At 33.7% G+C, this 143664-nt stretch overlaps 11 protein-coding genes and 1 pseudogene across 19 annotated transcripts in view; 6 read left to right on the plus strand and 6 right to left on the minus strand.

The window, feature by feature from the left end:
* Positions 1-10296: 10296 nt before the first annotated feature.
* Positions 10297-13246, minus strand: LOC130968675 (protein RTF1 homolog). Of its 2 annotated transcripts, none has more exons than XM_057894071.1 (2): positions 12934-13246; positions 10297-12515 (listed from the first exon to the last, which is right to left on the minus strand). In XM_057894071.1, the coding sequence occupies exon 2, from the start codon at positions 12484-12486 to the stop codon at positions 10534-10536; it is 1953 nt and encodes a 650-aa protein (XP_057750054.1). In that variant the 5' UTR covers positions 12487-12515; positions 12934-13246; the 3' UTR covers positions 10297-10533. The 2 variants fall into 2 exon arrangements, with proteins under 2 accessions (XP_057750054.1, XP_057750055.1); XM_057894072.1 differs by lacking the exon at positions 12934-13246 and adding an exon at positions 12835-12927.
* A 699-nt stretch (positions 13247-13945) lies between these two features.
* LOC130970788 (phosphatidylinositol N-acetylglucosaminyltransferase subunit A-like) lies at positions 13946-17453 on the minus strand. The gene is made up of 8 exons (XM_057896975.1): positions 17296-17453; positions 16131-16703; positions 15393-15547; positions 15000-15090; positions 14744-14860; positions 14558-14661; positions 14182-14272; positions 13946-14087 (listed from the first exon to the last, which is right to left on the minus strand). The coding sequence occupies exons 1-8, from the start codon at positions 17413-17415 to the stop codon at positions 13995-13997; spliced, it is 1344 nt and encodes a 447-aa protein (XP_057752958.1). The 5' UTR covers positions 17416-17453; the 3' UTR covers positions 13946-13994.
* A 468-nt stretch (positions 17454-17921) lies between these two features.
* On the plus strand, positions 17922-19990 carry LOC130969863 (uncharacterized). The gene is made up of 5 exons (XM_057895766.1): positions 17922-18089; positions 18190-18395; positions 18886-19053; positions 19149-19384; positions 19506-19990. The coding sequence occupies exons 1-5, from the start codon at positions 18020-18022 to the stop codon at positions 19753-19755; spliced, it is 930 nt and encodes a 309-aa protein (XP_057751749.1). The 5' UTR covers positions 17922-18019; the 3' UTR covers positions 19756-19990.
* Positions 19991-20602: 612 nt separating this feature from the next.
* LOC130970390 (cytochrome P450 736A117-like) lies at positions 20603-36762 on the minus strand. 3 transcript variants are annotated; one of them, XM_057896464.1, is made up of 3 exons: positions 36506-36762; positions 22452-22993; positions 20603-21428 (listed from the first exon to the last, which is right to left on the minus strand). In XM_057896464.1, the coding sequence occupies exons 1-3, from the start codon at positions 36561-36563 to the stop codon at positions 20823-20825; spliced, it is 1206 nt and encodes a 401-aa protein (XP_057752447.1). In that variant the 5' UTR covers positions 36564-36762; the 3' UTR covers positions 20603-20822. The 3 variants fall into 3 exon arrangements, with proteins under 3 accessions (XP_057752447.1, XP_057752449.1, XP_057752448.1); XM_057896466.1 differs by lacking the exon at positions 36506-36762 and adding an exon at positions 23556-23862; XM_057896465.1 differs by lacking the exon at positions 36506-36762 and adding an exon at positions 23135-23323.
* Positions 36763-37841: 1079 nt separating this feature from the next.
* LOC130968049 (cytochrome P450 736A117-like) lies at positions 37842-53510 on the minus strand. Its single transcript, XM_057893129.1, has 3 exons — positions 53053-53510; positions 46955-47502; positions 37842-38535 (listed from the first exon to the last, which is right to left on the minus strand). Exons 1-3 carry the CDS (start codon positions 53402-53404, stop codon positions 37930-37932), a joined length of 1506 nt encoding a protein of 501 aa, XP_057749112.1. The 5' UTR covers positions 53405-53510; the 3' UTR covers positions 37842-37929.
* Positions 53511-55299: 1789 nt separating this feature from the next.
* LOC130968608 (wings apart-like protein 1) lies at positions 55300-64302 on the minus strand. The gene is made up of 13 exons (XM_057893965.1): positions 63521-64302; positions 62424-62523; positions 61220-61559; positions 60541-60653; positions 60219-60350; positions 59948-60041; positions 59704-59814; positions 58390-58967; positions 57803-58062; positions 57007-57157; positions 56433-56530; positions 56242-56323; positions 55300-55806 (listed from the first exon to the last, which is right to left on the minus strand). Exons 1-13 carry the CDS (start codon positions 63994-63996, stop codon positions 55723-55725), a joined length of 2619 nt encoding a protein of 872 aa, XP_057749948.1. The 5' UTR covers positions 63997-64302; the 3' UTR covers positions 55300-55722.
* Positions 64303-91447: 27145 nt separating this feature from the next.
* Positions 91448-99593, plus strand: LOC130968294 (RNA polymerase II C-terminal domain phosphatase-like 1). 3 transcript variants are annotated; one of them, XR_009081577.1, is made up of 17 exons: positions 91448-91726; positions 92379-92852; positions 93184-93394; positions 93650-93807; positions 93906-93976; positions 94082-94187; positions 94329-94412; positions 94505-95095; positions 95194-95257; positions 95674-95801; positions 95886-95939; positions 96255-96351; positions 96733-96815; positions 96889-96965; positions 97052-97141; positions 97701-97766; positions 97875-97945. XR_009081577.1 is itself a non-coding variant. In XM_057893487.1 (17 exons), exons 1-17 carry the CDS (start codon positions 91448-91450, stop codon positions 98723-98725), a joined length of 2889 nt encoding a protein of 962 aa, XP_057749470.1. In that variant the 3' UTR covers positions 98726-99593. The 3 variants fall into 3 exon arrangements, 1 of the variants encoding a protein (XP_057749470.1); XR_009081578.1 differs by having other exon boundaries at positions 96733-96782; XM_057893487.1 differs by adding an exon at positions 98617-99593 and having other exon boundaries at positions 96733-96965; positions 97875-97948.
* Positions 99594-102686: 3093 nt separating this feature from the next.
* Positions 102687-106434, plus strand: LOC130968853 (pentatricopeptide repeat-containing protein At5g14770, mitochondrial-like; annotated as a pseudogene).
* An 840-nt stretch (positions 106435-107274) lies between these two features.
* Positions 107275-109557, plus strand: LOC130968854 (clathrin light chain 1-like). Its single transcript, XM_057894329.1, has 3 exons — positions 107275-107729; positions 108630-108783; positions 108865-109557. Exons 1-3 carry the CDS (start codon positions 107395-107397, stop codon positions 109297-109299), a joined length of 924 nt encoding a protein of 307 aa, XP_057750312.1. The 5' UTR covers positions 107275-107394; the 3' UTR covers positions 109300-109557.
* Positions 109558-110670: 1113 nt separating this feature from the next.
* Positions 110671-114960, minus strand: LOC130968320 (cold-responsive protein kinase 1-like). 3 transcript variants are annotated; one of them, XM_057893522.1, is made up of 7 exons: positions 114744-114960; positions 113806-113913; positions 113119-113231; positions 112260-112470; positions 111921-112158; positions 111412-111562; positions 110671-111250 (listed from the first exon to the last, which is right to left on the minus strand). In XM_057893522.1, exons 2-7 carry the CDS (start codon positions 113876-113878, stop codon positions 110936-110938), a joined length of 1101 nt encoding a protein of 366 aa, XP_057749505.1. In that variant the 5' UTR covers positions 113879-113913; positions 114744-114960; the 3' UTR covers positions 110671-110935. The 3 variants fall into 3 exon arrangements, with proteins under 3 accessions (XP_057749505.1, XP_057749506.1, XP_057749507.1); XM_057893523.1 differs by having other exon boundaries at positions 113119-113256; XM_057893524.1 differs by lacking the exon at positions 113119-113231.
* Positions 114961-130810: 15850 nt separating this feature from the next.
* On the plus strand, positions 130811-140489 carry LOC130968318 (mediator of RNA polymerase II transcription subunit 16-like). 2 transcript variants are annotated; one of them, XM_057893519.1, is made up of 16 exons: positions 130811-131169; positions 131583-131651; positions 131985-132073; positions 132448-132560; positions 133104-133205; positions 133857-133947; positions 134502-135095; positions 135644-136262; positions 136416-136495; positions 136667-136749; positions 137028-137264; positions 137436-137607; positions 137925-138439; positions 138588-138764; positions 139156-139530; positions 140028-140489. In XM_057893519.1, the coding sequence occupies exons 1-16, from the start codon at positions 130895-130897 to the stop codon at positions 140172-140174; spliced, it is 3738 nt and encodes a 1245-aa protein (XP_057749502.1). In that variant the 5' UTR covers positions 130811-130894; the 3' UTR covers positions 140175-140489. The 2 variants fall into 2 exon arrangements, with proteins under 2 accessions (XP_057749502.1, XP_057749503.1); XM_057893520.1 differs by lacking the exons at positions 130811-131169; positions 131583-131651; positions 131985-132073 and having other exon boundaries at positions 133862-133947.
* A 993-nt stretch (positions 140490-141482) lies between these two features.
* Positions 141483-143664, plus strand: part of LOC130968319 (uncharacterized) — a 4243-nt gene continuing 2061 nt past the window's right edge. Inside the window, exons 1-7 of the mRNA XM_057893521.1 lie at positions 141483-141933; positions 142019-142103; positions 142218-142348; positions 142441-142543; positions 142669-142683; positions 143260-143405; positions 143585-143664. The exon at positions 143585-143664 is cut by the window's right edge and continues 116 nt beyond it. Coding sequence (XP_057749504.1) covers positions 141650-141933; positions 142019-142103; positions 142218-142348; positions 142441-142543; positions 142669-142683; positions 143260-143405; positions 143585-143664 — 844 coding nt within the window. The 5' untranslated portion in view covers positions 141483-141649. The remainder of the gene's footprint in view (positions 141934-142018; positions 142104-142217; positions 142349-142440; positions 142544-142668; positions 142684-143259; positions 143406-143584) is intronic.

The raw sequence follows: 143664 nt of genomic DNA on the forward strand, positions 1-143664 counted from the left end.
AGCATTTGGATCTTTGATCGAGCTATACGTCGTTTAGGTATAAATATGTGGTTTTAATCTTGGCCTTCTGAAATACGGCGGCGAGAGTACCTGCACAAAACACTCCGACGCTCAAGTAAGTATGTGAGTTATAAGAGATGATAATAATAAAATCAGAGTGAGTTATGTGACCTGAACCTTTATGAGTTAGAGGGATTAGTTTTATAGACGTCTTGCGTTAGTGGTGGACCTCGTAGGTTCCGATTCCTCTGGTGAGTGCAGTTATCAGTATCTTTGACTTGTATAGAGTCGTGTTTGAGTAGTGTAGTCTGTTTGAGGATAACGGTTTTAGAAGATAACGTTGGCTTTATGATTAGTGACATGTGCTGTTTTATTTGTTTTCGTTCTTTGAGGTCGGTTCGTGAATGAGTTTGTTTGCCGATTATTATGGGGTACACGTCATAGCCCCCAAGGTTGTCTAGTGTTTTGTATAGAACGGTAGGCGAGCTTTAACGATGTTTTTGACTTTCATACGTGCCTAAATGTTGTTTTGTTGAAAAATTTTGAAAAAGTGTTGAATGGTTTTACCTTGTGTCTTCGCAAGTTGTGTCACCTTTATTGTGCTTTATTGTCTCTTGGGTTTTCCACGTTTCTTAGTGGGTGTGAATTAACTTACTCACTACAATAGTGGGCTTGCAATAATAGTTATCTTCTCTGTTTTGAAAATTACGCTTCATTGCTTTCTCTTCTCACCGTTTTATTCTTGCTATATCTTCGAAAGGTTAGTGTTTTTTCTATTTTCTTTTACTGTTGCTGTTCGTTTCCTTTTCATGATGGGAGAAAAGTTAAAAGAGAAATTGAAAGCTGTTGAGGTTAAGGAAGATGATCCATATCACTGGGTCCATGATGACGTTAGAACCCGTTCTTCTTCTTTTATCAGTGTCGAGTCCCTTTTTGAGTTGAGGGATTTGGACTTTGTTAGGGGTGGTTCTGGTGTTGTCGTTGAGTTTCAACCCTGTTCCAGTAGTGATAGGGTTTGTGAGAGAAGGGGTGATTGGGAGTATTTTTACATATATACTCCGTGTATGATTGAGCTTGGTGTGAAGTTTCCTTTTTCTTCTTTTGAGTGTGACGTCCTTACTCAACCCAATTGTGCGTCGTCGCAGTTGCACCCAAATTCCTGAGCGTTCCTCCATGCCTTCCAATGTTTGATGGATTTTCTTTCATTTCCTTGTTCATTGTCGTTGTTCTTTTTGGTTTTTCAGGCGAAGGGTGTTCGTAAGGGTTTGTGGGTCTGTCTTAGCAGTTTTCCGGGTCGGTCTCTCTTTCTTCTTTACAAGTCTTCTTTTAAGAATTTTAAGTCTCTCTTTGTTAAGGTTCGTTTAGCCGAGTCTGAGTATCCCTTTTATTTGGATGATGAGCTTAGTGAGAAATTTCTCCTATACTGGTGTTCTGAGTCGAGCCAAATCCTTGAGGCCTCCGAACGAAGTGGGGAGGAGGAGTTTGTGATGGACTTTCTTGTTGAGAGTGTTGCTGCTGGGGAGTGTATGTCCATTCCTGATATTTTGCGTTTATATGATTTGGGTGATAGTGAGGGTTTGAAGGCGTACATAGGTAATGTTTTTGGTTGTATGTTGTTTGTGTTGGTTTTTGTTGAGTTTTCTGATATTGATGGTTTCTTGTAGGTGGCCGAGTTCCTTTGTTGGATCCCAACAAGTTGCAGTCTTTTTTAAATAAGAAGAAAGAAAAGGGGGTTGGTGGCTCTGGTGATCGAAAAGATGCTGGAGAGCAAGCTTTCTCTTCTGTTGTCCATCCAACGTCTTCGCTCAAGAGGAAAAGGGACGATGTGTCCTTGGAGGTTATCTCTGAGGGTGGTCAGGAGGCTATGGGTGGTGGGGAACTTGCTTTTGATCGGCAGAAGAAGCTTCATGGCTTTATTACTGGATCTAGTTCTCATTCCCTTTGAAGCGAGCAGTTCAACTTTGCCGAGCTCTCTGATAGGGCGTCGCAGTATCCTGGTGATATGCTTATGACTCGTCGAATTGGTATGGAGGCGCTTGGCAAGTTCGTTCAGGTAGTTTTTGCTTTTGCTTTAGTTTCCTTTGCTTTTCTCAATCTTGTTTTTCACATCGGGAGAGTGTTTGTAGGTGTTGCTTCTCATTTACTCTACGTTGGCCGTACTGCCGAGCTCATTGGCACCGAGCAGCAGGAGGTAGTGGACAAAGTTGCTGATTTGGAGAAGTCGTATAAAGCAAGAATCGCCGAATTGGAGAAATCAGTGAAAGAGAAAGAGGATGTTGCTGTTAGTGCTGTTGCTAGGGCAAAGGAATCTGAGGAGAATGTGGCCCGCTTGAGGGATCAGATTCGTCTGTTGCAGGCCGAGGTGAAGGAAAATGATGTTGCTAAAAGTGAACTCACAGCCCGAGTCCATGAGTTGGAAGAAAATGGAATGGAGATGTTTTCTTACGGATTTGAGCGTGCTGTGAGCCAAATTGCTTTGTTGGCGCTGTAGTTTGATAAGGATCGGCTTGACATGACCAAGATAGTGGTCGGTGGTATATTAGTTGTAGATGGAACTATAGAGGAGCATGGCGAGAATGTCCCTCCCTCTTAGTTGTAATTTGATGTTTTTCTGTTTTGTGATTTGTTTTAAAACTTGTGTTTAGTTACTTGCAGTTGTTTGACTTGGCCGGTTTGATTTTGAACTTGTTGGATATTGCCGACCATTGCGTGGTCGGTTAGACTTTTATGTTAATATTGTTTGCTTTTGGAATTTGTATGTAAATTGAGATAGTAGTCGTAGCTTTCGTGTTTTGTTTATGTTGAGGAATTGTATGAGACCAAAAAATGATTGGTTAAAGATTTGAATTTTTGATATTGAGATTTGGTCAACTGTGCGTCCGGCCTCGTTAAAACCCACCTTAGGCAAAACCCTTTTTTTGGGAAAAAAGCTCTAAGGGGAAAAAAGAGTGCCTTCATTCGCTAATTTGTACAAGTTAAGATGTATACATCTTTAAAGAGGAAACGTTCCAATTTCTTGGGATTGGATTGCCTTGTAGTGTTTGAAGTTGGTAAGCCCCCATTCCGACTACTTTTGCTACTCGGAACGGTCCTTCCCAATTTGTGGCGAGCTTTCCGTGCGAAGGAGGTCATTTAGCTTCCTCTGTTCGTCTGAGTACTAGGACGCGTTCCATGAAGGTTCTCGGCACTACTCTCTTATTGTGCTTCCTTTCTGCTAGTTGTTTCTGGGCTCTTTGTCTGATGGCGGCGATTTCCCTATCTTCTTCGGCCAGGTCAAGCTCGGATTTTCTGGCGCTTATGTTATGTTGTTCGCTGTATAGCTCGGCTCTTAATGTCGGCACCCCGATTTCCACGGGGATTAATGCTTCTGAGCCATAGACTAACTTGAAGGGTGTTTCGCCCGTGGTGTTATGTACTGTGGTGTTATAGCTCCACAATATTTCCGGGATTAGCTTGGCCCATTCTCCCTTCGCATTATCGAGCTTTCTCTTTATTGCCTGCAATACAACTCGGTTAGCAGCTTTGGCCTGTCCATTAGTTTGTGGGTGTTCGACCGAGTTAAAATGATGTTGTATATTAAAATTTTTTAGAAATGAACCGAGCTTATTGTCTGTAAATTGTCTACTATTGTCTGATATTATTTTCTTTGATATTCCAAATAGGCATATTATGTTTTTCCATATAAAAGATCGTACCTTTTCGGCTGTTATCCTTGCTAAGGGTTGTGCTTCTATCCATTTTGAGAAGTAGTCTATTGATACTAAAAGGAATTTTACATGTCCTGGCGCTATTGGAAATGGGCTGAGGATATCGAGCCCCCATCTGTGGAAAGGCCAGCTTACCTCCATGCTATGCAACACCTCGGCCGGTTTTGTAGAGATGACTTCGTGTTTTTGGCATTTGTCACATGCCTTGACTTTTACTATGCAATCTCTCTTCATGGTCGGCCAGTAGTATCCTGTTCGGGATATCTTTGCGGCGAGAGCTCGTCCTCCTATGTGATTTTCACATACACCCTCGTGAATTTCGTCCATCACCTCTCTTGCTTCATCTTTGCTTAAGCATTTTAGCAATGGTTGTGAGAAATCGCGCCTGTACAGCTCTCCTGCTATCTTTGTATAGAAGCTCGCTTTACGTCTGAACTGTTGTGGGTTGAGCTCGTCCCTGGGTATGGTACCTGTATTTATGTACTCAAGAAAAGGTGTTCTCCAATCATAGAGGCGGTTAATGTTTTCTATGTATAATAGTTCAATGCTGGGTTTTGTAAGTGTAAGTTGTGATAATGCTGATGTTTGTGTATCTGCCCTAGTGGCGGCGAGTTTGGATAATATGTCTGCCCTAACATTTTGTTCTCTATGCACATGTAGTATAGTAAATGAGCTAAATTTTGAAATGAGATCCTTTGCTATGAGCCAGTATTATTCTAGCAAAGGATCTTTTACCTGGAATTCTCCTCGGATCTGTTGGACCACCAGGAGGGAGTCGCAATGTGTTGTCAGGCTTTGTACTTGGTGGCTTAGGGCGAGCTTGAGTCCTTCTATGAGGGCCTCATACTCGGCCTGGTTGTTGCTTGTCGAGAAGTGGAACTGGAGGGCTTGTTTGGCTACTACTTCGTCTCCTTCTTTCAGGATTATCCCGGCTCCACTTCCTTCTCGACTTGACGCTCCGTCCACACGTAACTCCCATGTTTTGTTGTGCTCGTCAGGTGTCAGTTCCGTGATGAAATCGGCGAGGATCTGTGCTTTGAGAGCCGATCTAGGCTGAAACTGAATGTCGAATTTTGAGAGCTCGATTGACCATTTGGTCAGGCGTCCGGCCAGTTCTGGTTTTGTCAATATTTGCCTTAATGGGTGGTTTGTCCTTACTATTATTGTGTGGCTTTGAAAATATTGCCTTAGTCTTCTTGCTGTGACCACGAGTGTTAGGGCTAGCTGCTCTATCCTTGGATACCTTTGTTCCGTTGGTTGCATGACTCTACTGACGAAGTATACTGGCTGTTGTGTCTTTCCTGTCTCAATGACAAGAGCTGAGCTTATAGAGTGATTAGAAATAGACAAATATAAATATAGGGGTTTACCAACTATAGATCTTTGCAACACGGGTGGTGATGATAAGATAGTTTTAAGCTCGTCAAACGCCTTCTCGCATTCTGTTGTCCATTGGAATTTTTTATTCTTTAAGATCGTATGGAAGAACAGGTATGATCGGCTTGATACTGCTGGCAAGAATCGAGAAAGTGCGGCTACCCTTCCTGCTAATTATTGTACCTCTTTCATCATTTTAGGGCTTGCCATGTTGAATATTGCTTCGCATTTTTCAGGGTTCGCTTCAATTCCTCGTGAGGTTAGCATAAATCCGAGGAATTTGCCTCCTTGAATTCCAAAGGCGCATTTTTCCGGGTTGAGTCTCATATTGTATGATCGGATCTGTTCGAATATTTCCTTGAGGTCGTCGCAGTGTGACCGCTCTTGGGTGGTCTTGGCTACCATATCGTCAACATAAATTTCTATGTTCCGACTTATTTGGTGCCGGAATACTTTGTCCATCAATCGTTGGTAGGTTGCACCTACATTCTTTAGACCAAATGGCATGACTCTATAACAGAAATTACCATGCTCAGTTATAAATGCTGTCTTGCTTTGGTCTTCTAGATGCATGAGGATCTGGTTGTAACCAGAGTATGCATCCATGAAGCTCAAGCTTTTGAAACCTGACGCATTGTCTACGAGTTTATCGATGCACGGCAAAGGGTAAGCATCTTTAGGGCATGCTTTGTTTAAATCTGTAAAGTCGACGCACATGCGCTATTTACCTGAGTTTTTTCTTACCATTACCACGTTTGAGAGCCACGTGGTGAACCGGATTTCTTTGATGAAGTTGGCTCTAAGGAGCTTCTTTGTCTCTTCTAAGGCTGCCCTTGATTTTTCTGTCCCGAGGCTTCTCTTCTTCTGAGCTATAGGTCGGCTTGTCCTGTTAGTGGCAGATTACATCTGGGCTTATGCCGGGCATGTCTGCCGGGGTCCAGGCGAATAGATCAGCATTGGCTTGTAATAATCTTATCAGCTCTGGCCTCTGTTGTCCCTGTAGTGCTTGACCGATGTATGTTACCTGTTCCGGTGTGTGGGTCAGTTGAATCTTCTGGAGCTCATCTGCTGGTTGAGGTCTTTCTTGGGTGTCCCCTCGAGGATCAAGCTCGGCCAGGGACAAGACTTCTGTGCCATGTATTGATTGGACTTCACGTTGTTTCGGGCTTGTGTCCGATCTTTTTAGGCTTGCATTATAGCATTGCCGAGCTTGTTGGCGGTCAGAATGTATTGTCACTATCTTGCCGCCTTTTGCCTGAAATTTAACACATAGATGATAAGTAGATATGACTGCTCTGAACATGTTCAAAGCAGGTCTTTCGAGAATAATATTGTAAGGACTAGGGCAGTCAACTATTAGGTACTGTATGTCTAAGGTTCTTGATAACATGTCATCTCCCATCGTGGTCCTTAGCCATATATAACCCTTGATCGGCACTCTTTCTCCAGAGAATCCTACTAATTCTCCGGATGAGGGTTGCATTAGTTTCTCAGATAGATTCATTTTTGAAAAAGTAGAGTAAGAGAGGACATCTGTACTACTACCTGGGTCCAAAAGGACCTTTCTTACCAAAAGGTTGCCTGTTTGGATAGAGATTACCACCGGATCGTCTGAGTGAGGGGCGGCCGAGCATATTTCAGTTTGGTTGAAAGTGATTTCTAGGTCCTGCGTATCTTTGTTGTTTGGTGGCGTTGTTCCTTCGATTGCTAGTATTGCGCGGTAGTTTCGCTTCCGTACCGAGGTTGTTTCGCCTCCTCCCGCGAATCCCCCGGATATGCAGTTTATAACCCCTTTAGGTGGGTTGTTGTTTGACCATTTGTTGGTATCTTTGCTTGCCGAGGTTTGCTGGCGTTCCTCTTTGTTCCTGTCGCTCTCTTTGTACTTCCGTCCTTCGATGTACTTATCTAGGAGGCCCTGCCGAGCTAATCTTTCTAGGAGATCTTTGGCTATCACGCACTCGTCAATTGTGTGACCATATTTTTGGTGGAAGGCACAGTGTTTACTTTTGTCGACGAATCGCTAATCTTGGTAGCTCCCAGCTCTTGCTGGTAGTTTTATAATCTTGGCGTTGAGTATCTCTTTGACTATCTTTTCCCTCTTCGTATTGAATCTGGTGTAGCTGTTGAATTTTGGGGAGAGCTTGAATGGTTTACCGAGGTCTTTAATGCTCCCCGATCTGGGTGTTCTGTCGTCTTCCCTTCTTGGTCTTCTTTTGGTTTTGTCGGCCTCACGGAGTTCTTCAATCTCCATTTGTCCTGCTGCCCTTTTTCAAAATTCTTCTAGTGTCTTTGGTTTTGTAACCGCGATTATTTCTCTGAACTTTCCGGGTCGGAGACCGGCTTTGAGGGCATGTAGGTGGACGGCAGGGTTGAGATCAGGTATTTCCATGGTGGCATCTGTGAATCTAGTCATATAATCCTTCAAGCTTTCTTGTGGACCCTGACGGATGGTGCTGAGATAGTCTGATCCGTGTACATAGATTCGTACCGCTGTAAAGTAGTCGATGAAAGACCTTGCTAGTTCCTCGAAAGAAGCAATTGATCCTGCAGGTAATTTCAAAAACCAAAGCAAAGCAGCTCCGTCAAGGTAAGTAGGGAAAGCTCTGCAAAGCACAAGATCGTTATTAGGTCCGTTAAAAAACATCATAGATTGAAATTTTTTAATGTGAGTCCGGGGGTCACCAATCCCCTTGTATGGCTCAAGAGAGGAAGGGAGTGTGAAATGTTTCGGCATTTGATAATTGGTGATCTCCTCAGAGAATGGGTTGTCCAAGGTCAGCTTCTCCTTGGGGGGGGGGGTTGACACCTATTAGATCGGTGCCGCCTTGGGTTGAGCCTTTGGAATTGCCCTCCTCTCGTTTGCTGTTCTGGGTTGATAACTCTGCTAGCCTCTTGACTTCTGCTTGCAGCTCAGCCATCTGGGTCATAAGTTTGGCCTGACTGAGTTGATGAACTCCATTGTCAGCCATGTCGGAGGGTTGACAAACCCTGCATAAAAGAAGAAAATAAAGTGTAATGTGGAAATAGAGTGGGGTTAGATATCGGGTCCCACGGTGGGCGCCAAATGTTCCGTCCTGAATGCGCTGAGGTCTGTAGCTTTCAGTCGAGCACCTGGATCCTTGATCGAGCTATACGTCGTCCAGGTACAAATATGTGGTTTTAACCTCGGCCTTTTGAAATACGGTGGCGGGAGCACCTGTACAAAGCACTCCGACGCTCAAGTAAGTATGTGAGTTATAAGAGATGATGATAATAAAATCAGAGTGAGTTATGTGACCTGAGCTTTTATGAGTTAGAGGGATTAGTTTTATAAATGTCTTGCGTTAGTGGTGGACCTCGTAGGTTCCGATAACAGTTTTAGAAGATAACGTTGGCCTTATAATTAGTGACATGTGCTGTTTTGTTTGTTTCCGTTTTTTGAGGTCGGTTCGTGAATGAATTTGTTTGCCTATTATTGTGGGGTACACGTCAAGAAGAAATAGAAGGAAACAAATCTTTATAAATTAATAGTGTCACTCAAATGAAATTATTTATTAGCATATTAAAATATTTAAAATAATCACACGTGACGTCTTGTGCTTAATTAGACTTAGTCCCATATTAGGCATTGTCTCCATGATTTCTTTAATTTTTCTCTTATTACATTCTTTTAGATTAGGAGCCCAACCCTTCTATAAACACTGCTTACGGTTTTATCATTTTCATCACATCATATCAGATATCCTATAACACGGTCTCTTACATCAAGAGATAGAAAAGAAGTCCATTATTGAAACTAAAACATGAAGGGGCATATGAGGGCAATGCAATCTTTGCATGTGTTTTTGCTTATGATTATCGTTATTGTAGAAGGACAGGTTCAATCTGCTGAACCTTGTTACAATGAATGTGTAAAAGAATGTGAAGCGAATCCGTACGGGCAAGATTTCTGTCAAGAAAAATGTTGTCCTCCTCATTCTCCCTTTGAAAAATGCACCCGTAATTGTGTACATATCTCACATGGTATACTTTCATACTCCCATAAACACTTCTACATGTATTTATACTTCTAGAAGCACTCTTGGAATACATTTGTTTACAAAAACTAATTATTGATTCTGTTGATAATATAATGATTCGATCTTGTAGATAAATTCCGTCCAATAAAATAAGATATAACTTTTTAAGGTCTAATTATGTTTTTTTATGTTACAGGTGGAGTTTATGGGAAGAGATCATGGGATCTTTGCCAGAAAAAGTGCAAGACACTGCTCAACTTGTAATAGATCATTGGTGGAATGTATTCCTCAATATGTGACTCAAATAAAATATATTTTTAAAATATATATTTTCCATTCAGAGCGTTAGTTATTATTATTATTATAGTTATCCTTATAAGCATATACTTTTTATGCCTCGGTAACATCTATTCATGAAATATGTGTAAGTGTGTAACCTCTCAACTTTGAATTATTTTTGCAAGCAGAAATAGTGACGTGCAAATCAATTACCGGATTCAACTTGCCAAAAAACGACACTAATCTAACCCTAATTTAACACATCTAAGCTGGAGTATTTGTAGAGAGAAGATTGGGCTATTAAATTTGTACTCAAATAACTATTTTTGTAATTATCAGTTGTGATCAAATCAGAATTAGTAAATAAACAATTTAATCTTGTTGGAATAAAGTTTGTTCCTTTCTCCAGAGATGCGATTCTGTTGTTTGGTCCATTGCAAGGGACATCGCTGTTCAGTCTGTATGCATGACCAAACTCTATTCGTATACTCATCATATTGATATTTTATTATTTGAGTAATGTTTATTATAAGAGAAGATAAATTATATTCATTTTTATCCCTAATATTAGACCTCATTTTAGTTTGGATTCATGTATAAAATACCCATATACGATCAATTAAGAGTTCATATTTGTATTGTATTAAATAATTTTGTTTTCTGCATGTTTTAGAAAGGTTAAAAGTAGTGCTATATGTTTCTATTCTGTTTTGGAAGTGCTACTTACTTAGACTCTTAAGAGTCTTCTTTTAATTTTTGTTTTATAAAGGTAGCATTCGAAATAATTTAGGTATGAATTGAACTCTATATATTTTGTATCAGTATGAGATCAAATATACTGATGTAGTTACTATATATTTGCATTGCCGCGAGTGCATCCTGCAACCACAATATCCTAAACAAGAAAACTGAGAGTAAGAAAATTTAAAAGATGGTTAACATTCAACAAACATATTTATTATTTTAAATTAACACTTTCTCACAAAACCTGATTTTTCTGTGCAATTCATCATTTAATGTGTCTTTAACTAAGAATTATCAAATTTCGTTTAGGCAGTTTCATGTGAAGTTCAATTAAAATAGTAAAGGCACAGCATTATTGGAGTCAATACAAACCATCCATGGCTTTATGGCACCGTGGAACTTACCTCACTGGCATAATACTTAAAAGGTCAAAGAAGTCCTCTCCTCCTTTTGTAATCGCTCACCGTCAGCGTTAGCGCATGCCTCCGGCCGTCATTTTCCAAGACTCGAAATCCAACGGTAGCTTCAATTCTTTGTTTTCTTGCCATGAATCCTGCCTGAGCTCCTTGAGCTCCACCAAACTTTTGAAGCAATGCTAAAGAGATTGGAAGCTCAAAATTGTGCAGCACATTCGACGATGTCCCTTGATCCACCGGAGCACTTGTATCCACCAACTTCCCTGCATCAGCAGCCGCTTCCAAGGCTGCGGCAGTAGCCACCATGCCCGCTGCTCCATTGCTACCTGCACCAGCCACTACGCCATTGGCACTATCATTTCCAGCCTCAGCCTTTTCGCCAGGTTTCGAAGCGTAGTAGTTCCTTGATCTAGTCCATCTCCTTGAGAACGGATCATAGCCTGCCTCCCCTGCTCTCAATCCTGTATTCACCGGCTTCAACTCGGAAGCATTCTTGAAATTCTCAAACCTGTTTTTTCTGTTCATCTCAGCCAGCCTCAGAGCCTTGGTATCCTTCACCTTTGATTTCCTGGATGCCTCTAATTCTTGCAGCCTTTTCTTGATCCTCTCCACTTCCGTTTCATCATTCTTACTTTGTGCTATTTCCATTTCCCTCCTCAGTCGGTCCTTCTCCGCCGCAACATTCAGTGGTCTTGCTGTGGCTGATTTTTTCTCCTGTAACATTTGCTTCACAGTAGCAGCTGAGTAGACAAATGTGAGGGCCTTTTGTATGGCTTGTTTTTTGTCCAAGATATCTTGTTTTGTTGGCATCCGGCCACCGCTTCGATCTACTTCCTTAACCCACTGTTTGAACTCCTCTTCAAGCGGACCAGAGTCACTAACCATAGCCATTTGCCACCTAGCAGCTGAACTTTCGTTCCCCCAAACAACATTCAAATACTTGTGTGTAATTTTGTTCTCCAATTTATAGTGTCTATCTGGTTCTGAAGCATCGACATTTTTCACCATGCAGAGCCTGTAGATAGGTCCAGTTTTTGATCTACCAATTCCAACTCTTACAAAGCAACCAACTATTAACTCCTCAAAGAAAGGCTCCATGAACCATCTTGCAAGTTTCGACCTGCGAATAGTTATTTCCTTTATATCCTGAAATGATAGCCCATCGGAACCTGCCAACGCCCTATCATCATCACTGTCACCGATTCCTCCATCACCAGTTGAACCTTCATCATCACTGTGAGACCTACTTTCACTATCACTATGGCTTGAACTGCTGAGACTTGCTGCAGTGAAAGCTTTGCGCTTTGGTGGAGTAAAATGCTGGGAGCCTGAAACTCTTGATGCCTCCCTCAATCTGCGGTGAGCTTCTGGATCTTGCTGCTTCAATCTCTTAGCACGCAATTCATTCAATGCATCATTCTTGGCTGCCCTGTCAGCAGATCTGGCTGCTGCTCGCATTCGCGATGACGACAACGGCGGAGATTGCTTTCTAGGAACTGTTATCTTTCCTTTAATATCACGCTTGGATGCTATCTTCCCCAATAAATTCTTGTCATCCTTTTTGGTGGCTCTATCTGACAAGATCATCTCTCTTTGAAGTTCAGTCATCTCAGAAAGCTTGCGTCTATCATCTTCATCCTTGTAGAGATCATCACCAATGTTGGATTCATCACTGCTTTCGCCCGGGCGATCACTGTGACCATCATCATCTTGTTCTTCTTGACTTCCCATATCTTCCTCTCTTTCTGCTGGATCCAATCTCTTCTTCAGAGGAACTTGTGATGCAGAGGGCTTTCTGTTGCCATAATTAAGCTCATCATCAGAATCATCTTCCCTCGAATCACTCCCTCCATCCGAATAAGAACCCTCTTGCGCCCTCCTCGACGATGGCAGAGAATGTCGGTTTCTCCCTGCATTACCAGTTCTTCCTGCAGCCTCCAATAGCAAATTTTCTAAATCCGCCATAATTTCACCAATCCAACTTCAAATGTATCCTGTATACATCACAAATTGTCTTTAACACAATCTAATTCCGCAGCTTCAAACAAAATCATAGACAAGTACACACACAATAAATTTCAGTGTTGCCTTGAAAATATAAGATTGATCAGGATAACAAATCCAGTTCTCAGAAAATTGAGAAAAACATCATAAACAAAATCAATAAGCATAAGCATAGAACTGTTCCCTGGTCTAAATTTTGTAAAGCAAATTCATTTCTTTCCTACTTCCTACAACAGTCAAATCATACACTCATCAAAAACATTCATGAGGAAGCTGCAAAATAATCAAATCCAGAAATCAAAGTCAAACCAGGGTTAGAGAGAGAGAAGCAGCAAGATCTGGGTAGGTACTGGAATCAATAATTTTTTTTTTTTTTTTTGGAATGAGTTGATAGATCAAGAAGCTTACTAGTAAGGAAGGATGCTAGGTGAGGCGAATTTGATACCAACTTTGGGGGTATGCAAGATGATGAAGTCAGCTCCAGAGTCAAAATTGAGGACTAGTAGCGTTGTTTGATTGATGATTGATGACAGTTAAAGGAAGATTACAAAGTTTGGGATCATGTGTTGTTACAATTGTTGTAATTATAATAATTAATAAGGAAACTTACTAGGAAGGAAAAACTATAATAATTCAAGCAGAGAGACAGAGAAAGAGAGTAGAGATAACAAAAGCTATTGGTTATGGCATCTGACGAGGAAACTACTATAGATTCTTCTATGCCAATAAATTTACCGCATCATATTTGACTATACATTTCATATATATAAATTCACTCTCTTACTTTCGTTCGGTGTTGGAAGCTTCCTCTCTAAGCGCCTCATTTCTTTTTTCTTTCTTACTTGTATCCTTTTTTTTTTGGGAGTCGCATCTTAAGTGAAACTGTGCAAGAGTGCTTTTTTAGTTTTTTTTTTTTTTCCAAAATTAAGAATGAGATTCGAATCCGCGACCTCTAGATGAGTATAGAGAGACTATGCCATTTGAGTTATAGCTAGTTGGAGAATGCTTTTTTAGTTTGGTTAAAGTAAAATTTGATGATGAATAATTCTCTCTTAAAATATTTACTACTGTATTAAATTGTAGGAGAATGATGAAAGAAAAAATATATATATAATTAACATATTAAAATGTGAGTAAAGAAAATGAATCTCTTTTTAATCTTCTTTTATTTTAAGTCACCAAAAAAAAACTTCTTTTATTTTAAGAATATTAAAAGTTTCTCAAATTTGTTAACAATGAAGGCCACTGAATAAGCAATAAGGCAATAACAAAATCTCTTTCTACACGAAATAGTTTGCTTTGATGAAAGTTTGTAGCAAAAAACATTGATTACTCCATTGATGTTTCCAATTCCAATAACCGTTCTAAGTTGCTAACATTTTTTCCTTTAACTATTCTTCTGATAGCTGAATTCAGATTAGTCAACAAACAAAAACTAAAGGATTCAACAAAATGATGTACCACGCTCCTCATAATCTGTCATTTTCTTTTTTCCCGCAAGATCTATCCATCATATTTGTATGGAAAATAACATCTGGAACCACCTCAATACCATCTGCTGGCTAATAATGATTAAAAATAAAAAATAAAAAGGTAAAGCAAAAAATAAATTGAATAAGGAGCATATGTTTGACATAGCAAATAACACTAGCCTACCTGCCATAGTTCTAGCAGATGCCATAGCAAAAAACTCAAGATCATAACCAAGCAAAAGAGCTTCCCTGCCCATGCTCCACATGAGAGGTGTCTAAAACAATACAGACAATCAACATTCAGCAGTCACTTGAAGTAACATTTGTGTCTTTAAGCTCCAAATTAATAAAGCAGAAAATCTATTAATGATGATGATACTCAAATGAAGATTCCAAAATACCTTGATTTAGTATAGCTAACTTATGTTACAAGCAAAAGAAAGAATTTTGTGCTCAAGTGATGATTAGGAAAATCACAACATTAAACTGAATGGATAAAGGAGTTCCTTTTACAACTATGTTGCCATTAAAGTTGAATTGAATCCTATGAAATTGTGTACCTTGAGAGATGCTCTAGGAGATCTTGATGGGGGCATTTTAAGGCACGACTGTATACAATTTCGGTCCTTCTCGCAACGTCGTGCCAGTTGTAGAGTTCCTTCATCTACAAGGGAAAAAAAGAGTTACTAGTTTCTCACTGAAAGCATTAGACGAAGGCTGCTTAAAATTTTGAACTTCCATCTTACTCGATTGTGCATGACTTGCGGATCAATTTTTGGTAGCATACTTATCGCCTTTTGGATTGCACGCACCATATCAGTGGGATTAGGTTCTGCCAAAACAATCATGTCATCTGGTAATACCTATATGAATCAACATTAACCTTCAAATTACATGATGGAATTGCAAAAGTTGTTGAATTGGTCTAAAAAAATAAAAAATAGAAGCTCATAAGAAAACTTAACCCCAAATAGGTATAGAAAGAATATCGATGATACCAACCTCAGGAACACCTCCCACACGTGTGCTAACTGTTAACAATCCACAACTAGCAGCCTCCAATATCGCGATACAAAAAGCTTCGGTTAAGGAACTGTGTTCAGCAGAATTTCAAACACAGAAAACATAGCAGCCACTTAATATGATTCAAAACTGAGTTAGTAACTTAATATATAAAAGATTCAACCTCTTAAAATGACTCAATTGAACCCTTTGCTTTTAGGCAAAAATTTATGGAAGATTTTATTTTATTTTTTTTATGTCCTGTTGTGCAGTTAAGTACCAACAACAGCTAACATACATTTAGAAAAATATGACCAGTCATTACAACTTAAGACAGAACTATAACTTCATCAACTGAAGAACTTAAGGAAAATGGAATTTAGGAAGCTATACCTGTTTAAGAAGATATGCCCAGATATTAGAACAGAACGGACTTGCGTATGTGGTACAGCTCCCAACATTTCAACTCGGTCTTGAAGAGAATGATGTTCTCTCATCTCTTCCAATAGCATACGTTTAGGTCCATCACCTCCAATAATGAAACGAACCTTCAAATGCATATATAAGTTAGGCCGTCGAAAGTCTACAACCAACTACAAATCTATAATTTCTAACTCACTGCAGCATCTGAATACATTGCTGATACATTATTTATGCAGCCTCTGAATATGGAACCAATAAAACAGTAACACTAATAGATGCCGAATCAACAATAATCACTTCAATCACTGTTAAACACAATGTCAGAAGGATACAAAAATAGTGTCTTGTCAAGTCTCTGGAAGAGGGAATTGTTTTCTCTTCTTAACATTAAAGATTGTAAGAGTATACCAGAAAAAAAAACATTACTTTTTAGCATCAATATCTATACTCCTAGAATTTATTTCAGAAATATTGAAAACATATGCTCTCTCTAATGTTGATGCCATTTGTTTGTAAAAATCAGGAGAAGAAAAAAGAGCAACTATTACATCACAGGAAGCACCAAAAGGAAAAGGTAACAACACTGTCCAAGAAGGGGGCCTTGGCTAAGTAGTGGCATCAACTTCATATCACACATAACTCTTGATCCGAATTTCCTAAACTGAGTTATGCAAGACAGACAAATAAACAGTCTTTTTATCAACTCACATTAGGACATAGCCGGCACAATTCTGGAATGACTTCAACAAGCAAATCCGCACCCTTCCGGTAAACTAATCGACTGATAACAACAATAACAACCTCTGATCTGCTGGGAGGTTCAAATGCCGGTTTGAACACTTCGGTGTCAACAGCATTGGGTATTACAAAAACCTTATCTGCTGACAAACCTGACCTCAAGACAGTGTTCTCCTTGCTTGTGTGGGAAACACATATAGCTTGACTCACATCTGCCAAGGTAAACTGCAACACCTTGTTCATGTGGATGCTTCCAGCATCACTAAAACCATTCAGCGAATGATCCGTAAACACAACCTTGTATCCCATGATTCTCGAATTCAGAAGGGCGTGATGAGAAAGTGTTGAAAAGGTTTGATGTCCATGAACTATAGTAATTCTCTCCCGAATAAGAATTGTTCTTATAATTGGCAGCATCCCTAACAAGGTGGGAAATGTACTTTGATTAAAGAATGGTTTCCATGGAATGTAATAGACTTTTAGACCACCAGTCATATATCTAACCCCAGAGCGGTTTCCATAGGCATGAGTTACAACCACCACCTGAATATTCATATACATGTTTTTCAGTTCAAAATATATGAAATCACACACAGAACAATCATTTCTCAGATAGGAGAGTATGTGAAACTCTTGCATGCTCTCGGAAAAAACAATTACAATCATTCATTTCATTCAAAATAATTAGAAGTTATGTGAAAAATCAAGAATGGTGACTGATTACTCAATCTTCATGCGAAAATGATAGTTGATGAGAATAGTCAGATGATCATATTCACTCAACTGTTATAATAGCTTTTCAATATCTAAATTATCAGTTCCAATGAAACATCGCCACCAAGAATGATCTAATTGCTTTCAAAAACACGTATTAAATATCCTTGAAAATAATATAATTTCTATCCTACTACATTCTAAGTGTTTTGCACGAGCAACAATAAGTGTATTTATTTTGCATGGTAGGCTAGCCAACTCACACCTCTAACATTATTAAATTAGGCGTTCGTGCATACATTGGTAACTCCGTAAGTGTCACTCAAGCATTTCTATATGAAAATCTATGCAAACGCTACCCTAAGTATAAATTGAAAGAGGTAAAGATAACATTTTTGATATAAAGGTGTGACCGGACGACCTTGTGGCCTAACTCGAGCAAGCATTGTGAGAGGTAGTAAACGTGATTCTCGACTCCACCAACGTTGGGATAGAAAAAATCCGACACCATCATGATTCGATGCCTTTGATGATCACCCATCTCAAGATTTAAGATACCACAGGAGCTGCAGCACAGAAGCACGGAAAATGAAACCAAAAACGAAATGGTGAAAGAGCAGAATGGTGAACAATAACAAGAGGGTCAAGCTGCGAAGAAATGAAAGCGAACGGTGGACAGTGTACTACTACTACTACTACTGATATTGACACGTGTCAGAATCAGCAGCAGAGAGTGAGAGAGGCAAACACGGAAGCGTAACACACTGTAGTCTCTCTCCGCGTCAATCCACTCTGCATTAATATTTGGTTTACATACAGACAGAGAGAAAGAGAGAGAACGTTGTTTAGCACTCAGATCAGAATATATAAAAATGAAATATAATGTATCAATTAATTTTTATTGTGTTATCCTAATAATTCATTAAATTAAATATGCTGCCTAATGCAGTAATGCTGTTGACACAGAAATAAAATTTTCAAAATTAACACAAAAATAAAAACTTTATAGTAGCGATCAAGAGAGTCAGTGATTGATTAGAATAAGAGGTGTTACGTTTCCAAGTAGAGAGTGTAGCGTTGACCGTTGAATTAAGCTGACTTGTTAAGAAACGAACAGAGCAGAAGAGAGAGTGTGAGCGAAAGTCATGGATGAAATCCAGCAAAAGTTCATCAAAGTTGACGGTCTCAACCTCCACATCGCTGAAATCGGAACAGGTCATAATCCACTGTACTCACATGCATGCCGTTTTCTTATGCTTCTGATTTCTTAACCCCTTCCCTTCTTCAAACTCTCTCTCTGGTTTCTTATTTTCAGGTCAAAACGTCGTCGTATTCCTGCACGGGTTCCCTGAGATATGGTACTCGTGGCGCCACCAGATGATTGCCCTCGCCAATGCAGGTTTCAAAGCCATCGCCCCCGATTTCAGAGGCTACGGTCTCTCTGATCCCTCGCCAAACGCCACGTTCTCTCATCTTCTCACTGACCTCCTTGCAATTCTTGATTCTCTTGCTATTCCCAAGGTACACCATTTTCTCTCCTGCTTTTTTAAGTTTCATATATATAATGCATCGTGATCTTAGTGCAAAGAACACTTTTCTTGATGAATATCGCAATGGAAACTTGCATAACTGAATTTTGACATTTACTTGAAGTTGAAATAACACCATTGGACTTCGATTGGAGTGTTTATCCCACTATGAAGTATGAAAGTGTAGCATTTCCCTATTATATAATAACTAGGGCCTGTCAAAGCCGCAATTTTATTGGTTATTTTTTATATAACACAATAAATACAATAGAATTATAGCTCTTAAGCAAATCAATGATTCACAGTCTCAAATGTGATGTTGATCTTTGATGCCTTCACTGGCTCACTCTGTTCTGTTGCAATGTTATTTGCCACATAGAAGGAATAAGCTTTAATTTAATACCCTAGCTGATTTGACCATATGCTTAATTAATCTGTTGCCTAATTGATTCAACTCCTCAATCTCAATGTACCTATATAAGGTTTTTCTTGTTGGGAAAGATTTTGGAGGCCGTCCTGCATATTTGTTTTCCATTTTACACCCGGAAAGGGTCCTGGGAGTTATCACATTGGGAGTTCCTTATGTTCCACCAGGCCCGTTACATTTCTCTAAGCTCCTTCCTGAAGGTTTCTACATTTCGAGATGGCAGGTAACCTCAAATTCTTTTGATTCTCATCCATAATTGCAGTCTTGCCAATGAAATAATAATAATAGTAATCGTGCCTTTGTTTCTGCCTATATCAGGAACCAGGGAGGGCTGAGGCCGATTTCGGACGCTTTGATGCAAAGACTGTTGTGCGGAAGATTTACACCCTCTTTTCAAGAAGTGAAATACCAATAGCTCAAGAAAACCAGGAGATCTTGGATTTGGTTGATTCATCTACTCCTCTTCCCCCTTGGTTCACAGAGGAAGATCTTGCAACATATGGGGCCTTGTATGAGAAATCTGGATTCCAAACTGCGTTGAAGGTTCCATATAGGTGCTGCTATTATTAACCTTCATTGCTTTTTTATTTCTTTTTATTTTAGTTTTGTTCAATGAAATAGCCTATCAGATTGAGTTCTTATTCATTGTGGATTTGTTTGCATTTTGTGTCGTAGATCCCTTGGTGAAAAAATTAACTTGCCATCAGAAGCTATAGTCAAAGTTCCAGCACTTCTGATAATGGGTGGGAAGGACTATACTCTGAAGTTTCCGGGGATTGAGGATTTGACAAAGGCTGAAAAGGCGAAAGAGCTTGTGCCGAATCAGGAGATAACATTCATCCCTGAGGGGACACATTTTGTTCAAGAACAATTCCCTGCAGAAGTCAATCAGCTTATCTTTGCCTTCCTTGCCAAGCACACTTGATCTTGGGAAGTTAGTCATGAATGGTGTATGAAGAGTTTAATCTTCAAAATAATTTCAGGGCATCCTCAAAAATATTGGCGTAACAATCGTGTCCCTTGTTAATGCATTAGTATTTAAAGAAAAACTTCTTGTTCAATAATATGGCTCTATAAATATTAGTAGTTTAGTACAAGTTCAAAAACTATACCCCTGTAAAGTATTGCGATTTGGCTAATTAGAGTATCATTTTGGTTAACATTTGAATTAAATTTGATGAATTAAAAAATAATATTTTTCATATCTTTTTCATTGATTTATAGCTATGAACATACTGCTTTGTGGCTAATGAATTATAACTCAAATGGCATAGTCTTTCCATATTCACCTAAGAGATCGCGAGTTTGAGTCTCTATATCTTTGATATAAAATAAAAAACACTGCGTTGTGATAACCCTGCACCTTACTTGTAGGTTATCAAATCAATTCGAGCAAATCCAATTTTAAATAAGACGGTGCTAGTTGGTATAGTGTGCGTCTCATAAAACGTGAGTGCAAAAGATATTACATTTTCTTGATAAGAAAAAATAAGAAAATAATTTCATTTAACATTGTACTTATCTCACTTTAAAATATCAATCAATTTAAAAATTTGATACATTCGTAATTTAATATATTAAAATTTGCAATTAAATACATTGAATTATCAATACATTAAGCATACTACTTGTGATAGATGTTCTAGAAGAGAGGAACTATATAACTTCATTCTCATTTTGTGAAATTTTAGAAGACTTGAAGTAATTCTGCAATATTCTACGGTAAGTAATACACACAAAGAAATACAAATATAAACGACACATCATTTCTTTTTACATTAGATACAGAAATGCTTATATAGGCAACCTCATACCAAGCCACACAATATACACGCTCAAGATTCTAAACCCAAATTACCACTAACAGAATTATAATGGCCACTTTATCCATTATCACTTAAGGACTTTTTTTTTAACTTATCTTTATCATTTACACATTGTTGCCCAAGATTTTCTTTCTCTCTTGTCATAACTTATTGAATTCAATTCAATTCATTCATAATAAGGGGTTGCTATAGCCAAGAGAGGTGATTTCAAATGCAGGGCTAGTCCATGAGTTTCAGACATGTCCACTTCCTTAGAAGCAGCAGACAAATCCCAATCAAAGTGATGAACAAGGGTAGCCAGCACAATCTCATCAACAGCAGTGGCAAACTGCACCCCAGGGCACCCTCTCCTCCCTGCACCAAAAGGAATAAACTGAAAATCACACCCTTTGAAATCCACCGAACTGTTTAAGAACCTCTCTGGCTTGAACTCAAGTGGCTGGTCCCAACACTTTGGGTCCGTTGCAACGGCCCATGCATTCACCAACACCTGTGTTCCAGCTTCAATGTCATACCCATTCAGCTTGATGCCTTTGGTGGATTCTCTAGGAACTAGAACTGGAAGTGAAGGGTGCAACCGAAGTGTTTCTTTGATCACAGCTTTCAAGTAGTTCATGTGAACCAAATCTTGTTCGGTTATGTTGCTTCTGTTTCCAACAACAGTTCTCACTTCATCTTGCAGTTTGTGCATAACCGCCGGCCGTTTTAACAGTTCCGCCATTGCCCATTCTAGCACAGTGTACGTAGTGTCCGTACCTGCCGCAAACATGTCCTGCATAAATAATTCACATTAAATATGTATTAATAATTTAAAATTTTACTTAATCAAAAGTTATAATAATTAACAATTATATTAACAAGTTTCAAGAAAATTGAAGTCAAAATTAATTAAGTTGGACGGCCATACTTGACGTGCAGACCATGAAAATTAAATGATCCTCTTAGAAAGTGTGTGCTATTTATAATACTCGGAGTAATTACCCAAAATCGGACATTTTAGTCCCCAAGAATACTTGAATTAGTCAATAATCAACTTGAAAGCTTCTAGGGTGGTTAAAGTATTTTTAAGGTCTTTAAAAGACCAGGATATGTTACAGAATTGTAAAAAATTTAGGGATCAGTCTGTAAATATGGCAATTTAGCATTAGCCTCCGTTATTGTTGATGTGGACCGAAAGACTGAAATATAACTGGAAAGGAAAACGTGCTTAATGGAGTCCTAGAAGAATTATATTGATGCCGATAAACTATACATGTGCTTCTCATCCACTCATATATGCATTTGAATTATATTGATGCCAACCAGCATTTTGTTGGTTAACTTTGGCACTATCTATGGGAAACAAATATTTCTAAAATAAAAAAGTCGATTTAAAAAAAAAAAAAAGAATTCTTTCCCCCCGAGAGGAGGGTCACGGGTCGCATACTAGGGTCACGGGTCGCATACCAGTAAGATACTAACAAAAAAAACAAACTTTTATTATATAATTAACAAAAGAGCAATCTTTTGTGTTTGGTAGTCATCAAATAGTCATTAATAATTATTTAATGGTGTGAGATTTCATCCAATGACTCACATTTTTTTACTAGTTACATGTTGGCCAAAATTCAATAAAATTGCTTATTCCCTAGACTTTTCCTTAACAAAATTTAAGAGTATGATAATTAACAAGATATATGATAACTATTCCTCATTTTGTAAAATAAATCTGAGTATCATCATTATTGTGAAAAATAATTTACTAAAGAATAAGATAGCAATTGCGTAAATGTTATCAAACTCAAATATTTCTTACCAGGAGTATTGCCTTCATTGTTATTGTGTCAAACTCAAATCCAACGGCGTTACTGGTGACAGAAAGCAAAACATCCACAAAATCATCAACATTATCAGTAAGTCCCTCTTGTTCTTTCCTTTTCCTAGAACCAACATGCTCCGCAATCACTTGATCCAAAAACTCATCGAGACGCTTGGCCACTCTTGATGCTCTTTTATAAGAACCATCAATCTTGTTCAACCAACTAAGCCATGGAATATAGTCCCCTATTGATATTGTACCCAACAACTCTCCAAACTCCAACAACAGCTCCTGAAACTTGTTGCACCCTTCTCCTCCTCCACGGTATCTCCTCCCTAGAGCAATTCTACACACTATGTCATTTGTAACACCGGAGAATATCTCAGACAAGTTTAACGGCACAGAAGAAGAAGCAAACTCTTTGATGGTTTCAACCATTCTTGCAGCTTCTTCTTCCCTAACACGACTGTACGATTGAACCCTTTTGTTGCTCAGAAGGTGCAACACGGCTAGGCTCCTCATCTGCCTCCAGTATTCACCTGCGTTACATAAAATACGAGAATAAGATATTTTAGAGGATAATAATTTTTTAAAAAATAGATGTATATAGAAATTAGTCACTAAATATTTATATTTATGTGTTATTTTGTATAACTTTAATGTATACTTCATATTTATACCGGTGGTTGATTAGTGATTATTTTTTCTCCATATAATGATGATAATGATATTATTAATGATGATAATGATTATGAGTCGGTGGCAATGGCAATGGCGAAGAAGAGAATTGGAGAGAGAGAGGAGTATAAGTGTAGTGGCAGTGGCGAAAAAGAAAGAAAGGAGAAAAAAAGAGTTTTAGAGAACGGAAATGATTGAAGAGTTCAGTAGACTATGTCTCTATTACGAAGAGAGGTTACTTGACATATCAGCATTAATCTATTATCAATTGGTTTTAAGGGTTGGATAGATTGAACGAAAATAAATGGAATCAATTTATATTTTTATAATTGTTGAGAGAAGTTAATCAAATAAATAATTTACGACCAAAAAAGACTTTTACTTTTATAATTATTAGACATGAACTTAGATAGCCACACTTACCATAAGCAGAGTTAGCTATGTCTTTAGAATCGTACAAGAGTATGTCACTCATCTTACGCCGTGGTCTGTTGGAGAACACCAAGTCGTGCGTCTTCATCACCTCTTCCGCCATGTCGGCCGAAGACACCACTAGCACTGGAACGTTTCCGAAGTGAAGGAGCATCAAGGGACCATGTTTCTCAGCCAAGTCTTTGAGTGACCGGTGCGGGAACAAACTAATTTGGTGGAGATTACCGACTATGGGTAGCTTTGGAGGTGAAGGCGGTAAATTTTTATTTGTGAGTTTGGAATATTGCCATTTTATGATAAGTAGAATAATGAACAAAGATAGTAATATGATGATGGTGAACAAATCCATAGTAGCAAAAACAACGAGTACTCAAGGGATGGCAAAAATAAGAAATACTAAGTTTTTAAGAAACCGCCAGAAGGTTTTCAAGTTATTATGGAGGGTGAGAAAGAATAGTAAACTTCATTTATATAAAATTTTTAGCCTAAAATAATGGATAAGTATTGCAAAGATTTTTATTTTATTTTAGATTTTAATTTTGGTGGGAGGGTATAAAGTTTTATATAATTATTTAATTATATTTTTATATCTTAAATATATTTTTAAATAATAAATTTAAAATAATTGTATAAATTTTTTTTAGTAGAAATTTAATTTTTTATTTTATTTCAAGAAGCTGATGATGGGATCATTTGTATGTACTCATATAAATAATATATTACATGTATTTTATAGATCATATAATTAGTTTATTCTTTATTTATCTAACGTGTATATTAATTAATCTTTAAGTTTAAGTTCACAATTCACGATATAGTTACAATTAGAGAACAGTAAATTTTTTTAAAATAATTTTAATTATTAGTTTAATTTTTTTAAAAACTATATCCCGTGTAAAGTAGGGTGATTTACAATTAGAATATTATTTTGGTTAACATTTGAATTAAATTTGATGAATTCAAAAATATTTTTTATTAATTTATAACTATGAACATGCTAATTTGTAATAATCCTGCACCTTATTTGTAGATTATCAATTCAATTTGGACAAATCCAATTTTAAATAAGACGACGATAGTTGGTACAGTGAGCGTAACAAATATCTACATTTTTTTAATAAAAAAAAATAAGAAAATAATTTCATTGAACATTATATATTACTGTTCTCACTTTAAAATATCAGTCGATTTAAAAATTTGATACATTTATAATTTAATAAATTATACAAAAAATTATTTTTCTTGAAAAAAATACTCTTATTTATATGTAACACCATTTTTAACATCTTACTTTTTAAATTGGAATTTTGGCGGTGCTGTCTCTCGCTATATAAATATTTATCTCTCTGCAAGAATTTTTTTCTAATTTTAAAAAAATAAAATACAAAATATTATCCTTAAAAAAGCTAACTAGAAGACTAAATTTTAAAGAATAAATAATATTTTTTATAATAATAAATTTTTAAAAATATTGATAAAGATTGAATTTTAAAAAATAAGTATTACTTTAGATACTATTTGTATTTTAAAATTCAGTTTTTAGTATTTTTTTAAAGAATTCATTATTACTTAATTAATTTGAATATCTATTTTTACTTATCAATAATTCAAAAGTTCAGAAAAAAAAATTTTTATTTTTTTTCTTCTAAAACTGAATAAAAAATAATAATTAAAATATATCTAGTTAGTAAGTCTTTGAGTAACCAGTATCAAAACAAACCAATTTGGTTGAGGTTTTCGAGTATGGGTAATTTTAGAGGTGAAGGCGGATGAATTTTTATTTGTGAGTTTAAATACTGTCATCTTACGATGAGTAGAATAATGAACAAAAATAGTAATACGATGACGGTGAACGAATTTATAGTAACAAAAATAAAGATTACTCAAGTGGTGGTAAAAACAGAGACTACTAAGTTTTTTGGAACCGTCAGAAGGTTTTCAAGCTGTTATGGAGGGTGAAAAAAAATGCTAAACTTTTTTTTTATGTAAGGTTTTTAGATCGAAATAATGGATAGGCTTTACAAAGATTTTTATTTTATTTTAGATTTTAATTTTGGTGGGAGGGTATAAAGTTTTGTATAATTATTTAATTATATTTTTATATCTTAAATACATTTTTAAATAATAAATTTAAAATAATTATTTAAAATTCTTTTAGTAGAAATTTAATTTTTTTTATTTTATTTCAAGAAGCTGATAATGGGATCATTTGTATGTACTCATATAAAGAATACATTACATATATTTTCATGAAGTGAAATAATATTACATATATTTTATAGACCATATAATTAGTTTATTCTTTATTTATCTAATGTGTATATTAATTAATCTTTAAGTTTAGGTTCACAATTCACAAGATATAGTTACAATTAGAGAACAGACAATTTTTTTAAAATATTTTTAATTATTAGTTTAATTTTTTTAAAAACTATACCCCGTGTAAAGTACTGTGATTTAGCAAATTAGAATATCATTTTGGTTAACATTTGAATTAAATTTGATGAATTCAAAAATAATATTTTTTATATTTCATATTTTTATTGATTTATAGTTATTAACATACTGCTTTGTGATAATCCTGCACATCTTATTTATAGATTATCAATTCAGTTCGAGCAAATTCAATTTCAAATAAGACGACCTAGTTGGTACAGTGAGCGCAACAAATATCTACATTTTCTTGATAAAAAAATAAAAAAATAATTCCATTAAATTTTGTATATTACTGTTCTCACTTTAAAATATCCGTCCATTTAAAAATATGATACATTCATAATTAAATAAATTATATAATAAATTAATATATTATATAACAAATTTTAATTATTAACTTTACTGAAAATTATTTATCTTGAAAAAAAATATTCCGTGTTTTATTTATTATGTAACACCATTTTCAACATCTTACTTTTTAAATTGGAATTTTAGCGATGCTGTCTCTCTCTACATAAATATTTATCTCTCTTTGCAGGATTTTTTTTTTAATTTTAAAAAAATAAAATACGAAATATCATCCTTAAAAAAAGCTAACTAAAAGACTAAATTTTAAAGAATAAATAGTATTTTTCATAATAATAAATTTTTAAAAATATTGATAAAGAGTAAATTTTAAAAAATAAGTATTATTTTTAAATATTATTTACTATTTATATTTTAAAATTCAGTTTTTAGTATTTTTTTTAAGAATTTAATATTATTTTTTAAATAATTTGAATATTTACTTTTACGTATCAATTATTCAAAAGTTAAGGAAAATTATATTTTTATTTTTACTTTCTTCTAAAACTGAATAAAAAATAATAATTAAAATATATATAGTTAACAAGCCTTTGAGTGATCGGTGCGGAAACAAACTAAATTAGTGGAGGTTTCTGAGTATGGATAATTTTGGAGGTGAAGGCGATGAATTTTTATTTGTGAGTGTGAAATACTATCATTTTATGATAAATAGAATAATAAACAAAGATGGTAACATGATGATGGTGAACAAATCTATAGTAGCAAAAATAAAGAATACTCAAGTCAAGGAAAAAACAGAAAATACTAAATTTTTAGGAACCGCCAGAAGATTTCTAAACTGTTATGGAGGGTGAAAAAGTATGCTAAATTTGTTTTATGTGAGGTTTTTAGCCCGAAATAATGGATAGACTTTGCAAAGATTTTTATTTTACTTTAGATTTTAATTTTGGTGGGAGGGAATAAAATTTTATATAATTATTTAATTGTATTTTTATATTTTAAATATATTTTTAAATAATAAATTTAAGATAATTGTATAAAATTCTTATAGTAGAAATTCAATTTGTTTATTTTATTTGAAGAATCTGATAATGGGTCATTTGTATGTATTCATATAAAGAATACATTACATGTATTTTTATGAAGTGAAATAATATTACATGTATTTTATAGACTATATAATTAGTTTATTCTTTATTTATCTGACGTGTATATTAATTAATCATTAAGTTTAGTTAACAATTCACGAAATATAGTTACAATTAGAGAACACTCAATTTTTTTAAATATCTTTAATTATTAGTTTAATTTTTTTAAAAACTATACCCTTTGCGTAAAGTACTGTGATTTAGCAAATTAGAATAACATTTTGATTAACACATTTGAATTAAATTTAATGAATTCAAAAATAATATTTTTTATATTTTTTATTGATTTATAGTTATGAACATATTGTTTTGTGATAATCTTGCACCTTATTCATAGATTATCAATTCAGTTCGAGCAAATCCAATTTCAAATAAGACGACATTAGTTGGTAAAATGAGCGCAACAAATATCTACATTTTCCTGATAAGAAAAAATAAAAAAATAATTTCATTGAACATTGTATATTACTGTTCTCACTTTAAAATATCCGTCAATTTAAAAATGTGATACTTTCATAATTTAATAAATTATATAATAAATTAATATATTATATAATAAATTTTAATTATTAATTTTACTGAAAATTATTTATCTTAAAAAAAAATACTCCACGTCTTATTTATCATGTAACACCATTTTCAACATCTAACTTTTTAAATTGGAATTTTGACGGTGCTGTCTCTCTCTCTCTATATAAATATTTATCTCTCCTTGCAGGAATTTTTTTTATTTAAAAAAATAAAATCCGAAATATTATTCTTAAAAAAAAGCTAACTAAATGACTAAAGTTTAAAGAATAAATAGTATTTCTCTTAATAATAAATTTTTAAAAATATTGATAAGGATTAAATTTTAAAAAATAAGTATTATTTTTAAATACTATTTACTATTTATATTTTAAAATTTAATTTTTAGTATTTTTTTAAGCATTTATTATTATTTAATTAATTTAAATATCTATTTTTATGTATCAATTATTCAAAAGTTCAGGAAAATTATTTTTTTATTTTTACTTTCTTCTAAAACTGAATAAAAAATAATAATTAAATATATCTAGTTAGCAAGCCTTTGAGTGACAGGTGCCGAAACAAATCAATTTGGTGGAGATTTTTTAGTATGGATAATTTTAGTAGCGCAGGCGGTGAATTTTTATTTGTGCGTGTGGAATACTGCCATTTTATGATGAGTTTGATAATGAACAAAGATGGTAACATGATGATGGTGAACAAATCCATAGCAGCAAAAACAAAGAATACTCAAGTCGTGAAAAAAACAGAAAATACTAGATATTTAGGAACCGCCAGAAGGTTTTCAAGCTGTTATAGAGAGTGAGAAAGAATGCTAAACTCTTTTTTTGTGAGGTTTTTAGCCCGAAATAATGGATAAGTTTTGCAAAAATTTTATTTTACTTTAGATTTTAATTTTGGTGGGAGGAAACAAAATTTTATATAATTATTTAATTGTATTTTTATATCTTAAATACATTTTCAAATAATAAATTTAAAATAATTGTATAAAATTCTTATAGTAAAAATTCAATTTTTTATTTTATTCGAAGAATCTGATAATGAGGCCATTTGTATGTACTCATATAAAAAATACATTACATGTATTTTTATGAAGTGAAATAATATTACATATATTTTATAGACTATATAATTAGTTTATTTTTTATTTATCTAACGTGTATATTTTTTATTTATCTAACGTGTTTATTTTTTATTAATTATTAATTTTACTAAAAATTATTTATCTTGAAAAAAAAAATACTCCATGTCTTATCTATTATGTAACACCATTTTCAACATCTCACTTTTTAAATTGGAATTTTGACAGTGCTATCTCTCTATATATAAATATTTATCTCTCTATGCAAAAAATTTTTTTATTTTAAAAAATAAAATCCGAAATATTATTCTTGAAAAAAGCTAACTAAATGACTAAAGTTTAAAGAATAAATAGTATTTCTCTTAATAATAAATTTTTAAAAAATATTGATAAAGATTAAATTTTAAAAAATAAGTATTATTTTTAATTACTATCTACTATTTATATTTTAAAATTCTGTTTTTAGTATTTTTTTAAAATTTATTATTATTTAATTAATTTGAATATTTATTTTTATGTATCAATTATTCAAAAGTTCAGAAAAATTATTTTTTATTTTTATTTTCTTCTAAAACTAAATAAAAAATAATAATTAAAATATATCTAGTTAGTAAGCCTTTGAGTGACAGGTGTCGAAACAAATCAACTTGGTGGAGATTTTCGAGTATGGATAATTTTGCTAGTGAAGGCGGTGAATTTTTATTTGTGGGCGTGGAGTAGAATACTGCCATTTTATGATGAGTAGGATAATGAACAAAGATGGTAACATGATGATGGTGAACAAATTCATAGCAGCAAAAACAAAGAATACTCAAGTCGTGGAAAAAACAGGAAATACTAGATTTTTAGGAACAAGGTTTTCAAGCTGTTATAGAGGGTGAGAAAGAATGTTAAACTCCTTTTATGTGAGGCTTTTAGCCAGAAATAATGGATAGATTTTGCAAAAATTTTTATTTTAGTGGGACGAAACAAAATTTTATATAATTATTTAATTATATTTTTATATCTTAAATACATTTTCAAATAATAAATTTAAAATAATTGTATAAAATTCTTATAGTAAAAATTCAATTTTTTTATTTTATTTGAAGAGTCTGATAAGGGGCCATTTGTATGTACTCATATAAAAAATACATTTCATGTATTTTCATGAAGTGAAATAATATTACATGTATTTTATAGACTATATAATTAGTTTATTCTTTATTTATCTAACGTGTATATTAATTAATCTTTAAGTTTAGGTTTACAATTCACGAGATATCGTTACAATTAGAGAACAGTCAATTTTTTTAAATACTTTTTATTATTAGTTTAATTTTTTTAAAAATTATATTCCTTGTAAAGTACTGTGTTTTAGCAAATTAGAATATCATTTTGGTTAACATTTTAATTAAATTTAATGAATTCAAAAATAACATTTTTTATATTTTTTATTGATTTATAGCTATGAACATATTTTTTTGTGATAACCTTGCATCTTATTCATAGATTACTAATTTAGTTCGAGCAAATTCAATTTTAAATAAGACGACGCTAGTTGGTATAGTGAGCGCAATAAATATCTACATTTTTTTTATAAGAAAAAATAAAAAATAATTTATTTTAAAAATTATATATTACTATTCTTACTTTAAACTATTCGTCAATTTAAAAATTTGATACATTCCTAATTTAATAAATTATATAATAAATTAATATATTATATAATGAATTTTAATTATTAATTTTACAAAAAATTATTTATCTTGAAAAAAAAAATTCCGTGTCTTATTTATCATGTAACACTATTTTCAACATTTCACTTTTTAAATTGAAATTTTTAACATCTCACTATACAAATATTTATCTCTTTATGCAGGATTTTTTTTTAATTTAAAAAAAATAAAATACAAAATATTATTCTTAAAAAAAGCTAACTAAAAGACTAAAGTTTAAAGAATAAATAGTATTTTTTATAATAATAAATTTTAAAAAATATTGATAAAGATTAAATTTTAAAAAATAAGTATTATTTTTAAATACTATATATATTTTGAAATTCAATTTTTAATATTTTTTTAATAATTTATTATTATTATTTAATTAATTTGAATATCTATTTTTACGTATCAATTATTCAAAAGTTCAGAATTTTTTTTATTTTCACTTTCTTCTAAAACTGAATAAAAAATAATAATTAAAATATATCTAGTAAGAAGGCCTTTGAGTGACCGATGTCGGAACAAACTAACTTGGTGGAGGTTTCCGAATATGGATATTGAAGGTGAAGGCGGTGAATTTTTATTTGTGGGTGTGAAATACTGCCATTTTATAATGAATAGGATAATGAACAAAAATGGTAACATGATAATGGTGAACAAATTCATAGTAGTAAAAACAAAGACTATCCAAGTCATGGAAAAAATAGGAAATACTAAATTTTTAGGAACCGCTGTTTTCAAGCTGTTATGAAGAGTGAGAAAGAATGCTAAATTCTTTCTATGTGGAGTTTTTAGCCCGAAATAATGGATAGGTTTTGTAAAGATTTTTATTTAACTTTAGATTTTAATTTTGGTAGGAAGGAATAAAGTTTTATATAATTATTTAATTGTATTTTTATATTTTAAATATATTTTTAAATAATAAATTTAAAATAATTGTACAAAATTCTTTTAGTAGAAATTCAATTTTTTTATTTTATTTGAAGAATCCGATAATGGGATCATTTATATGTACTCATATAAAGAATACATTACATGTATTTTCATGAAGTGAAATAATATTACATGTATTTTATAGACTATATAATTAGTTTATTCTTTATTTATCTAACGTGTATATTAATTAATCTTTAAGTTTATGTTTACAATTCACGAGATATAATTACAACCATAGAATAATCAATTTTTTAAATATTTTTTATTATTAGTTTAATTTTTTTAAAAACTATACCTCGTGTAGAGTACTGTAATTTAGCAAATTAGAATATCATTTTGGTTAACATTTAAATTAAATTTGATGAATTCAAAAATGATATTTTTTATTTTTTTATTGATTTATAGTTATGAACATACTGCTTTGTGATAATCCTGTACCTTATTTATAGATTATCAATTCAGTTCGAACAAATACAATTTCAAATAAGATGATGCTAGTTGGTACGGTGAGCGCAACAAATATCTACATTTTATTGATAAGAAAAAATAAAAAAATAATTTCATTGAACATTGTATATTACTGCTCTCACTTTAAAATATCAATCAATTTAAAAATTTGACACATTCATAATTTAATAAATTATATAATAAATTAGTATATTATATAATAAATTTTAATTATTAATTTTACTGAAAATTATTTATCTTAAAAACAAAATACTCTTTCTGTTATTTATCATGTAACATCATTTTCAACCTCTCATTTTTTAAATTAGAATTTTGGGTGCTGTCTTTCTCTATATAAATATTTATCTCTCTCTACAGGATTTTTTCTAATTTTAAAAAAATAAAATACGAAATATTATTCTTAAAAAAGCTAACTAAAAGACTAAATTTTAAAGAATAAATAATATTTTTCATAATAATAAATTTTTAAAAATATTGATAAAGATTAAATTTTAAAAAATAAGTATTATTTTTAAATATTATTTATATTTTAAAATTCAGTTTTTAGTATTTTTTAAGAATTTATTATTATTTAATTAATTTGAATATCTATTTTTACGTATCAATTTTTCAAAAGTTCAGAAAAATTATTTTTTTTATTTTCACTTTCTTCTGAAACCGAATAAAAAATAATAATTAAAATATATCTAGTTAGCAAGTCTTTGGGTGATCGGTGCCAGAACAAACCAACTTAGTGGAAGTTTTCGAGTATGGATAGTTTTAGAGGTATAGGCGGTGAGTTTTTCTTTATAGGTATGGAATACTGCCATTCTATGATGAGTAGGATAATAAACAAAGATGGTAATATAATGATGGTGAACAAATTCATAGTAGAAAAAACAAAGAGTACTCAAGTCGTGGAAAAAACAGAAAATACTAAGTTTTTAGGAACCGCCGTTTCCAATCTGTTATGGATAGTGAGAAAGAATACTAAACTCCTTTTATCTGAGGTTTTTAGCTAGAAATAATGAATAGGCTTTGCAAAAATTTTTATTTTACTTTAGATTTTAATTTTGGTGGGAGGGAATAAAGTTTTTTATAATTATTTAATTGTATTTTTATATCTTAAATACATTTTTAAATAATATATTTAAAATAATTGTATAAAATTCTTTTAGTAGAAATTCAATTTTTTATTTTATTTGAAAAATATGATAATTGGGTCATTTGTATGTACTCATATAAAAAATACGTTACATGTATTTTCATGAAGTGAAATAATATTACATGTATTTTATAGATTATATAATTAATTTATTCTTTATTTATCTAACGTGTATATTAATTAATTTTTAAGTTTAGGTTCACAATTCACGAGATATAGTTACAACTAGAGAATAGTTCATTTTTTAAAATATTTTTTATTATCAGTTTAATTTTTTTAAAAACTATACCCCATTTAAAGTACTGTGATTTAGCAAATTAGAATATCCTTTTTTGGTTAATATTTGAATTAAATTTGATGAATTCAAAAATAATATTTTTTATTTTTTTATTGATTTATAGCTATGAACATACTGTTTTGTGATAACCTGCACCTTATTTATAGATTATCAATTCAGTTCGTGCAAATGCAATTTCAAATAAGAGGACGCTAGTTGGTACAGTGAGCAGAACAAATATCTACATTTTATTGATAAGAAAAAAATAAAAAAAAAATTTCACTGAACATTGTATATTACTGATCTCACTTTAAAATGTCAATCAATTTAAAAATTTGACACATTCATAATTTAATAAATTATATAATAAATTAATATATTATATAATAAATTTTAATTATTAATTTTACTGAAAATTATTTATCTTGAAAAAAAATACTCTTTGTCTTATTTATCATGTAACACCAATTTTAACATCTCACTTTTTAAATTAGAATTTTGACGGTGCTATCTCTCTTTGTATAAATATTTATCTTTATCTGTAGGATTTTTTCTACTTTTAAAAAAATAAAATACGAAATATTATTCTTCAAAAAGCTAACTAAAAGATTAAAGTTTAAAGAATAAATAGTATTTTCATAATAATAAATTTTTTAAAATATTGATAAAGATTAAATTTTAAAAAATAAGTATTATTTTTAAATATTATTTATATTTAAAATCCAATTTAGTATTTTTTTAAAATTTATTATTATTTAATTAATTTGAATATTTATCTTTACCTATCAATTATTCAAAAGTTTCAGAAAATTTATTTTTTTATTTTCACTTTTTCTAAAATTAAATTAAAAATAATAATTAAAATATATCTAGTTAGTAAGCCTTCGAGTGACCGGTGCCGGAACAAATTAATTTGGTGGAGGTTTCTGAGTATGGATAGTTTTAGAGGTGAAGGCGATAAATTTTTATTCGTGGGTATGGAATACTGCTATCTTATGATGAGTAAGATAATAAACAAAGATAGTAACATGATGATGGTGAACAAATCCATAGCAGCAAAACTAAAGAGCACTCAAGTCATGGAAAAAACAGGAAATATTATATTTTAAGGAACCGCCGTTTTCAAGGTGTTATGAAAAGTGAGAAAGAAAGCTAAACTCCTTTTATGTGAGGTTTTTAGTCCGAAATAATGGATAGACTTTGCAAATATTTTTATTTTACTTTAGATTTTAATTTTAGCGAGAGAGAATAAAGTTTTATATAATTATTTAATTGTATTTTTATATCTTAAATATATTTTTAAATAATAAATTTAAAATAATTGTATAAAATTCTTTTAGTAAAAATTTAATTTTTTTATTTTATTTCAAAAATCTGATGGTTGGTCATTTGCATGTACTCATATAAAGAATACATTACATGTATTTTTATGAAGTGAAATAATATTACATGTATTTTATAGACTATATAATTAGTTTATTCTTTATTTATCTAACGTGTATATTAATTAATCTTTTAAGTTTAGGTTCACAATTCACGAAATATAGTTACAACTAGAAAACAGTCAATTTTTTTAAATATTTTTTATTGTTAATTTAATTTTTTTAATTACTATACACCGTGTAAAGTATCAAAGCTGCATTTGTTACTATTTTCCCATCAAAAGAGTTACAATATAGCCGCCTAGAAATACAGAAAACTTTGATTAAAAAAATTTAAAAAATCACAAAATTCAAATCCTTCCATCAATTTCTAACTCTTATGAGTAAAAGTACACTTCCGCATTATGATATATTTTTGGTGATTTAATATAGATGATCTGGGTTAATAAAATTATTTATTCTAACATAATCATTTACTTAATAGATATTATGTTTCTTAATAATTATAAAAACACAAATTGATTCCCATTTACTTTCGTATTTGTTTAATTTAGCCTAAGACCGGTTGACAGCAAATTAACACTAACGTATCAGATAATTATATCTACGTAGCTTTGTCTCCTTTATGAGACAGATAGTCCCCTTGAACTCTTCAACCATCTCTCTTTTGCTTCACCTGCGCTTTCTCTGCCATCACCTCTTCTCTCTCTCTCTCCGAAATTCTGTCTCCCTTCTCTTGTCCCTCTTCTTGATCGTCTCTCTCAACTCCAAAATTCTAACTCTCAACACCCTCAATCTGCCTCACCTCTTTCTTAAAATATTATCAAAATGATCATCACCGCAATCATAATCAAAATCACTGTATTCACTCCTCCTCATATTATCAATAGAATTTAAAAACAAAAAACATAATCACACTAAAAAAGTATACTAATTATTTGAAGGAAAAAAATTCATTTATTTTTTGAAAAAATTATAAAAAATAAAATTTGTGTGTTAAAATAAATTAAACTTACGATGTTGGTGTGACACTGGTGGTAATGAAAAATGATGAAGAAAAAAAATACAAAAAAATATAAAGAAAAAAAAATTTTGAAAAATATAAATTTTTTATTAATTATCGTGTATAAATAATGGTGAATGATATTATTAAAGACAATGATAATTGTGAGTCGTGTATAAATAATGATGATTGAGTTGTAGTAGTGATAGTGATAGTGGTAAAAGAGGATTGAAGAGAGAAAGAGGAGTGTGAGTGAGGTAGAAAAAAAGAGGGAGAGGAGGAAGAAAGATGGTTAAAGAATTCAATAGACTATTTGTCCCTACTATGAAAAGAAGTTGCCTGACATGTCAGCATTAATCTATTATCAATTGGTTTTAAGGGTTGAATCGAATAAATACAAAAATAAATAGATTTAGTTTGTATTTTTTTAATTGTTAAGAGACGTTAATCAAATAAATCATTAAGCACCGAAAGAGACTTTTACTTTTATAATTATTAGACATGAACTCAGTTAGATATCCCTACTTACCATAAGCAGATTTGGCTATGTCTTTCGAATCGTATAAGAGCATGCCACTCTCACTCATCTTGCGTCGTGGCCTGTTGGAGAACACCAATTCATCACCTCTTCCGCCGCCGTGTCGGCTGAAGACATCACCAGCACTGGAACGTTTCCGAAGTGAAGGAGCATCAAGGGGCTATGTTTCTCAGCCAAGCTTTTGAGTGATCGGCGCGGAAACAAACTTATTTGGTGGAGGTTTTCGAGTATGGGTAGTTTTGGAGGTGAATGGGTGAATTTTTATTTGTGGGTTTGGAATACGGCCATTTTATAATGAGTAAGATAATGAATAAAGATGGTAACATGATGATGGTAAACAGATTTATAGTGGCAAAAATAAAAAATACTCAAGTTGTGGCAAAACATAGAGAATACTTAAGTTTTTAGGAACTCTCAGAAGATTTTCAAGCTGTTATGGAAAGTGAGAAAGAATACTAAATTTCTTTTATATAAGATTTTTATCTTGAAATAATGGATAAGTTGTGTAAAAAAAAATTATTTTATTTTAAATTTTAATTTTAACAAGAGAATATAAATTTTTATATAATTATTTAATTATATTTTTATATCTTAAATAACAAATTTAAAATACTTGTATAAAATTCTTTTAGTACATAGAAATTCATTTTTTTTGTTTTATTTTAAGAAGTTGTTGATGGAGTTGTTTGTATGTACTCATATAAAGAGTATATATACATGTATCTTCGTGAAGTGAAATAATATCACATGTATTTTTTAGACCATATAATTAGTTTATTCTTCATTTATACAATATGTATATTAATTAATCTTTAAGTTTAGGTTCACAATTCACAACATATAGTTATAATTAGAGAACAGTGAAATTTATTTTTTTATTAATATTTTTAATTATTAGTTTAAGTTTTTAAAAGATTATACCATGTAAAGTATTGTGATTTAGCTAATTAGAATATCATTTTGGTTAACATTTGAATTAAATTTGATAAATTCAAAAATAATATTTTTTATATCTTTTATTGATTTATAGATATGAACATACTGTTTTGTGATAACTCTGCATTTTACTTATAGGTTATCAATGCAGTTCGAACAAATCTAATTTCAAATAAGACAGCACTAGTTGGTACAGCGAGTGCAACAAATATCTATATTTTTTTATAAAAAAAAATAAAAAAAAGATTTCATTGAACATTATACATTACTATTCTCTCTTTAAAATATTAGTCAATTTAAAAATTTAATACATTCATAATTTGATATATTAAAATTTGCAATTAAATACATTGAAGTATCATTACATTAAGCATACTATTTGTGATAGATGTTCTAGAAGAGAGGAAGTATATAATTTCATTGTCAATTTTGCACAAAATTTTCTTTCTCTCGTCATAACTTATTCAATTCAATACTATTCATTCATAATAAGGGGTTGGTATAGCCAAGAGAGGTGATTTCAAATGCAGGACTAGTCCATAAAATTTAGACAAGTCCAATTCCTTAGAACCAGCAGGCAAATCCCAATCAAAATGATAAACAAGGTTAGCCAGCACAGTTTCATCAAGAGCAGTGGCAAACTGCAGCCCAGGGCACCCTCTCCTTCCTGCACCAAAAGGAATAAACTGAAAATCACGCCCTTTGAAATCCACCGAACTGTTTAAGAACCTCTCTGGCTTGAACTCAAGTGGCTGGTCCCAACACTTTGGGTCCGTTGCAACGGCCCATGCATTCACCAACACCTGTGTTCCAGCTTCAATGTCATACCCATTCAGCTTGATGCCTTTGGTGGATTCTCTAGGAACTAGAACTGGAAGTGAAGGGTGCAACCGAAGTGTTTCTTTGATCACAGCTTTCAAGTAGTTCATGTGAACCAAATCTTGTTCGGTTATGTTGCTTCTGTTTCCAACAACAGTTCTCACTTCATCTTGAAGTTTGTGCATAACCGCTGGCCGTTTTAACAGTTCCGCCATTGCCCATTCTAGCACAGTGTACGTAGGGTCCGTACCTGCCGTAAACATGTCCTGCATAAATAATTCGCATTAAATATGTATTAATAATTTAAAATTTTACTTAATCAACAGTTACAATAATTAATAGTCATATTAACAAGTTTCAACAAAATTGAAGTCAAAATTAATTAAGTTGGAAAAAAGAATTGTCATCTACCATTAACGACAGAAGGAGTGCTTTGTGGGAAGGCTCTCTCATAGTTAGTAATCCATTCCAGTGGTACTATGGCCGCAAGCTCGTCTGGAGGAATCATCCTTGGGATGCTAACTATGGCTAGACCATGGCTTTTGTCCGTGAACATCAAAAGAGCATCATGGGTGTTATTTGGAAGGTTCAGATCCAAAGCGTGATCTTGGATTCTGTACAACACCTGGTGATGGAGTGTCGCCTGTTCAGCACTGGCATCTTGTGTAACACCAATCAACTGGATCTGTATCCGAATCCTTCGGGAAAGGGTCGGATCTGTAAGCCTGATGGTGAAATCTGGTGAGATTGTAAGAATCACACTCCCATTAGTGAGAGTGGATACAAGTGCTCCAATAAGCGCATGTTGGTAATCCTTGAAGGTGGTGTCTAAAAGTGCAATCTTTGCGGTGACAGGCAGCCCTTTTCTGCCATGTAAGGTCAGAATCATCCTTATAGCTCCAAGATGCAAATGAGTATATCCTTGTGACAAGTATTCACGAATGAGTTCTTGGGGGATCTCAATCGTAACATACTGTTCTGCAGAGGTGGCTTGAAGACCACACTGTTGTAGATAGGAAGTTTGGATCACTTCCTTAACAGGAGGTGATGATTCCCTTCTTATAAGGTGGCGAATACTAAACTGCTTTTTCCGGTGGTAGAAAGAGTATGGATTGATGAGAGGTTGTTGGGTAGCAGGGATCTTTGAGTCTTCTGGTACATGGGTGATTTCAACAAGGTTTTCTATTTTGTTGGATAGAGTTTTATGAACAGATGGTGGTAAACGATCAAGAGATAGTTCTGTATTATGAAAGATAGGTTGGCTAGATTCAGGGTTTGACATGAATATTTCAAAAATCAGGAACAGAAGGACGACCATCTTTTTCTAGACAGTCATCTTCCAGGAGAATCTATATGATCTCTCCTCTCACTGTTCAACATACCAGTGATCAAGATGATCCCCCAATTCACTACTATGAAGAAGGAAAGCCAGTTTATGTCTCACACGTCAATGGCCATTTCATATGGGATGTTGACCATAGTATGTGTGACTCAGATTGCGACTGCGATGCCTGGGGAGAATCAGAAGATGAAGACTACTACAGAAAGAAGAAGTCCAAGAAGAACAGGAAGCAGAGCTGTACTGCTCCTCCAAAGTTCTATCCACCAGATGAACCTGGAGAACCACCAAGGTTTTATCTAAGGAAGAAGAAAAAGGAGATCCTTAGGTCTCAATTTTCAGATCCTATTGCTGTACCATGTATAGCAACTCTCAAGCCTTATGAGCAAGAGTTTCCTCCTCTACAGGTTTCCACTGATAGTCAAAGGATTACTCGACGGCCATACATAGCCCCAAAAGGAGTAACTCCACAAGGAGTTCAGTCAACTTCACCTCAAGATGAGGTCCTGAATTGGCAAACGGAGAATGCTGTTAGCCAAAACAAAGTCCTGTTGAGAATCGATCACACTTTGGAAACACTCGTTGAAAAGACAGACAACCTGTCCTCACAAGTATACTCAGTTCAAACTCAAGTTGATGAGCTAAAACACAGACTGACCATACAAGCCCAAAAACTTGACCAAGATTTAAAGACTTACATCCAAACCCATTACTTTGGCCCAGATTTCCAAAAGAAAGACCAAGAGCTTACCCGTATTAAAGCCCAGATCAGACAAATCGAACAAGACCAAGCTAGACAACCCAAGCCACAAGCTTTGGCCACAGATCCACTAGCCTTATATCCACCACAGTATCCCATGTACACACCCACTTACATTCCTCCACAGCAGCCAAACATAAATGAACCTGACTATGATAACATCTTCAAAACCCATTATCACCTTGCCCGAAGACTACACACAAAGCCTAAGCCACACCCGGCCCAACCTACAGAACCTTCACAAAAAAGGACGCATAATCCTCCATGGTCAGAAAGAGAATTTCTCAGAGGAGAAACCTCTGGAGAAAGAACTGAGGCAATTTCCAAAGGAAAAGAAGAACAGGCACCAGAAAAGAGGACAATCGGAATGATTGATGAAGACATCACTTCAAGTGACTCGTTTGAAGAAGTAACGTCTGACTCATCAGACTTTTCGGTTGAAGAATCATCTGAGGAAGATCAAATTGCAGACCTTTCTGCAATAGCAATGGTTGATCAGGCCAACCCAACCTCAGAAGACGAAGGAGAAGGAATAGTTGTAGAAGAAGAAGATGATAATCCTTCACAGACCAAGTCCACTCAGACAAAAGCAGGCAACCATTATTTCACTTTCGATAACCTTCCTCCTCACAAGTACAGAGAAAGGTTGAATGATTTTGGAGCCTGGATTGATACTAAGATGACCAGCCCTAATGCAGATATCCAGCAAGTACTCTCTGAGTTTGTCACCAGGATGACCGGCAATCTTAGAGAATGGATAAACACACTAAGTGAGTATGAGCGAATGCAGCTCACTAGTGGAAGTGCTACTCAGTTTCTAGGAAGATTGCATAGAGAATTCCTAGGAGACATTGGGATTATCCAGCAGAGAAATTCCCAAGAATATTACGAGATGAAATGCTGTTCACTCAATAAGAAAGATCTGGAAAAGCATTTTAAAAGAATGCAGGCCAAATACTATCCTCTCGGAGGACAGAGCAATTCAACGCTCAAGGAAGTGTACCTTGCTTCACTTCCAAAAGAACTCCTACCAGAGATAAGAAGAACAATGGCCATCTATCAGAAGGATATTCCGACGATAACCTTCGGAGAAATCTATCAATTGGCTCTAGCAGCTCTTGATAAGCTCTGCAACCAGCAAGATCTGTTCAAACAATTCGCCAAGAATTCCTTCAAACTGAAGGGAGCATGCAACAAGTCTTATCTGCAGATCAAATGCAAGGATAAAAACTCGTGTGATTGCCACACAAAAAAGAAGCACCACTTCAGAAGAACCAGACGATCAGATTTCGATCAGAGTCATTCCAGCAGAAGAAGCAAGTTCAAAGGAAAGAAAAGGTTCTTCAGAAAAAAGACCTTCAAGGACAAGCGAACCAACAAATGTTTTCTTTGCGGACAAATTGGGCACTTTGCCAAGAAATGTCCCAATAAGAAACAGACGAGCAAAAGGGAAATAAAGATGCTTCAATCTTTACAAGACGCTGTCTTAACCCGAGAAGATGAAGATCTTGAATCCCTCCTTGAAGAACAGTCAGAAGTAGATGAATATACAAAGTATATGCTTCATGATCCTGAAGATAGTTCTTCTGATGATGACTACAGACCAATCCACTGTATGGCAACTGCTCCGCCTAAACAATGGATGACAGAGGAAGGATGTCTAGGAAGCTTAGGTTCCAAAAGAATTGATGGAATCCAACGACCCCACTTCAAAGTCAAACTTTTGGCGTCCAAATATGATGTGCCAAAAAAGGTCGTAGCACTACTTGATACAGGATCTTGTGCAACTGTTGTCAGGCCCAATCTGTTACCTGATGAGCTTTGGGCTCCTCATGACAAAATCTATACAACAGCCAGCCAAGGAAGATTTACTATTGATCATATTTCTAGAGGAAATATTGGACTACAAATATTTCCTGAAATGGTGATTTGGCTGAAGGTTCTGGGAAGCTATCTCCCTGAGAAAGATGTATTGTTTGGTTTTGATGCATATTACCAAACGCAGGGAATGTCAATATGGCCAGAAGGATTGAAATTCAAAAGGAAGTTCTTGCCATTTCTTGAAAACAGAGGCATCTATGAAATTAGCAAGGCTCCTTCAGACTATGAAGCCATCCAGAACAGGTTACTGAAAACTTGTTGTGACAGCCATGACAAGTTTGATCACCCTCTTCCTTTATGGAAGAATGAAGAGTTCTTCATTCAATTGCCCTTCAAAAAGAATGAGGACATCAATCCTACCAAGGCAACCCATTCGGGAATGAATCCTGAAGATCTGAAGTTAGCAAGGGAAGAATGCGCTTCGTTACTGAAGCAAGGTTTAATTGAACCAACAAATTCCAACTGGGCATGCCAAGCATTCTATGTGGAAAAAAGACCTGAACAGATCAGAGGAAAGAAGAGACTGGTGATTGATTACAAGCCTTTAAACCTCTTCTTACAAGATGACAAGTTTCCACTACCAAGGATTGACGCCATAACTCCTCGGCTTAGTGAAGCCAAACTTTTCAGTAAGTTTGACCTCAAAGCAGGATTTTGGCAACTGGGTATCCACCCCAAAGACAGATACAAGACGGGTTTTTGTATACCTGATGCACAGTACCAATGGACTGTCATGCCATTTGGACTAAAGGTAGCCCCACCATTATTCCAAAAAACTATGATCAGAATCTTTGAGCCCATACTCCACTCAGCTCTCATCTACATAGATGACATCCTACTGTTCTCAAGGGACGGCCCAACTCATCAGGCCCTTCTGATCCAGTTCACTGAAATCGTGGAAAGATATGGAATAATGCTATCCGAAAAAAAGAGCCTTATTGGTCAGGCCCAAATTGATTTTTTGGGAATGACTTTCAATAATGGTTTCTTCCAGCCTGGAGAGCACATCTCAAAAGAACTGTTAAACTTTCCTGATGACCACTTGACAACAAAGCAGGTCCAACAGTTCTTAGGCATCATCAATTACATCCGAGACTTTTTACCGGATGTGACGAGACACACAAGCCAGTTGTCAAAGTTACTAAAAAAGCAACCCCCACCTTGGGGCCCTGAACAGACGACAGCTGTCAAGCACTTGAAAGAAGTAGCACAGAAACCCCCACCATTGAAGATTCCTAGCAATGGACAACGCATTCTGCAAACTGATGCTAGTGATAACTACTGGGGAGCTGTTCTCCTTGAAGAGATTGATGGAACAAGACACTACTGTGCGCATGCTAGCGGACAGTTCAAGGAGTCAGAAAGACACTACCATGCTACATACAAGGAGATTCTTGCAGTCAAAAGAGGAATCGAGAAGTTCAGTTTTCACTTAAGTGCATATCATTTCATTGTGGAAATGGACAATACGTCTTTTCCATCCATGCTGGACACCAAAGGGAAGATACTACCAAATTCACAACTTCTAAGATGGAAAGATTGGTTTTCACGCTATAAATTCACAGTAAGACACATCAAAGGAAACCACAACACCATAGCTGACTACCTTTCCAGACCAACCAAAGAACTTCCACCCAAAGTTCTTCACATCCTAGCCATGAATAGAGCTTCACCGCCAACCTTCCCTCTTCCAGACTGCCCTCAAGACCACAAGTTCTATAGAAGAGAACCTGGACCGTTTCCTTTTTCCCTTCGACCTAGGACTGCTACTGAAGTCAAGAACCTAGCTGAAGAATGCCTGTTTTACTGGCTACACAGGCTCCTCCTTGTTACCCAAATCACAGCAAAACCTCAATATTTTCACCCAAAAACACCTTATCATATCATCCCTACCATCAAAGGAGAAATTCCTGAAGAAATGTTGTGGTTTATATGGGCGCTCTCTGTTCAGTATGATTGCGCTATCATAGTTCCTGGAGTTGCTATGTACAGACTCTTCTGTGACAAAAACTTCTCAGGAACAAATCTTGAGAAACTTCTCAAGATGTTTGCACCTATTCCATTTTGGAGAGGAAAACTCTTCAGTGCGCTAACAGACCATGATGTTTGGAACATTTCTGATAAGCTGAGACACAGGTTTTACTATGCCTTTGTCTTAAGAAGGCTATTTGTTTCCCGGCAAGGGATCCTATACACCAGAAACAACTTCAACATTGTTGGTTATTCAAAGATATGGCCAACAGATGAGAAACACTGTCTCAACAATCTGGCCAAACACCTCACCTTCTACAACAATCCTAATGTTGAAGTACTCACAGGAGCCATTGAAGGACTCTCACTTTCAACAGAAGAAGAAGCTTCTTCCTCCAGGACTGTACAGGAAGAATTAAGAGAATTCCAAGCCAATTTTCTTGCTTCATCTGTGATCTATCCTACACCATCACTCTACCAGGATGAACATCCATGGAATTCTCCTCTTGGAGATCAAACCACCTATGGCTATGGAAATATTGAAGATGAGAAACCAGGATCAAGGGTCTATCCAATACCGCCAAGCCCAACACATGTGGATGCTGGAATAGAAGAGGATACTGAAGATCAATACACAGAAGGACCACATAACCTTGTGGATGATATTGATGAACATGAGCCCATTACGAAATACAGTCCGTGAAGAATGGGACCCAGCAACAATCATAATGTTCAGAAGCAATTATGATATTTTGTCTTTTATAATCATGTAAAATATGGTGTGACATAAAGTAAGTTTGTCCTTTTATAATTATCGAGAGGAGTGATGTGAGATAAAGTTGTCATAATGTATCCGGAGATAAGATTCCTTCTTATCTCTTAGTAGTGCGGTCCACGTGTCTGTATTTAAGTAGCTTGCTTAAAGTTGTTTGTCCTGTTGTAATGATGGATAAGATTCCTTCTTATCCTCTACTACCCAAGAGCCTCTATATATAGAGGGCTCTCCCTTTGTAAAAATCAGAACTTAATCTTTCAAAATAACCATTGTAAGATATTCACCATGAATACTCTCTAAATCTCTCTCTCTCTGAAATCTTGAGTCTCCAATATGCTTATCTTTGCTTACTAGTTTCACGTATGCTCTAGGCTTGCCTCATTCTTGAGGATCCTGCCTATCAGAAATGAAACTGATCCGATCCATGAGAAGTTCCAGTATTGGAAAGAAAGAACATATCGGCATCCATGACGATCTTGTCATAAGGTCCCTTGAATCCCCAATTGAGATGAGTTTAGTGGGAAATCGGGATAGAGATGACAAGAGGTATTGGTCCCTTGGTATGTTCTTTCAGAAGTACGTCTGGATGCACCCCGTGGTATAAAAAATTTACTAAAATCTTTGTTAACTAAAGTATCAGAATTTTTTGTTGGTATCACTCTTTAACTTCCTCACAAAAAATTCAAACAGTAGCATTTGACACCAAAAAACACAATTTCAAAAGAAATTTAGGCTTCACATTCAGATTCAAATCTATCTGTCTTAGGTAATTCATAAAACACAAATTATTAAAATTAAATTATTCTCTTAAAATGTGTGTGGTATTTACAATAGTCAACATAGAATCAAATATTTTTAATCAGAAAAACTATAAATAAATAATTTTTAACTAGTCAACTTTAAATAATTACAATTAATAATTATTAATTTTGTATTTTTTTAAAATAAAATTTAAATAATCACTAATTAATAATAATTAATTAGTATGAAATATAATTTAAAAATACTTATTAACTTGTTATTGACTAAATTCCTATTAATTATCTCACGAAATTGAACAACAAATGACTCTTAATCTCTTATAGTACGCTTCCTCTACCTGCCGATTCTATTAGGAAAGGAGAGGGTTAAAAGAAGAAAAGAAAACATAATCCTTGATTTTCTATTAGGACTTTAAATACTTTAACCATCCTAAAAGCTTTCAAGTAAGAATAGAGTTGATTATTGACTAATTTAGCCTCCATTATTATTGATGTGGACCGAAAGACTGAAAAGTTTAAAATATAGCTGGGAAAGCAAGGCCGATCAACTTAATGGAGTTCTAAATCGTTAAGCACAAATCTATGTACATGTACGGTTTGCTTCTCATCCACTCATATCCTAGTTGCGTTGATTAACTAACTTTGGCACCATCTATGGGAGACAAATCTTTCTAAAATAAAAAAACTAAAAAAGTCGATTTTAAAAAAAAAAAGGCCTGATAATCTTTCTCATCTTAGAAGAATTCTTTTTTTTTTGTTCAAAAACCATTACTTTAAGAGGAGGGTCACGGGTCGCACACTAGTATACTAACAAAAAAAAAAAGAAAAAAAAAACACCTTTATTATGTAATTAACAAAATTTAAGAGTATGATAAGGAAGAGTGCTAGAGGATCAGGAGAATTTGTAATGTTTAACCATTAATTAGCCACTATTAATATTTTTAATAGTGTGAGATAATATCTAATGATGTAGGATTAATTATTTTTCTTTCGATAGTTAAGTACGGGCCAAATTTCAACAAAAGTGCTAATTTCCTAAACTTTTTAGTATGATAAATAATAAGGTATATGATAAGTTGATAACTATTCCTCATTTTGTAAAATAAATCTGAGTATCGTTATTGTGAAAAATAATTTACTAGAGAATAAGATAGCAATTGCCTAAATAACATATATATCAAACTCAAATATTTCTTACCACGAGTATTGCCTTCATTGTTGTTGTGTCAAACTCAAATCCAACAGCGTTACTGTTCTTGACAGAAAGCAAAACATCCACAAAATCATCAACATTATCAGTAAGTCCCTCTTGTTCTTTCCTTTTCCCAGAACTAACATGCTCCGCAATCACTTGATCCAAAAACTCATCGAGACGCTTGGCCACTCTTGACGCTCTTTTATAAGAACCATCAACCTTGTTCAACCAACTAAGCCATGGAATATAGTCCCCTATTGATGTTGTACCCAACAAGTCTCCAAACTCCAAAACCAGCTCCTGAAACTTGCACCCTTCTCCTCCTCCACGGTATCTCCTCCCTAGAGCACTTCTACACAATATGTCATTTGTAACACCGAAGAATATCTCAGACAAGTTTAATGGCATAGAAGAAGAAGAAGAAGCAAACTCTTTGATGGTTTCAACCATTCTTGCAGCTTCTTCCTCCCTAATAAGGCCGTACGATTGAACCCTTTTGTTGCTCAGAAGGTGCAACACGGCTAGGCTCCTTATCTGCCTCCAGTATTCACCTGCGTTACATAAAATACGAGAATGAGATATTTTAGAGGGTAATAACATAAAAACTTAGTAAAATTTTTATGATATATATCAAAAACGTTATTGCGCTAAAGTTAGGTCGTTGTCCAGAAACAACGCAGTGTATAGTTCGTGTACAGTGTCAAATGAGTAAGAGCCGCTGCATCGGTACCCGGATGTAGCCTTAAATGAGTAAGGGTTCCGGTGTTTTCGTGAACGAACGAAGATAAATAAGTTAGTTCACAAAGAAAAATATAAAGGTAAGGATCAGAGCGATAGAATGTTGAAACTTGAGACATGGAACATAAGCACTCTAACAAAAAAATCTATAGAGGTGGTGGATACCATGACAAGAAGGAAGATTAACATCATGTGCCTCCAAGAAACAAAATGGATCGACGCAAAAGTTAGAGAGTTGGATAATTTCGGGTTCAATCTTTAGTATACAGAAAATGTGAATAATAAGAATAGAGTAGGTATTATCGTGGATAAGCAATGGAAGAATGAGGTAGTGGATGTCAAGAGGGTGGACAATCGGATCATCTCTATCAAACTTATGGTGGAATGAGGTATTTTTCATGTGATTAGTGCATATGCACTACAAGTGGGTTCAGACGAGCAACACATAAGATAAGATTTTGGGATGGTTTAGAGAGTTTGGTCTAAGACATATCTTCGAGAGATAAGATTTTCTTACGAAGAGACTTAAACGGCCATGATGGAAGAGAAATGATAGGGTATAAAAGTATTCACGGAGGCCATAGTTTCAGGATGATCAATATCGATGGTTAAACTATTTTAGACTTTTCCTCAACCTTTGACCTCCTCATCATAAATATATATTTTAAAAAGAGAGACAAACATCTTATAATCTATAGGAGTGACATGATAAGCTCTTAAATCGACTTCTTGTTGAGGAGAGTCGACCAAAAATTTTGCATTAATTATAAAATTATTCTGGAAGAGAGTTTAACAACACAACATAAGATGTTTGTCATGAATTTTTGCGTTGAGTAAAAATTGAGAAAAAGACATCATATGAAGAACCCAAAAATGAGATGGTAGCGGAGGAATGGTGAGGAACAAAGAAGCTTCATAAGACGGGTAGGAGAAAAGGCAAAGTGAGAAGAGGATAAAAGCGCGGAGGAGATGTAGAGGGGGATAGTGGAAGTTATTAGAATAACAATAAAAGAAAATTTTGGTGAATTTAGAAAGATAGGGCCAAGAGACAAAGAGTTCTGGTGGTGGAATGCGAGAGTATAAGAAAAGATAAAGACAAAAAGAGAATGCTTTAAAGAGTGATCTTTGTGTCGCAATACAAATAATTGGGAAAAATATAAGATGGCTAAGAAAGAGATAAAAGTGGATGTAAGTGAAGTAATAATAAGAGCATATGAAGATCTCTACCAATCTTTAGGCACGAAGAAAGAAGAAAAATGTATATATAGAATCACAAAGAGCCTTAAAAGAATAACGAAAGACTTGTATCAGGTTAAGTGCATAAAGAATAAAGACAAAGAGGTTTTAGCTCAAGATGAGAAGATCAATGATAGGTGGAAGAGCTACTTCTACGAGTTATTTAATAAAGGACACAAAATTCTTCCGAGTCTTGGTCGGTTATGCACGAGGGAAGAATATCAAAACTTCAACTATTATCGAAAGGTTCGAGATTTTAAGGTAAAAGAGGTTCTAAAGTTGAAGAAAAATAGTAGGGCAGTAGGACCCGATAATTTTCCGAGTGAAGTTTGGAAGGGCCTTGGAGAGAAAGGCATAAGTTGGTTAACCAAGTTTTTTAATGAGATTTTAAAGTCAAAGAAGATGTCAGATGAGGGAAGAAAGAGCACCTTGGTACCTATCTACAAGAATAAAGGGGATATGCAGAGTTGCGAAAACTATAGAGGGATCAAGTTCATGAGTCATACCATGAAGTTATGGAAAATAATGATAAAATGGAGGCTGAGACAAGAGATATAAATAATAGAAAATCAATTTTATTTTATGCCAAACAGATCCACCATTGAAGTTACATACCTATTAAGAAGGATGATGGAGAGGTAACGTAATAATAAAAGGGATCTACATATAGTGTTTATTGATTTGGAAAAAGCGTACCCTAGGGTGCCAATAAAGATCTTATGGAAGATTTTGGAAAGAAAGAGAATAAGGATCGCATATATTCGTGCAATTAAACACATGTATGATGGGGCTACAAGTAGTGTGAAGACTCAAGGTGGCGTGACAGAGAAATTTTCTATTGGTATACGGTTACACTAGGGATCATCCTTAAGTCCATATATTTTCACATTAGTCTTAGAAGTGCTCACAGAGCATATCCAAGAGCCTGTGTCATGATGCATATTTTTTGTCGATGATAGGAGAGTTAAGGAAAGACCTAAATAAGAAGTTGGATTTATGGAGAGAATCTCTAAAAGTGTATAGTTTGCATATAAGTCGTAGCAAGACAGAATATATAGAATGTAAGTTTGACAGTCAAAGGAAAAATCCTAATGCAAATGTGAAGATTGGAGAAAACCAAGGTTGCGAGAACTGGACTGATCAATGAACTGGAAGAGTGACTGGTTCACTGGTTCAAAGGTTCGACCGAGGTTCAACCAGTTTAATTAAATATTAAATAAAATTATTAAAAATTAAACATACAATGAAACATGTACCATGACCTTTTTTGTTACCATAACAATATCTGGTAAGTAAACTAAAATCTGATCTCTTCTTATTCTTTTCAAAATTAAAATAAGAAAAATCTAAACCAACGTTTAATTTCCTAAATTTAGGGTAAAAGGAGAAATTAAAGAAAGAAATTGTTGTAGAATTAACAATGCTGAAATGGAAGGGAATAAAGATGAGGGCATGAGGGTGAAGATTTTATTCTGTTTCTAGGCATGTCTTTTGCAACCTTTCTGCTGGGTCTAACAAATTTGTATAAAGAAGCTGTAACACATGTATGTCCTCATATGCAGATCATATGCAGATCAATGTAAAACACCATGACAAAATTAATCATACCACCGCCAACTCTAATTCAGAACACAACAAACAGAAAAAAATATCAACTCACCCCAATTCAGATTCAGAACACAACAAACAAAAAAAGAAACAGCAACTCAAGAATCAGATCTCAGATTTCAGTAACTCAGTAAAATTAACAAAATACACGACCATAAATTGAAGCAAACAGAGTTGAATCTTTAAAAAATAGGACCTCAAAATCATAGAAATTAACAAAAGGAAAAAACTAAAGCAGAGCTATCGACGACAGAGGAACCAAACTGACGTGACGGAAGAACGAAACAGGCGGCAAGACTACCGACAAGGGAGGAACGGCGAGACAGACGGGATCGAGTAAACTCACCAACAATGGAGGAATCTAGCCGACCGCGCTTCGATATGCAAGTCCACACGACGAAGATGAAAACGATGTAGAGAAGACGAGGATGGACAACCAAAGGCGACAACGTGGAGGAGACGAGGAGGCGGTGACTACTGTTGGCTGAGAGAGAGAGTGGCTGCTGGCTGAGAGAGAGAGGGAAGTAACGCCGTAGTGGGTTAGGAATTTTGTGCCATTTTGGTGAGTGAGACTGATGAGAGTGAGGGAGAAGGGATTTGGGCATTTGGTGTCGGCGATGATGCGGTGGTCAAACCCGTCGCTGCTGTGGCTGCGGGATGCAATGGCGGTGCTAGATTGGTGGTGGTGGCTATGCGATGGTTCGCAGAGAAGAGAACAAAGATGAGTTGTTGTTGCTGCTGAGTACGATGGGTGATTTAGGGATTAGGGTTCAGCTTAGTTCGTTTAGCCTTTTTCTTTTTTTTTTTTTTCTTATAGGGACAAAACGACGCCATTCAGAGTTTTTTTTTTTAACCAAAAACTCGCTAAAAAACCAGACTGTTCTGCCGGTTCACCGGTTAACTGCCGGTTCAACTAATTTTTTTATCGATTTTTTGTCAAGCAGTTTCTGAGCTTACCCGGACCGGCTAAGTGACCAGTTCCTGATTAATCCAGTAAAACCGGCCGATCCAGTTCGGTTTTCAGCACCATGGAGAAAACATCCTACGAAATTTGTGATAAAAAAGTGCCTTTAAAATTTAAAAGTAAATTCTATCGTACTGCTATCAGACTGGTTATGCTTTATGATACAGAGTGTTGGGCGATCAACAGGGAGCACAAATATAAGTTAAGTGTGGCAGAAATGAAAATGTTGATATGGATGAGTGATCATATGCGATTGGATAGAATAAAGAACGAATATATAAGAGGAAGAGAGTTGGAGTAGCACCTATTGTGAAAAAGATGGTAGAATTGTGTCTCAAGTGGTTTGGATATGTGAGAAGAAGATCAACAGAAAGCCCAGTAAAGAGGGTAGATGAGATGGAAGATGGACAAGGGGTGAAAGATAGAGGACGATATAGGAAGACCATCCATGAGGTGGTCAAACAAAATCTACATATAAACGGTCTCTTTGTAGACATGATATATGATAGAATTCAATGGCATCATTTGATCCATGTAGTCGATCCCACCTAGTGGGACAAGACTTGAGCAATAAAAAAAAAGTTTGTATGTATTTAAGTTGTGTCAAATGATATAGTATTGAAGGATATTTATAGATACTAAGAGAATTAAAATATTAAATACGTAATATCCTATAATAAATATTCAGATATGTTAAATAATTTTAATGGAAACTAATTGATCATAATATATTCTAGGATCTCCCATCAATCTCAAATGACAACATGAGTTTGAAACTTATTTAAAACAACAAAATAAAAAGAAATGCATAAACTGATGGAACAGATGCAAACAAAACTGTCGCAAAAAAGCACAGACGAAACTGGCGGAAAAAAAACACAAACGGATTTGCCACAAGAAAAGCACAGACAGAACTGTCGGAAAGAAGCGCAAACGGAACTACCGCAAGAAAAGCACACACATCTGCCGCAAAAAAAAAGACGCAGACGAAACTGCTATAAGGGAAGCGCAAACGAAACTGTCGCAACGAAAGTACGAACGAAACTACCACAAAAAAGTACAAACAAAATTGTTGAAAAGATGGCAAACTGCTCGAAAATTACCGAAAACCCGAAAAGGTGACAAACTGTGAAGAGATGGTAAAATGTCGGAGGATGACGAACTGTGGGAAGGTGACGAAAAATATATAATTTATCCATAAGAATAAATAATCAGATGACAATGGTGTTTGATTTATTAGACTTAGAAAAACACAAGACGGAGAGAATAGGATAATCTGTGAGGTGAAAAAATATAAAAAAAAATGACAAAATAAAAAAAATGACATAAAAAAATGTAAAAAATACGATAATTTCATAAAAAAAATAACATAATCTCTTTAAGAAAAATACTATAATTTTAATATCGTGTTAGAGAGATAAGAGAGTACTAAAAAAAATTATATGTATTTAAATTTATAGATATTAAAAGAATAAAAGTAATAAATATTTAAATATATTAAATAATTTTAATAAAAAGTAATTCATGCTCGTATATTTTATCCAGCCCTACTCACCATAAGGAGAGGTGGCTATGTCCTTGGAATCATACAAGAGTATCTCACTCATCTTACGCGGTGGTCGGTTGGAGAACACCAAGTCGTGCGTCTTCATCACCTCTTCCGCCATGTCGGCCGAAGACACCACCAGCACCGGAACGTTCCCGAAGTGAAGGAGCATCAAGGGGCCATGTTTCTCAGCCAAGCTTTTGAGTGACTTGTGGGGGAACAAACCTACTTGGTGCAAGTTTCCGAGTATGGGTAATTTTGGAGGTGAAGGAGGTGAGTTTTTGTCTGTGTGTTTGGAATATTTCATAATGAGTAGGATAATGAACAAAGATAGTAATATGATGGTGGTGAACAGATCCATGGTGGCATAAACAGAGAGTGCTCAAGTTTCTAGTACTTGTGAAAAGGTTTCAAACTGTTGTGAAAGGTGAGAAAGAATGCTAAACCAATGATCCAATGTTTGAACTATTAATTTTTTCCCTCGAGTTTCTGTATTCGTTTTACACCAAATTTAAAACTTAAAACAGCATCACTATTATCAATTCTTTGTTTTGTGGACTCAAAAAGTCAATATGCCCAACCACATGTTCACATGTGTTGAGCTTGTCGTAAGGAGTTTTGAATAGTTATGATAGTTTATTTGAGTTTAAACTTTAAATAATATAAAATATTTTACACAGTTATATAATTATATTAGTTCTTTTTTATGATTATTTATATAATTAATATAAAAAATAATTATTTTTATTGATATATTATTATATAATTAGATATATGTATAGAACTATTTTATACTGATAATGCATCAAAATTAAATTCTTTATTTTATTTGAAGTTTCAAACTAAAAAGCAGGCACCACGTTTGCATTATTTACTGCTCTGAATCTTACAAGCTGAAAGGACCCGGGTAATTACAACTTGAAAAATTAAAGCATTAAAATTACAACTTTACCCACCATGGACAAGAGAAGAAGAAGTTTAAATACATAGTAAAATATAAATAAAAGAAGTTTTTATATATAATATTTATGATTTGGTATGAAAATTGACTGGACCGGAAGATCCAAATGATTTTTGTCATAATTTCTTTATTTATATATTAATGTAATTCTTTTTCTTTTTAACAATATACGAAATCTTGAGGTAAAAGAAAGAAAAAGTCTTTCTCATAAGTTAAAAAGGAGAAATTTATTATCCTATTATAATCTCGTGTTGAATAAGTAAAAAATATTTGAAAATTGTCGTTAGAAAGAAAAACCAAATTTTTGTAATATAGAAGTTATAGGAGTTATACTTACTTTGTCCCACATTAGGACAAAAAATAAATCATCTGTTTTTAGTCCACTATATATTTAAATGTAATGTAATGGACTTGAGAGCCAGTCTGGTATATATATTTTTTTAAAGAGAAATGGTAGGAACTAATAAGTTTTGTGATTTGTAACTATTAATTATTTACTATTAGTGTTTTTAATGGTGTGAGATTACATCTAATAGTGTGGAATTTCTCACTTTTTTTTTACCGGTTAAGTGCTGGCCGAATTTTAACAAAAGTGTTAATTTCTTAGACTTTCTCTTTTTTAAATGTCTTTTATTATATATATATATATATATATTATTTCTAAAATTTAAACCATTAATTAATTAAAATGTAATGCACATTCCATAATGACTAATACCATAATAATTATTTTTCGCATTTAATAAATAAATTGCATAACTGTGAAAACTGGTTCAGCCGCCACAGTTTTAAAAATTAATTTTCCTTCTCTTCTTTGAGTAGTTTAGAAGTTTAGATAATAATAGAAATAAATAAATAATATATTGCTTCCGCCGTTGCGCATTGACTTGATCCAAATTGTAATAAGATATTCATCATGAAGGTTCATCTGCTATTTCATCTTCTAATCCAAATTTCTAATATATATTTTCAGGTTTCATCCATTTCATTGGCATGTTAGTAATAATGTACGGCACTTCCAAACTAACAGGCTTACGCTTTCATGTAACCTGATCATCTTTCATAATGTTGTAAACACATCATGCTGAATTCCTCTATATTCTTTCTGTTCTTGGCTTATTAATTTATCAGAGTTAATACGCGAAAGTTTCGGTTATGCATCAAACGAAATCATCTTGTGCCCATGTAGGTTTAAAACCAATATTTGATTACAGAACATAAGGAGCAACGATCAATGAAATACTAATTGGAAAGAACCCAAAATCATTTGTGTTTGTAAAATGTAAACTGACATATGATTAATGCACAGATATCTACTTAAATATTATGATTATTTAACACTGATTCAATCTCGGCTTATGTCAAGTTGCCGAAAATATGAAGAAAAAGGACGCGGCTATTCTACATGAGCATTTATAACAAAATATATAAGCTTCTGATACACGAAAAATGAATGAATAAACAAAAATATTGAAAAAATTACTACCATTGATTACACACACAACTATGCTAATAATAATGCAACCCACTATTAATTTTCTGTATACATCATCACCAGCATGGTGATACAAATATAGGACATGGTATAGCATTCATAAAGTATATGTAACTTGGTCAGACTCTGTAATGAACTAAGCTGCAGCAGTCCCATTTTGTGTGGAGTAACAAAAACCTAACTTACGCTGTGGCTGTACAGAGTTTTCCGATGTGCTGGGCTTTCATCGAATTCTGCACGATTCAATGACTTCACTAACTGCTTTATGAGTCTCTGGTGAAATCATGTTCAATGACAGATGAAATTCCTGCAGAAAGAGATATCATCATGAGCTAAGAAAAGTATCAAAGGTGCAACGTCCGATTTTTGTTTTAAGTGGTAAAGTCGCAAGCCCTAGGCATAAGATGTAGGCATCTCCATTGAAGCATATATTTCAAAAGATCCTCACGAGGTTGGCTCAATCATAGAAATCTGATGACTTCTGGTCAAAAAGCATTCTAGCAACTAAGTTTTAGAAAGTATTCCTTCTGAGATCTGATATGCAGCAAGCTCAAACTAGACTTTTGAAGATTATATTCTCATTTTATGCAAACTCCAAACTAAATATGATAGTTGGCCCACTCATATTAAAGTTCCCAAACTAAAACCAAACTCTAGTTACCCTTCCCAAAAAAAAAGGATAATAAATTATACTATTTCTCACTAGTTTTCCAATTTTATCTCAATGGTTATAGCAACATACCACAAATCTGTCCAACACAGGCACAAGAATAGATAAGTTGTGATCTGGGAGATGGTCAGCAATTGCCGCTCGGATGCTCTTACTGTAGACCAAAAAGGAAATTGCAAGCCTTGATGTAAGCAAGAGCAGTTAAAGAGTAAATAGAGGGAGGGGGGTGGGGGGTGGTGAATTAAAATTGATTAGTTATGGACCTTTCAGTAGAAAGAAACGCTAGAAGCAGGGCAGAATAAGCTTCCACAATCATTTTCTCAGCTTCTTTTTCACCCTGGAGAACAACTTCTTCAGCATCCTGCAAGATGAAACACAAGATTATTGATGCTACATCATACGCAATCAAATTTCACATCCTTTCACACCCTACGTTGAGCTGGTCCTACTAAACAGGTTGAATTGGCTACACATCAGATAAGACCTAGATGAAAAGATCAATATCTTAGGAGTTTTAAGTCCTCATCCAGTTATTTACTTATTTATGTATGTCAGAATTCAATGAGGTCAAGAAAGACTCCAACCATTCTTTTAGTCTTTCCCGTTCATCTGAAATAACTAATTTACCCTTAACCGTGGCCTCATAATTGCACCACAAAATTGACTTTTCCTTTTTTTGGGGGGGGGGGGGGGGTTGGGGGGGTGTTGTTTAAGCACAATACAAACCAAGAAATTAGAAAGATTAGGAAATTTCTGGAATTCCACTTTAAAAGTATAATATGCCAATCCAAAACAATAATCCACTCTCTTAAGAGGAAACAAGAATATGCAACCTACCAGTGCCGAATGTTTATCTTCCCCATCTCCCTCAATTCCACCCTGGTTAGCCAAGAAAATAGAGCATAATAATTGAATAACATCCCCCCGAGCCTCATGATCCAAGCCCCGTGATGAAGGAAGCAGAACACTGGCAGCTGCAAGGCGTGATCTGCAAAAAAACCAGCAACAAAATTAAAAGGTCTCAAAAGACATTAATGAAATACATCACACATGATAACACTAAACCAATTTTAGACATCTAGTTTCTCCTTATCAAGTTGTCAATTGTAGTTTATTTGAACAAAAAACAAAATACAATGATATTAGAATTGGTGAGAAGTTAGTTTATTATATTCTTTTTCTTTAGATAAAACAAAAATAAATCACATTGATTAAAAAATGGGTAGTTTTTCAACTTCTATTCTTAATTAAGTGGTTTGCTATATAAATCAAATGACGATATTAGTGTTTCATCATAAAATAATCTTTTAAAAATGTTAGCTATGTCACTACAATATGTGTCATATGTTGCAACAAAAGAATGGTCTTTATGCTACATTATAATTCTGAAGATATGAGCAATGCATTTAGAAACAAGCCAAGACTTAATTAGCAAATTCCTAAGAGTGAACGATGAAAATAGACAAATGCATCATTACAATAGCATAGTATGAAAATACTACAAAATAACATGACGAGGCATGTGTAACAATTCAACCATGTATGCATCGAAATCATTCTTTCTCATGGTAAATTGTTCAAATTTAAAACTTAAAATAGTAGAACATAAAACATAAAGCAGTAGAACACTTACCTGTTGTGGTCATCCTTCTCTACCAAGTTTACAAGCAAGCCCAGAATGGCCACAAGAAAATCTAATTCATGATCAGTGAGATGCTTATCATATTGCTGGTCTTCAGCACTTGAAGTATTTTCTTTCATCTGACCAAAGGACATCGAAGAGCTGAAGCAAGGGAAATGACCAGCAATCAGCTTAGACATAGTTTCCAGTCCTCCATAGGCCGCAATTTGCTGACAGCCAACAGGATTGTCATTAGTCAAATTCATCAACACCTACAGTAGCAAGACAACCTTAGTTAGTGCACAAGCCTTAAGTGACATATCGGGTGCTGTAAGACATAAACCCAGATAGGAGTTCTTGCTTAAAATAAAATAAAAAGAGATATCAAGTGAATAACAGAGACATAGGCCTACTGGAGTATATATAAAACAAAGAAAGAATTGTATTCAACTGACATTTAAAGCACAAATTAAATGTAAGTAACTGCCAAATGATCTGATTCTGGCAGGTAAAAACCCTTGATTCAGTCATCCAAATCCAAATTCCAGACTATGAAATGAATATGAATGATATCCGGAAAGAGCAAATGCTGGAAATACCTTAACAGCAGTTAGAAGGCAATCACTTAGAAGGATGGAACCTTCTTCATCACCAACAACAGAACTGGAACAATTGATGTCAACATCATTCAATTCTTGTTGGATCTCTATCTCTTTAGTCTGAGATTGACATACATACTCAAATTCTCTGCTTGGCACCTCATATTTTCTTTTAGAATGAGATTTCTTCTGTTTCCCTGATAATATGTCCCACTTAGTGGGTGCAAAGTCATCCTCATCAAATGCAAAAGGATCTTGGCTATCATCCGAGATTACAATTGGGCTATTTTCAGTAAACCGTACATTCTTCCTTGAACTATTATGGATTGTGGATGCTTTATAGCCTGAACTCTTTGATGCACCACTGCAAGATTCAGATGTTGAAGAACTAACTCTCATCTTTAGCGAATAAATATCACTAGTTGAAGTGCTGGGTGTTTCAGAAATGGATTGTGAACATTCCATCTGACTACATGTCAAAAGTCGGCTGCTCCGTGTAACATCAGAATTCTTAGCAGAAGAAGCTCTATTCATACCAAACAACTTGCCGATAGAACTTTTGAATAAAGGTTCATTCTCTGAAATTCAAATGAAAGCATTCAAAAATTTTAAGACAAACTTATTTCAACATTAGTAAGCAACAACAACAACAACAACAAAGTCTTGTCCCACTAGGTGGGGTCGGCTAAATGAATCAAACGACGCCATGGAACTCTATCATGTATCATGCAAACAAACAAATTGGTTACCACCGAATTATCTTGCAGAACATGACAACAACAAAGCAGAAATAAAATACCAACTAAAATCAATGGCTTTTCTCACTTTTCTTTCAGATTAAAACAATTTTTTTATCCACAGTTCAGAAAACATCATCTAATTAAGGATTAAGGATCCTTTCAGGTAATGATCACACAAAGGCATAAATTCCTGCTTCTGTTCATTTTTTCATTCTTTTCACTCAACATATTAGTTTTCATTTCTAATGGTTGGTGCCTTTTCTTCTCTCCCCTAATTCATGCCAATGTTCCCTTTTGTCAGTAAAAAAACAGAGAAACAGATAATTGGTATTGATATATCCTCTAACAAGAGGGGAAACAGTTCAAGCAATATTTCCTGTCTAGAGAAAACGAATGATTGTATAATGGTTTGATTATAACAATTTGGCAGCTCTTCATACATAGTCCAGCATATATAACTATAATCAATAAACATGAAAATAGCAACAACAAAATAGCAATATAGTACTTTTTTCTTCTATCCCCATATCACACACACCCCCCCCCCCCAAAAAAAAAAAAAAAAACATAGTACCTTTATGGTCTCTGAACAGATCTGGTTCAGAATCATCACTGACCATAGAGAGCAAACCATAAGCCTTTTTCTCATTGGATGCAGCAGAGGCACTTCGACATAAACATATGTCTAGAAGAATATTGGCAAGAATTAGGGGAGAGAAGAAAAAGCATCAACCATTAGAAATGAAAACTAATATGTTGAGTGAAAAGAATGAAAAAATGAACAGAAGCAGGAATTTATGCCTTTGTGTGATCATTACCTGAAAGGATCCTTATAACAGTTATGATCAGCTCCGTAAAAGAAAAAGAAGTTGCCTGAGGATTTAATCTTCCTTTCAATTCAAGCAAATGAGTCTATTATGGCAAAGTAAATGTAAGTTAGATAAATTAGAAAGGTAGTCAAGCAAAAAAGCAACAAATCTTGCAGTATCCATCATGTAAGACAAATGGGAAGTGACACAAGCAAAACTCAAAACAATAAAACATAGCAATCAACATTTACAATAAAACAGGCAAAGTGCATATGTTCACCTGATTATCTGTGCTTAGAAAAGTAGCATTCTCCATTATCTTCAGGCATTTGAGAAGTAGGGTTAGATTCTTCAGATGTTTGTTATTTCTCAGATCCTTAGTAGAGAGAGAACTATCATCCTCCACCCATTTCTGAAAGACAAAGTCACGGTTCAAGGTAATAATTACCACAAATTGAATTCATCTACACTCCTATTGCTAGAGCATTTGTAAAATAGAAATCAACAAAAACAAGTAATCAAAATGTAAAGCCCAATACATCACATGGAAACTGCACTCATTACATAAGGCATACATACTGAACTAACATACAAGCTCACACCTCCAAATCTAAATGACAATTCATGGTGACTTCAAAGACCGCATCAAGTCCTCCATACTCCCTTAGTTTCTCCTTAAAATTTCCACCAGCCTTCCGTACAGCACCAGTGGTTTCTGGACAGACATAGTCATCATATGTGTCAGTACAACGGGTAATAATTAATTCCATGAAGAAGTATGTCGATACTCAGTGGGACCACATACAGCTACACATTCTGTTTAGTTCAGCATTAAATACAAGATAATCACGTTTTACATGTGACACCTGTCAACTATTTATTAATTTGGAATAGAAAGACACATGGCAAAAGCACTAACACCCGTATATCACAATAATATAGTAATTTGTAGGTAATGTTGGCATCTTCCAACAAATTCAGTACCACTGAACTGAAAAGTGAAAAATAATCAGTTTGTAGCTACATATAAATATGCAATTTTCGGAAATTGAAAGAATAAAGCTAGTCACAGAAAGATTGGCAAAATAAACCATTCATGTCTTCATTAAGTTCTAAACAGTAAACATTATTACAGATGAACAGATTCAATGATCTATTGGTATGTTTGCATAAGAAAATCATCATCAGGAATTAAAGAATCAAACAGTCAAATCTATAACAATGAAAGGAACACCTTCAGACAATAATACAAAATGTGGAAGTTGATATTCTTTACGATACCATCAAGAGAAATGGCAGATAAACAAGCCTTCTCCATGGTCAACAATGCTAACCATTTCGGGCATAACTCTGGCCTCTCCACCACACTGTCATTCTGACAAGATGTTTTTAGTCCTTTGCAATTTACTAGAACTTCTTGAACTCTAGAAAAAACTGTGACCAAACTGGAATCCATTCTTCCCATTGAAGTTTTGAACATGTCATCATTCTGACGCAAGGATAGAAGCTTAGAACCAAGTTTTGGTGCCTTGTCTGCGATAGATGTTGAGACAATTGGTCTCAACAACTTTATAAGAAATTGAATACAACCAGATGATTCAAGTAGATTATCATCTTGACCCTGAAGCAAAAGCATATTATAGATAATTAGAGAACACCTTGATTTACAGTCCAAACTATCAGAATGGAAGTATAGGTCACTGAATAATCACTGCTGTCCATATAAGATGGGACTCAAAGCCATTGCATGTGAAGCTTCCTTTATTGATTATAAAACAAATACTGAAAAATCTGTCATAAATGAGGTGCCAAGTTCACATTGCACAGGCATATTCTTAAGCCAAGTCATGAAAGATATTTGATGACATGCCTTCCAAATAAGGGGGAAATATTGTTTCTAATGGATATGTACAGAACTAGAAAAGGTAAACAATATAATATAGCAAAGTGCCAAATATGTAATGATGGAAGGTGCCTAAATACATTAGTTGGGCTTAGTTTTCTTTGTTAAGTCTGGAATGAACTACAAAGGAAACATATAGAGTTCCACAAAGGAAACATATAGAGTTCCACATCTAGAGGTTATTTGTAAACATCATGCCAAAGAAAATGTTTCCATTGCTCAAATAGTAATGCCAACACATAGAAGCCTCTATTGGATTTCTTCTTTTCTTCCAACTTAGAACAAAAATGGGAATACACACACGTGCTTAGCATTTCCTTTTGGTATTAAAGATCTATTTGAAAGTGCGATCAAATAATTAACAACAGGAATTGAGCTCTAATAAAATCTTACTATGTAGAAAATAGTGCATTTACAGCAGCATCACAAGAGAGTTCTATCTTTCCACCAATAGCAGCTTATAAGAACTTTGGCAACGGAATAAATTTCTCATACATAACATTAATGACTTTATGTTTATAAGCCCAAAGTTTCCTCCATAATTAACTACAACTGCAAATTCTAAAACAAAAGAAGACTTACATCACAGGTTAAAACGTATAGAAGAGTTGCAGCTGCAAGATTGCTGGGAGAATCATCGAGACTGAGGCCCAAAATAGCTTCAGTTATGGTCTTTGCCATCCTATAGAGTATAAAAATCAGGGACTAATCAGCTAAACATTCATACTGGTGTATTTTTCGATGTGACAATGAGTTCAATTCATATACTCAGTTTAAAATTCCAAACTAAATCTTAATAATGTCAATTGGGTAAAAGTAAACTTAACACGCCTTTTCTAGGGAAATTAAGTAATAGTGCAAACGGTAAATCGATATTATGAATCTATTTAACTGTGAAATCTAGTATTGAACCATAGCTATCATTCGCATCCTGTTGAATGGCAAGAAAGTGACCAAGGGGTGAATCAAACTAAAATCTAGCTTGCGCTAAGTGGTTAAATGTATTCTTCAATCTGCATATCATAGGTTCAAGTTCAAGACAAAGCACCTATTTGCCTATAGGCTGTGGGAAGGGGCGGCCCATACAGACTTACAGCCTGAGCAAGGATTCTCACACCCACCAGATGTGAACAAACTTTTTGTAAGACTTAAAAAAGTGAAAAATTAAATAAACCACCAGCAATAGACTTCATTAAACGATATAGTATAAACACATATCTAAGCTCCCATTAACGTCACATTTCTACGTGGAAAATAACCATAGAGACCATAGAGATCTACCAGTTGAATCTAACTAACTCTAATGGGAATTGCATATCAGACTCATAAATGGATTAAAACACTAATAAGCCCTTTTGTTCTACTTCTCCTCCTCGTGAAGCACTCCCAAATATTCGTATCCAAGAACAAGATTTATATCACAACCCAACTTCAAAATTTTTTAAGATAATCCAAAGACCTGGCCAATAAATACAAAAACCACATCTCAAACCACATCAAAATCAACCCAAGACTCCATCCACTCCAATTTCGAAACTTTGAACTATCTCCTCACAAACAAAACGTAATAGTGACAATAACAATAACAATTTCCAATATCTGCAATAGATATATTTCAGATTCAAATCCTACATTGAGTTTTCAGGAAATTAAAAATAAAAAATAAAAAATTTGCATACCCCTGACTCCTGAGAAGCCTCCGCTGCTGCGTGGTGCCACAAATACCCAACAGTGACACCAAGCTCGCTCTCCTGATCCGCAAAGGCTGTCCCTTGCGGAGGCCATCGAGAGCGAAATTCACCTCATCAACATGCTCCATCATCTCCCCAAACTCCTGCGCCTCCATAAGCGTCGATGTCGTAGGTATCGCCACGTGGCAACTCCCGTTAGCTGCCGCCGCCTTCTTCTCCCCCTTCCTCGCCCTCTTCGGCTCCCTGCAGCCGCCGCCGAAATCGTCTACTAAATTAGGATCCGAATCGAAGAGGGACCAATGCGAGGACGAATCCTGGGACGAGTACGCAAATCCGTAGATGTTGTTGTCGTGGTTCTGTGAACTCTCCTGCGATAGTGGGTCCAAAACGTCGTCGTTGAGAGAAGAAGCTGAGCAGGTCCTCGAGAGGGGTCTGTTTCGGCGACCGTATGTGCGAACGATCATCTTACTTCACTGGTGGACCAGATCGACGGAATTTCGTAACGGTGGTGGTTGGTGGCGGCGGCTATTTGGTCATTTTGTGAGGTTGAAAGGGCTTTTTTGGAAGAACAGGGTCTAAAGAATTGTCTGTGTGAATGAATTAGGGGAGAATTGAAGACGGAGAAAGGTGAGGTTTTTATGAATTTTCAGGTTGGGTGAGCTGAATTAGAAGAAGAAGACACCGATGGAGTGGACTGAGAGAAGAAGGAGGAGGAGGATGAAGGGAATTGAATTAAGGTTTTTGAATTTTTGTGTGTATGTGGTTTTTTTTTTTTTTTCTTAATTGGATTATTAAATTCCGTGCGATTTTGAATTCAATGGGCCAGTGTAACTTTATCTTATGTTATCTTATTAATTTTGCATTCCCCGAGTGAATATCAGGAGAGGCTAATTTGGTAATTTTATTTGCGTATTTCTGTTTCCCAATAATACAAATATATTTTTTTTTTATGCAAAACGGGGCAACAGCCATAAGAAAATTACACAGAAATATAGGACTTGCATTGTTGCGGGGAAAAAAAGATAATTCTCAGGGGGAGGGGTGTTTTCCACAAAATGGTCATTTTTTCAATTTTGTAATTTTTTATCTTTAAAAAATAAAATTTCTGTTCACGATCTTACTTTTAAGTTTTTTTTTTTTTAATAAAAATTACTACCAACGACTCACGATTTTGCTTATTTTATATTTTAAAAATAAAAATCATTACCAATAATTTCATCTTATCTTCATATTTCGACAAAACCCAAAAATCCTAATATTTTTGTATTTTATTTTTAAAAAAATTAGCATTTAAGATTAAAATTTAGATTTAAATTTTAAAATAAAAGATCATTTTAAAAATAACAGATGATATTAGTTGAAAAAAGTTAATTTCTTAATTCAATTTTTTAAAATATAATATTATTATCCCAATAAAATTGGTGAAAAAAATGGACTTTAATTAAGAAGAACCAAGTTGAACTACTTATAAAATATCTGAGTCTATGTAACTATTCGAATTATCATTTTAAAGAATACATGATTTTGGAATTTAAAGCTTTTTCTCTTTTCAAAATAGTTTCTATAAGCTCGCCCAAAATTTACTATATTTCTACTTCCACTAAACTAATTTTTTGGTCCTATAAATATAATTTTTAAAATATAAAAATGGGAGAGAAAATACGTCAGAGATAAAGTTTTCATAATATATTTAGAGTTTATTTTTAAACGGATAATTTTGTTAGGTTGAGTTTTTTTTATCTTTAAAATTTTGAATGAAAATCAAAATTGTTTTCAAATTTTTTTTATCATCATTCTCACCACTAATTACTCCTTGTTATCATCTGATCAGTATCACTGTTATCACTTTGCGTTCTCTCTTTTTCTCTTTTTCTCTCTCTCTTTTTAGTTTTTTTGGCAACTAAATTTAACTAAATTGATCCAAACCCAATAAAAATCAGATTCATTAGCGAGAGTGTAAATGCACACTTGAAGGTTGTAGAAGGCTTAGAGAATGAAGGGTTGAATCTATGACCTTCTTTTACCTTAATAAAATAACTCTTTTAAAACAAACTTTCAATATGAATTTGTTTGAACTCAGCAGTCGAAAATTTATGAGACAATTTAACTTTGTCTCATAAATATCATAAAACAGAACAGAGCATGGAAGAGAGAAGCTGACACCATCATATATCATAGTTCAGTTGCCTTATGCAATGCAACCTACATCCAGTCTCCACTACAACAGTAGTGAAATTTTCATTATAGTTAAAGAAGTATTACATACACCAATTCCACAGGACTGACACAATCCTTTCACTCTCAAGTTCTAACCTAACTTAACTTTGTTATGCTAATACCTAACTCTTCATTCTTAGTGCTAACCCAACTAAGAAAGGGATATCTCACTGGTACAAGATACAAGACACATATTCAACTTAAAAAAAATCTGAAATAACTCTAGGCTTTTCACTCATGTGTATCTCTCTGCCTCTTTCCACTCTTAGGCTCTTTCAATGACTCTCTCATTCAGCCTTTTATCTCAAGAAATTATAGAAAGATAAACATTAAAAAGAAAATTACAATCTGTAAAACATAAAGGAGATCGATGCTTAAATAGCCTCTTTGCTATGTGATAAACCAAATTTGCTCGCCTCTTATTTAGTTCCTCATTCTGGCGGAATGCTTCTTTGACTAGGAGTCACTGTCCAAGTTGATGAACTTCTTCAGAGAACTCTTCTCATAACATAAACCTCAAAACAATGGTTATCTCTCCTTGGCTTCTGAATTATCAAAAATCTTCTTTTGTATCTCCTTGCATGTTGTTGAGTTGCTCTCTCCTAGGTCAACCATCGAGCTGTGTGCTACACTAACTCGCCATCTCATTTTTCCAGTTAATCCTCAAAATAGAAACTTTGGTTCTGACCCTTCTTTGTTAACCGAAAGCCATGGAATAGCAGAAACAAATATTTTCAATGGTAAACCCATATCTTAGCTATTGAAACACTACTTGGACCCTAAGACACACTTTTGACCGTAGATACACAGCAGTGTTGAACAGAGATCATCTTTCCCAGATAACCCAATTTGGAGTGACAGAGAGTTGACGATGAAGAGAAGAAAATGAGATACATGTATAAGGAAATAAATCACCGTTAGCTTCTGACTTCTCTTGAAACAGTTTGATGTGGGTGATTAGACTTCAACCTTTTTGCTAAATCTTCTCTTTCTTGATTCTTTGGTGAACAGCTTAGGAGCTAAGCTTTCTCTCTCTCTTTCTCTGAGTTCTGACCAAGAGGGAAAAAGGTGAATGTTGCTTTTGGTGAAAGCAAATTGGAGGAATTTGAATGAGAGATGCAATCGGGGTTGGATCAGTTATCATTCATGCAACCCGTTTGATTTCTTTGACCCATCTGATTTCATTTACTTTGATTCCTTTGGGCTTCCTTTGTTTGTACAGCCCATCAAATTTGATTTTCTTGTCTATTTTAGGGCTGCTGCAATAAGAAATTTTGGCCAACAACACTCAACCAAAAAATCAAAAAATTCAAAACTAATTGGGTAATTAGCCCAATAATCTAATGTCTGTGATCATCAATTATGTTAGTTAATTTCTTAACTCAACAATCTCCCCCTTGATGACAAACATAATTAAACATTAACTAAAAGAAATTGAATTTGAATTGAGTTGAGAAACTTCCCTTTAATTTATGTTACTTGCTTTAGTGTTGCTCCCCCTTTCTTTTTCAAAGGTAGCTCCCCTTAGATTTATGCTCTTTTCTTCCTTCCTGTTTATTATACTTGTAGAGGACAAAATAAAGAGATATTTACAATACAACTTGACTAAGGGATATTACATAACCAGCAACACAAATCCAGCTGATACGTAAAAAATTAAAATTTCACGTAATAACTAACGGCAAGTATACCGGGTCGTATCAAGTAATAAAACTCACAAGAGTGAGGTCGATCCCACGAGAATTAAAGTATTATGCAATCAATAGTTAATTGATTATTCTAGTTAGGCAATTATATTGGAATGATAAACAACAAGGAATGTAAATGACTAAAAATTAAATGGAAAGTAATAAAATGTAGAGAAAGTAAATGACATGAATATAAAGAGCTGGAAAGTAAAATTGCAAGGAAATAAATTACTAGGAAGTAAATTTCAAGAAAGTAAAATACTGGAAAGTAAATTACAGAAAGCAAAGATGGAAAACATAAGGGATTGGAGATGTTGATTCCTCTTGAATCAATGGGTCTCACTCCTTCTCAATCATGTAAGATAGATCCATGGCAGATTGTAGATAATTGGGTCCCAATCTCTTGGCGACTCAATTTTTCTCAACACAATTAATTGTCACTCTCGTGATCTAATTGTCCATGAGAAGAGGTGAAGTTCAATTTCTAATATAAAGGCCACACAACCCTCAAGACCTCAATTCAAAGTGGTTACATCTCACATACCAACCAAGAATGTATTGATCAAGAAGATTATGAGAGAAGAGCCTCAAACTGAATTCCATGATCCCTTTCTCAAGGCTCACATGTAATTCAAGTAGATCCAATCTCCTTCTTGGTAGTAATTGGATCTATGAAGTACAAAGACTCTCTCTTAGATAAACCAGCATAATTTCTAATCACATACTACATAAATTCAAAGACCCAATATTAGAATGGTTATATGTCACGTACCAACTCTAAATCAAGAATCAATTTCATTATGCCAACAGAGCTCAAACTAAACCCTATGATCCTTCTCTCGAATTCACAATAGGATTCTAATAGATTCAAGGATTCTTGAAGAACAAAACTATCTTTTAATGATTCTAAAAGATATCCAAGTATGAAATAGAATGAATAAGAGAAGAAGAAATAAACATCAATTCAATCAAAATTGAAACAGAGCTCTCTTCCCAAATGCAGAGGGAATTAAATGGTTATTGCATGAAATTAGAGTGCATTTAAATAAAGAGTGAGAATTCAAAACAGAAGTTGAAAATTCAAGAATTCAAAAATGAAAATTACAAATTAAACTAAACCACTACAAAGGAAGAAGAGAAGAGAGAGGGAAGAAGAGTGTATGAAGGGGAGGGGTCCGAAGACCCACTCCTAATGGAGTGTGCCAATTCACAGAATTCCAAATTGGTCTCCTCCCTATCCAGCCTCCTTAATTCTATGAAACTAATGCCTTTATATAGGCTTTCCTAAATTACAAATTAAAATGAAATTAAAAACAAATTACAATCAAATGAAAATTAACTATTCTAGATGATTATTGTGGTCTTGATTGATTGAGATTTATGGGCTTTGCTTGCTTGAGGTTGGATGGACCTTGAAGTAATTTAATTGAACCAAAACCAAGCTCCAGGGGGTCACATGGGCGTTATTGGCACCAACGCCTTCACAAGCCCAAGTTACCAACGTCTTCATATTTTCCCAGGGGCTGGCGTTGCTAACTTGAATTCCCAAGTTGGCAACGCCCTTGTGTTTTTTTTTTTACTTAAAGTTGCCTATTATTTTGAGCTTCAATTTCATGCCCACTATGGACTATTATACATCATTAGAAAGCTCTAAATGTCAGCTTTCCAACGCAACTGAAAGCACTTCAATTGGATATCTATAGCTCAAGTTATGCTCCATTGAAGGGGGTAAGGTCAGCCTGCAGGGTCGCAGGCGTTATTGGTGAACACGCCTTTGTATTTTGGCGTTACCAACGCCTTCAGTTTCTGAGGCTCCAAATGAAGCCAGCTTTTGAAGCTCCAAAAGAATGTCAAACTCATACTATGATATATCGTTGGAAAGCTCTAGATGTCTACTTTCCAATTCCATTGAGAGTACATCATTTGAAGCTCTAAAACTCAAGATATACTCCATGGAAGGTGAAGAGGTCAGCTGGCCTTACTACATGTTGATACCATGTTCATCTATGCACTTTCGGGGAAAGTTTTCTCCCTCAAATTTAGTATCCACCATGTAGTACCATATATGCTTGGAAAGCTCTTGCTTCCTATTTTCTAATGCCACTAGAATCACCTCATTTGGAGTTTTATAGCTCAAGTTATTCTTGTTTGAAGAAGACAAGGTCAGGTTGCCAAGAAATCCAAAAAGTGGCGTTGCTAACTTAAGTTGCCAACGCCTTCATACTTGTTTACCATTCTTCATGCTGAAAGATAGAGGGCGTTGCTAACTTGAAATGTCAAGTTGGCAACGTGCTCATGGTTAACTTGGTGAAGGAATGGTAATGCAAAAGGAGAAGGATGTTGGCAACTTGAGTTAGCAACTTGCTCAATACTTGGGATGGAGAGGACGTTGGCAACTTGAGTTAGCAACTTGCTCAATGCTTGGGATGGAAAGGGTGTTGGCAATGACCTGTTGGAGTTAGCAACGCATTCACTTCCTTCATTCTAGCTCCAGGGCTTCCTTGCTTCATGAGTTGCACACATTAGTGTTGGCAATGCCATTCTGAAGTTGGCAGCGCACTCAATGGTCTTCTTTTTTGCTCCAGGGCTTTCTTGTTTCATCACCTATCATTAACCAAACAAAATGCATCAAAGTATTGCCATAATCACAAGATAATGCATCATTCATAGCATCAAACAATTCTTTGCATAAATCTCATGAAAATGCACAAAATTAACAATGTTTGATTGAATCAAGACAAGCATGAATTTTCATCCAAGTACTTACTTATTGCTTAAAAAATGCATGAAAACCAAGTAAAAATAAATTAAAAAGGCTTGTAAAACTAGCCTAAGATGACTTGTCATCACCAGCCCAGTATTTAACATATCATGTCAGCATCAAAACAGAGCATCAAGTTTAACAAGGACAAACCAGCAACATATCATATAAAGCAAGTTCCAGTTTTTTTGCCAAAAAAAAAAAAACACAGCAGTAGCAAAAGTTGCAAATCAAATTTTCATGCCAAAACCATTGTAGTAGCAGCAATAAAAAATCACAATAAAATCCACAAAAATTCAGTAGCAGCAATCAAATTTACCATAAAAATTCACACATATCCATGCTATTACTCCCCCTTTTGTCATTAAGGGTAGAGCATAGTCAAAATCAAGTAAAATCCGCACCTTAAAACCTACAAGAAAGTGTTAATGCACAGTCTAAAACTACAAATTAATTTAAAGTAAATGCAACAGTAGTTAAAGTGTTACAGTCATCCGAAATGCTCAAAATAACAAGTTAGAAACATGCCATAAGGAAGGGCTTTGTCTTTCTCACTTCTAACAGAGTCAAACATGTATCTAACTATCAAATAAGCAAAAGAAATTTATGTTTTAGTGAGCAAGGCATACAAAACAAGAGTGTCAGTATAAGATACCCTTTGATATAAACCGCTCTGAGGAAGTATGATTTAATTTACAATGTGGTACAACTGAGCACGTTCATAACCCAGGGCCTTATGAGTAGGGATGATGCCATCAATAAGAGAAACATGTTCACAAATATGAGCCAAAGTAACATTGAAAGAGATACCAACTCCTTCATCCCACTTAACAGAAGTATAAGCACAAGCCCCAACATCAGTGTATTTCAATGAATCACTCATTGTTTCATTGTTTACCATAATGTCTCTGCTCTTAACATAAGAATGAACACTGCCCTCGTGATATGTCATGTTGGCATAAAACTCTTTGAATAACAGTGGGTAAACAGGCTTTTTGATGTTAAAAAAGTGATTCCAGTTTAAAAATTTTAAATTTTCAACAAATGAAAAACCTTTCTTTTTTCAGATTTGGCAAATCAGCAAGAAAAGAGGGACACATGGTACGGTACTTAATAACACCTTCACAAAAGTCATTATTCATGGCAGACTTAAATCTGTAAGGGTTATAATTGGAGTGGGATGTCATGAAGTGGGATTTATGTGCAAAAGGATCAATGTCTGGTTCTCTAACTGATTTAAGAGGGAGTTGAGGTTTGCCTCTCTGAGAGCGCAAGGGAACATACCTTGTCTTAGGTTGAGTGGGCTCAGAGGAGGTTCGGCAACTGGGCGTTTCCCTTTCAAAGAGCTTGGCTTCGACGAACCAGGTTTAGAAGAAGGTCCTTCGATGGTGGTGTCTGCTTGGCTAAAGGAGAAAACCTTGAGGGGTTCTTAGTGTATGCCATGGGATCAGACCGAGGAGGTGAGGTAGGAGGAGAGGGAGATGGAGTGAAGGTTCGGTCTTGAGAGCGAGTGGAAGGTTTTTGCTTTGCAGGAAGCTTGAAGATCTTTTCACGAGGGGGCTTTTGTGAAACAGTTTGGTTTCTGGTTTTGAACAAAGAGAAGCAATAAAGGTAGTGCAGAAAACTGAAGAGTTTGAGGAGGAGTTATGGAGGGAGAGGAAGGAGTATTGGTAACTGTACCCAAAAGAAATTTTCTTAAACCATGCAACTGCATCACCTCTAATTTGACTTGAAAGGACTTGACATAATAAAGAGAAAGATTTGATTTTATTAAAAATTAAAAAGAAAATTAATTTTTAAAATTTAAAACCCTTTTGGACTTAAAGACAAAAAGAAATAAACTGAAACACACAAGCCAATAAAAACAAAAAAATTATGTAGCATTCATATTGGGTCCAGAGGTGGTTTGGTTTAAGGAAACATATTGGACCACCCATGTTCAGATTTTTTAGGTTGGCCCAGGTGATTCTGTTCGTGCAACAAAGGCCAAAGAATGCTATTTAGAGAGAAGGTTCTTCATTTGCCCAGAATTGTCTCATACCAGTTTATGAGACAAAAAAACTCCAACAAACACATCAGCAGCTTTCAAACAATGAATCATAGCTTAAAATCTCTAGACTAGTCCTAAGCATACAAAATCTGTCCTCAGCTAGTGGTTTAGTAAAAATATCAGCTAATTGCTCCTCTGATTTAACAAATTGAATGCTAATATATTCTTTTTGAACATGTTCTCTTATTGAGTGAAATCTCACTTCAATATGTTTAGTCCTAGAGTGCAAAACTATATTTTTTTGAAATATTAATGGTACTCATATTATCACACAAGAAGGGAATATTTTCTGCATTTAATTTATAATCAGCAAGCTATGTTTTTAACCAAATAAGCTGAGAACAACAAGAAGAAGCAGATATATACTCAGCCTATGCAATAGATAAAGCCACTGTTGGCTACTTTTTACTTGACCAAATATTCAAGGACTTTCCAAGGAAGCAACATAAGCCCGATGTGCTCCTTCTATCAATTCTATCACTGGCAAAATCTGCATCACAATAACCAACTGCAGAAAAATCATCGATCTTAGGATACCAAAGACCAAAATTGGATGTGCCATGAATATATCAATTGATCCTCTTAACTGCAGAAAGATGAGACCCTTTTGGTTTAGATTGAAATCTTGAGCACATTCCAATACTTTGTACAATATCAGGTCTAGAGAAAATTAAGTACATAAGAGAGCCAATTATTCCTCTATACCTAATCTCATATACATCTTTCTCAATTTCTCCCTTGTCTAATTTTGAATTAGGGTGCATGGGAGTTCCCATGGATTTGGCATTTTCCATACCAAATTTCTTAACTAGTTCCTTGGCATACTTCTCTTGATGAATGAAAATACCATTTTTAGTTTGTTTAATTTGTAGCCCAAGAAAAAAATTAAGTTCACCCATCATACTCATGTCAAATTCACTTGTCATGAGTTTTCCAAATTTAGTATAAAGGGATTCATTGGCTGATCCAAAAATAATATCATCAACATATATTTGGACTAGAATAAAAGAATCATTAGAGTTCTTGATAAATAAAGTCGTGTCTGTGGTGCCTCTTTGAAAACTATTTTTCAAAAGAAAAGAGCTAAGTCTCTCATACCAAGCTCTAGGAGCTTGTCTTAAATCATAGAGAGCTTTTGATAATTTAAAAACATGGCTAGGACATTCTTTATTTTCAAAACCAGGTGGCTGCTCCACATACACTTCTCTATTTATCACACCATTTAAGAATGCACATTTCACATCCATTTGGTATAACTTAAAACCACAAAAAGCAGCATAAGCTAAAAGAAGTCTTATGGCTTCCATTCGGACAACCAGGGCAAAGGATTCATCAAAGTCTATTCCTTCTTCTTTGTCATATCCTTGTGCCACTAGCCTTGCTTTGTTTCTTGCAATGCTACCATCCTCTCCTAGCTTGTTCCGAAATATCCACTTGGTGCCGGTCACTTTCTTTCCATTCGGCCTTGGAACCAATGTCCAAACTTGGTTCTTCTCAAACTCATAAAACTCAACCTCCATTGCCTTTACCCAAGAAGGGTTATCAATGGCTTCCTTGACATTTTGAAGCTCCATTTGAGAGAGAAGAGCAATGCTTGATTCTTCACTTGCCTTTCTAGTTGAAGACTGAATTTTAACACCATGAGAGATGTCCCCAATGACAAATTCCTCAGGATAATTCTTCAAGAATTTTCATTTACAAGGTCTGGTGGACTTGGAGGCAGATACAATCACCAAGGGATTCAGGGAGCTACTGGCTTTAGGATTTCCTTCAGATTCATGAGACAAAATGGAATTGTCTCTTGTTGGATTTTTTGCAGTTGTAGTTTCTGGTTCAGCTTGTCCATAATTTTTATTTTCATGATTTGTGCAATTTCATCATCCTTTTGAGCTTTATTCCAAAACACTTTGCACCAAGTTAGTATCACAAAATGTAATATGTATGGACTCATCTATTATTCTAGCATCTTAATGGTAAAATCTATATGCTTTACTAGTTGTGAAATATTCTACAAATAAACACTCATACGCCGTTGGATAAATTTCCCCAAATTATCTTTGTTATTAAGAACAAAATATTTGCATCCAAAAATGTGCAAGTAGTCCAAGTTTGGAGGGTAACCTTTCCAAAGTTCATAAGGGATTTTCTTAAAAAATTTCCTTATGATAGTTCTATTCAAAATGTGGCAAGCTGTGTTAACCGCTTTAGCCCAAAAAAATTTTGGAACATTGCTCTCACAAAGCATAGCTCTTGTCATTTCTTGAATGCTTCTATTTCTTCTTTCCACAACACCATTTTGTTGTGGTGTCCTTGGACAAGAGAAGTTGTGAGATATTCCAAATTCCTCACAAAAGAATTCAAATAGATGGTTTTCAAATTCATTTGCATGATCACTTCTTATAGAAGAGATCTTTAAATCATTTTCATTTTGAATTTCTTGCTAAAAGCTTCAAAGGCCGAAAAGGCTTCATTTTTGTGTGCAAGAAATAAAACCCAACCAAACCTAGAATAGTCATCCACAATAACTAAACCATAATGTTTACCACCTACGCTTTGAGTTCTTATTGGACCAACTAAATCAATATGTAGCAATTCAAGTAGTTTTTTAGTAGATATGTCTTCCTTTGATTTAAATGAACTTTTTGTTTGTTTTCCCATTTAGCGAGCATCACAAGTGATGTCTTTGTCAAACCTTATCAAAGGAAGACCTCTTACTAAACCTTTATTGACAAGTTTGTTTATTTGAAAGATACTTTTATGACCCAATCTCTTGTGCCATAGCCACTTTTCAGATTTTTTAGAATGAAAACAAGCTACATTTTGATCATTTAGTTTATCAAGGGTACGTCCAAACACATTATTACAATGTTTAGCAACAAAAAGCACTTCATTGGTCTTTTCATTCAACACACAGCATTCAAGTCTTTTGAAAGTCACTAAATATCCTATATCACAAGGTTGACTTATATTCAAAAGATTGTGTCTCAAGCCATTTACCAAAAAGACATCATCAATAAAAGTAAAGTGTTTATTACCTACTTTTTTAATAGCAACTATTTTACCTTTTCTATCATCTTCAAAGGTCACAAAACATCCATCATACTTGTTTAATTTGATGAAGAAAGTTGACCTTCCAATCATGTGCCTTGAGCATCCACTATCCAAGTACCACATGTCCCTTTTGCTCTTGGATGATAGGCAAATCTGCATGAAAAACTTCAAGTAACCTTAGGTATCCAAATTAATTTGGATAATTTGAAGTTAATCCATCTTGGTTGCCCAAGTGCATTGAAATCACACACAACATTTAAATTTGGTTACCTACAATTCTTTTCTCAATGAAGCATTGTAGATATAAGTGACCAAATTTCTTCCAATTAAAACAGTGATTTTCTGATGCGTATTGTTGAAATTTAGTTGATTTATTATGCTGGATATGATTAAGGGACTAAAATTTTCTGGTTTTTGAAAAAGTTGCATTTCTTTTGACAAACTGATTTTTGTTATAATTGTTCCTCTTTGCAAAAGCACTTCCACTAGAATTTTTGAAAACTTTAGGACTTTTCGAATATGAGGTTTTGTTGTAAAATGGTAGATTTTTTAAAGCAACCTCCTTATTCAAAATATATCCCAGATCTGACCTATTTGATGTAGGTTTGGTTCTTGACAGTGGCTCAATTTTACTTGTGTAAACTTCATCAAATTTCTACTCATATGTGGGAACATATCCAAGACCCAGTTTGTTGGGAGTGGATTTGGTTTTTTATGAAGAGGCCACAAATTTCATAGAGGAATCATTAAAAATTGCACTCTCTTTGGTTACATAACCTAAACCAGATTTTTCAAACAAAGATCTTTGACTTGCAAGTAGTTTGTCCAAGTTACTAGAACTTTGAGCAAATTTTGCTAAGTCACTATTCAACCTTTTAATCATTTCATTTAGTCTTTCATTTTCAACAATAAGCTCTTGAGAAGGATCCACAATGTGCTTTCCTTTTAATTTTTCAAGTTCAGATTTTAGAAATCTATTTTCTCCAATAATATCCAAAGCACATTCAGTTTCCTTCACATTTTCTCTCAAAAACATATCTTTTTCAGATTTGCATTTAGTGTACTTATCCAACAGTTTTAAGGAATTTAGTGTAAGATCATCAATTATAGCATGTAAATCATCCATGGACAAGTCATAATAACTTACCTCATTAAGATGATCATTACCAGCCATGAAACAGATTTTATCTTTACCTTCAGAATCTTTTTCCTCATTCGAGTCATTCTCAAGTTCCTCCCAAGATGCCATGAGCACTCTCTTCTTTTCTTTCTTCCCTTTGTCCTCTTTCTTGAGCTTTGGACAGTTGAACTTAAAATGTCCAGTCTCCTTGCAATGATGACAAGTCACCTTGCTCAAGTCCTTCTTGTAATCCTTTGAACTTAAACCCTTATATTTGCCTTTGTTCTTCATTATGCTTCTAAGTCTCCCAACAAAAAACATAAGTTCATCATCTGAAATATCCTCACTAGACTCACTCTCTTTTGATTCTATTTTTTACTTGAGGGTTATTCCCTTTTTCTTTGAGTCCGGGTTTGTGTGTGTGGCTTCATAGGCAAGGAGTTTTCCTCTCAGCTCATCATAGGTTATAGGGCTTAGGTTATTGCTCTCGGCTAGGATAGTGGCAGTAGTTTTCCATTCCTTTGTGAGGCTTCTAAGGAGTTTTCTCACTAGTGTTTGTTCTGAGTAGGTTGTTCCCATAGCATCAAGGTCGTTGATTATGATTGAGAATCTTTCAAACCCTTCATTAATGCTTTCTCCATCCTTCATATTGAACATCTCGTACTCTTTTCGCAGCATATCAATCCTCATTTCTTTGACTTGTTTAATGCCTTCGTGTGTAACCTGGAGTTTCTCCCAGATTTCTTTGGCTGTCTTGCATCTAGACACCTTTTAGTACTCTTCAAAGTTGATAGCACAGTGAAGAAGGTTGATGGCTTTAGCATTCAACTCTATCTTCTTCTTGTCGTCATCATTCCATTCAGCTTCTTCTTTTGGAGTCACCATTCCATCAGCACTTGTTTTTGTTAGAATCTTGGGACCACTTACAACAATCTTTCATATGTTGTAGTTAATGGATTAGATGAAGAACCTCATCCTCTCTTTCCAGTAGGCATAGTTCTTCCTGTTGAAGAAGGGAGGCCTATTGTTTGACTGGCCTTCGGTTAGAGTATAGGCAACTGTGGTTGTGCCCAAGTTGTTCGCCATTGGACTTTTGCTCCAAGCGATAAAGATTGATTCTTGAGACCTTAGCACCTGATACCAATTAAAGGTTGTAGAAGGCTTAGAGAAAGGGTGTTGAATCTATGACCTTCTTTTACCTTAATGAAATAACCCTTTTAAAACAAACTTTCAATCTAAATCTGTTTGAACTCAGCAGCCGAAAATTTATGAGATAATTTATTTTTGTCTCATGAATATCAGAAAACAGAACAGAGCAGGGAAGAGAGAAGCTGACACCATCATGTATCCTGGTTCAGTTGCCTTGTGCAATGCAACCTACATCCAGTCTCTACCACAACAGTGGTGGAATTTTCACTATAGTTAAAGTATTACATACACCAATTCTATAGGATTGACACAATCCTTTCACTCTCAAATTCTAACCTAACTTGACTTAGTTATGCTAATACCTAACTCTTCACTCTTAGTGCTAACCCAACTAAGAAATGGATATCTCACTGGTACAAGATACAAGACACAGATTCAACCTAAAAAAATCTGAAATAACTCTAGGCTTTTCACTCATGTGTATCTCTCTGCCTCTTTCCACTCTTAGGCTCTTTCAATGACTCTCTCATTCAGCCTTTTACCTCAAAAAATTATAGAAAGATAAATATTAAAAAGAAAATTAGAATCTGTAAAACATGAAGGAGATTGATGCTTCAACAGCCTCTTTGCTATGTGATAAACCAGATTTTTTTGCCTCTGATTTAGTTCCTCGTTCTGGCAGAATGCTTATTTGACTAGGAAGCACTGTCCAAGTTGATGAACTTCTTCAAAGAATTCTTCTTAGAACATAAATCTCAAAACACTGGTTATCTTTCCTTGGCTTTTGAATGATCAAAAATCTTCTTTTGTATCTCCTTACATGTTGCTAAGTTGCTCTCTCCTAGGTCAAACCTCAAGCTGTGTGCTTTACCAACTCACCATCTCATTTTTCCAGTTAATCCTCAAAATAGGAACTTTGGTTCTGACCATTCTTTGTTAACTGAAAGTCATAGGACAACAGAAACAAATATTTTCAATGGTAAATCCATATCTTAGCCATTGAAACACTACTTGGTCCCCAAGACACACTTTTGACCGTAGATACACAGCAGTGTTGAACTGAGATCATCTTTCCCAGGTAACCTAATTTGGAGTGACAGAGAGTTGAAGATGAAGAGAAGAAAATGAGATGCATGTAGAAGAAAATAAATCACCTGTAGCTTCTGACTTCTCTTGATACGGTTTGATGTGGGTGATTAGACTTCAACCTTTTTGCTAAACCTTCTCTTTCTTGCTTCTTTGGTGAACAGCTTAGGAGCTAAGCTTTCTCTCTCTTTCTCCGAGTTCTGACCATGAGGGAAAAAGGTGAACGTTGCTTTTAGAAAAAGCAAATTGGAGGGATTTGAATGAGAGATGCAATTGGGCTTGGATCGGTTATCATTCATGCAACCCGTTTGATTTCTTTGGCCCATCTGATTTCATTTACTTTGATTCCTTTGGGCTTCCTTTGTTTGTACAGCCCATCAACTTTGATTTTCTTGTCTATTTTACTGGGCTACTACAACAAGGAATTTTGGCCTACAACACTCAACCAAAATAATCAAAAATAATTGAGTAATTAGCTAAATAATCTAATATTTGTCATCATCAATTATGTTAGTTAATTTCTTAACTCAATAACACTCCGACTATCGTGAATGTTCGTATCCTGCATTTCTTCTTCTTTTTGACGTTCCTTCTTCTTTTTCGTGTTTCCTCTTTATTGTCGTTTTTTTATTGATACTATTATTGCTACGCTTTTTCTATTCATCCTCCTCTCTCCAGTGATTTTGCAACATTATGTATTTTTTTCTTTATTTTATTTTTTTCTTGTTTTTATTTTTATTAAAAGGGTAAAATAAGAAGAATTATGAGAAGGTAAAATAAGAAGGAGAATACAAACAAGAAAAAAAAGAAAAAGATGATGATGATGATAATGAAGAGGAGGAGGAGAAATTTTGAGTTATGCAGAATTTATCAAGAAATAATACTGAAATTTTTAATCGTGACACAAAAAATTTTCAATTTTAACACCAAGATTTCTTAACCGTTATACAAGTTCTTGTTAAGAGAATGAAACAAGAATTACGAGTAACATATTGATGATTCTTTTAGATTTAAATTTTACATGCACGTATTTTTTGTGGATGATTGAGAATTGCTTGTGTGCTTATTCTGAATCGAATTCGTGTGTCGTAATTATTAATTACTTTCAATGTCATTCTGAGTTAAATGTGCTATGCAGCTTGTTGTCATCAATTTATATTTGATATAATTAGGTCATATAAAGTAGTTGCAGTGATTCTAGTGTCAATTATGTCATATCATGATTTTTTTTTATCTATATTGATTTGGATGTATTTTTGTGGCTGATTGATTATTTTGTGTGCTTGTTTTAAATTAGTTTGTGTGTCATCATCAATAAATAATTTCGGTGTCATTTTGAGTTAAATAAGGTGCACTTGATCTTATTGACATGGATTTGATATAATTAGGTCATACAATAAAGTTGTAGTGGTTTCCAATGTCATTTAAACCATATTCATGATTTTTTTATCCAAATTTGATTTAGAGCTTGTTTGGGTGAATTTTTAAAAAAATATATTTTTTCGAGTTATCTTTTTTTAAAAGATCTTATGAAAAAGTAAAAGTAATTTTATGTTTGGATATCTCATACAAAAAGATCTTTTTATCTATCAATTATGTTTGGGTATAACGATATAAAAGTATTATTTATTTATTTATTTATTACATGAAAAATATTTTTTTAAGGAAAAAAGATCTTTTAAAAAACGATGTAAATCACATCTTTTCAAAAAAGATTTTTTTATTTTTCTAGTACTTTTACTTTTACTACTAGAAATTTGCCAAACACGCTAAAAAATAAAAAAAAATATTTTTTATTGAAAAAATGATCTTTTTTTTATCAAAATAATAATACCCAAACAAGCACTTAAATGTGTTTTTGTGGTTGATTGAATCTTGTTTGTGTGCTTGTTTTGAATTGAATTTGGATGTCTTCACTATTAAGTAATTTTAGTATCATTCTTATTTAACTTATATTTGATATAATTAGATCATACAGAAAAGTTATAGTGGTTCTGGTATCATTTAGGGCATATTCATTACTTTTTCTTAATTTGATTTCTCTTTTTATTTGTGTTCCTTATTTTAGTAGAAAAATATGCGCGTTTAGAGTAATCTTTGTATAAATTTTTAACTTCTTCAATGTGTAGAAATTCATTATAATTTTTGGCACAAATTACTCATCAACATCACATAAAAACAACAAAAATACAGGAAAGCTATAAGCATGACACCATTATAAACTAACAACAGCAAAATTATTCATATTTATAATCAAAAGAATTTTATCACTTCATTGCTAAATAGAAATGGCATAAAAATAAAAAAAACACAATAATTAATTTATATTTAGTACCAAACGTATAATATAAGAACGAACAACATCAATCACAAAATCATATATCAAAATAGTCACAACAAAATACACAACACCAAAATTAATTTTAATTTGCATCAAATTATGTTTTAAACAACTCCAAAACTATTATGAAACGTAACAACAATAGATTAATCGAAAAAATAATTCAAACATTCTAGATTCCATTCAAATCCAAATTCTTAATCATCAGTACCAATTTTTACAAAGAAAAAAAAATTATTCAACTTATATACAAAACTATTACGTGAGTATCAACTACTCATGAACTACATTAATCAAAGAAACGAATCAAACTTTGTCGAGTTGATTCGATCCATAACAACGATCCGATTTACTTTGGTTCAACTGATCAAATCTTGCATCATAAATTGTTTTCAAAATTCAATTTGCTATACGTATGACGATAACGATAATGATAATGATGATGGAGAAGGAGAATGAGGAGGAAAAAGAAGGAGAAAAAGAAATTCAAATAAAAAAATAAAAAGAAGAAAAAAATTCAAATGATAAAATAAAAAAGAAGAGCAGAAAGATAAAATAAAAAAAGGGAGAAAAAGAAGTCAACCGTGCGAATGATGTAAAAAATAGTTTGGTTGAATTTGATTAAATATCTTATTTGGTTATAAAACTTTATTCTTAGCTTAAATTGTTTTATATATATGTATAAATTTTTAGTAAATCGTGTTTAAAATGATCTATTATGATCCTATATTTTAATCGTTTTAATTCATATCAATTTATATGAAAATATTTATGAAACAAAAGTCAAAATAGGATAATCTAATAATATTAAAATAAAAACAATTTAAAAACAATGATTTATCCTAAAAAAATTAGCCATTATATTTTAACTTGTATCGCATATCATATCTTAGGATTTTTTATTTTAATAAATAAATTAATTATAATAATTATTGAAATAAATAATTTAAAAATTATTTAACGAAATAAATATTTCTCTATTTTTACATGAGTGTAAATCGTTTATATTTGTAAATAAAATAAGGTAGGTGGACGCGATACATGTATGTTCCATTTACACAATAAACAAAATATAAGTATTTGTAAATATAAAAATATTTTTTCTAAAAATAATAAAAAATATCAATATTATTGATAATATCTATAATCCAAATTTTTAACATGCAATTAGTATTTATAAAAATTGGTAGAAAGAGATTAAAATGGATATATTTGATCAACTAGTACAAAAAAAAGAACATAAAAAATTTTAGATTAAATTATCATCCAATTGGATTGATTTAAATTTAAAAAATAAAAAATTTATACATGTTTAAATTTCATGATAAGAATAAATACGGTAATTGTGTCAACTCCAAAAAAATGAAAGATAGAAAACATGAAGTTGATGCACCATAAATAAAACAGAAAAAGAAGGAGAGTGTGGGAGATAACCGTTTGCCAATTGTTAGATGAGGTTGATGGGATAAATAAAATAGAGTAAGAGTGGGATTGACGGGGATAAATATAACGGTTATCTCCCACTGCACGATAGATGTTGATGGGATAAACTTGTTAACATGCTTATTTTAAATGATACTCCAACTTTTTTATTATTTAAAATGAATTGTTTATCTTCTATATTATTTGAAATCGTTCATCTTTTCTATTATTTAAAACATTCTATTTTTAAAAGTTTGATCCAATTTAAATTATTAATATTTTTATTATTTTTAAAATAATATTTAATATTATACAGTGTAAATGAGATACGTAAAAATCAAAAAATTACACATATTTCGTTTACACAATAAACAAAATACGCGCAAAATTATCTCATTTACAATATAAATGAAATAAAAAATAGATATTTATTTCGACAAATATTTTTTAAATTATTTATTTAAGTAATTATTATAATTAATTTATTTATTAAAATAAAAAATCCTCATATCATATGGTATATTATATATTATATTATTATTATTATTATATTACATCTTTCATAGATATAAATCTAAGAAAATTATATGGTACAGATCTAAATCTGTACAGATTTACAGATTTAATGATCTAAACCACACATCCTAAAGCTACACTTTTCACTCAAAACCGTAACTCTTCACAAAGAAAAGCGTCACCTAATGGAAAAAAGTAAATTAGAAGATTTAAGAGAAGAAATAATTAAGTTATCAAAATTAATAGATCAAAAATTAATGATTTTAACTAATGTTAATTGTAATGACACCGAATTCTTAAAATCAATACAAAATGATTTTTCTCAAAATCTTTATTTTACTATAAGTTTTATTGAAGGACTTCAAAAACCTGAAAAAACTTATTTTTCACACGAAATTTCTAAAAAATGTTACCATGGAAATGATTCTCCACATCTTTATCATACCTTCAACCCACAATTAAATTCTATAGTAGATATGCTCGAAGAAATATTAGTATGTATAAAATTTCAAAGGGATAAGGAAAAAGAGAATCCTAAAGAAGAAAAATTTCAAAATATAATCAACATAACAGATCTAAAAGTAAAACCACCATTAAAATTATGAATATTGAAGAAAAATTAGAAGAAGTTACAATACTTTTTAAACAATTAAAAATGGCTCAAGAAAATAATATTATGGAACATGGTTTTCAAATAGAAGAAGAGTTAGTTAATTCTGAAAATATAGAAAATGAAGAACACATTCTAGATTATTCAAGTGACGAAGAACCAGCAATTCCAATACAAGTAAAAAATGAAGCTGGAACATCTAAGGATAATCAATCTCAATTTAAATGGGAAACAGGTTTTGATAATTATGCTTTTAAAAAAGGGTTTATAAATAAAGATTCAAAATATACAAAAATACCATCAAAATACGTTCCTAAAATCCAGGAAATGGAAGGAGAAAGAATGCTCGATTTAGACTGCAAAAAGAACGAAAAAGAAATTTTCGAAAACTGCTAAATTCCTTCTTATTAGAAGCCTTTACTAATCTAAAACTTAGTGAATTATCTGGAAGAGACATTTGGAATTACATAGGGTTTCATACTAAAGGAACTATAAGAGATTATATGACATCAATAGAAAACCAAATAATAGAAGAATTAGAAACAAAAACAACAGCTTATGATAAGATATTATATATAATGATGATTCTATATAAAGAATTTTTTGGAAAAAATATTATAGATCATAGACAAGAAGTCCATAATAAAGAATATCAAGAAGCAAAAAACCATTTAGCTAATATTCAGATATATGATTTATGTAATGTGGAATCTTATATATGTGAATATAGAATACATTATTACAAATTAAAAGAAGAAGATAAAAATCATTATCTTAGTATGTACATAACAAAACTTCCATATCCTGCTAATGAATTTATAAAGGGAAGATTTATAAGAGAAATAAATAGAGGAATAATTGAAAATAATTTTGGTGGAGCAACCTCTGCAATAACAGAGGAAATAAAAGAACGTTGTATGCAAGAAGCAACTCAAAAAAGATTTACAAATATAATCAGAATTTGCTGTCAGGATAATAAAGAGATACCTCAAAAATTGGTCTTAATAAAAATTTTCAAAGAAAAAGAAAATATCAATGTAGAAAAAGAAAATACTATCCAAACTGGAGAAAAAAGAGATATTTTAGAAAAGAAAATAACAATAAAAACAAAAGACAAAGAAATAACTATTGCCCGAATAAAAAAGAAAATTGTAAATGTTGCTATTGCCAAGAAGAAGGACACTACGCAAATGAATGCCCGAAAAAGAAGGATAAAAAGGATCTTACTAAACAAATAGAAATTGCTAAGTCTTGTTTCATGGAACCATTAGAAGAATCTAATGATAACTTAGACTATATTTTTGAATATGTCTCGGAAACAGACTCAGAGACTGAGTAATAATGCTACATTTATTACTATAAAAATAACAGAAAAGTTTATAAATGCTTTCATAGATTCTGGGGCAACACAATGCTTTGCTAGTTCAAATATAAAACTTGATTGAAAAAAATTAAAGAAACCTTTAAGAGTTAGAATAGCTGACAAATCAATACATAAAATTGACCAAAAAGTAGAGATGGTTGAAATTTTTATTCAAAATTATAGGTTCATTGTTCCATCTATATATATGTTAGATTCTGGAATGGATTTTATCATAGGAAATAACTTTTTAAAGCTATATCATCCATTCATTCAAGAATTAACATATATAGTTTTAAAAGCCCCACACGATTCTTCAATAAATCAAAAATCAAAACGTATAAAAATACCAACTACTACTATAGATAAGATCTTAAAATTTAAAATATTTTCTATATTAGAAACATGTTATTTAAATTTATACTTTCAGATAAATATTCCAAAAAAATAATCTTGAAATAAAGATAGAAGAACTTTTGGATGAAATTTGTGCTGAAAATCCTTTAGATATTAGAAATACAAATAACGAATTAGTAAGCATTAAATTAAAAGATCCCACAAAAGAGATAAATGTTCCAAATAAAATTCCTTATTCCGCAAGAGATAGAGAAGAGTTCTCATTAGAATGTAAAGATCTTTTAGAAAAAGGAATTATAAGATTAAGTAAAAGTCTTCATGCGGCTCCAGCTTTTTACGTAGAAAACAATAATGAAATTAAAAGGGGAAAACGAAGAATGGTAATAAACTATAAGAAAATGAATGAAGCAACTATTGGTGATGCTCATAAACTTCCAAGAAAAGATTCTATTTTAGAAAAAATCAAGGGAGCAACTTGGTTTTCATCTCTTGATGCAAAATCAGGATATTGGCAACTTCGCTTAGACGAAGAAACAAAGAAATTAACTGCTTTTACTTGCCCAACAAAAGAATCAACAAGTGTGTTGCTTTATGAATGGAATGTGTTACCATTCGGATTAAAGCAAGCCCCAGGTATTTATCAAAGATTTATGGAAGAAAATCTAAAAGAATTAAATGAATTTGTTTTAGTATACATTGATGATATATTAATTTTTACAAAACAGGATAAAGAAGATCATCTTAAAAAATTATTAATAGTTTTAGAAAGATGTAAACAGAAAGGATTAGTTCTTAGCAAAAAGAAAGCAAGAATAGCAAAACAAGAAATAGAGTTTCTTGGATTAATTCTATCTACTCAAGGTAAGCTAAAACTTCAACCAAATGTTCTAGAAAAGGTAAATTTATTTCCTAATAAAATAGAAGATAGAAAACAATTACAAAGATTTTTAGGGTGTATAAATTATATTTCCGATCAAGGATTTTTAAAGAATATAACAGAATACACTAAAAGCTTATTTCCAAAAATAAGTACTAAAAAAGAATGGAAATGGGATAAAAAAGATAGTATGCAAATTCAAAGAATTAAAGAACTTTGTGAAAAACTTCCAGAACTTTATATTCCAGAAGAAAATGACTACTTAATAGTAGAAACAGATGCTTCAGACATAACCTGGTCAGGATGTCTAAAAGCTAAGAAAGCTATAAAAAGTTTGGAACAAGAAAAAGAATCACTAGATTCTAAATATTCCCTAAAGGAATTACTTTGCAGGTATATTTCAGGGACTTTTACTCTAACAGAACAGAGATATACCACTCATGAAAAGGAAACTCTAGCAGCAATTAAATCTCTTAAGAAATGGAAAATTGATTTACTACCCAGAGAATTTACATTAAGGACAGATTCAAGTTACCTAACAGGTTTCATACGATATAATTTAAAAGTTGATTATAATCATGGACGATTGGTAAGATGGCAATTATTTTTGTTACAATATCCAATAAAAATTGAATATATTAAGGGTGACAAAAATGTTATTGCAGATACATTAACAAGAGAATGGAGTTCGTCTACAACGCATTAGATCAAGAAATCCAGAAATACGAACAAGAACTCGAAAAATGCAAGCATTGCCAGCAAATAAGGACACAGATCCAATCCCTCAAGAAGGCCATCGAAGCAATGAAATCAACACAACAACCAAAACTATCAGAGTTCAGCCAGCTAAGCGTGGTGGACAAATCAGGTGAAGAAAAAATTCCATAAAATAAAATAATTGCTGAAATTATCAAAAAATCCACCCAAGATAAAAAATATTATGTAATTTATAATGGCCCCATGAAAGGAGTATATGATGCCTGGGAAAAAGCAGCACCATTTACACATCAATCAAGGATAATTCATAAAGGAGGGTTTTTAACACTGGAAGAAGCAAAGGAATCTTTCAGGGAATATGAAGCTCTTCATCCAGAGCAAACCCTAAAAAGAGCAGATAAAGCTCCAATTCAAACCCAGAGAACAGGAATAATAAGAAACATTCCTACAAGGGTTGAAATCAAGGAAAAGAAAAGGGTCTGTAGATCAAATCTTAGAGAAACCCTTAACATAGTCCTGAATTAGACTGAAGAAAAAAGGACAATCTTGGGATATTATCCTATTGCCAAATAACAGCTAACAAAGCTGGTTATATTTCCAGATGCTTCCCCATCTGACACCTATCAGTTTTTCCAGTATGGATTAATTGATACAATTTTAATTTTTAATGATTTGAAAATTATTAGTGAGTTTCCTGCAGGATTCATTGATGCAGTAAAGAGATTTAAAAATATGATTGACAACGTAAATCAAAGGGATATATCCCTAAAATTTACGAATAGTCAACCTATTTTTAATGAAGAAGAAGAATGCTTGGTTCCAGCACATCAAGTAATCTTCATGTCCGTCTTCCCAGGAAATTTTCAACCAATTGATCAAGTTCAAGATTTAACAATTTACAGTCATGAAGGAAGACTAGCCAGCACACTAGCAAGGGTCTTCGAAAGAACTCAAAAGATAACAAGGGAATCTCACACAAGAATCAATTATAAAAGCAGAAATACTTTGCTTGTGTCCAGTAAAAGGAATGAAATTGAAGAAAGAGAGATGAGACTCTTAGTGGAATTTGAATCAGCATTCTACAACTTATCTGGATTCTTAGAAAAGCTCCCCGAAGGGATAAAGAGGAATCTCTGCTATTTGATAAAAGACAGAGAAGACCACAAGTGCCAGCTATGTGTCTCAGAGTTATCTGAAGAAAGCAATAATGAAACGGAATCAACCCACATGATAAAGGAAGAAGACAACGCATCTGAAGGTCACATAATGAAAGAGGAGGATAGCACATCTGAAGCATCTCTCAACATTATTGCATAGTGACGTAAGCGCTTAGGTCATAGAGCACCAACAATGTAGCTGGTGCAAGATAATAAACAATGACGTAAGCAATGACGTCATAAGAAGGGTAAGGATGGGAATTGTCCATCAGACCCAACCATTATAAATAGGTTGCTTAGGCAATTGTAGAAGGCATCAGACAATAGAAAGCAGGAGGCTAAGAGTACTCATATGCTAGGAGAGCAAGGAGGAAGTTGCCAAGGCGATTCTATAGTCTGAAGAAGAATTCCCTTAGGAAAAACCAATTCTAAACTCCCCTCTGGAGTTAGTATCTACAATCTTCCCTCTGGAGATAAAAAACATCTTATGTAAATATTCTAAATAAAGGAAGTTTTTCTCCAGAAAGGTACGCCTTTATCCTAATCTCATAGTTATGAATTATTTAGAAAGTTTAGAATTAACGGAAGAATCTGATTATTATAGATTATCTGCCTTACTAGATAATGAAAAACAGGCTGTTCTAAAAACAGAATTAAATCTCAAATCAAATGAAAATTTTAATAAACAAAATCTTTTAAAAGAAGTTTTTAATAGAAAAAATATAATATATTATGGAAAAATTCAACTTGAAGCCCCTATAAAGATAAAATCCGCCAATGAAGAACTTGAAATAGCTTTGATAAATGATGAAGAATTGAGTAAACAGATTGAGAAAATTAAGGATCAACAAAAAAGATCTAAAATTGGATGGATTCATATTAGTACTATACAAGTCTTAATCAAATCTACATATATGAAAGGAATTAATTCACCAATAAGCTTAGCAATCTGTGACAAAAGAATTACTGATGACCCAATAGATCAAATAATTGGAATTGTTCATGGAAACTTGGCAAACGTAAATGTTAAATTCAATGCCCATCTTGGATATGCTATACCTTTATCAACTGAAAATCTTGGAAGATCTATAAGTTTGGCTTATAAATTTCACAGAAAGAATCTAATGGAACAAGACGATGAACCATTTTCAATTACATATGCAATAAATTATGCTTTAACAAATAGCCATCATAGTATAATATTTAAAAATAGAGAAAGAATTTATGTCGATGAATTATTTCAGAAAATTGTAAAGACAGAAATACCAAAATATAAAGCTATTGAAAACCCAGTTCTTTTACTAAAAGAACCATCAGGAAAATTAGTTTCATCAAATTTTCAAATAAGAGAATCCAAAATTAATAGCCCGTTAAGTTTATCTAAGTTAAAGATCAAAGAAGAAAATTTTGAAATAAAAGAATTAACAAAAAAGGTCGAAAAATTAAATGAAACCCTAAACACTAAGTTATGGCAATAAATAAAGAAAAAATATATGTAACCTATCAAGACAAGAAACAAGAGCTCTTTGAAAGAGAAAATCGGTTGAATTATTTACAGTTTTCTAAAATAAATCAAAGAGCATTTAAAGCTCTAAAAATAATCTATGACAAATTGAAAGGAGAAGTTGAAGAGTTAGAAAAATTAATAGAATCTCTAGAAAATAGTGATGAATCGATGATAGAATTTGCAGAAATTCTAAGATAAATAATGAAGTATACAAAGATTGAAAGACCAGAAAACAAAATAAAAGAAAAAGGGCGAAAAAATTAAAAAGTAAAATAAAGGGGTATAAAAGAGAATTAAATAATCTTCAGTTCGAAATTAATGACCTTATAATAAAAAGGATAGAAATAAGAATAAATATAAACAAGTTGGAACTAAACTTAAAAAAATTATAAATGCCTGGAAAACCATACTATGACTTAAAAGAATTAAAGCTGTTGAAAGAAAAAATGGAGAATGAAGTTGAAAAATTAAAAAGATATTTAGAAACAACAGAAAGTGTAGAAATAAAAGAGGTTTTTGAAGATTTGAAAAATTATATTAAAGAAAAAGACAAACAGATAAAAAATTTTATATACAATAATCCATGCAAAAAAGAATATTATAAATTAAAATAAGATTGAAAAACTATAAAAATGAAATCAGAATTAGTAATAGTAGAAATTGTCAATACTTTTTATGAAATTATAAACTATAAAGTACCACCAACCAAATCTATACAAATTATAAACTTATTCGAAGTAAAATATAAAGAGTTAATAGAAATTTTGAAAAAGAAATTACATTTAAAAATTGGTATCAGAGCCAAGTTAACGATTAAGGGTAACACTTTCTCTTTAAACAACACTTTTAGTGACACGCTTTTAAATCAATAAAAGACAAAAATCTATAAATCTATACAAAAGTACATCTGTACAGTAGATAGACCCATAAATCTATTACGTAAAGAGTTACATAATAACCAACAGTACCTAAAGATGCGTTGACTTGGGATATTGATATTTTTTGTTTCGTGGAATAGATACAAGATATTGCTAAAATGTAATTAATAATTAATAAACTAACAATTTCTAATATATATATATATATTAATATAAAAAATAATACGAACGTTTTGGAGAAAATAAAGCCACCACGAAAAAGTTGGAAGAAAAGAAAAACACTAATGACTCCGTCTCCGTGTCAAAGTAAAAAAGAAGAAGAATAATTTAAAGCAGCTAAATATATCAATAAATCATGTTTAATTAACTGTTTTACTGCATAAGCGTAAATCTTCACATAATTAATCCGAGGAAAAAGGTACGATATTTAGGTTTCCGCCCAATTGACCTTGTGAAATTATAAAATAGACCCATCTCTTTTATTTATTTTTTCTTTATTTATTTGGGAGCGGCTTACGCAATTGGAAGTAGTAGTACTATTTTTTGACCTTTCGTTTTCTGGATCTAGGGTTTCTCTTTCTGACGACTCCGCTTCCTCAATTTTCATCATCATCATCAACAACAACAAAATCTTCAAATATCCCCCAAAATTATCAAACCCTAGCTAGCGCCACCAACAAATCTGAACACGCGAAACAAGAACCGTTCACGATCGGGGAGAGATTCGCGATCATCGACTGCTGTTAGGGTTCTTGGAAAAAAAAAACATTGATTTTTTTTCTTTTTCTCCCAGTCACCGTCGTCATCATCACCACCACCTTCAATCACGGATCTAAGACTTTACCCTGTGGAACAAAAAAAGTGGCCTTAATTATGATTTATTTTTTGTCATACATATCTCAGTTGCTGATAATGCGAAAATTCAGATGAATCTTAAAGCATTCTTGACGAGAAAACACTTTTTTGCCCCCTTTTACTTACACGGAATCTTGATGAAATTCCAAAGAATCTTGCTTGAGATTTGAAGGGAACGAAAAAAGAAAAAACAGAAATGTATAAATCGGTGGTGTACAAGGGGGATGTGGTGTTGGGTGAGGTTGATTTATACCCAGAAGAGAACAACAACAACTACTTGAAGCACAAGAACATCGATGTGAGAGAAATCAGAATAACTCACTTCTCGCAACCCAGTGAGAGGTGCCCACCACTTGCAGTGCTTCACACCGTCACATCTTGCGGTGTTTGCTTCAAAATGGAGTCAAAGAACTTGCAGACACAACAACAGGACGCGCTCTCACACTTGCACTCCTTGTGTATAAAGGAGAATAAGGTATATATTAACTAAACATGAACACTTGGTAAAAAGTTAAAAGCAGCAACACTAAAATCCCACCATGTTACAGAACAATTTGACTCTGGACAGAATCTGACAGGACTGCCACTGGAATCTTTGGATAATAAAACCAGTTGTGTTATTAATCTTTCAAGGGTTTTGTAATAATTTGCCTGAACTTACTAAATCTGCTGTTTTGAACCCAGATGCTGAAGGGGATTGGCTAATTAGTCAGTTAACACAAGACAACCTGTATTCAATGTTCCTTTTTAAACTGAACCGGGTTTCATGATGTTCAATGAGCCTATTTGATGAGGACTGTGTTTCTTGTTGATCTTGTACTGATGTTTGCAAGGGCTTGGTTGTTATGTGGAGAAGTATGAGATGATAGTGTAGTTTGGATCCTCTGGCTGACTGAATATTAAACTCAAGATATATTGAGAGATTTGGTTTCAGTAAAAAATGCACTAAATGTTTCTCTAACTTGAACTGATTGTTGAATTTGACGAGCTTGTGTCATCATGCAAATGATATGATTGAATAAAATATTTATGTGTGCCATTTACTTTGTATATTTTATTTCAGATTACTTGAATTTTACACATGATAATCTTTTCTTTTTTACTTTTTTTTTTTTTGGTCTCTGCAGACTGCTGTGATGCCACTAGGGGGAGGAGAAGAAATACATTTGGTTGCAATGTATTCGCGGCATAACGACAGGCCATGTTTTTGGGGATTCATTGTTGCCTCTGGACTCTATGATTCATGCCTTGTGATGTTAAACCTTAGATGTTTGGGTATAGTGTTTGATCTGGATGAAACACTTATAGTAGCAAATACAATGCGTTCATTTGAGGATAGAATTGAGGCACTCCAAAGGAAAATAAACTCCGAGGTAGATCTGCAACGAATTTCAGGCATGCAGGCTGAGGTCAAGCGCTACCTAGATGACAAGAATATATTAAAGCAATACGTTGAAAATGATCAAGTTGTTGATAATGGGAAAGTAATAAAAGTTCAATCTGAGATTGTTCCAGCATTATCTGACAGTCATCTACCTATAGTTCGACCTCTGATACGGTTACCAGAAAAGAACATTATTCTTACACGAATAAATCCGCAGGTATATAGTGTTCTATTATGAAATAAGTTAGTTATACCTGCTTTAACATTTCCGGATTGTGTGCTACCTGTTTTCAAATGATTTTCTAGTTACATGCTTATTTCTTTGTTGAGTCAAGTAAAAACTTGACACCTGACTTCTGCATCATACTATTGTTTGGATGACAAAGCAATGTGGTTTTTACTTTGAAGTGTTTTAAACTGTTCTTTGCTGCAATGCTTGATCTGATGATGTAAAGAAGAATAGAGATTATGTGAACTTATCTATGTTACTGACATATAGCATTATATTTGACCAAATCATTAGTCTAACAAAACTTGTGTTTGAAAAGATTCGTGATACAAGTGTCCTTGTGAGGCTGAGACCTGCGTGGGAAGATCTTCGTGGTTACCTGACAGCAAGAGGGCGCAAGCGTTTTGAGGTTTATGTTTGCACAATGGCTGAAAGGGATTATGCTCTAGAAATGTGGAGACTTCTTGATCCAGATCTGAATCTGATAAATTCTAAAGAACTATTAGATCGTATTGTGTGTGTTAAAGCTGGTAAGCAGCAAGCATGATTTTCTGTTCTGTTAGTTCTGTTTTTTACTTGTAACTTGTATAAAATTAAATGAAGCACCTAGGAAAAGTAAATCTTAAGGATTTAGACAGATAGCCTATCTTTTAAGTTCTCCCATCTACATTTGATGTGGAGATGTGCTTATTTATGCTTCGTTATTATACTATACTGTGTGTACTGCTCCTGCTGCTGTATCATTTATTTGAGATGTTGTTTTTGTTTTGGTAATATGATAATAGGTTTGAAAAAGTCATTATTCAACGTCTTCCAAGATGGTTTTTGCCATCCGAAGATGGCATTGGTCATTGATGATCGCTTGAAAGTTTGGGATGAGAAAGATCAACCACGGGTGCATGTTGTCCCTGCCTTTGCTCCATACTATGCCCCTCAAGCTGAAGTAAATTTGCTTTCTCATATCATTGGAAACTTGGTTGCATATATTAATTTTCATCTGTTCTTGGTTTTATGAACTAAATTAATCTACTTTTCATGTAGGCAAATAACGCTGTACCTGTCTTGTGTGTTGCAAGAAATGTAGCTTGCAATGTTAGGGGTGGCTTCTTTAAGTAAGAGTTGAACCTTTTAAAATTGATTTGTTCAGTTATTTTCACACCTGAAGTAAATGACAGGGGTAAGCAGGATTCAAGTACCTGACTGAAATATTGTGACAGGGACTTTGATGACGGTCTTTTACAAAAGGTTCCTCAAATTGCCTACGAAGATGATATAAAAGATATACCTTCTGCTCCTGATGTGAGCAATTATCTTGTTGCAGAGGTTAGTTTAGCTTTATATATAAGTATACTTGTGCTACTACCTCTAATATTCAGGGTTTATACTGTTCAGATTTAATTTTAACCAGAACTTGTATCATTAATTTTTTGTTATATGACATATTCATGTAATTTTGTTACTCAGGATGATGCATCTGCTCTTAATGGAAACAGAGATCCACTTTCATTTGATGGGATGGCAGATGCTGAGGTAGAAAGAAGATTAAAGGTATCAACCAGAGTTCTGAATGATCTTATGAGACTAGTTATATATGAAGCATTGCACCTGAAAAGTGTCTTATGTTTCTTTCTTGTTGTTAGGATGCAATATCTGCTGTGTCAGCCATTCCGGCAATAACTGCTAATCTCGATCCCAGGCTTACTACTTCTCTTCAGTACACAATGGCATCTTCTGGTTCAGGTCCGCTCCCAGCAGCACAAGCATCTATGATGCAATTTCCCAGTGTACAGTACCCTCAACAAGCAACACTAGTAAAGCCAATGGTTCAAACTGCCCCTTCAGAACCAAGTTTGCATGGTTCTCCTGCTAGAGAAGAAGGTGAAGTACCTGAATCAGAATTAGACCCAGACACAAGGCGTAGGCTTCTCATATTACAACATGGACAAGATACAAGGGAACACACACCTAGTGAGCCTTCTTTTCCCGTTAGACAGCCCGTGCAAGTTTCTGCCCCGCCACGTGTGCCACCACGTGGGGGATGGTTTCCTGTAGAAGAGGAGATTGGTCCCCAGCAGCTAAACAGGGTAGTACCTAGAGAATTCCCTGTAGATACCGAACCCTTGCGTATTGAGAAGCACCGACCGCCTCATCCGCCCTTTTTCCCTAAGGTTGATAATTCTGTTTCCCCCGATAGAGTTCTCCATGAGAGCCACCAAAGATTGCCAAAGGAGGTAATGATTATGTTTAAGTCTATAGCTTATAGTCTGAGGTTATGAAGTAGGGTCAGACTTATTAGTGGTACTCTGACATGGTGAACATTTTGTTGCAGATGTATCATAGAGATGATCGCACAAGATTAAGCCAAGCACCCTCTAGTTATCATTCTTTCTCCGGTAAGCTATATCACCTGGTACTGTGTTTGGTTGTTTCTCCAGCATTTTCACATTTGTTCCCCTTTTTTTTAAATATGCATTGGTGGTTTTTGGCTGCAGTTTTTTGGCTTTTATAACCTAATTTGAGTGGAATTTTGTTTTTGTTGGTATTGTCAATTAAGATGATTGCTTAAAAAAAAAAGTTCAGGTTGCTTTAGCATTTCTAATTAAGTTTGGTTTTTCAGTTAACTTGTGCTGTCACAGATTTATTTATGTATAATTTGCAACTATATCCATTTTTTTTAGTTGTTTCTTCAGATAATTCCTGTTGTTTTTCTTTATCCACATCTTCATGGGTCGTAAAACATTAAAGAAAAATTATATAAACCCAAAAATCTTTCCTATTCATATGACATTTTGTTGTGGTTGTTATGAAGGTGATGATAACTCCTTGAGTAGGTCATCTTCCAGCCACAAGGATCTTGAATCTGAAAGTCATTCTCCATTGTCCGCGGATACTCCAGTTGGTGTATTGCAGGAAATAGCACTGAAGTGTGGAACTAAGGTGAGCCAGTGTATTTATCTGTCAAAAAGTTAGATATTGTGATACTAATGTACTATTTAACATTTATTTCTTTTATGTGATCAGGTGGAATTTAAGTCATGTTTGGTTGCCAGCACAGAACTGCAGTTCTCCATTGAGGTATCTTTGATCCTGATAAGCAAAATTTTCTTATCACTTGTTGGCTACTTTGCTCAAATTTTCTTCATTTTTAGTTTTTGTTGTAACAAATTATGGTTACTTACAATTTTTTTTAAAATATAATATTAGGATTAATTTTCTTCTTTCTTGAATCTCTGAATTTGTCTGATATTTATTTCTACCTATGACTAATTTACCGGTAGAAATTGATTTTGTCTTACATATTGGACACTGTATTACTTAGTTGAGGTTGGGCGTCACAATGAATATATTTAGTTCAGAGTGTTGTCACTTGATGATATTGTTCAATTGCAGGCATGGTTTTCTGGAAGAAAAGTTGGTGAAGGATTTGGAAGATCTAGAAAGGAAGCCCAGCATAGAGCTGCTGAGCATTCTATTAAACAGTTGGCTGGTATGATATATTTTAGTTCTTGAAACGTAACTTGCTACGTCAATTTTGTGGAATATGTTTTTTCCAGTTAAGTAATATGATTAGGGAAAATGACTTGATTCCAAGGTAGGGTAAATATATTATTAGAGTTAAATGATAAGAATATAATTTACAAATTGAAATTCCAATAAGACACTAAACATCTTAAATATGTCATGTATGACCCTAGTACCTAGCAGTGGATGATAAAGGCCAATAATGATTAAACAATGTTATTTAAATGGCACATGTTGCTTGCTAACGTTTCTTGATGATTGTGTTCTTATATGAGCCTGCCCCTCCATAGGATGGAAAGATATGTTGGTAATTAATGTGGCTTGATAATTTTGGATGTGTTTGTAGATATATATTTGTCTCGTGCTAAGGCTGAAACTGGTTCTACATATGGAGATGTGAGTGGGTTTCAAGCAAATGACAACGGTTATGTGGGTAATATTAATTCTATTGGTAATCAGCCATTGTCTAAAGAAGAATCCTTCTCATTTTCAACTGCATCAGATCCATCAAGGGTTCTAGATCCAAGGTTGGAAGTTTCTAAGAGGTCAATGGGTTCTGTCTCTGCCCTCAAAGAATTGGTAAGATTTTAGTACATCAACCTCCAATTTGATCCCATAATATTTGTCGTTTGTGTTAACCATAACATCTGCATAAATTTCATCAGTGCATGATGGAGGGTCTTGGTGTCAGTTTTCAATCTCCGCCTGCTCCAGTTTCATTGAATCCAATTCAGAAAGATGAAATACATGCCCAGGTTAGTAAATGAATATGATTCAGTGATTGGAGCAAATCGTTTTTTTTTTAAATTAATTTTTTATAAAAGAAGAAATATTATTTAAGTATTAAGAAGGAAAGGTTATTAAAAGGCATGTTGGAGTAGAGACCCTGGATTTACAAAGGATTAGGATAGACAAAAAAATTACAACCCTGCTAATTTCGCAGGATAGTTATATCTCTTCCTAGCTGGTAGTTGTTTATATATGTGTTCTATTCATTTTCCTTTGTGGGGAATGTGAAGACTGTCATTTGCTGATCCCATGAAATATCAGAACTATTATTTTTATGATTCTTGCATTATTTGAAGAGTGACTGTTGGATGGAGCTTCTTTTTACTTTTTGGACTCTGGTCTCATGTAGGGAGGGGTAATGGTCTTTTTTATAACATACTTGTAGACTGTAGGGATTATAAACTGATAAGCAAGCCTTCTCTGCCTTCTACAATGTAATCCGCATTTGATGATATTGTTTAATTCAACTTTTTGTTGACAAAAAAAGGTAACAACCTTGTGGCATTTTTTTACACATGATTTCAGGTCGAAATAGATGGCCAAGTGTTTGGTGAAGGGATTGGATTAACATGGGATGAGGCTAAAATGCAGGTATCTTGTTTTATATAGTTACAAGATATTTTATTTTTTATGTGAGTTTTTTCTTTGCATTTGGGTAACTTTTTACATATGGAGCGCTAAGCTGCATTCTTTCTTCAGGCTGCCGAGAAGGCACTTGGAAGTCTAAGAACAATGCTTGGTCAAAGCATTCCGAAACGGCAGGGTTCTCCCAGGTATGCCGCTTTGACTACAGATCACGTATATTTAGTTCTTGCATACTTTCTGCTGCATATTGAGGTATTTACTCCGTGTATGTATATTAGTTTCCTGTGTTGTGTTTACTAGGTCCCTAGCATGTTGTTTGCACCTAGTGTAATTTAGTAGTCCATCTTCATAAAGCTGGTAGCAATATAGACCTGCTTGCAATCTATATGATATACTCTTGCAACCCATAACTTGAAATTGAAGTTTGTATGGTGGAGTAAATGGTACTTAGGCTGCTGCTGGCAGATAATCATCAAAGAAAATTTACTGGACAAACTGATATACAGATAAAATTGGTTTTAGTAGTGGGCTGTTTGTTTTTTTAATTAAAAAAAAAACTCACTATTATTATTAGTGTATTGAACTCAGGCTCTCCTTCTGAGGTTTAGTAAAACTCAGCCTGACTCCCCTTTATTTCTGATAATATACATTGGTCTTCTCTGAAATTTGGTAATATTACACTAGATTCTTTTGTAAACAGAACACTTACCTCCGCTAAAGTGAGGTCAGAATCCATTTCCCCAAATTTTCCAGAGGGGTCAATGTAATTATTATTCCTGGGCAATTCTACAACGATGTCCTTTAGTGATATTTCTTTAAAATCTCTCATGGTTTATAATTATTCTTGTGTGAATAGGCCAGTGCATGGTTTGCCAAATAAACGTTTGAAGCATGACTATCCCCGGACTCTCCAACGAATTCCTTCTTCTGCGAGATTTCCCAGGAATGCTCCTCCAGTTCCTTGATAAGAGTGACATGCTTTTCGTCTAACCTGTTGGTGTGGCCGTCGTTGGGGCATGTATATGTTAATGATTCGACATTTCTATCAGACGGCTGCTGCCTAAGTGGATGCTCTTGCCCTCGGTCTTTTTTTGTAACCGAGGCCAAAGCCAACAAGTAAAACACCCACTTTTTGTATCAATGTAAAGATTCTCACTGATCTTGGGTGAGATGGAAGATACTCCAAAGATGTTTGTAAGATATGCACACGTCGATCTACTACCAAGGCAAAACACATTCATATTTGGCTTTTGTGTGTATCTGGAAATGCTGGGGCCAGTTCACAAGACCAAGACCAAGATACATGAGACAAGCCCCTGTCTTACATCACATGCATTTCTGTGATTTGTATACTTGTTGGTGCAGCATATCAGAGTTTAGGCTTTATTGGAATTGAGAGCATTGATTCAGCATTTAATGGTACAAGCCATTCGGTACAGTACAGGTCTCTGATTAATGGAGTAGGTTTTCACGAATCTAACCGGTTAATAGGTTTTTCATCCAACTAATTTTACCATCATCCACCTCTCTTGAAGATACTGACAGAGTTTGAGGTTGGTGAATTTGGATTAGGACTTTAAGGGAGTGTTTCTAGTCCGTTTTATTCTTTTTTCTTTTGTCCCGGGTGGGAGGTGGGGGAAAGAAATCAATCAATCCAAATAATGGGATTGATTTTGAATTGACTCGATTGATTGCTTTATATCTAAAATTTTTGTAAAATACAAATTAATAACTCGGAAATTCATGTACCACAAAAAATTGCTTTAGAGGTTATTAAAGTGAACTTAAATTGTTTTATGCCAAAAAAAATGCTATACAGTATAATCAACGTAAAGATTTTGGTGATTTCACTTGAAGTGATATTTATCAGCAAATGCTCAAATCTGTACTCCAAATTTCATGGCTGGGTCAAACTGAGTCAGAATAGTTCTTTAGATTTCAATCTAATCAAATTCTAAACTAGATAATGTGCACCATGTTGGTTTCTAATTTGATGAAATATTGTGCTATTCACCCAGATTATTTGAGGAGAATTTAAAGTTATGTTTCTTAAACGTAACCATTTAAAAAAATGAATAAAAATATACGCTAAAGACTATAGATGAGACAAAAGTAAACCAAGAAAATTTTAAAATATCTTGATATGGCTCAAAGATTGAATCGGCTATTTTTTTTTTAGAGATGAAGGAATATTGTGTGTAATCTAGTGTAATAGTTTATTACTGAGTTTTTTCTAGGTGAATCTAATATGGATTTTAATTTTTTGTTTAAATTTTAATTAACAAGTTGGAGTCAAGGGATAATAAAATGGATTTAAATTTTTTGTTTAAATTTTAATTAACAAGTTGGAGTCTCAAATTTGAGAAATAATAAAATTTGTAAAGAAATTTGATAATTAGATTTTACGGTGTACAAATCAAAAAATCCCTTAAAATAATCTTTAATATTAGATTAATTTAAATGTAACTCTAGTCAATTAATTTAATTTTTTATTTTTTTTATTTGGTTAGTCATAAAAAAAATAAGAGGATCCAAATAACACATAAAAAATTTAAAATAAAAATAACAAATCAAATCCTCAAATTTATATATTAAAATAAAAATTAAAAATAACAAATTTGAGACTCATATTTGTAGTCATCACATAAAAAAAAAAAAAACTCGCCAAATTTTAACATTGCTAAAAAACATCGTTGGAAGGCCAACATTAAAATTAAAAAGCAGATTGTATCAGCAAGTCAAAATTGTCCTTTTCTTATCTAATATTTTGTTGTTTTGTCATAAAGTGACAGCCATACAACTTGTAATCTCTCAAATTCCGATACAACAGTTAAAAAATTATTTTCAGTTTGTTTTAGAGTTTAATTTTAGAATTATTCTGCATAGAAGTATTTTTTTATACAAATTTTTATAAGTCCGTTTTATATTGTTAGTGCACGTTCTTTTTCTTCTTCGTTATTTTTCTATTTTGTTATCATTGTCATCAACACCACCTCTTCTTCCTCCTCCTCCTCTCCTTTTCTTTTTTCATTAGAATTTCTTCTCCTCTTTTTTTTTCTCTTTCTCCTCCATCTTCAGTTATCTTGTTGTTGAAGATAATGAATAATTCAGACTCAGATTGTCAATTGAATCAGAACGAAATTGATTATTATTTTAAATCCAATCAAATGACTAAGATGTGGTTCAATTCAAAAGAAAAAAATGTAGTATTAGAGGAAATATTTTTCTGTATTTGCAGCAAATTTGGATACAACACGAAGATATTTGAGTGTATTTTTATTCTTATAAGTTTTGCATAATTCAAAATTTTTCTTCTTCCTCCTTCTCATCTTTTGCTGCTTTTTTCTTATTTATCTTTTTCTTTTTGTTTTACCTTTAGAAGTTTTTTCTTGTTTTAATCTTTTAACAAGAAAAAAAAAACAAACAAAGAAGAAAAAGAAACACATAATGCTACAAAATTACTTGAAAGATGATGAACTTACATTTATTTAACTAAAAGAAAGAAAGAAAAAACTAAAAAAAGAAGAAGAAAAAATACAGCATTAGATGAAACATTTTTTTCTATTTGTAGCAAATTTAGGTATAACACGAAGATATTTGGGTGTATTTTAAGAATTTTGGGTATATTTTTATTCTAATAAGTTATACATAATTCAAAACTCTTCCTCCTCCTTCTCCTCATCTTCTGTTACTTCTTCTTCTTGTTTTTCATCATCATCATCACCATCTTTTTTTTCTTATTCATCTTTTCCTTTTTGTTTTACCTTCTCAAGTTTCTTCTTGTTTTACTCTCTTAACAAGAATAAAAACAAAAAATCAAACAAAGAAGAAGAAAAAACACATAATGCTGTAAAATTACTTGAAAGATGATGAATTTACATTCATTTAACTAAAAGAAAGAAAGAAATAAGAAAAAAAAGGAAAAAAATGCAATATTGGAGAAATTTTTTTCTGTATTTGCACCAAATTTAGGTGTAACACGAAGATATTTGAGTGTATTTTTATTCTGATAAGTTCTGCATAATTCAAAACTCTTCCTCTTCTTTCTTCTCATCTTCTACTGCTTTTTCTTTATATTCTCATAATTTTTTTTGAGAGAAAAAAAATACATAATGTTGCAAAATAAATAGAAAGAAAAGAAGGAAAAAAATATAGCAATAACAATAGTAAAAAAATATATTAAAGATGAAACACGTGAAAAAAAAAGGAAAAAAACGCAAAAAAGAAGGAGAAAAAGAAGGAAGAGGAAGAAGAGGAGGAAAAGCGCGAAGCGCGCTATAGAAACCATCTAGTAGCGCGCATGTTGACACGCTCGTATAGATGAGCGTCATTTTTATTGAGTTTGACCCAACTTGTATGACTTGTAATATGTAACACTTCTCTTAATTTTAATATATTGACGATATAAAATGTTTTATACAATTGTTCAATCACATTCATTTTTTTATATCACTATTTATGTAATTAATATAAAAAAATAATTATTTTGATTAATATAAAACTATTTTACGCTACCAGCACAACAAAATTAAACTTTTGCTTCTATTTCTGAATCCATCAAAGTAATTTTGACTTGCAAAAACAATTTTGGGATGTATTGCACTATTTTAAATTTTTAATCCCTTCTGTACTTTTGTGTGTGTGCTTTTTTTTGGGTAAGTGAATTGGACAACCCCAATCCTAAGTATCTCAATGAATTGGACAACCCCAATCCTAGGTACACAATACACACCCACACACTCCTCACATACATGGGCCTGATATATTGGTCTGTGACTGACTTCTATCTGAAAAGCCCAAATGAACAAATTAAGGAGAAAAAATCCAAGTCCAAAAAAAAAAGGAGGAAAAATAAAAGAAACAGGAGGAGGAGAAAGACATGCTGAACAGAACAGAGTATCCAACTTCCAGTGTTTAGTGCTCGCTGCCGTGTTCCTCTTCCACCATAGCAGTGCACAACACCACTTCAGAAACCGTTTCCTTCGATGTTTGAATGAATTCTTCACCAAAAATGAGGCTTCTCAACAACCTGCTAACAAAGACACTTGTGTGTTTTGTCTCTTCCACCGCCGCAACCTCACACTCTCCAGCTCCCACTTTCTCCCGAACTTCCCCTCCCATCAAAATATTCTCCTCATTTTCCCATGAAGGTTCGATTTTGATCCCACCCACGAAGACCCATCTCTATGCTTCCTTCTTCTGCACCCACGTTCGCCTCTACGTGGCCTGTGGCAGGTTCTGCAAAGCCTCTCGGGCTTTATCTTCCATGCGTGGACTTGGTTTTGATGGAGAACGGACGGAGGGGTGGCATCAGGCCGGATATTGTTACCTACAATACTTTGCTCAAAGCTTTTTGTAAGATGGGCAACCTTGTGAGGGCCGAGTCTCTTCTCAGTGAGATTTTGGGGTTTCAGAATGATGAAGAAACTGGTCAATTGGAAAACCGTCTTGTCGAAACTAAGGCTGAGATAAGAGACTTGCAGCCAACACCTTCTACGTACACAACAGTAATTGATGCATATGCTAAGCATAGTGGAATTGAAGAATCCCTTTCTCTCTATGAGCGAATGATTATGATTTATGAATGGGATCATGCCTGATGTGGTTACTTGTAGTTCAATTATTTATGGACTTTGCAGGCATGGCAAATTGGATGAAGCGGCAATGCTACTGAGAGAGATGTACATAATGGGTTTAGAGTTTAGACCCTAATCATGTCTCGTACTCTACAGTTTTCAATTCCTTGTTCAAATCGGGGAGGATAATGGAAGCTTTTAATCTTCAAGGCCAAATGGTTGTTCGGGGCTTATCTTTTGATATAGTTATGTACACAATTGTGATGGATGGGCTTTTTAAGGTTGGAACTGAGGATATGTTTCAAACAATTTTAATGTTCAATCTTGTCCCAAACTGTGTTGCTTATTCAGCATTGCTCGATGGCTATTGCAAGGTAGGAGACATGGAACGTGCAGAGTTAGTGTTACAAAACATGGACAAGGAACACGTTCTTCCAAATGTTGTTACTTTTTCTTCTATTATGAATGGTTGATGTGTTAGGGAAGATGATTGAAGGGAACATTGTGCCTAATACTTTTGTTTATGCAATTTTAATCGATAGCTATTTTAAGGCAGGCTAACAGGAAGCTGCTGCTCGCTTTTATAAGGAAATGAAATCACAGGGATTAGAGGAAAACAATGTAATATTTGATATCTTGCTTAAAAACTTGAAAAGAGTTGGAAGAATGGAGGAAGCTGAGTCATTAATTAAAGATATGTGTTCTTGGGGTCTTTGCCCAGATATTGTTAACTACACTTCTCTGATAGATGGCTACTTTAATGATGGGAATGAATCAGCTGCAGTCTCCATAATCCAGGAAATGACAGAGAAAAGCACAGAGTTTGATGTTGTTGCATATAATGCTTTGATTAAGGGGCTTTTGAAGCTTGGGAAATATGATCCGCAGTCTGTGTTTTCAAAAATGATAGAGTTGGGTTTAGCTCCAGATTGTACTACATATAATACTCTACTTAACACACACTGCATAAAAGGGAACACTGAAGGCGCTCTGGGTCTCTTGACTGAGATGAAGAGCAACGGGGTAATGCCAAATGCAGTCACTTTTAACATTCTGATTGGTGGGCTTTCTAAAGCTGGTGAATTTGAAAAGGCAATGGATGTTTTGAGTGAAATGTTAGTTATGGGGCTTGTTCCTATGCCAGTTACTCAGAAATTTATGCTTAAAGCTGCCTCAAGGAATAGAAGAGCAAATGCGATTTTGCAAATTCACAAGATGCTTGTGGATAGTGGCCTCACACTCAACCAGACTGTGTAATTGTGTATAACACTCTAATGACCGAACTCTGCAGGTTAGGAATGACTAAGAAAGCAAATGCAGTGCTCACTGAAATGGTGGCAAGTGGAATTTTAGCTGATGTTGTTACTTATAATGCCCTTATTCGTGGTTACATTGTAGGAAGTCATGTGGACAAGGCATTCAATACTTATGTGTTGGCTGATGGAATCTCTCCAAACATTACCAATTATAATACCCTTTTAGGAGGTCTTTCAACTTCTGATTTGATGAGACAGGCAGAGAAATTAGTTAGCGAGATGAAAGAAAGAGGACTGACACTGAATGCCACCACTTAATATTTTGGTTTTTGGCCATGGTAGAGCTGGAAACAAACAGGATGCTATTAAGCTCTATTGTGAAATGATAATCAAAGGTTTTGTTCCCACTGTTGGCACCTATAACGCTCTTATTAATGATTATGCAAAAGCAGGAAAAATGCGCCATGCTAGAGTACTTTTGAATGAAATGCTGACAAGGGGAAGAATTCCTAATTCTTCAACATACGACATTCTAATCTGCGGATGGTGCAAATTGTCCTGCGAGCCAGAGATGGATAGGGAACTTAGAATGTCATATCGGCCTGAAGCGAAAAAGTTGCTGATTGAAATGTGTGAGAAAGGACATGTGCCATCAGATAGCACAATCTCATATATCAGTTCAAATTTTTCTTTACCAGGAAAAGAGTCTGATGCTCAAAAGTTATTGAAGCTATTTACCGAAGGGAAGAATAGCTGAAAAATGGTCTAAAAAGTGGGTCTTAATGTTAATCCTTGAAGTGGACTGAGGAAGTTGGAGGACTGCCAATATCTTTTCTAAATTGGCACTGAAATCAAAGTCTTCCCAATCAAAATCCCAATCCTCACATTTACTTCCATCACAACTTGACTACTATTGTGTTGCATCACCAGAATAATAATCTTGGATGAAGTGCTGATAATAACTTGCCATCAAAAAGATAAAAGAAAAAAAATGGCACTCATGTAGAATGAGGTAGATCTACAATGAATGTTGTGTGTGATGGCAGTGATCAATTGGTACTGAGATGACAACTTTATACTGAAGCAGGTACCAAAGGTTCATCCTGAGATTGTTCCAGCATTCTCAGATCATCATCAAGAAGCCACAAACACCTACAATGAGATTGCAGGATAGAGCGCACAGTTCTGACTCGTGTCTATTTGCAGGTATGTAGTTCTTTTTCCAATTATATGATTGAATCCTTATCTCTAGCCTGCAAATCTTGGACTGCACAACTTTAAAATCTTGCCACTGTTTCTTTCGAATTTGGAAAAATAATTTGATGAGATTCTTTTGCAGTGTAATCACCTATGAAGAGCATAACTTACCTTGTGATATTGTGTCATGCAGGAATATCTGCATACTCTTGCTACTCCTACTGCTTGGTATTCCTGGAATGCAGGCTTCTCCTGTTCCTTGGAATGCCTACCATGTTTTTCTTTCTACTTCAGAGTGTGGCTGGTGTTGGCTCATGCATATCAGAATATGTTACTCGCCATGCGTGTTGTTTTTTGCAACCGAATCCAGAGCCAACGTAGAGCTCCCACTTCCTGCATCAGATGAAGATCCTCAGACAAATAAAGGTTGATATCTGAAAAGAATTTGGAAGATATTCACATCTTATGCTCATTCTCTCAATGCATGCTTGGAATTGGATCTAGAAGATGCAATGAGGTAGCCCTCACATACATTTTTATCTTTTTAATGCACATCTTGGTAGCATAGTTAGAAATTGGAATTAACATCAATTCAACATTCTAACATTTCAGTCACAATAATACACTTTGTTGATCAATACGTATTCTAGCAATGTTCACATCATTCATTAAGTTAACCAGCTTATAGCGAATTTGATTAAACGGTGTATCATGTCAAATTAATATTCCGTCCTTGTAAAGAAAATTGCAGTTAATTGTTGCAATTTTTATTAAGTTCCATTACTTGCTTAGTTTCACCAATATTTGGTGTTTATGATTATTCATTCCAGACAATTGGAATTAATCTATACAAGGTGTATTATAGTTTTTATCATCATCCCCTTCCACCTTCAAAAGTCAAAACTCCCCTTCCCAACAGAAAAAGAAAAGAAACATAATCATCATCAATAATTAAACAACAAATTAATTAAATTCGATGGAAGTTATGCATATTTAATGATATTCATACCTAATTGAATTGATCAAGTGCTAATCCAAGTATTAAAAATATCTCAACAGCACATATCCGTAAAATTTCTCTACATTCGTGTGCAAAAAAGACAGCATCGTTGCATTTCAGTTTTAAATATATACATATCGAATTTTAACTGAGCATTGGTTCATCTTTCCATTCCCCTACCAAAATAATGATAATAACAAATTAACAATATGATAAAAGTTGTTATGAGATGTAAAAGTGATTCTTTCTTTTATTGAAAAAAATTAATTTTTATACACTATTAATATAAAAGAGTTTTACACAAATAATAACAATATACTTTTACGATAATTAAAAACAATTAATTTTTAAAATATATCATTTTAAAAATTCTCTAAATATATAAATCTAATTTGATAATATTTTAAAGGGAAATAAATGAATAGTTAACTTATTTCCATTTATTTTCAATTCTTTTCAGCGTTGGGTATTTATTTGTCAAATAAACGTTCAGCAGCTGTCTCTCTTTCTCTGAATACAATAATTCAATTAAGCTAAGCAAACGAAGCACCCATCATCTTTGTACAGAAGAGAGAGAGAACAAAAACAGCATAGAGACAGAAGACATGTCTGCCTTTGATACCTTCAGCGTCGACTCCGATCACCATCAAAACCACGCCGACGAAGACAACTTCTCCGGATACGGCGGCTACTCCAGCTTCTCCGGCGGTGATGTCCCCGTCGTCGACCACACTTCTCCGGCTGCATCGCCGGACATCTTCGGGTTCAGCGATCCGGATCCAAGCTACTCCCAGTCTCCCTTCGAACCGGTGCATGTAGCAGAAAACGGTAACGGCAACGGCTACCACGACGACGGCGTTTTCGTCTCAGACGGACCGGTGCTTCCAGCGCCCGCAGAGATGGGACCGGAGGAAGGTTACGCCCTTCGTGAGTGGCGCCGGTGAGTGTTTCGGATTTTTCTCTCTCTATCTCTCTCGTCTCGCTTTGTTGATTAGAATTTGTTTTTGTGAAATTGTCAGATCTCGTCTGAATCTGCTTAGATCTAACTTGATTTTGCTCTAAGTCGGAAGTTTAGTGCAATGCTTGATCCCGAAGTTCGGTCTTTCAATTGAGTTTTCTGTGATCAGCTAGGATCAGAAAGAAAGCGAATTGACTAGTCCTAATTCATTCCAAGTTCACTTCAATTCGTTACTTGAGCTGTGTGTATTATATAAGATGATTTCTCTCTCTCTCTCTCTCTCTCTCTCTCTCTCTCTCAAGCTGAAAATTCTTATCAATGTTGATCAGTTTTTACTGTAAGTAGGAACAGGTTTGCTTGAACTTGTTATGGAGATTATATATAGTATCACTTTCAATTACAGCGAGCTTTTTCCCTTGGAAGTTAGATCTCTATAGTTATTGCATGGTGAGGGGCTTTTGAGGTTTAAGTCGCTATCAAATTTTAGTTGTTGGATAGGGTCATAGGACCTCTTAGTCAAAGCTGATTCTAGAGCTTCATGATCTTTCTTATATTCCATTATGTTGGAGTAAGTGATGGGGCCATGGGGGAGTGGTAATTGTTGATTGTTTGGAGTGGAATGATCATACCCTAGTTGACAATATTTGACTAGTTTATGGAAGTAATTTATGAAATAACATGACATTGATAAAGCTTGATGAGGATTGCATCAAGTCCTCCTGACAGTTTATTCTTAGGTTTTGTGTTTGGTTATCTGGGGAAAATTATTTTTGAACTTAATGGTAGTACAAATGTGTTGCTTACAATATGATCTTAGGTCAATTAAGGTCAATTACATGTTTGTGGAACTCAGTTGTGAACAAAAATGAATTCCTTATGCAGGCAAAATGCCATTCAGTTAGAGGAGAAGGAGAAAAGGGAGAAAGAAATGAGATCGAAGATTATTGAGGAAGCTGAGGAATATAAGGTGGCTTTCTATGAGAAAAGGAAGCTTAATGTTGAGACTAACAAGGTTCAAAACAGAGAAAGGGAGAAGGTAAAACATCATCATCATCATCATCATTGTTCACTTCCTTCCTGTCTTCTAATTCTATAATAAAATTCGCTTATGGAACAGCTATACTTAGCTAATCAAGAGAAGTTCCACAAAGAGGCCGACAAAAATTACTGGAAAGCAATTGGGGAGATCATTCCCCGTGAGGTTCCCAACATTGAAAAGAGGAGAGGCAAGAAGGATAAGGATAAGGAGAATAAGCCATCAATTACAGTTATCCAAGGCCCAAAACCCGGCAAACCCACGGATCTTGCAAGGATGCGGCAGATACTGTTGAAGCTGAAACACACACCACCCCCTCACATGATGCCGCCTCCACCTGCACCTGCCAAAGGCCCCAAAGATGGCAAGGATGCAAAAGAAACAGCATCTAAAGATGGGAAGCCTGCACCAGAAGGTGCACCTGCATCGCAACCGAAGGATGCTGCCACCAATAATGGCACTGCAGAGGTACCCCAAAAAGAAGCTCCTTCCACTGAGGAGCAATCTGCTACATAATTCTGCACATCACTTTGGCTCTCTCAGAACCTCATTTCTGCTGTCGCCCTTCTCAGTGAAGTCTTTGCGGATATCTTTTGTTCTTCTCTTTAGTTTCTATGGCTCATTGGTTCGCTATTTTTATATTTTTCATTTTTACAACATTATGATTTTGTATCTATCAAAATCCATTATTTTTTACTTGCTTTGACCTTTGACCATGGAAATTCGGTGTTCATCGGTTTTGATACAACGAGAATTTGTTTCATATTTGTGTGATTATGGGTTTTACTTCGGGTGTCGTTTGTTTTAATTGCTTTCTTTGTATCGGATTTTCTGTCTGGTCTGTTTCTTATATTATTTGCAAGTATTCAACAATCTCGGGTTTTACTTTGCTCTCTCTCTCCCCGTTGTTTACTTTACCAATACCTATTTTCACTATTACTAATCTACTATAGCCACTTGCCAACATGGATACAAAGTTTAAAAATAAAAATATTAAAAAATATTTTTCATCCATAAATCTTAGATATTTTTCTCATTGTTTTGAAATTAATTCTAAATCCTAATAACAAAGTTTGATAAACTAGAATATAAACATTCAATGTTTCACTCTTTTAGTACGAAATATTGTATATTTATTTTATATATTTTTTTTTTTTGCACCAAGGTATCCATCCTCCAGTTTGTATCGAATTTGAGAAAGATGGTTAAAGAACACATACCTTTATCCGTCTGTGCCAACTTGCGTTGGTTTTTATTTTATAATTATAATGTGGAACTGGGAAAGTAAATAAAGTTTTTTGGTACAGCATTTTTACAATTTTTGTTTCATTTTTTTGGTGGGTGTGGTTACTGGTTCATCTGGTTCATGCTTAATTGATTTGTTTTTTTTCTTTTTCTTTTTATTGTCATGGGTAAATAGAGCCGAAGCCCACAACCAACCAAAACAACACAATAATATTGGGATACGCTCCTCCAAAATGATAAATCAAGAGATTAATTATTTTTAAATTAAAATAATAAAATTCATATAGGATAAAAATTATAAATTTAATGATGATGAATCCCTTTATTTTATTACGATCTTCTCACGTCTAAATTCATAATTATCTCGAGCTTGTGATTTGTGAACACATTATCAATCAGTGAGCCTATATCTAACAGCTCATCTACATATCAATCATCTTGAATTGGGTGTTTTGGAATTTCTCCAATGCCATTGTTAGAAATATAACTATTTATTTTACTTCGTCTTATTAACTTAAAATTTTGGGAGAAGTGATATCATGACATAATACTATGACATAATACTAGAACTTCTATGACCGAAATGTCTAAAGTTCGATCCTTAGTTTATTTCCTTAGCTTTGCCTTCTGTAAGAAATGAAGTAAATTAAGATACATTCCAAACAAATATCTACCTCTTATTTCAATATGCTCTCCCATAAGTTACTTAATTTCAATTGCCACATTATATTCAAAAAATTAAAATTACAACTAAAAGAAAAGGAAACAAAATCCTATCACATTTTTTTCACTTTCAAAAGAAGGGGGAAGAAGAAGCTGCCATCTCTCTCTTGATTTCCTTTTTTTCTTTTCTTTTTGAAATCTACAATTCACAACAGGATTTATTTGATTTTATTCGATATTGGCTTTACCGGGGGTTGACCTGTGTAATACTGGCAGGGGTAGAGCTAAACTGATAGCTTGTGGACTCACCAGAAGACTTCTTTAGAGAAGACTCTCCTGAGTCTTGGAAGAAACCTGGTGCTGTGAGTTGCTTCTCATTGAGCTTTGTTTTCTTGGACAACATATCAACAACCTGTGACATCATTGGCCTTCTGCTCGCAGCTGCTTGTGTGCAGAAGAATGCTACCTTCATGTACCTAATCACCTCTTCCTCAGGAAACTCTCCCATTTCTGGATCCACAAGCTCCACCAACTTCCCCTCTTCATGGAGTTGCCATGCCTGTTATCGTGAACATAATATTCAATGAATTGGATATGGCAAAAACTTAGAATCTTCCTTTTTATTGATTCTTTAACCAGTGCCCTCAGCAAAACCAAAATTGATCCGCACAGAAAATCAGCAAACATAAAATGCATGAATACAGGATGTTATGCACTTACCCATTCCAAGAGGAGTTTGTACGAGTCTCCCCAGTTTGTCCTTGAACTGCTTCTGCCGCTAACTATTTCAAGTATAAGAACCCCAAAACTATACACATCAGCCTTCAGGGTTAACTGGCCACCAATTGCATATTCAGGCGCCAAGTAACCACTGTGCAAATCGAAACCAAAACAGGGTAACATATTGGTGAGATCCATAGTCCAATTGAGGGTTGAAAAATTTTTAAAAATCTTGACAGAAAGAAAATAAATAAGAAAAATCCCAATGTATTAACAACAGTGAGGGTTGGGGCAACAAACTAACATTTTTGCTTCACCTTTATGAAGAACATTAATACATTATAGATGAACACAAAAAATTGAAGTCTATCACAAGCATATAGTCAGAGAAGGAAATGCCTAAAATAAAAGGTTTAAGGCATTATAATTTACAAGTATAAATTCTCCACAGCTAAGACTATGACAAAATCAAAAATTTAAAAATGATAGGAGTCCGAACTATAACATACGTTGTTCCAGCAATTCTTGTGCTAATATGAGTGATGTCATCAGGAAATAATTTAGCCAACCCAAAATCTCCTATTTTTGGATTAAAGTCTGTGTCAAGTAGTATGTTGCTCGCTTTGATGTCTCTGTGCACGATGTGTGGCACAAGTTCTTCATGAAGAAATGCAAGACCCCTTGCAGTGCCCATGCAAATAATAGATCTTTTTCTCCAGTCTAGTCTGATGTTTATACTCCTTGTGCCTAAACAAAGATGGAAAAGGTTACATGTTTGATTCTCTCATCAGAATGTGAATCTTAGTACTTTATTTAATGATTTACAACAAAGCATTACTCAAAGTTACCAAGTAATGCACGATCAAGGCTGTTATTTTCCACATACTCATAGACTAGAATACGATTAGGCCCTTGAACACAGCAACCGACCAACTCAACAAGGTTTGGATGCTTAACATTTGATATAGTTTTAATCTCAGTTAAAAATTCACGAACTCCTTGCCTTGACCCAGCTGAAAGGGTCTTCACTGCTACTTGTCTCCCATCTTTTAAGGTTCCCTAAGAAAAGTTCAACATAGGTGTTTAGTAAAACACAAAAAGATAAAATGTCACGTTATTTATTTGAACTAGTACTATGACTCAGCTTAAGTAAGCTATCATATATACAATGCCATCGTAATTTGTACAATTCTACTTTTAAAAAGTAAATCAAAAAGGTTTGAAGAGGGGACGATTAGGAGATCGAAGATGTAATTATTTCTTGTATCAATTCTATAGGTAGCCTTTCATTTTAAGGTTTTTGTCAAATACTTAATAAATACTCACTGAAGGATTAACTAGCAAAGTTGATGCTCTGAAAAACCAGTCTAATCTTTTTTAAGTTGCATAAGCATTATGGTAAGTTTATCAACATTTCGTTTCTGTATGTAAAGATGTTTTTACTGCCTCAATAAGAATGTAATGCCTTTTCATTGCAATATCCAAATGCCTAACAGGCCTAAAATTGGCACTTGCATTATAATGGAATCATTAATTCATAATTCAATATAAAAGTAGGGAAGAAAATGGAAAAGGAAACTATAGCATTGACTATGGAGATTTCAGACATTAGCACCCCCAAGGAATCATCCTTGTAATTCTAACTGATCAACATGTATATTAATTCCACAAAGTTTCAACTTATACACGAGTCATTGACCTGAATACCTTGTAAACAATTCCAAAACCTCCTCGTCCTATCTTATATCTTGGATGATAATTATCAGTAGCCAATCTCAGTTCTTTGTCAGAGAAATGTCTAACATTATCAAGTGGATAGCCTGAGTAACAGCACAAGTATATAAACTGCATAAGGCATTAAACATAGTGATAAATGGGTAACATTGTATATATAGAAGTATTAACAACTATTGGCTCAGAAATTCTTAACAAACCGTAGCAACATTTCTTATCAAATATAAACCAGCCAGTGAAACAAGTCAAAGGATCTCTGCTGTCAATAGTAATCTGGTTATGTTTTTGCTGGTTAAAAAACTAAATAGGCATTAATATCAGTAGATTACAACAACTCTGGTAAAGTTCTTTTGCTTGTTAGACCTTCTTATGAGCAGTAAACATAAACCAAGATAAGTCTACTTGCCAATACTCAAATTGAACAAATATTAACATACAACTCAGAATGAAATCACGTGCTGGACCTAGATTTTGTCCTTCTCTCCCTTTGTTATTAAATTTAACTTATTCAATAATTTTTTCAGCTAAATTTCTAGCAGCTAAAAACAACATGCTGATGAGAAGTCCAGAAAATGTATAGGGAACTACACAATATTCTGCCATTAGACATTATTGAAGGTTATCTAAAAGTATGAAAATAATTTATCACTAGGGCCTCACCGTCAATTTCATTGGGAGTAGGAGAAGGACTTTTCTTCTTGAGAGTTGAGGCTCCAAAGCAGCCACAACTCATAATGATCCTCGAATGTGACTGCTATACTCTGCAGCCTGCATTACACATCATATTCTAACATAAGTGAACTGCCATATTTACATTCAAGCATGGGAACTCAAACACACACTCTAGCAAACATGTTTGGTTTAAATTTTCCCCACCGAAACTCGCCGTTCGTGGCAGGAAGTAACTCAAGACATGGTTCACTTAAACAGCTGTTTGCAAGCCTCAAATGGCGTGCAAAAACCACAAAACAAAAAACGGAAATGATTCAAGCCAGTGCTCCACTAGATATATTGATTTGGAATTTCCGGTATAGCGTCCTAACAAACTGAAATCTAAAAATGCATATGGGTTGAAGACCACAAAAAATTATTTTATTTTTTAAAAAAAAAGGGGAAAAAAGGTCAATCTTTTTTCATGTTAATGATTCTCATAGAAAATTAGAGATCGCAGCTTACATCCTTAATAAGATTTGGGGGTGAAAACAACATGCATGGTGCCTTCTCATCAAAATATCAAACCCTAAACAGCATGATGATTCTAGTTTGCAAAATTTTCCAACCTCATCGCGATTTATGAAACAAGATCCACTGCCACTTGCATTGACTTGAAGAATTTTGCCAAATTAACCTAAAGCTTTTTAATTTCCGGTTACCGGTTTACAATAAAACTGAAAATTGGCCTATTGCCTCTGAAATCATAACACACCCACTCTCCAGAGAAAAATACAGCTCCAGTTTCAGTTTTTGATAATTCATAATAATAAGTTGAAATTCAACAACAAAATTAAGACATGAGAAAAAAAAAAAAAAAAGCAGCAGCTAAGACTTGAGAAGAAAACAAACAAACAAATAATCAAACAAAATAATAGAAGAATCACCTCAATTTTGCCAACGATGAAGGTGAATAACGGAGCACAAAAAGAAGACGACTGAGGAATGGCAAGAAACGGTGAGTAAATCATTGAATTGAAGAAAAATAATATAACAAAAAAGGAAACTGGAGGCGCGTGGTGTTTGACATTTTGAAGAGAAAGGAGTAAGGAGCGAGTGAGGGCTTGTCACGACACGTATGGTGTGACCGACTCGCTTCTTCCTTCTTCATCTATGACTTAAAGCCTTCATACAGATATTTATATTTTCCTTTTAATATTTTATTACTGTGTTTTTCTTTGTTAAGTATTGCAAATTTAAATATCAGAAATGCTAGATGATAATTCAGAATTTATTAATTTTTATTATTAATTAATTATTAATATTTAGATATATAAAATAAAATATATTATTAAATTATTAAATTAAAAAAATTAAACTAATAATTAAATAATAATCAACAATAATAAATTTCGATATTTCTAATATATTTTTAAATATAATTAAGTAAATTATATACTTAATACTAGTTTAGATGTTTATGTCTGTTTGTTCGTTGTTTTGTTAAGCTAAGTCTGAAAACAGAGAGTTCCGTTCCCACTCGGGACTTGTAAAGAGTAAAAGAAAAGTATAAGCTGATAATAAAAATATTAATAACGTAAATAATAGATATATCAGATGTTTAATTTAATAAATGTGTAAATAATTATATTTATTATTTTTTTATTTAATTTATTCGTACACAATTAATAATAACAAGATATTTAATTTATTAACTATACAAATATTCAATTTAATTTATTAAATTAATTTTATAATTTATTATTCACATTATTTATAAAAATTATTATCTACTTAATAACTATTCTAGGAGGCCGAAGCGACGGTTTTCACCTTTCTTGTTCCGTTTATGCAGCAGCACCCCACTCTTCTCCTGCTCGTGGTTTAAGTGTTTAACTAGTGTTAGCTTATTTTTTTAAAGATTTAATTAATTATTTTATCCTATAATTTTGTTAAATTTATAATTAAATTTTTATAATTTTTTAATTAAAATTTTATATTTTTTTTATTTTTTTATTACGTATTTATTAATATAAAAATATCAAAATTAATAAAATATTTTTTTATAAATTAAAAATACTATTTATAATTAAAAATTTAATTAAATTTTTTATTATATATATCTTTAAAAATATTCTATTAATTTTAATATTCTTTATAAAAAAACTTAATTAAAAAAATTAAAAACAATATAAAAATTTAATTAAAAAAATATAAGAATTTAATTATAAATTTAATAAAATTATAAAAACTAATAGAATAATTAATTTTTTTTATCGTAAAATTACCTTTCTTTTATTTTAATTTTAATTGAGTTTAAAATTTAGTATTAGGATTTATTATTTATAATTTAAATATTTTGTATAAAAAAATTTAAAATTTATTTACTTTTAATTAGCTGAGTTTATCAACTTTTTTAATCTTCACTTTTATGAATGTTTAGAGTTTAAAATTAAAATTTAAGTTTATAATTTATAATTTTGAAAAATGATAAATTCCAGAAGTAAAAGTAACTTTAGAAAAATTAATCGATATTGATTAAAAAATAGTTAATTTTTAAATTGGTCTATATTTGAATTATTTTGTTATTTTAAAATTTAAAATTTAAATTATTAATTTTAAATTCTTAAAAAAGTAGATAATTTTGTATAAAAAACTTAAATTAATATATTAAAAACATAATAATAATAATAATAATAATAATAATAATAATAATAATAATAATAATAATAATAATAATCATCATCATCATCATCAATGTATAATATAACCTGGAGTACAAGTCAAAACAGAATGCATATTACGCAAAATTTGTGTCGAATTTGTGGCATGCATCAATGCATGTGGCCTCGTTGGGTGAGTCCCACGACGTCCCTCTTCATTTTGCATTTGCATCTTGCTTTTATTGACCCTAGATTTTTCTAAGTCTTTCGAAATTGAAATAAATTGGAACATGTCTGCAAGAGATATGCACGCGTGCAATTTAATTAATCATGCCATGCAAGAAAGGGGGAAGAGGGGGGGGGGGGGGGGGGGATTTTTCTCTATATACCAAGTTAGTGGTGAGATCTAGGTACGCTTATTTTCTTCTTAGTATGAGATTGAATTTCATATAAATAAATAAAGGAAAACTTAGGATCATTTGTTTTAATTGGACTAAATGATTTGTTCGTAATGGGATAGGAATCATAGTATAAAAAAACATAAAAAACGAAAACTATGATGACCATGTAGTGTCATGTGAACTGTCAACTGTGAAGAGTGAAGACAGTGTAGTGTGAAATGGTTCTTACCTTCTTTGAACGTTAAAAGTTAAAACAGTACCAAGTTTTCAACTTCACAAATCGCAACCCAACTGGACCGCATAAGAGAGTATTACTCATCAATTTAAAATATATATAGAGAGATGAAATACAATAGATTATTGAACCTGTGATTGTTGTTAAGACGCGTTTTCTATTGCAGTTTGATTAACTCGAAAATAAGTCTCGTGGCATAATATTCAAGACTATAAGGTTGAAAAAACAGATGAATGAATGGAGAAAAGTATATCTGGCGCGCGCGCAGCAGGGCAGCACATATATATGGAAAGAAAAATATTTGAGGCCAATTTTAGGTGTCTATGAGTTGGTGTCTAAATTTTGCCTAACTTATCTTTTATAGTAAATTTTGATTTTCTAAAAATTATTTATTATTATATCTTTTAAATTAAATATTATTTTTTAATCTTTTTTAATAAATAAATACCATTTTTAGGTATTATAACATTTACCAATATTTGAAATCAAAATATTTTAGTCATAATTACTTAATTAGCCATAACTTTTTAAAATTAAATTTATTTATATTATTATTATAATATATATTAATTTTTTATCATATTCTCTTATCAAATAAATTATCACACAACTTATCACAATTTTTTTTACATGTTAATCATAGTATATTTTTAATCAAATTAAGTTGGGTTGGTCTAATGATTAATTCACTAGTCTGCTTAAATAAATATCGACGATTTAAATTCATCTTATGCATGTAACAATTCATTAGCCAACAACAAATCCTTAAATAGAGCTTAATTCGGCGAATTAATCCTTTAATTTTTTTTTTTATCATTGACATAACAAGTCACGAATAAAGCAATTAAAGGCTTGATGCATCAATTAGTCGGAGAGGCAGAAAAATAAAATTTACAATTGAAGATATTTTATAAATTGAACCAATACGTGCATGTTACACACTTACACTCTTGAAGTTGTTTGAATCTTATTTTGGGTGGATTAAGCCAAATAATTCACAATCAATTGTATTTTTTTTGTGATATGACATTTGAATTTGATCTTTACACAATATTTATGTTGAAAGGAGCTGAAGAAGTGGAATAACAAATAAACTCACCCGATAAAATTGTTCACAATTAAGTAATTTTTGAGGTATGGAAAATCATATTAGTTTTGATCAGGTATGAAATACTATTTATAGATTCGTAATTATATTATCCATAAATTCATACACATAACATCCATAATTATATGTAACTAACATAAAAAAATTCAATAAATGTGTATTAGTTATTACATCTATATACATATTATTTTTAGCTATTGCATAAGTAACTATCAAATTAACAAAATTATTTTCAAATTTTATCATAATTAGATTTGAAAAAAATGCCAAATACTTAAATTAATTTATTCAATTGATAAATTTACTCATAACATTCATAAGTTTATATATATAACATCCATAATTTCATATTAATAACATTTATAATTTTGTTCTCATAACATTCATAATTTTATACATATGATGTCTATAATTAATATTTTTTATAATTAATATTATCAAATTTTAAACACTAATATAGAGGTGAAAATTGGAGAAAACATCCTACGGAAAGTTAAAAGTTTTAAGTATATTTAGTGCATCATATAGGATAATGGAGAGATTGAACATGATGTAAATCATAGAATCCAAGCAGGTTAGTCAAAATGGCGGAATGCATCTGTTTTTATATGCGACAAAAAAGTGCCTTTAAAACTTAAAGGTAAATTCTATAGCACTTCTATAAGACCGGCTATACTTTATGGTACAGAGTGTTGGACGGCTAAAGGGAAACACGAACATAAGTTGAGTGTGGCAGATATGAAAATGTTGAAATGGATGAGTGGTCATACGTGATTGGATAAAATAAGGAACAAAGATATAAGGGAGAGAGTTAGAGTAGCACCCATTGTGAAAAATATGGTAAAATCGCATCTTAGGTAGTTTGGACATGTGAGAAGAAGACTGACGAAACACCCAGTCAGAACGGTAGATGAGATGGAAGATGAATAAGGGGTGAAAGGCAGAAGAAGACCTAAGAAGACCATCCATAAAGTGGTCAACGAGATCTACATGTAAATAGCCTCTCTATAGACATGATACATGACAGAACTCAATGACGTCGTTTGATTCATGTAGCCGACCCCACCTAGTGGGACAAGACTTTGTTATTGTTGTGTTTAAACTATATGTCTTATTGTATTCGTCAAATTATCTTATGTGTGCACTAATGGATCATAATTTTAATTATTTTAATATTTTTTATTTAATATTCATATGTATGCTTATTTGTTGTTTTTAATATGATGAGTCAATAATTACTTTTAAAATTTTATTTTTTATTTTTGTTTATTTTTATTTTTATTTTTTACTTTCTAATAATTTATGTGTAAAATATAAGTTGTATAGTAGAAATGGTTAAAATCTGCTAATTTAACACCTATATATATATATATATATATATATATATATATATATATATATAATTTTAAACATATAATATCTACTATCAATAAATTAGTGTTAATTTATTATTTATTATTTTATTTTGTAGATTAAAATTTAGTAATTTTAAACGTTTTTTTTTTCAATAAATAGAGACTAATTAAATTTAAGATGTTTTTATTTTTTATAAAATGTATTGAAGCAATTTAAAACTTTTTTAAAATTAAAAATATCATAATTTAAAATTTGTATTTAAAAAAATGATAAAATTGTAAATGTAATAATAAAAGATAATTTTTTGAGATTTGTTCCTATTAAATTTAAAATTAATTTATAGTATAATTAAATAAAAAAAGATAGTTACAAAAAAATTAATTATATCAAATAATTTACACTCTTTTATTTATACAAATACTATTAATCGTATAATTTTTTTATTATCTATAATATTTTGATTACGTATAGAAAAGTATGACTTAGATATCTTGTTGCCAATTCTTTTCTTTTATAGGGTAATTTTATGTATGTTTGTGATATATGAGGTATCTATGGCTTCGTTTGGTTAGTGAATAGAGATAAATAAGAAACACACACAAAATGATAGAGACACGATGAAACATGAAATTTGAGGATTTGTTTGGTATTCAAGGACATAACACTACTTGCAATTTATCATTCTAACAAAATGACAATGTTATTCCTGTCAGAAACCATCAACACTATCTTTTTACCATTATTTTAGTTCAAATTACCATCATTAAAACCACCATAACCACTTCTCTACCACCATTTCAATACAAATTATAACTATTAATAATAGTAAACACATAATAAATTAAAAATTTAGATCCGATCCAATTTAATATATAACCACAATTTTCAATCTAACATCTAAATAAAAAAATAAATAATATATGAAATAAAAATAATAAAACAGAGAACCAGATGGATCTGACAACGAGAAAAAGAGGCGAAAGAATTGTAGAAGAGAAACATAGTCAAAACTGAAAGAAGCATAGAGACGAAAGTAGATCTAGGAGACAGATTGAGAGAGGGAGAGGGAGGCGCGACAAAGGCGACGGCAGTGGATTTGGCAAAGACAGATGCAAAGCAGAGGCGACGACGAATCTAAGTGTAAGAAAGCTCAAAGATGAGGGAGGCAGGGAGGGAGAGAAGAGTTGAGGCAGTGGAGATAAAGAAGACGAGGAGAGACAGTGAAGGAGGAGGAGGAAGAGAGGCGGCAATAAAGGACAAAGGAATGGAGGTCGTGGAAAGGGACAGAGAAGGTGAGGCGGCGGTTGGGGTGGGAGGCATGGAGGAAGAAAGGAGGCCGTGAAGAAGAAGGTAGGAAAGAAGAAAAAAAGAAGTGGATCAAGGTTAAAAGGAGAAGGGTATAAATGAAAATGAAAAGAGATAATGAGAATAAAAGTGAAAATAAAAAGCTGTGTTTGTGTCTCAAATATGTGTCATAAGTTAAATGTGAGACACTACAAATATGTATTTGTGTCTATGTGTATGTCACCATGTCTATGATAATTTTGTGTCTTATTAAACAAACAATATACATGTGTCACCGTATTCATATTTTTTATGAACATGGACACCAACCAAATGGGCCGTATAGGAATTAATAATAAGTCTGCATATAAGCACAAAAAATTGGTGATTGCACAAGTGATTAGTGATTACTTCAAGCATTATTTTATGTTATTTTTTAGCGTCTACTATGTATCTTAATTGAGAGTACGAGAGCCAATTAATTTAGTGTACAATGTGTACAATATAAGTAAAATTGAAATTAACATCAAATAATAAATAAATAAATAATTTTTAATAATGACCAATTTGAAATTTAAAATAAATAAGGATTTGCAATAGTTACGTAAATCCCAAAAATGACTTTTTTCTCCCCCATCTTATGTGATTGCCTTTTTGCCCAGTCTCTTCCTCTTTTATCGATGTCGTGTCGCTACATACACCAACTCCCGTCGTCCATAGCTTATGCCGATTTGCGCACTACGAACGCCCAGCAATACCGTCGTGCAGTTTGTGTCGTTCCCGCAGTTCTGTATCGCGCCAGTTGTGCAGCCCCTTTCCTGTACCAGTGGTTTCTCCCTCTCAACGTCGTCATTCGTGACGTATAGGGACACAAAAGTGTGTTGTTTTCACACATCCATTACGCCTCGTAAGATCATAAATGGAGACACTTCCTTCGTACAAGTTGTGTCTGTTGCGCAGCCCAAGACCGCCATGGCCGCCGTCGCCTCCTTCAACGATGTCGCCTCCCCTACATAGGTATAGGTCCAAGATCAACGTAAGATAGCACAACAATAATTATGCAAGTAATTAGTTTAGTCCATGATACTCCCGTTTTTGTACATGCAAAATTAGCACATGCCTTGTCTTGCACGGCCAACTTGGCTTTCTTGGATTTCACTTCCCTTATGTCTTCAAGGTATATACATCAACGGACGAATTTAGATACTGGATGTTTAATTCACTATGGATGTAAATGGTTATTTTAATTTTTAATCGGATGGTTATTTTGTTTGATTCAGTTTAAGTATAACAATTAACAAATGTTGGATGGTCATTTCACTAGGTAGTCGGAGGATTATTTTAATAACTACGTGGATGGTTGTTTGATAGCCGACGAGGGAGTTTCTACTGCCGGAGAGGTGAGATGATTGATGATAATGGGGTAACAGACGTTTGGGGAGAAGGTGTTTGGATAAATTTTATTGGTAAATTAGGGTTGAGATGGTTGATTTTTTGAAATAACTGTTTGGGTTTCTTTTTTTATTGGGCCAAATTTAAAACCCATTGTACACATTATCAAGATTTTTCATTGTCTCCCTAGCAAAGTTAATTGTAACTCGATAAGCCAAGTAATAATTTGTTATAAATTTAAATTTTATTTAAAATTTTATTATTAACTAGAATTTGAATTCTCAATATTTATTTAAAGAAACAAATAAATTAACCACCCGATCAATCTAAATTAATTTATTTTATTTCTTGTAAATTTTGAGTAATTAGTGAATAATTAGTTAATAAATTAGAAAATAGAATTTTATGATTTAGTGAGGTAGAACTAATTAAAATAAGAATTTTGACTTAAAGAATTTAGTCCAAAATTGAGTCAAATAGGTCGAACTGGATGAATCGGACTCATATTGGGCCCAAGGCCCAATCTTTTTAATCACTCTTCATGTGCTTTCAACTCATTTAAAATAGACAAGGGAGAGAGAGTGTGCAGAATGTAACACCCTACCACATTAAGCTTTACGCTTAAGTCGTAAAACAGAGGTGGTGTGGTATTACAATCTCTAAAATAAAATGAGTACACATAATAGCAGAAGAATTATAATATGCTAGGAGTCTTGAAGAAAGAGGAAACAAAAAATCGCGAAATAAAAGCGCAACGCTCAAGGTACGAGTTAACTTACGTGCTAAGAAAATCATAATTATCAAATATAAGATAACAGAAGTAGGAATAGAGTGCCAAAGAAACAAAATAACAAGCTCCTAACTCAACCTGCGAAGTCAAGACTGGCCGAAGGAGATTTACACATATATACATACATATCCCAAAACCCAAAAGTACATATACACAATCCTGCCTCTCCATAAACCTCTAGGAGGATCAAAAGAACAAGTTATGTGGAGAGAAAACTAAGTACATATATATACATCATAGCATAACAAAATAACCCTATAACCACTCCGCTTCAAGAGTCTAGACGCCTAACGAGATGCCTCTCGACCTGCATCTAAAAAACAACAACATAGTATGGTATGAGAACCGGAGGTTCTCAGTATGGTAAAGGTGCCACACACATAATATATAAGGTCATGGGAATGCCAGAGGCAATCTTAGAACGCCGACATTCAGATTATAGAGCTTAAAGTATTAAACAAAAGGCATAAAAGGTGGTTTTCTAAGAATATTTGAACCTAACTTAACCTTAAATCTAAGTCCTATACTGCCCTTCCTCCATACCTCCAACTTCATCACGTATTTTCACATACATTTAAACAGATAAAGGCAAGCACACAAGAAAGTCACAAACACTGCAGGTAACAAGTACACATTTAACATGGCAAGTACATTTAGGCACACCCAATTAAAGCACAAGCAAGTAGTTCAAGTAATATGCATATGATGCACGCCTGTCCTAGGGCTGATGAGGCTCATCTGTCGGTTATCCAGCCAACCCACAAGTCTGAATTGTCCTTAGACTGTCCCCCGATGTGCATCCCCAAGAGTCTATGCATAGCTTTTTCTCAAATAATCAATATTGCTCAATGGGAGTAACATTCTCAGGAATTTATATAGTGCCCGGTCACACTTACGTCGTAGGGTTAACAGAGTATCGAGTTTTCAACCTGGTACACGTGGTGGCAAGCCACGACACTTAATCCAGGGAATCTCGTATATCAGATTATTCAAATTCATAAGCCATATAAATAATTCAATTATAATTCATCAACATCCACATCATTCTCATTCGCATCTCATTCATCATTATACGTCAATCATATTCAATCCTCATCCTTCATTATCACACCTCCCATTTCGTCCATCAATAGTTCCAATTCAAAACATAATTCATTCTTTTCTAAATGAATCAAACTTAAAACATGCTCATTTTCTTAATAACTCTAAATCAAACCATATAACCTTTGAATCTAAATCTTTTTAAATAATCATATAAACAAGATCTCTAATTTTTTATAAAATTTCGGCAGCATCTCCTCTAAAACTCGGACTTTGCCACCCTTTTCGGGTCCAAACCTGCTTTCTTTTTAATTCAACATACCCTTCCTCATCATCATAACAGTCACCACAATAAATCTACCTTAGATCAATAATTATACTCATACAATATTCAAATCCAACAACCAAAATTCAGCTAAGAATCATAGTTCACTAATCCTGAGCTTCTAGCACAAAATACTTTATTATCACAACAACCTCCACAATAGTAATACCTCAAATCAATAATTCACTAAATCATTAGTTAATCAACAAGCACCAAACCAACCATGTTCATCAACAATAACATTCAACCATAATTCTCTCCAAATTAACATAACAACATTCACCATCCAAAATTAATAACTAATTATCCAATAAACTTCAACCAAATATATTCATTGATAAATTACTAAACATTAAACATACACCTGCATTCCAACTTATCCTATGGTCATCTAGCCTAAGTTTTCACAGAACATTATATATTAAATGCAAAAAACCTAAACCATACCTTAGCCAATTCCCAAGTATTATTCCATGACAATTTTCCTAAAAGAACACAGCCCTCAAAACCTCAACTAATTCGCTTCCTCCAAGTTCCAGTATTCACAATTTCAAGCTCCAAGTATTTATTCACAACCTAATACACATTCATAATACATATATATCCACTTTAATACTCAAAGCTCAAATCCAATTAAATTAAAATAGAATTATCATATTCTCACCTTACCCAAGCTTCACATAAGTAAGAGTGAACGTTTTTCTCAAGCTAATTGGATCCTAAAACATCAAAGAGTAAAGAAATTCAATATCTCCACTTAATTTTCCAAAAATTGGGAAAAAGGAGACTGAAGTGAAATAGAAGATTATCTATGAAATTGTTCCGATAGAACGTAGAGCTCGACGCAGTAAACACATGGCCATAAACGGTGCGGCGATCGGAGCTCGGACAGAAAAGTTATGGCAAATTGATTTTACCGTCAACGTATGGGTTTCTCTCCTTTCCTCCCCTGGAAAGCTTCCTGCGTCGTTATGAATGTGGGGAGAAGAAAGAGCCCGTGGCTCTCTTTTTAATTGCTGGGCCGGTTGGGCCCACGGGTCCGGTTTGGGCCCGGTTCGGTCCAATATTGAACCATTTTTTTTGAAATTGGTGTCAAAATTCTCGTTTCGATGAGATCTATCCTAATTTAATATTATATTCACATTTCTACTATTCCTTATTAAAAACTAATTTATTGACTAATTATCTACTAATTTAATCGGGGTTTACACAGAATGGTGAAGAGCAAGGGGGAAGAACAAAACCAACGTAACTTTTGATCCGAAACTCTGATTGATGAGCCATCAGCGGCCACGCGTTCGTCTCAAAATTCTCTACAAAACCCACTCAACAATTTGATAAGAAACTCACTTTTTAATTTCTAATTCTCTCCTTCTCAATTTTCGAAATTCAATATGCCTCCATGTTGAATCTTGTTTAATTTCGATATTTAGGTTTGAGTTAGCTTGCGGGTTTTGTTGGGTTTAGCTCACTTGAGTTTTGGACAAGGTAAGCTTACTCAATTTTTTTGTGAAATGTTGAATTAGTAAACGCTATGTTGATTATAGTGAATATTATGATGTTAAATTGAAATTGGTTGTAGATTGGAGACAATTTGAGGAATTGAAAGCTTGAGGTCAAGTTTCGGAGGCTGAATTTCGTTGGTGAAATTTTTGGATCTTGGAAACTTGTGGTGAGGAGGACCTTAAAGTGCTTTGTGGCTTTACGAGGAATCGGTCACGGTATAGTTTCAGTTTTTCATAGATAATATATAATGTTTTGTGAAGACGTATACTAGTTGACCATAGGATAAGTTGGAGTAGTTGGGTTCGTTATGGATTAGTGCTTTTTGGATGTACCTATTGAGCCATTTATGATAATGTGGTGAATTGTTAATTGTTGATGAAGTTGATGATTGATGAATATTGATAATGAGTATTATGTTGTTAATTTATGATATTGTTGTTTGGATATGAATTTATGTGATTGAAATTGATAAGGATTGAATATTGTTATGTTGAGAAAGGGGTAAAGAGGGTATGGAAGGATTTTGGATGGACTTTGGGGTTGTTTTGGGTGAGAAATTCTGGTTTGAAAATGAAAACTTTGAAGAATTGAGGTGTTAGTAATTTTTGGTAATAATAGATTTTTAGTGAACTTTACCGATCCATAACTTGAGTCTATAATTTTGGATTTACATGAAATCTATTTCAAATTAAAGATATTTTCAATAGCTTTAAAACGGTATAAAATTAGAGGAAGTTATGAACGTCAAAAGTTATGTGCCAAAAACTGAATTCTCGAAGTTGTAGGAATTCTAGTGTGTGTGCGTACGCACAGGTTGGGAAGGACGCTCTATTGTGTGCATACGCACAAAACCTATATGTATGCACTAACTCTGTTTTTCACGGTTTGACCTTCCCAACAAGCCTGTAAACTTCTGAAACTATTATTTTGATGAAAATTCACTATTTTGAACTAATGAACAATCCTCTGATTTTCCAAACATCTAAAGATTATGACTAAAATTTATTAGTAAGGATTGAAGTAAGAGTTAGCGAGTGGAAGAAGTTAGAAATGGGCATCGGAGAAGTTGAATAAGGGGATACCTGATTTGATGAGATTGGTGAAAGTAATGAATGAGATATAATGAGAATTGTGGTGATATTATGAGCTGATAATGAAGGAGTTATGATTGTGAGGATGGATGAGTAATTCCTATCCAAGCTATGATTATGAGTTTGAGATATTGAGATATGATTAACAATGAGAATTGAGTTTAATTATGGATAATTTTGAGATGTCGAGTTATGATTGTGAGGGTAGACAAGTAATTCCTATCCGAGCTATGTTTGTGAGTATAGACTATAGACGAGTAATTCCTATCTGATGTGTAATGTCAAGGGTAGACGATCAATTCTTATCCGAAAATAGACGAGTAATTCCTATTCGAGTCCTTGCCTATGCATAGACGAGTAATCCATATCCGGGTTAAGGATGTGGCACCTGCTTGGGTGGACGAGTAATGCCTACCACGATTTCGATGAAACACCAGCATGGGTGGACGAGTAATACCTGTCCCGTGTTGTGGTGTTCTGTCTAAGGTTAGCTACCAGGACATGTCGGATTGACTATATAACCGACAGATGAGACTCATCAGTCATAGGACAGGCATGCATCATATGCATTTGTGTGTTTTAATTGATTGGGTAATAATTGGGCTTATCTGCGTGATTGTTTTGCTTACTTGCTAAATTGTTACCTGCTGTATTTGTACTCTACATGTTCTTGCTTTGTTTGTTTGTCTATCTATGATTTCACCGAAGATGAAGGAACGGAGGAAAGGCGGAGAGATTTAGGGTTCTAGTTAAGTTTTAGTTAGGTTTAAGGAATTGGTTAAGTTTAGGAAGCCTTAGGGAACCATCCTAATTCATGATTTTCGTTTTAGTTATTTAAGATTTATAATATGATTGTCGGCGTTTTAGGATTGCCTCTTATTTTTTCAAGGCCTTGTTTATTATATATGTGGACACCTTAACCATATTGAAAATCCCTGGTTCTCACCCCATATGCTATTGTTGTTTTTCAGATGCAGATCGAGATGCACCTCGGTGAGCGTGTAGAGTTTTCTCTGCAAGCGAAGTTGGTTATCTTGGGATTACTATATTTTGTTTTATGCTTTGTATATATGTATATAGATTCTCCACCTTTCTATTTTATATTTTGTCCTTCCTAGAGGCTGACTTGGAGAAATAAGTGTTCTGTAATATATTTGGGGTTACTCTTTTGGGTTATATATATGTATATGTATATATTTGCTTTGGTCGGTTCTAGCTTTGTGAGCCGGGTTAGAAGCCTTGCTATATATATCTTTAGAATTCTTCTATCATATTTGTCTCTTACACAATTGATGTGATTTTTTATTTAATTTTTGCTTAACTTTTCATCACAGGCTTCTAGTTAAAATTCCTTTCAACTATATATATATATATTAGAGGTCGTAATATATTGCCACCTCAGTTTTATGACTTAAACATAAGACTCTATGTAATATGGGATTACATTTCTTCTGATATCAAAGTAGAGTAGAACGTGTAAAATAGAATTAAGTATATAATTATAATTGATTCTTTACTCAATATGAAGTATAATTTTGGTTAAATTGTTCATGGTGAATTATAAGTGGGCCTTAAAATATTATTTATTATTAATTTTGTAATCGATGAGTTTGATAACCATTATTATTTCTATATTTATGATCAAATTAATATTCTTCGTCAATCTAATGTCTATATAGAATATTATCCATCTCTCAAAAAAGAAAATTCATCAACTTTTACACATTAATCTCTTATTTTATGTTTAGATATATTCATATGATTAGTGTTATAATGCCTAAATGTCTATAAATTATTCACTAATATTTTATATTTATAAAATTTTTATACCTCTTAAATACTTAATAATTTAAGTATCGAAATATTTTTTGTAGGTACCAATCAATTGTGTTTTTTGGTGTTTAAGTTACATTTACTCTATAAAAAAAGACATATTACAACATATTAAATAACGAGATATACTTTAAAATTTATCCTCACAAAAATATTTGACATCTATTGTAGGACCAATAAACTAATTTTCTACTTTACCGAAATTTAAAGAATTATATTCAAATACTTGAATCAATTTTTAAGTAATATTTATATGTTTTAGTAATTTATGTGTTCAAAAATTATTCAAATATGAGATTGAGAATTTATAAAGGGTTTAGCTAATATGTATTTTAAAGACATATAATAAAATTATTATTAATAGAATGTTTTAAATATTTTTATTAATAAATAAAAAATAAATATATTAAAAATTTAAGAATTATATGTAATTTTTCATTAAATGATGATTTTTCATAATTTTTAAAATATGGGATGATTTTTAAAATGTCAAAATGATAAGAACAATTAATGATAAAATAATTGTAATCACCAGAAAAATTTGTGTTTTTTTAAAAGAAATGTAAAAAGTATAACCGTGTAAGAGTGATTTATGTTTTTTTTTAAGGCATAATCTCTATGGACGATTTGTACTTTTTTAAAAGAATTGCCAAAGACAAATTTTGTTTTTCTAAAAAAGAAAAGCGGTTCAGTCGGAACGATTTGCGTTTTACTATATTTCGGCATATTGTTATTATACTATTTTGATATTAAATAAAAATTGTTATAATCGATTTTCTTAGATTTGTAAACACTTAATTTAGTTCATGTCTATTTTCTTGAAGAATAAGTAATTTCTGTCAAAAAAAAAGGGATATTTAGACTCTTAACAAAATTATTTTGGAATAATATGATCCATCTATTAAAAAAATTGTTAAATTGTAATGAAATTAGTTTTGTAGAGTTTTATTGGTAATTGGTGGAGATTTTAAACTATTAATAAATTTATTTTTAAAAAATATCTTTATTCGTGGTGGTTAAGTGGAGAAAGACCGTTACCAAAAATAATATCATACACAAGAAGAAAAAGTAATTATAATACGAAAATCTTTCAAAAAAAAGATAGCGTTGAAAAAATGAAAAAAATAATATCGTACACAAGAAAAAAAATAATTATAATACAAAAATATTTCAAAAAAAATAGCGTTGTACAAAAGATGAAAAAAAATGATGATGTTGTTGTTGGTAAACGAGATAATAAATGATATGATATAATTACATAATTGAAATAATAAAGACAGGTGATAAAAAGGATGATAATAATAGTAATAATAGTTAATTCTATTATAAAAAAATTATGTAAAATTTAAAATTTTAAACAAATTATTAGGCCATCACTTTTACTTGCTCTGGTGCTTTATTCATACAATTTGGGTGTGACCAAATAAGCTCTTCAACCTGTCTTAACTAATACCTCAATATAGTTTTTATTCGTGTTTTGATCTTTTTATTCACAAAATAAAGAATAAAAAATGAGAATAGAGTTTTTTTTTCTTCCTTTTTTGAAAAGAAATCTTTGACAAACACTGTCTTTGATTGAAAAAAAAAAAAGGCACTTTGTCTTTGTCTCTTCTGGAGATTTCTTGCATTGGCAGCAGCAACTTTAGAATCACACATCCCCCACTCATTCAGTACCATAACACAAACCTCAGCCAATAAACAAAAATTTAATTAATAAAAAAGGACGAGAGAGGAAATAGCCCCAAAAACATTGACGCCATCTCTCAATAAAACAATCAATTCCTGATCCATCAAATTCAAACCTACCCTACACATTGCAGTATTGCACAACACAAAAACCCTAACTTCAGAATCCCCCTTTTTTAATTAACCAATTATAATAAAAAAAACCCCAACTCTCTTGCATTCAACACTTTCAAGCACAAACACACTAACCCCACTACACATACTCTATTTCTTTCTCTCTCTAACTAGATTTTCAACAGTGTACCTGTCGCCTTCAATTGCAACTTTCTACCACTAACCCCTTTCCCTTTCCCCATTGGGCATTATAAAAATTAGGGCTTTTTGGGTATGAATCAAGTTACTGGGACTAACGACCCAGAGGGCGAGCCCGTGGCTCAGTCTCAAGAACCGGTTTCAAAGGGTTCCGAAAAGTCTGAATCGATCACTGTCAGTGGTGAAGATCAAGAGGTGGCGCCACCTGAGGACAAGGCTCCCATGGCCGTGGACCATCCAATAGACGAAGAACCGGTTGGTCCCGCCACCGTTTTCTGCATCACTCTGAAGCAAACCAAGTCGAATTTACTCCACAAGATGAGTGTCCCTGAACTATGTCGCAATTTCAGGTCTGTTGCGCTTTTCTTGGGCAACCCAATTTATTGGGAATCTTGAAGGTTTTTTATTTAGTTTTCTTTCTTTCTTTCTTTATTGGGGTTCCTGAATTTGCAACTTCATTGATTCTAGATGGTACAATTCTCACCTTCTCCAGTTCCACTTGATGACAATGTTTGGTAAAGTAGTGTTTTCGATATATAGGATTCTTGGACTAGTTAGGGTCAATGAGTATTTGAAGCTTGGAATTCATCATGTGGCACAGCTTTTCTTAATTTATGCTCGTTACAAGCTAATGACATCATCCAAGGGGGGGGGGGGGGATTAGTTAGCGAGCTAATTTACTAAATTTAGATGGTTGATAGTGGTTTCAAAGTCAATATTTTTCGGTACAATCAATTTGTTTATGATCTATTTTTTCTTGCAGTGCTGTTTCTTGGTGTGGAAAACTCAATGCAATAGCTTGTGCAGCTGAAACGTGTGCAAGAATCCCAAGGTTTGTGTGTGTGTGTGTGTGTGTTTCATTATTATCCATTTGGACATTTCCTGCCCGGAATTCATAGACCACGTGCTAGATTTTTCATTTAAGAGCAAGAATGACTGTGTATACAAATACTAATTGGAGGAAAACTTAAGAACCTGTAAAATTTGTTCAAACCTTACATTTTTAAAATATATAATTCTTTAAAACATGCCATCTTACCCTTCTCAATCATATGTTGATTCCATTTTTATTACACTGGTGTACTGACGCGCAAGTGTTTGCTTTTGTTGACAATTTGTAATTTTTAGTGCTTATTTGTAATTTTCTTACTTATCATTTTTTTAGTTCAACTGCAAATCCACCATTTTGGATTCCAATACACATTGTAATCCCAGAGAGGCCGACTGAGTGTGCAGTGTTCAATGTCATAGCAGGTATCTTGATGTCATTGCTTAGTTTCTATTATCTTGAAAGATGTATTTTTTTAGCCGCATGTATTGCCAACTAGCTATGCAGTTTGCGATTAGATTTGTTAGGGCCTGTATCAGATGACAACTTTTTGTTATGTTCTTTTGGTTTCAAAAATATTCTGTTTTCTTGATTTCAATACTGAAGTGGTACATTGTTTTTGTTCAGTTCTGGTTCTGGATTTCAAGTTTCTGTTACAAAAATGGTGCAAATATGAAATGTAATGAAAACTATATAATATTTCTATAATGGCTGTTAAAACAAGAACTACTTGAAATTTTTTCTGAAATCAAACTTAGTTGTTCTTTTGGACATGTCATTGGTAATGTTTCATCTGCAGATTCTCCTCGTGATTCTGTCCAGTTTATAGAATGGTCCCCGACCTCTTGTTCCCGTGCATTACTGATTGCAAATTTCCATGGGAGGGTGACTATTTGGACTCAACCTTCTCAAGTAAGTAAGAACTATCCTTATCATTCCTACGGATACTCTATTGTCTTCTTTCTTTTCTTTTCCCCTTTTTTTTTGTTTTTTTGTTTTTTTGTTTTTGTTTTTTTGTTTTTGGGGGGGGAGGGGATAAAAGAAGAATGCTATAAACATAATAAAAGAGAAAAAGCAAGAAAAAAGAAAAGCTCTGAAGGAAGCTCCTACCAAATATTAAGTGCATCTTTTCTGTTCATCATAAATACGAGTAATTTATCATTGGTTTTCCAGTTGTAAGAGATAACTAGAGTTTTCTATTTGCATGCAATATTAATGTTACCAAATTTACTTAGACTTCATAATTTCTAGTCAAATTCCGTTTATGTAAGGGAGACCTCGCTATGCATTATGTGGCTTAGGCACTTAGCTTCACAAAATAGCTAATGTAATTGATTTAGCACTTGTAGCTATTAGTTGGTTGATTGTCTCTGCACCTTAAACTTTTCCTGACTTGTCTTTTATACATATTTGCTTGTGTTGTATGTTTGTTTCTCTGATAGTATGTCCATTTAGGGGCCACCTAATCTTGTACGTGATACTAGCTGCTGGCAGCGTGAGCATGAATGGCGGCAAGATATTGCAGTTGTTACAAAGTGGCTATCTGGGGTGTCTCCGGTATGTGCGTTTAACTAGTCTTCTGAAAATGTTGTATTCAAACTCTCTGTAAATTTCTTTTGATAAATGATAATGTATTCTAATTTGCCATGTGTATGAGTATGACTTTACCCTTGAACCTAGGTTATTTTCATTCTGTCCTCAGTGTCCATTTTCACCAATTAGAATTTTTGTGCCTTTCTGTTGTTTACCCTTTAAATTGACAAAGGTAATGTAGTTTGGTTTCTCTTATTACTATACCTTCTCTTCTGGTATGTTCTTCTTGTGTGATTAATAATTAATTTCTTCCATACTGTATTACTGTTGATCCCATGCATAGCATGTAAGGATGCTCTTGACGAGTTTCCGTATCAATTTCTCGCAAGATTGTCTCATATTGAGTTGTTTCTTTAGTTATATTGTTCATTCTGTCTGTCTGTACTTCTGCGGAGTTTCTATTTCTTGATTAAATGACTATCGAATATATCTGATGATATTTTTTTATAAAAATAGAAAAACAAAAAATTGTGTGCAGATCTTTTTACCGATCTTGAGTGATTTCTTTTTGTACCATATTTAAAAATTGAGTAGTTGCTAATCTAGAGTGGTTTGAATGGAGCACAACTATCATCAGTTACTTCTTTTCTAATCTGTGCAATTTGCAAAAATCAGTATAGGTGGCTTTCATCCAAGTCTAGTGCTCCTGCCACTTCAAAGTCAACATTTGAGGAGAAGTTTCTTTCACAGCAATCTCAAACTTCAGGTCACCTATCTTGTTTTCATTCTTTTTCTTTTTGGGTACATTGGGGATGGGACAATTGACTTCAAGGAGTACAGAATGTCCCCACAACAATTCCTCCAAGCTTTAGAATTTTTGCCACAAGTCACTCTTCAGTTTGATGGTTTAACCTATTTTATTTTAAAGTGTGAATTCGAGCTTCTCAAGTTTATATCTTTTAAATTATCTTAAAGTTACATTTTAGGTGCCATGCCTAACAGTGGAGGAGAGTTGTGGCATGGTGGAGGATTGAAGCTCCAACATTGTTATTCCACCAATGTTTTACCCACTTGAGTCAATTTAGTTACATTTACTTGTTATAGTCTATTCAGGGATTGGGTGATGGTCTGGTACTATCACAAATTTTGTATGGTGATAATGATAGTTATGATGGCTAATGCCATGATGATGATGAGTGAAATTTCTTTTCTCCATTTAGTCGCATATTTGTTGGCAACTCGTTATATGTGTAGTCAGCTTTATGTTATATGGCAGTATTATTCTCCTATATCTAATGCATGCAGTTGTTCTCATTTCAGCTAGATGGCCCAATTTTCTCTGTGTCTGTTCTGTGTTCTCATCAGGCTCAGTTCAGCTTCATTGGGCCCAGTGGCCTCCTAGTCAGAATGGTGCAACGCCTAAGTGGTTTTGCACTAGTAAAGGACTCTTGGGTTGTGGGCCCAGTGGCATTATGGCTGGTGATGCTATCATAACAGACAGTGGCGCCATGCATGTAGCAGGTGTACCAATTGTTAATCCATCCACCATTGTTGTTTGGGAAGTCACTCCTGGACCTGGAAATGGTTTCCAAGTAACTCCAAAGACAAGTACTACTTGTGGTGTTCCACCTCTTAGCCCACCCAATTGGGCTGGCTTTGCTCCTTTAGCTGGATATTTGTTTAGTTGGCAAGATTATCTATTATCTGAAGCAAAGCAAGGGAGAAAACAGACAGAACAAAACCTTGGTGATGCCGTACCCTTATACTGTTCACCAGTTTCAAATTTTTCAGCATATGTGAGTCCCGAAGCTGCAGCTCAATCTGCAGCCACCACTACATGGGGTTCTGGTGTAACAGCAGTGGCTTTTGATCCTACACGTGGTGGTTCTGTCATAGCCGTTGTGATTGTTGAGGGTATGAAGTTGATTCTGTTTTATTTTTCACCTGAAAGCAAGTTTCAGATTGTTCTATGCTATGGTGTGCTTACATCTGAAAATGACACACCACAAATCTTTACTAGTAACATGCTAAAAGATTACAGCTGATTTGTGCTAATTTGCCTTGGAATCTGGTGTTTATTAGTTAAACATATAAAGTAACCCTTGTGTTGTGTTCAATCCCATCTTTTGTCTGCTGAAAAATCAATTAAGCTGTTATGAAACAAAATAATTTGAAGATAACAAGAAGATAAATTTGAATGTCAAATTACTTTCTAGTGGAACAGATAGAAGGTGTACCAAGTCCCCTTCCCCTTTGACACAGTGGTACCAGTCTCGCACTATTCATTCCTAGGTAAAGCTAATATTATTGTGTGTGGATAATCCAGAAGTATCTATATATATACCTCTATTCTGTGATAGCTATGCTGTGATGCATATTTATCTGAATTTTATGATAGGTTTCATTCCTTTGCACTGGTAGTTGAACCAAGACATTGACAAATAATTGATTTACTTGCACAGGACAGTACATGTCGCCATATGATCCAGATGAGGGCCCATCAATTACAGGGTGGAGAGTGCAACGCTGGGAGTCATCTTTACAACATGTTGTTCTGCATCCTATATTTGGGAACCCTACGTCTAGTATGGGTGGACAACCCCCTATGCAAACTGTCTGGCAGTCCAAAGTGGACCTAAGCATAGCACCAACAAATGATTTCAAGAATCATCAGGCATCTTCAATTGGAGTGGCTTCTGATGTGCAAAAGACATTTGACTCTGGTTCTGATAAATCAAAAATGGTCAATTTTGATCCATTCGATCTACCAAGTGATGTTAGGACACTTGCCCGAGTTGTTTACTCTGCTCATGGTGGTGAAATTGCCATTGCTTTTCTTCGGGGTGGTGTCCATGTCTTTTCTGGTCCAAATTTTGCACCTGTGGACAACTATCAGATTAATGTTGGATCTGCAATTGCTGCTCCTGCATTTTCTTCAACTAGCTGTTGTTCAGCTTCTGTTTGGCATGACACTATCAAAGACCGTACAGTATTGAGAATAGTTCGGGTTCTTCCTCCTGCTATTCCTGTTAGTCAAGCCAAGGCCAATTCATCGACTTGGGAGCGTGCAATTGCTGAAAGGTGATTTCGAAAATCCCTTTTAGTAAGCATCTTAACTATTTACTAATTGTAAATTTATAAATTCTACCGTTTTCTGCAGTCATATAAAGGAAGTTCTGATTTTTCTTTCATCAATGATTTGCACGTCTATGCTAACTTATGTTTCACATACAGGTTTTGGTGGAGCCTTATGGTTGGCGTTGATTGGTGGGATGCTGTGGGCTGTACACAGAGTGCCGCCGAGGATGGTATTGGTAAGTAGGTGCTTAGTTATTTTTGTCTGCTTCAAGTTGTGCTAGTTAAAGAGAGAAAAGAGTATTTATTTTCACTTCCATAGTAAATCTCTGCCGTCTGCATAATATGCTGTTTTGTTAGTGTTGTGTATACTGACACGTTCTTTTTTTTTTGGGGATTCTTCGTTTCAGTTTCACTTAACAGCGTTATTGCAGTTTTGGATGCGGATTTCCATTCTCTTCCTTCTGCTCAGCACAGGCAGCAGTATGGTCCAGTATGTTACTATTGCACTTTCCCCATTTCAGCATCCTCTTATTGGCATGCATAGTTTATATAATTTGTTCCTGAATTTCACCATTATTGTGAGCAGCAGATGGTTATATAAAAAACTAGTCATATAAAACAATACACTCTGGTTTTGAATCATTTAAAATTTTGCTTGTCCCTGTTGGTTCCAGAAATCTGCTCCAGTGCACTTTTCAACGAACTTGCACCCATTTCTGTTTAACTACCTTCAATGCTAAATGAACTTGGTTCTATTTATAATTGCAGAGTCTAGACAGGATAAAGTGTAGGCTACTGGAAGGATCAAATGCCCAAGAGGTCAGGGCAATGGTTCTGGATATGCAAGCTAGATTATTGTTGGATATGCTTGGAAAAGGAATTGAGTCTGCTTTGGTAAATTCTTCATCTTTAGTGCCTGAGGCATGGCATGCATCTGGTGAAACGCTATCAAACATTGATCCTGAATCAATGGCTATAGAACCTGCGTTAATTCCTACTATTCAGGTCTGCTTTCTTTACTATTTGGAAACTTTTCTTGCTTTATTTTGTTTAACTAGAATATCTAAAAATGCAATTTTTCTGGTTCACTGCTTAATTCTTTCCACTCTCATCAGTCATCATTGCTTTGTTCACTCTTGCCATTAATAAATTTTCTGCTCGTTTCAATTTCTGCAGGCTTATGTTGATGCAGTTCTTGATCTGGCTTCCCATTTTATTACACGATTGCGTCGTTATGCAAGTTTCTGTCGTACACTAGCATCTCATGCTGCAACTGCAAGCACTGGAAGCAACCGCAATGTGGTTACCAGTCCTACCCAAAGTTCTGCAACTCCTGCAACAAGTCAAGGTCAGTGTGATATTTTGTAGTTGAGAAGGTCTTCCATAAGTCCTTATAGTTTAAAAATTGTTGGTTTCCTATAGTATTGAAAACATGTTCATTGTGGTCCACTAATCCAATCTATTTTCAGGTCCCTGAATTAAAATATTTTTGAAACTCTAGTTTGGTCTGGTATCATTTTGAATCTACTGTAGAAATGCAAATTTGGTGCTTTTCTTCTAATGCAAATAACCATCTCATCTTGAATTGCTGTTTTATCGTCACCACCAGCACTGCTTTATTGTGTATTTTGCAATTCAAACTAAAATGGTGACAATACTTTTCAGGAGGTCAAAATGGGACCACCAGTTCCATGGGGAGCACACAGCTGCAAAGTTGGGTTCAAGGGGCCATCGCCAAGATGAGTAATCCAACTGAAGCAGTGTCCAATCCAACTCCTCCCCCCATCAGTGGTCCTTCGCCATTTATGCCTATCAGCATTAACACAGGAACATTCCCTGGAACACCAGCAGTTAGACTTATTGGGGACTGTCATTTCCTTCACAGATTATGCCAACTGTTGCTATTCTGCTTTTTCTTTCGGCGAACACAACTCCCTCGCTATATGGGGGTTGCAAATAGAACCACTGATCCCACTGTACAAAAGCCTCAACCAAATGCTTCTGCTACTGGCAAGACAGAGGAGACTACAAAACCAGTTTCAGCTGTAGTTAAGTCAGATGATGGTCCGACAGGTCGGGGTGGTCAGATTGTGCCTGGGATAAAAGCAGGTGAAGAAACGGCTCCTGGGCGTTCAAGAGTAGGAACTGGGAATGCTGGCCAAGGATATACATTTGAAGAGGTATAAAATGATAGTTTTTCAGTTTATCTTGATGACTCTATTTTTTGTGATTGTGATGTTAATTGTTTTCAACATTTTGTGTGGGAATTTCTTTTCCCCAGGAGATTGTAAAATAGACTGTTTCTTAGTTCTTGTACTAATGATACAGGTCAAGGTGCTTTTTATGATACTAATGGATCTATGTCGCCGGACAGCTGGGCTGCAACACCCTTTACCAGTTTCCCAGGTGGGGAGCAGCAACATTCAGGTTCGGCTGCATTATATTGATGGGAACTACACTGTACTGCCAGAGGTTGTGGAAGCATCTCTTGGCCCACATATGCAGGTAACCTTGTGCTCTTCCTATTCTTTGAAATTTAGTATTTCCTGGGAGACAATTAAACTGGTGGTAATTAGTATTTTCGTGATATGGGTTCAAGTTTGTCATGCTGCTTAATTAATGATTTGCATTGATGATATTAAAGTTAATGAGTGGCGCTCGAAAGTGTGCCCATTATCTTCCTTTGTATGAAGATTCCCTTCAACGGAAAATACTTACTCTGACTTAAATGATATGATGCGATTTATTAGATCATATTTATGTTTTAAATTTTAAGCTTTCAATGTCTGTGTAGTTGCTTTTGTTGGCCCTGTACTTCCTCTGTTTTGGTGCCTCATGATTTATTTTGTCGGATAACATCTTCTGTGAATGACCCTGCCTAAAATGTTATATGCAGAATATGCCTCGTCCCAGAGGTGCCGATGCCGCTGGTCTTCTACTTCGTGAACTAGAACTTCACCCTCCAGCAGAAGAGTGGCACAGGCGGAATATGTTTGGTGTACCTTCATCTGAATCAGAGGACGTGGATTTTGGAAATGAAGCACCGAAACTAGTTACTTGTGACCCACTTGATTTCAGTTCATCGGAACAATGTGATGTATACTACGGAGCCCAGCAGTTATGGCCAAGGAAGCGCAGGATGTCCGAAAGAGATGCTGCTTTCGGGTTGAACACTTCTGTGGGCTTGGGAGCTTATCTTGGCATAATGGGATCTCGACGAGATGTTGTTACTACAACGTGGAAGGCTGGCCTCGAAGGAATCTGGTTCAAGGTTAGAAAAGAAGAATGATTTATTTCTCAATTGAGTTTTACCAATAATTATTAACTCTACAACTCAGGAATTCCAAAATATTTGTTGTATCATCAATTTTTCATGTGAATGCAGAGATCTATTTTGTAAATTCTCTAAATGTGAAATGCTAGTATAGATTCTGAAACAAGGTCATTTCAGCTTGAGCTAGAAATCGTTCAGATACCCTGTAGAAACTAGAAACCATAGGACATTTTTGCCCTTAATTTTTAAAACTCTGGATATATAGTTTGGTCTACAAGGATGTTTAACATCTCTTCACATGATAAATACCCGGCCAATTAACTTTCAGAATTATGTCTCTGAAGTTCCTTTGTATATATACCTTCCAATAGATAGGAGAAAAATTGCCAATACCCAAGTGATGGAGATATTCAGAAATTATGCATGGTTAATCTCCTTATTGTATTGTATTCTGTATATTCTATTGCATGATTTTGTTTACATGTGTGGTGCAGTGCATAAGATGTCTGCGTCAGACCTCTGCATTTGCTTCCCCTGGAGCTCCTAGCCCTCCTAGTAACAATGACAAGGAGATTTGGTGGATCAGCCGCTGGGCGTATGGCTGCCCAATGTGCGGTGGAACATGGGTTCGAGTTGTATAGAGATGGCTTCCTTATCCTTGTATTAGAACTTGAGTTCAATCTGGAGAGTATTGTGGATGAAATGTATAGTAGAGGGTAGATTTTGTTGCCAATTATCATCATGTAGCTTTTTTTGGAGGTCTAACTTTACTTTCTTGGGTTTGAGTGGCTGTTTTGTTGATCACTCTGATGGGTCAGATGTTCGGAAATTAATTCAGGAGAAACCTCTGCTTTTGAGGTTCTCTGACCCCCTTGATTTGTACTATGAACACATCAGTGGCTTGTGCACTGGAATATTTTTGTCAATTTGCCTAATAGAAACCATGTAAATTATTAGATTAGCTTCGCACTTTCTTGTCTTCATGAGAACTTCTACATTGACGAGATTTTTTTTTTCCGGAGACTATTTACTTATTTTCGCAACACTACTAGTTGTTCTTTTTGGTAACTTAAACATTAGAAGTAAGTTGTACTTTAAATTTTACATGAGATAAGTAGAGTTAGTGTGTAGTTTGTTAATGGGGATTGTTGATTTATACGCTTTTCTAGTACAGTTCAAAAATTGATTGATTACGAAGAAAAGAAAAATGAAAGTAAAGTTATCAGTTAGATAAATAATTGTGTAGTGTAGTCTGATCATATCTAGGTTAAAAAAAAAAAAGAAAAATTTACCAAATAAATTCTCTTAAATTAACTGAGATTACAATACATAAACGTTGTTGTAGCACTTAAGATTAGTATGATTTTTCGTAAAAGTACCACGAACAAATGCACTAGGTTTACGTTGGATTCCTGGATGGTAATTACTAATTAGTATCGGTTTTGGTTTTGAGCGAAAAAGTTTTTTTTCTTAAATAAAGTATTTTTTATTTAATTTTAAATCTATTTAGGTACATGTTTTGTAAAAAAATATTTTTATTAAAAAAAGTGTTTTTTTCAAAACTAATAATACTTTTTTTAAAAAAAGTAGAAGTAAAAGATATTTTTAATATTTAAACTTTTTAAAAAAAAATCTGTTTAAATATAAAACATTTTTTAAAAAAACTAATCCAAACGGACCTAGTCTTGTAAACCAGCTCAAATGAGCAAAATGTATAAGCATATCTCGTGAAAAATCAGAGGATCGATGGAAAAAAATTGGAGACCATTGGGGACCCCAAAGGCCCATTCTTCAATATTTTTTATATTGGATCATTACTCCTTGGGCTAAAAATGTTTTTGATGGCCCATCGTGAAACCCATTAGTTCATAGACGTTGGAGAGTACTAGTCCAAAACAGAAACCGTTGCACTGTAATGCACACTACTACGCATCACACAACAGAAAATAATAGAGAATACTAATAATTTAAAAAAAAAAAAGCAAAATAGCAGAGGGGGAGTGAGTTTGTGATCTGGTTTGGAAAACGTTCAGTCTGAAGTTGAAGAACAGAGAAGTGAGGAGCAGAATTCAGCATTTGAATTGAATTGAAGAGAGATTAGAAGAGAATAATCGAGATGAGTCAAAGCGGAGGTGGATCTCACTCGCTGGCGTTTCGCGTTATGAGGCTATGCCGGCCTTCCTTCAACGTCGACCCTCCCCTCCGCCTCCACCCCTCCGACCTCTTCGTCGGCGAGGACATCTTCGACGATCCCCTCGCCGCCTCTTCCCTCCCCCCTCTTCTCTCCCCCGCCACCTCCTCCCCTTCCCCCGACCCCAACTACCGCTACCGCTTCCTTCTCCACCACTCCTCCGACGCCATGGGCCTCTCCGCCCTCCTCGTCCTCCCTCAGTCCTTCGGGTACTCTCTCTCTTAAATTTTCTCTATTCAATATCACGTCTGACGAGTCGCTCACTGAAACTTGGGATTTCATTGCTGCCTGCAGTGCCATTTACTTAGGAGAGACATTCTGCAGCTACATCAGTATTAACAACAGCTCCACTTTTGAAGTCCGTGACGTTATTATCAAGGTCCTTCGTTATTGCACTCTTGATCTGCGGGGTTTTTACTTTAATTAAATCTATTCTTAATTCGATTGATGATTTAGGTTAGTAAAATTGTTCGAAACGGTTTGTGACTGGCAGGCTGAGATTCAAACAGAGAGACAGAGGATTCTTCTTTTGGACACATCAAAATCTCCAGTTGAAACGATACGTGCCGGTGGCCGTTATGATTTTATAGTGGAACATGATGTCAAGGAGCTTGGACCTCACACGTATGTTCTAATTCCCCTGTATACTTCCCTTGTTTCAGAATGTGTTTGCTTTGGGATATCTATTCATTGATTTGATTGTGGTCTCTTGTTAGGCTGGTCTGCACCGCATTGTACAACGACGGTGATGGTGAGCGTAAATACCTTCCCCAATTCTTCAAGTTCATTGTTGCTAACCCACTATCTGTGAGGACGAAGGTATTAATCTTGTTCCGTGTTAAATGGTATTAGTCGTGTATGAATGAAATCATGTCATTAGATGCTTCCTGATTGTTCTTCTGGCATTTAAATGACTGCTGCTTTTGTTGGAAATCTTTTTGCAGGTCCGTGTTATCAAGGTATGTTGATAATTTGAATGTTCTATTCAATTGTAAGTGAATATCCTTCCCTTGATAAAATGCTGATCTTATTTCACTGAACCTGGTCAAATCAAAATGTTACATTGTTTGAATAATTGGATTTAGTATTACTTCTATGCATGTCCATGTTCTTAACTTCTTATAATGGGAGAGTATAATGAAATTTTAGATGACCTTCACCACAAGCGAGAAAATCCTTAATAGCATTATAGTCTCACCAAGTGCATTGCTTAGCTTCTAGTCGTATGAACACCTGTCATTGTAAACCTGCAGTAACCAATCACAACAATATTGTAGTTAAATCGTTATGTTGAAAATATTAATATTAGAACACCTCCCCTACCCGGTTTCTTTTCCAGAAAAAGCATTCACTTGTTTTGAGATACCCTACTTTGGATTTGCATATCCATGATATTTTGTATGTTATCAGCATTAGGTGAATCTGAATGCCATGTTTTCATCTTCGATGGAGACTGGAAATATGTCAGCTCTGTAAATTGAAGTGTTCACCCCTACCTAAACTTGTGCATCAAATTATGTCTTGATGGGTGTCAGGAAACTACCTTTCTGGAAGCTTGTATTGAAAACCATACAAAGTCAAACCTTTTCATGGACCAAGTCGATTTCGAACCTGCACAGAATTATACTTCGGCAACTCTTAAAGGTGATGGGCATCATTCTGAGAGAGAAAGTCTTATAAGGTCAGTATTATGCATACTGTTCTGCATGAAGCATTCCATAAGTCAATAAACATCAAATTTGTCTAATATTTTCACTAATACTTATAGGGTCATCTAGGGTAAATATATTTTCCATTTTTATTCGTTGATTGATCATTATTATCATTGATTATTAATTATGAGGTAAATTGAACTTTCAGAGAGACATTTAAGCCTCCAATATTGATTAGATCTGGTGGAGGAATTTACAACTATCTCTATCAATTAAAATCATCAGCAG

This window comes from Arachis stenosperma, chromosome 3 (genome assembly GCF_014773155.1).
Source record: "Arachis stenosperma cultivar V10309 chromosome 3, arast.V10309.gnm1.PFL2, whole genome shotgun sequence".
NCBI lineage: Eukaryota > Viridiplantae > Streptophyta > Magnoliopsida > Fabales > Fabaceae > Arachis > Arachis stenosperma.

Coding starts and splice junctions, on each gene's coding strand:
- LOC130968675 (XM_057894071.1), bottom strand. CDS start 12,486: ATGGCGGATTTAGAAAATTTGCTATTGGAGGCTGCAGGAAGAACTGGT.
- LOC130970788 (XM_057896975.1), bottom strand. CDS start 17,415: ATGGGTGATCATCAAAGGCATCGAATCATGATGGTGTCGGATTTTTTC. Junction 16,704..17,295: donor TGCTCGAGTTAGGCCACAAG/GTCGTCCGGTCA, acceptor ATGAATATTCAG/GTGGTGGTTGTAACTCATGC. Junction 15,091..15,392: donor GGGCATATCTTCTTAAACAG/GTATAGCTTCCT, acceptor TGCTGAACACAG/TTCCTTAACCGAAGCTTTTT.
- LOC130969863 (XM_057895766.1), top strand. CDS start 18,020: ATGGATGAAATCCAGCAAAAGTTCATCAAAGTTGACGGTCTCAACCTC. Junction 18,396..18,885: donor ATTCTCTTGCTATTCCCAAG/GTACACCATTTT, acceptor TACCTATATAAG/GTTTTTCTTGTTGGGAAAGA. Junction 19,054..19,148: donor TCTACATTTCGAGATGGCAG/GTAACCTCAAAT, acceptor TGCCTATATCAG/GAACCAGGGAGGGCTGAGGC.
- LOC130970390 (XM_057896466.1), bottom strand. CDS start 23,718: ATGCTCCTTCACTTCGGAAACGTTCCAGTGCTAGTGGTGTCTTCGGCC. Junction 22,994..23,555: donor CATAGCTAACTCTGCTTATG/GTAAGTGTGGCT, acceptor TATGTAACGCAG/GTGAATACTGGAGGCAGATG. Junction 21,429..22,451: donor CAATGAAGGCAATACTCCTG/GTAAGAAATATT, acceptor TTATTTATGCAG/GACATGTTTGCGGCAGGTAC.
- LOC130968049 (XM_057893129.1), bottom strand. CDS start 53,404: ATGGATCTGTTCACCACCATCATATTACTATCTTTGTTCATTATCCTA. Junction 47,503..53,052: donor CATAGCCACCTCTCCTTATG/GTGAGTAGGGCT, acceptor TATGTAACGCAG/GTGAATACTGGAGGCAGATA. Junction 38,536..46,954: donor CAATGAAGGCAATACTCGTG/GTAAGAAATATT, acceptor TTATTTATGCAG/GACATGTTTACGGCAGGTAC.
- LOC130968608 (XM_057893965.1), bottom strand. CDS start 63,996: ATGATCGTTCGCACATACGGTCGCCGAAACAGACCCCTCTCGAGGACC. Junction 62,524..63,520: donor AGGCTTCTCAGGAGTCAGGG/GTATGCAAATTT, acceptor TATACTCTATAG/GATGGCAAAGACCATAACTG. Junction 60,654..61,219: donor ATCTGCCATTTCTCTTGATG/GTATCGTAAAGA, acceptor ATGTCTGTCCAG/AAACCACTGGTGCTGTACGG.
- LOC130968294 (XM_057893487.1), top strand. CDS start 91,448: ATGTATAAATCGGTGGTGTACAAGGGGGATGTGGTGTTGGGTGAGGTT. Junction 93,808..93,905: donor ACTATGCCCCTCAAGCTGAA/GTAAATTTGCTT, acceptor CTTTTCATGTAG/GCAAATAACGCTGTACCTGT. Junction 95,258..95,673: donor TAGTTATCATTCTTTCTCCG/GTAAGCTATATC, acceptor GTTGTTATGAAG/GTGATGATAACTCCTTGAGT.
- LOC130968854 (XM_057894329.1), top strand. CDS start 107,395: ATGTCTGCCTTTGATACCTTCAGCGTCGACTCCGATCACCATCAAAAC. Junction 107,730..108,629: donor GCCCTTCGTGAGTGGCGCCG/GTGAGTGTTTCG, acceptor TTCCTTATGCAG/GCAAAATGCCATTCAGTTAG. Junction 108,784..108,864: donor AAAACAGAGAAAGGGAGAAG/GTAAAACATCAT, acceptor CTTATGGAACAG/CTATACTTAGCTAATCAAGA.
- LOC130968320 (XM_057893522.1), bottom strand. CDS start 113,878: ATGAGTTGTGGCTGCTTTGGAGCCTCAACTCTCAAGAAGAAAAGTCCT. Junction 113,232..113,805: donor TACTCCCAATGAAATTGACG/GTGAGGCCCTAG, acceptor GCTGTTACTCAG/GCTATCCACTTGATAATGTT. Junction 111,563..111,920: donor ACAAGAATTGCTGGAACAAC/GTATGTTATAGT, acceptor CGATTTGCACAG/TGGTTACTTGGCGCCTGAAT.
- LOC130968318 (XM_057893519.1), top strand. CDS start 130,895: ATGAATCAAGTTACTGGGACTAACGACCCAGAGGGCGAGCCCGTGGCT. Junction 132,561..133,103: donor TTTGGACTCAACCTTCTCAA/GTAAGTAAGAAC, acceptor ATGTCCATTTAG/GGGCCACCTAATCTTGTACG. Junction 138,440..138,587: donor AAGGATATACATTTGAAGAG/GTATAAAATGAT, acceptor CTAATGATACAG/GTCAAGGTGCTTTTTATGAT.